Source organism: Echiichthys vipera, assembly GCF_963691815.1.
Source record: "Echiichthys vipera genome assembly, chromosome: 5".
Classification (NCBI taxonomy): Eukaryota; Metazoa; Chordata; class Actinopteri; order Perciformes; family Trachinidae; genus Echiichthys; species Echiichthys vipera.
In genome coordinates this window covers 3,119,188-3,262,046 of record NC_139830.1, presented here as the reverse complement: position 1 = coordinate 3,262,046, position 142,859 = coordinate 3,119,188, and the positions used below count along the sequence as shown (strand labels likewise).

General features: G+C 42.0%; 7 protein-coding genes across 10 annotated transcripts in view; 4 read left to right on the top strand and 3 right to left on the bottom strand.

Moving 5' to 3' along the window:
• Positions 1-15,953, bottom strand: part of cep295 (centrosomal protein 295) — a gene marked incomplete at its 3' end in the record, with an annotated part of 23,859 nt that extends 7,906 nt beyond the window's left edge. Inside the window, exons 1-19 of the mRNA XM_083914153.1 lie at positions 15,640-15,953; positions 14,134-14,334; positions 13,481-13,605; positions 12,576-12,669; positions 12,162-12,275; positions 11,938-12,078; positions 9,068-9,251; positions 8,818-8,976; positions 7,948-8,178; positions 7,542-7,642; positions 5,904-6,116; positions 5,280-5,356; positions 4,381-5,098; positions 3,886-4,326; positions 3,459-3,642; positions 3,168-3,305; positions 1,656-1,895; positions 1,472-1,569; positions 109-205 (exon numbers count right to left, since the gene is read on the bottom strand). Of these exons, the coding sequence (XP_083770279.1) occupies positions 109-205; positions 1,472-1,569; positions 1,656-1,895; positions 3,168-3,305; positions 3,459-3,642; positions 3,886-4,326; positions 4,381-5,098; positions 5,280-5,356; positions 5,904-6,116; positions 7,542-7,642; positions 7,948-8,178; positions 8,818-8,976; positions 9,068-9,251; positions 11,938-12,078; positions 12,162-12,275; positions 12,576-12,669; positions 13,481-13,605; positions 14,134-14,334; positions 15,640-15,738 (3,655 nt within the window). The 5' untranslated portion in view covers positions 15,739-15,953. The remainder of the gene's footprint in view (positions 1-108; positions 206-1,471; positions 1,570-1,655; positions 1,896-3,167; positions 3,306-3,458; positions 3,643-3,885; positions 4,327-4,380; positions 5,099-5,279; positions 5,357-5,903; positions 6,117-7,541; positions 7,643-7,947; positions 8,179-8,817; positions 8,977-9,067; positions 9,252-11,937; positions 12,079-12,161; positions 12,276-12,575; positions 12,670-13,480; positions 13,606-14,133; positions 14,335-15,639) is intronic.
• A 1,015-nt stretch (positions 15,954-16,968) lies between these two features.
• On the top strand, positions 16,969-28,189 carry med17 (mediator complex subunit 17). Its single transcript, XM_083913439.1, has 13 exons — positions 16,969-17,080; positions 17,673-17,971; positions 18,324-18,487; positions 18,681-18,900; positions 19,843-19,979; positions 20,938-21,019; positions 21,174-21,326; positions 22,298-22,428; positions 23,512-23,696; positions 24,540-24,677; positions 25,540-25,657; positions 25,821-25,980; positions 27,729-28,189. The coding sequence occupies exons 2-13, from the start codon at positions 17,683-17,685 to the stop codon at positions 27,935-27,937; spliced, it is 1,986 nt and encodes a 661-aa protein (XP_083769565.1). The 5' UTR covers positions 16,969-17,080; positions 17,673-17,682; the 3' UTR covers positions 27,938-28,189.
• A 1,252-nt stretch (positions 28,190-29,441) lies between these two features.
• vstm5 (V-set and transmembrane domain containing 5) lies at positions 29,442-39,165 on the bottom strand. Of its 4 annotated transcripts, none has more exons than XM_083913797.1 (5): positions 39,076-39,165; positions 38,566-38,945; positions 32,010-32,336; positions 30,853-30,996; positions 29,442-29,737 (listed from the first exon to the last, which is right to left on the bottom strand). In XM_083913797.1, the coding sequence occupies exons 2-5, from the start codon at positions 38,639-38,641 to the stop codon at positions 29,706-29,708; spliced, it is 579 nt and encodes a 192-aa protein (XP_083769923.1). In that variant the 5' UTR covers positions 38,642-38,945; positions 39,076-39,165; the 3' UTR covers positions 29,442-29,705. The 4 variants fall into 4 exon arrangements, with proteins under 4 accessions (XP_083769923.1, XP_083769922.1, XP_083769925.1 ...); XM_083913796.1 differs by having other exon boundaries at positions 38,566-38,939; positions 39,072-39,145; XM_083913799.1 differs by having other exon boundaries at positions 38,566-38,877; positions 39,076-39,122.
• A 29,320-nt stretch (positions 39,166-68,485) lies between these two features.
• LOC310946918 (pannexin-1-like) lies at positions 68,486-82,679 on the bottom strand. Its single transcript, XM_083913508.1, has 8 exons — positions 82,526-82,679; positions 78,090-78,311; positions 77,622-77,737; positions 75,425-75,612; positions 72,873-73,151; positions 72,552-72,774; positions 72,004-72,256; positions 68,486-70,867 (listed from the first exon to the last, which is right to left on the bottom strand). The coding sequence occupies exons 2-8, from the start codon at positions 78,268-78,270 to the stop codon at positions 70,788-70,790; spliced, it is 1,320 nt and encodes a 439-aa protein (XP_083769634.1). The 5' UTR covers positions 78,271-78,311; positions 82,526-82,679; the 3' UTR covers positions 68,486-70,787.
• A 4,015-nt stretch (positions 82,680-86,694) lies between these two features.
• Positions 86,695-106,976, top strand: rsf1a (remodeling and spacing factor 1a; the record flags this gene model as incomplete). Its single annotated transcript, XM_083914152.1, has 18 exons — positions 86,695-86,857; positions 90,196-90,287; positions 92,401-92,493; positions 93,837-94,042; positions 94,117-94,271; positions 94,831-94,932; positions 95,350-96,670; positions 99,050-99,230; positions 99,309-99,518; positions 100,164-100,268; positions 100,630-100,709; positions 101,900-101,948; positions 102,037-102,146; positions 102,274-102,338; positions 102,490-102,664; positions 102,772-102,992; positions 105,298-105,498; positions 105,581-106,976. The coding sequence occupies 18 exons, from the start codon at positions 86,695-86,697 to the stop codon at positions 106,378-106,380; spliced, it is 4,329 nt and encodes a 1,442-aa protein (XP_083770278.1). The 3' UTR covers positions 106,381-106,976.
• Positions 106,977-118,282: 11,306 nt separating this feature from the next.
• Positions 118,283-126,279, top strand: clns1a (chloride channel, nucleotide-sensitive, 1A). The gene is made up of 7 exons (XM_083913800.1): positions 118,283-118,645; positions 119,430-119,566; positions 121,014-121,145; positions 121,678-121,788; positions 123,501-123,674; positions 125,688-125,754; positions 125,873-126,279. Coding segments are annotated over exons 1-7 (741 nt in total). The 5' UTR covers positions 118,283-118,526; the 3' UTR covers positions 125,874-126,279.
• Positions 126,280-128,407: 2,128 nt separating this feature from the next.
• aqp11 (aquaporin 11) lies at positions 128,408-131,679 on the top strand (the record flags this gene model as incomplete). Its single annotated transcript, XM_083914581.1, has 3 exons — positions 128,408-129,005; positions 130,759-130,875; positions 131,521-131,679. 3 exons carry the CDS (start codon positions 128,408-128,410, stop codon positions 131,619-131,621), a joined length of 816 nt encoding a protein of 271 aa, XP_083770707.1. The 3' UTR covers positions 131,622-131,679.
• Positions 131,680-142,859: the final 11,180 nt, after the last annotated feature.

The window sequence follows — 142,859 nt, the reverse complement described above, 5'->3', positions numbered from 1 at the left end:
CTAATGAAGACAGAGGAGAGGAGAACAGACTTAGGCTGTAATAAAGTTAAAAAGATAACCGGCATGTTCTGTCCTGTGTAGTGACCCAACGCTCCCGTTGTCCCTCACCAGCGTTTATGTTTAGCTCAGGATCGGTGGTGATGTAGCTGCCGGTGGAGATGGTGGTGGAGGAGAGGCAGTCAGAGTCATGGGGCCTACGTGCAGACTGACACACACACACACAGACACACACAATAAATGTTAAGAAGATAAAAATAACAGATTCAGGAGAAAGTATTTGTATGTATAACTGAGCTCAGTTCAAGTGTAGAAACCATCATGAAGTGTACTTTAAATAAAATACACTTCAGGTAAAGTCATTTCACATCATCGCTCAGAAGCACACACACACACACACACACACGCACACGCACACGCACACGCACAGAGAGAGAGAGAGAGTAAAAGCTTCTCAAGCATAATCAAAGGCTGAGGCAGATTTGCCCAAGCTCTCAGATTTGGCTATTTTTCATCATCGATCCACAACATGTGAACCTCAGAGGGTTTTCAAACTCTGTGCCGACATCATTGGTTCATAAAGAGTAGCATACAACTAATGTGAATAACGCAGTGGGAGTTTAAGAGATATGTCTGTATGTGTAGACTGTTGTTAAAGAGGAAAACGCATCACTCCTATTGCAACTGCACATGACTAAAAATAGATGCAAAGAAATGTCTTAAAATAGATGCCAAACCACCACAAAAAGATGTAAAATGACTAAAAATAGATGCAAAACCACCACAAAAAGATGAAAAGACACTAAAAATAGATGCAAAATAACCACAAAAAGATGCAAAATGTCTAAAAAAAGATGCTAAACCACCACAAAAAGATGCAAAATGACTAAAATCACTTAATTGCAACGGCACAGGGGAAACTAGGACCGCACAATCTCTCATAAAACTCTTCATACACAATCGAGCACTTCCTAAACTAACAGCCATCAGGGGGCAGTCCAGATGTTTTGGCTTCACCCTGCAGCAGCAACCTTTGAAAAACTCTCCTGAACGTTGTGGCTGCCGTCCAGAGTGGAAGATTCATATAAACCAAACATCTGGAGCAGAAGATGAATATCTAGTTCACTTTTGGTTTCCATTGTATTCATGTTTTATTTCTAGAGGTTGCACTGTTGCAAGTACCGCTCTCATTTGGAGGCAAAGATTTGTGTATTTTAGCAGAAACGTCACCCGACATGGAAGTGAAAGCAGAGCTCCGTTTATATAAAATGTGCAATAAAATATCAGTAAATAAAAGAAGATTTAAAATTCCTAAAAATAACCGTGATAATCATTTTAGCCGTAATCGTGCAGCCTGAGGAAAACCACTAATTTGAAAACACAGGGTCTCTCACTGCATGTTGACCTTATCAGCGTCTACTACAGGGTTGAAGAACTGGAAAGAGAAGAAAGAGCGTTCAGCCGGCCTGGTTACCTCTGTGGGGGATCTGTAGCTTGTGACTGCAGCACCAGAGTAGTCGGCGCCTCTCCCAGAGTCGGAGGAAAGTGGCGAGATTCTCCTCAGGACTGAATCTGGACAACAATGTTTCAGTCTTCATCTCATTATTTCTAGACGACACAAACATCTGTATGCTACTCTTCACCTGCCGTCTACGCACCAGACTCGGAGGATTCTGGAGATGTTCCCGCCCCCAGCAGCAGCCTCTCTCTCCAGGCGAGGTGGCTGGATCTCCCGGAGCCTGTTCCAGAGCTGGTGGATCTCTCAGCGGTCTGCTGCCCGCTGCTGGACGAGGAGGGCGTCCGCAGAGTCGCGTCAGACACCAAAGACGACTCTGAACCCTCCTCCTGCAGATCCCAGTCCAGGGCGTGAGAGGGAACCTTCACACCATCCTCCGGGCCTGGAAATAAAACAGAGTTCGTACTCGTTTAGCTTTTTAAGAGTAAAAGTCAAGCGCTTTCAAAGATCTCCAGACTCTCGATGCCCTGAACATCACCTCTAAAACTGTTTGCCACTGTCTTCAATTAAATAAAATGATTTATTAACTGCTTGCACTGTACTGTACCTGCCATTACCTGTAATTGACAACTGAAAATGCAGTTTAAGATTTCTTTTTATGTGTTTCTTTCCAATGTTTTTAATGTTTTATGTAAAGCACTTTGAATTACCTCATTGTTGCTGTTTAAATAAACTTGCCTTGCCTAAAAAAACATTTACAGACTTCCTTTAAACCGACAGAAAGCAGCGGATATTGTTACTTATTATTTAATGATGCTGGCCTCGGGGAAGACCCAGGACCAGGTGGAGAGATTAGATCTCCACACTGAACTGTACCTGTCATTACCTGTAATTGAGAACTGAAAATGCAGTTTAAAATTTCTTTTTATGTGTTTCTCTCCAATGTTTTTAATGTTTTATAGTTGAGGTGGTTTGGGCATCTAGTAAGGGAGGTGTTCCAGGCACGTCCAGCTGGGAGGAGGCCTCGAGGAAGACCCGGGACCAGATGGAGAGATTAGATCTCCACACTGGCCTGGGAACGCCTCAGGATCCCCCAGTTAGAGCTGGTTAATGTGGCCCGGGAAAGGGAAGTTTGGGGTCCCCTGCTGGAGCTGCTGCCCCCACGACCCAAGCACGGATAAGAGGATGAAGATGAGATGAGATGAGATGTCCAGAGTAACTACATCCACCTATTCTCTAGAAGTTGATGAGCAGGTAGAATAGTTAGCTCGCTGTCTTCAATGTGCACGATGCTTAATGTAAAAAGTCGGAGGATGCAAGCGCATTCAGAGGGTAGATGGTCGCCCTCATGACGCCGCAGAACAGAAGGAAAGATCGGAACAAAGCAGCTGATATTCCTCTCTATAGCTTGTCTCGTGTGTATGCGTGTGTGTGTGTATGTGTGTGTGTGTGTCCGTCTGCACGTAGGCCTCACGACTCTGACTGCCTCTCCTCCACCACCATCTCAACCCGGCAGCAACATCACCACCGATCCTGAGCTTATCAACTGGTATTCCTCTCTATAGCTTGTCTTGTGTGTGTGTGTGTGTGTGTGTGTGTGTGTGTGTGTGTGTGTGTGTGTGTGTGTGTGTATGCATGTATGTATGTGTGTGTGTGTGTGTGTGTATAGCATGATAAAAACAGTGTTATCCATGTGTTTGTGGGCGGAGCTGACCTGTAACTTGGCTGGTGTCGACCGGCGTCTCCACCTCTTGAATGACACTGAGCTCGTGTTGTTCCGTCATCATCTCCATGGCGCCCAGCCTGACGCGGGTCACCGGGGGTTTCGCCGCTCGATGAGGCGGGAGGAGTCCTGCAAATAATGTTGATAACCAGTACTGAATACAACAGCGAGGGACAACGTTCATCACAAATAGAATAAAGTAAAGTGTAAATGGAATAAATGAAAGTGTAACTTAAATAAGTTAAATTAAAATCGTGTGAAAAAACATGACCCATCATTTACCCGTCTCCCCACCGTTAGTTGGCGGTGGTGAAGGGGCGCCATCTTGCTCCTGAAGGTCTTCCAAGTGTGATAGAGTTCCTCCGTTGGACTCCTCGATAGCTCTCAGCAGGGACGCGAGTAGTTTGAGGCGCGTCTGATCGATGTTCTCTGAAACCAACACTTCACTGACAGCCTCTGGAAACGGCTGTGGGTGAGAAAACAAACAGGGTAAAGTTGTTTCCCCCAAAATATTGTACATGCAAAGACTCACTGAGCTCAGTTCAAGTGTAGAAACCCTCATGTTGTGTATTTATTTAATTAAATACACTTCAGGTCAGGTCATTTCACATCATCGCTCAGAAACCAACATGTATCAAACAAACAAACTATGATTTGTCTCCTGTACTTTGAATAAAAGCACCAGGGCAGCAACAGTGCCCTCACTCACTTGTGCATCAGCGTGAATCAGAGCCTGCAACGTCTCCTTTTGCCGCCTCATGTGCTCCATGTGCTCCTCCTGTCTCTGTCTCTCCTCTTCTTGCTGCCTCTGCTGCAGCTCCATCGCCTCTCTCTGCTCCAGCACGCGTCTCTGGACCTCCTGCAGCTCTCGTCTCTGCCTCTCCTCTTCTTGATGCAGCGCCACCACCTCCTTCTGCTCGAGTATGCGTCTCTGGACCTCCTGCAGCTCTCGTCTCTGCCTCTCCTCTTCTTGATGCAGCGCCACCACCTCCTTCTGCTCGAGCACGCGTCTCTGGACCTCCAGCAGCTCTCGTCTCTGCCTCTCCTCTTCTTGCTTCCTCTGGACCTCCTGCATCTCTCGTCTCTGTCTCTCCTCTTCTTGCTTCCTCTGGACCTCTTGCAGCTCTCGTCTCTGTCTCTCTTCTTCTTGCTTCCTCTGCTGCAGCTCCACCGTCTCTCTCTGCTCCAACACGCGTCTCTGGACCTCCTGCATCTCTCGTCTCTGTCTCTCCTCTCCTTGCTTCCTCTGGAACTCCTGCAGCTCTCGTCTCTGCCGCTCCATGTCTTTGTCGTCCTCCCTGGAACTCAGGGAACCAGTTCGCAGGGAGCCGCGAGGGAAGGCCGCAGGCTGAACCGCTGCATGGCCTGGAACCAGAGCTGCACCATCTGTGATGCTCGGGCTAACCGCTTGGACGGGATCAGAGGTCGTCTGGAGCCGGATGCCGGCTGAGTGATGCGCTGTGAACAGTTTGTAAGGCCGTGGCTCTGAAGAGGGTCTCGCTCTCTCCGTAAGGTGCTCTGTACTTCTCTCCATTATCTTGTCAGTCAGCCAGGCGTTGACATCTGGTCTCTGGATCCTGGAACTGCTCGAAATAGATTCAGCCGGCAGCAACTTGGAGCCAACGTTTACACCTGAGCAAGGAAGTTGTGAAGGTGCAGTCAACACGTCAGACTCTCTTGTGGGAACTTCGACGGGTGTTTGTGACTTAGAGCGGATGCATGCGTGTGCTGTAGAAGTTGTGGGGAGTTGCAGAGGAGCCGATAGATGCACAGACGGAGCACCGTGCAGAGGTGGGTGACTGAGGACCGGAGGAGGGACAACAGGCGGGAGCGACGTGGCGGTCATGTTGTAACGGATTCGTAGAGCTCGCTGGTATTCCTCAAGGCGCTGACGAGCCACCTCCACTGACCTCTGGTGAATTCTAAAATTAGAAAAAGTTTTATTTATACAGCCTTACATCACAAATCTGCATTAAGGGTGTGAATAGCATCCAACACACCCTACACTTAGATCCTCTAAAGCTGTACTCTTTGAGGAAGAACAACTGTGTGGAGAAAAAAGAGGTGAAAATCAGTTTATCTTCAGGATTTAAACGCACAAACCTGTTCTGTTCCAGCAGCCGCTGTTGATATTCTTTAACCCTTCTGTTGTGGTCCTCTGCCTCTGCGGGAGGCACCAGCTGCAGAGAGCACAAGTGGAAATCATTCATCACTGAAGTCAGAAATTTAAAAAAAGGTATAAATGTCCCTAAAACAGTTTGATTGAGGGGCAAAAAGAGCAACATTTATATTTACCAGTGTACAGGGTTCCCACACATTTACATGGATTACATAATTAACATTTCCGTGAACATTCACAACGTAAACGACACAAAATTGTGTTTATTATATTAAAAATAAACCCTTTAAGATCGCAAGTAGTTGGTTATGTCCATATTAATTTCAGTTATTTCAAACAAAAAGGCACAAATACGTCAAATACGTTTTCTTTATTCGATAGAAAAAGCTTTAAAAGCACTTGCATCAGTCTGGAACCTCGAGTATGTTTCTATATACTCATCTTGTGTTTAATTTCACATATAAACAATATAAAAACAGTGATAAAACATCAAGAATGAGTTTGTAAATATTTGAAGGTAACTTTACTTTACTGAGCACATTTAACATAGAATATCTTATAGCATTAGCCAGTGATACCTGTAAAAAACAGAAATCAAAGGGCCTGACCTCAGTGAGTAGTCCAGGAGCGACAGAGGGGACCCCCTGGTCATGAACGGGTACTTCTGGTTGGTTAACAGGCGCTCTCTGAGTCACCGCAGCCTTCAGATCCTCTCTCTCCTGCTGGGCCTCGAGCAGCAGCTGCTCCAGTGTGGCTTTCTGCTCTTCCAGCTCCTGGAGCAAAACCACCTGCTGCCGCTTCTCCCGCTCCAGCTCCTCGTCCTGAACAGAAGCAAAACAATTGGCTGAGTTCGAGCAGGTCATCTACCTCTCCCTCCTGTGACATGCAGTTCCCCTGTTCCTCTGCTGGATGAAGATGCAACATCCACCCACTCCATCAAGCCAAGGTGTGTAGTTGTTTTATCTTATTGTTGTTTTATATCAACGCAGAAACTAATTGTAATGCAGAGGGATGAAGTGCTTTAGAGTAGAAGCTGCTGGATTAATTAAGTGATGACCAATGGATTCAGACCAATCAGAAACGAGCTCCTGGGATCACAACAGAACCAGACTTTTGCTGCGTTTCAGTACTGGTTCAACATGCCCCCTGAAAAACTGAAGTGAGAGGTGGATAACACCCACAATGCATTGCAGTTATGCATATGATGGAAGAGAATACACCCATGGGTGGGTGGCAGTAATGGACGTAAAACCCTGTGATTACTCACCACCAAAGAAGAAGAATATAAAGCAACTTTTTATGATCATCATTAAAAAACTTCACACACACGCACACACACACACACGCATAGCTTGTGTGAATTCTTCTCAACCTTTTCTGTAAACGCATGGAATAAATGTAATTTCCAATATATCAAAGATCACAACCAGAAGTTTCTGAATCAAAGACAAATGCAGCTGTTGACAAAGTGCAGACATTTCAATCATCTGTAGAAAACACCATCATCTCATTTAACTGAGTGTAAAGCACATTGATTTATTTTACGTTAGCTTTATTTTGATGTGATTTATGTTTTTATGCTTATTGTCACTCTGATCCTTTCCCATCTTTGTATTGAAAGTGTTGCACAATAATTTCCCTCAGGATAAATAAAGATTCTTGAATCTTGAATCTTTTTGGTGCAGCCCAGATGGACTCCCATCTTGAGATGTGGGAAAGAACTGTGTTGGCTTTCTGCGCTCTGCTAGTTAGGAGACTGATATTATTGAAATGGAAAGACCCAACACCTCCAAGATACAGTCACTGGATTAACGAAATCATGTACCACATCAAGTTAGTGAAGATCGGATACACAATCAGGGGGTCTATGGGGACATTTTATAACCTTTGGAAGCCTAAATCTGCTGCTGCCCTCTGTCATTTCTTCTTATTGTCTGGTTATGTGAACTCTGAATCTTATTCTGCTCATGCTGCATTATTCTTGTATGGGGGGGGGGGGGGGGGATCTAACCATTCACACCACATTTACACACCCATGCGCAGCACAGGGAGAAATTCGGGGTTCACTATCTTGCCTTCGACATGTGGACCGAGGGAGCTGGGGATCGAATGGCCGATCTCTCGAACGGGGCCGGTGCTCCTAAGTGCCCTCCATGTGACGTGCACTGTTACGTGATACCAAGGTCTGAGGGGAAGTGAAGGAGGGTGTGTGGAAAAACAAGCAGCACTGGTGAATCAACACGTACCCGTTTCTTCCGTTCCTCTTCAAACTCTTGGATTCTGTTGGCGAGGACATCAGGACGGAGAGCATCTGCTGCCGGGGCCCGCTCCGTCGTCTCCTCCGGCGCTGATCCGATAAAACAACACAATTATCTCATAAATAAACAGTCTAACGATGCAGGGGTGTGTATTAGGAAAACACAACGGGGAGGGGAATAAATTAAAACTAAATTAATAAAAGAAACAGCTGTTTAACTTTTGTTCGTAATTATATCTTTTAAAAAGTTGAAAATATGTAAAAACATATATTTGGAACATCTTTATGTAGCAATAATAATCACAATTCATTTAGAGCTTTTCTCAGCAGGTAAATTAGTGAAACTAGGGGACAATTAAAGACAAAGGTAGTGATTTTGAACGTGAGTGACTTACCGGGTGGTGAGCGGGCGGGCTCAGGGAGCTCGACAGGGGTCAGTTTCTCCTCGCTGGTCAGAGAGCCGGTGTCGATGGTCGTGTCCCGCTCTGGGATCTGATCTGTGACGGCGGTCGGTGACTCGGCTGCGGGGTCGTGACTGTTGTGGTCGGTCCACTGGTTCCTCTGGCTCCTGATGCGATCCAGGAGCTTCTTCAGCGCCCGTCTTGGAGCAGGTTTCGAGGGCTCCGCTGCGGGTAAAGAAGAATGTTTATAACAACTGGCGATTATTGTAATTATTGATTAATCTGTCGTCATTTTCTCGCTGAGTTAAGCAGTTGCTTGGTTCAGAAAATGGCAGAAAATTGAGGGAAAAAATGTGGATCAGTGTTTCCCAAAGAGAAGACGACGTCCTATAATGTCTCGTTTTGTCCACAACTCAAAGAGCTTCAGTTTAGTGTCACAGATGAGGAAAGAAACCAGAAAATATTCACATATAATACGCTGGAATCAGAGAATTTGGATATTTTATTTCTTAAAAATGACTCAAAATGTTAAAATTGATTTTTAAAATAGTAGCTGATTAATGTAATAACAAAGAATCGACTAATTGTTGCAGCTCTAAATGCAGTTCTGGCTCGGTAAAGATGAATTTCCAGGAAATTAGATCACGGTCATCACAGCCACCGCCGTTAGCTGTAAACATGGTTCCAACGACTTCTTCAACATCAAATTCAAGGACTCTCAAGGACGCCAACCATGTGTAAGCAAGAAGCTTGAGCTTACAAAACGTATATCATATAGTACAGTAAACAAATCTGTGTATTGATTTTTTGTAAATGCAAAAAGTAGTAGTTGCATGTATTTAGGTTTTAAGTGCTTCTCTTTACCTTGAGCGGATTTTTCCTGCTCAGTGTCACATCGTGCGTTTCCTGTTCCTTGTGCGTCGATGTCCTCCAGAGTGACGTCCAGCTCTTGGTCCTGGCTGCCTGTGGACGGAGCCGGCAGAGGCTCGGGTACCAGCTGGACCACCAGGTCTCCTTTAACCCCTGGGGACAGACACAGCCGAGGTTTAAGTGCTTTTGTTAAAACATCACATTCATAACTAAACACCGAACCCCTGAACGGTCCCCTCCTCACTCCTCTCTCCGGTGTACATGTCCTCAAAGGCAAACTCCATCTCCCTCTGGAAGTCCTCCCTCGTCTCCTGTCTCTTGTAGAGCGGCTGGAAGATCTGAGGAGGCATCTGGGACACCTGCTGTCTCCTCCTCAGCAGGTCCGTCTGCTGCATGTGCTCCAGTTCAACGAGCAGGCGCTCACGGTCCTAAAAGGAGACCGTCAAAAACAGGTCATATACAGTATATACTGTATATGTGTGTGTGTATATATATCCTAAACATCTATTGTCTCTTTTTACAACTTGACACTCTGATAGAAGACTAGTGAACATGTACTAACTCATACGAAGGGCTGCACTAGGATTTTGTCTTTAAGTGTAATTCCGGCGCCAAATCCTCCCATGGTCTTTTTCGGCACAACTATTATCGTAGATATCCAGAAAAGACGCTAACAACCGGACGTGGCTAACACTGATTAGCTCGGGGCAGTACAGTGAAGGCATTCAAAGGTCTTTTTTAACCACTAATGCTGCTGAAAATAACAGCAAACCTCTGCAGCAGCATGAGAAGAGTCCCTACACACACAACAAAGCACCAACAGCGTAGTTAGTGAAGCCAGAGTTTATTAAAAGAGTGTTTTAAAGACTTACCTACTGGCCCCTGTACCAGCTCCTCTCATAGTAAAGTCCATTACAGTGGATTACCAAAGTCAATCCCAAAGGAAGGAGCCCACTGCTGCTTTGTTTTATACAGGAAAAAACTGTCTCGATGGCTAATTTAGTGAATGTAAGTGCAGAAAAAGACCATGGGATGATGTTGCTGTGTTGGCTGTGCAAGGGCAAGGTATGATAACAGGGGTTTCCAGGGGCTGTACTCACAAAACATTTCAGCGCTCAGAGTTCCCCTAAGGAGCAATGAAAGGTCTTAGTTCAGAGTCAGTTCTTCAAACCTAGTCCCAAAGCCTCTGAGACCAACTTTTCCTCAGGAGTGGGAGGGGCTCCTGAGATAAGACCAGAGGGTGGGGCTGACCTCGGTGCTGTGGGTGACATCATGTTCATAAGGTCTATGCCCACAGTGATTGGCTGAGAGGGAATGAGTCCCTAAGAGTGAATTTATGACAGAAACACTTCAGTGGGGGAGTGAATGAGCTGCAGCACTTTGTTGGGTCTGAGTCGGCCGTTTATCGTCTGGAGCAAAATCCTCCTGACGACCGGCGAGAGACGCCAAGATCGTCTGAGCAAACAGCTTCATTTTGCCCACGTAGAGTTGTACCAACTTCAATCTGCGGTGATATTGGGTGTTTTTTATTGGTTGGTGATGCGATGGCATCCCTGACCAACTCTACGACGTTCATAATCTCCATTTTAAGGCGATACCTTTTTAAAAGTTTAGCATCACTGAATCTCTCTAAATGTTGACTGCAGCAGCAGCCGTGTTAGCTCCATCCTCATTTACTCTGAGTGACCTTTGCATAGATTTAGGAGCTACTTTAGCACTTAAATGCTTTGTGAATTACACTTACCTTAAAAAGTTAGGACATTAGGAGTGAAACGCCCCTTATTTTTAAGAGTTACTCCTGAATCAGCAAGTTAGGAGCTGATCTGAGCCTTAACGTATTTTGTGAATACGGCCCCTGGTCTTATAAAATTGTGGAAGCCCATTACCCAGGGTTTTGGATGACAGGGGTCTGTTTCTAGTAATACAATACAAACCACAACAGTCTTTTATTCTTACTTTGATGAATGCTGTTGTCCTGCTGTCGGTCAACAGTGTTTGCAAAAGTGAAAGCAAATTGTCAGATACATGTGCACAATTTTGGAATTGGTGTATATGCAATCTCTTTAAAGCTGCAGTCGGCAAGTCTGGCAGATCGAGTTGACTCTGACTCTCACGCCCCTCCCCCTCTACCATCGAGCTCTTCCGCTCCCTCCCATCGAGTGCTCGTCAGTGCACGTGCACCAGATTCCTGTGAACGCACCCATCTCTTCTCTCATCAATAAACATCATGGAGTACACCCTACATGGAGGTAGGCTGGCTAATTTACTCACAGATAGCAACTGGTAACATAATTTAGCGTATGCCTAGCTTGAGGCGTGTGCCTGTGCTATTGTAACATTTGCGAGGGGGGCGGGGGTGGGGGGGATCTGTGGCCTGTGCACGAACTGTGACAGTCAGCAGTGACACGTCCCTGTGCTGAGTGGACAGGTGATACGGGTGCGGTGGATTTTTGCAAATCAAACAACAGGCTCTAGGTGGACAGAGAGGCGCGTTTTGTTTCTAAAACCAGATGATTTATGTTGTTCTATCAGAGCGGAGTGTCAGTTTCAGTGAATATAACCAAAAAAATGTTGTCGAGTGCGACTTTTAATGCAGGAAAACCCACTAAATCTAGCCAACGACTTCTTTCCTATTGCAGGTGGATGAGTATCCCTTTATGTTTAAGCAACGGTAAACAGTGGAAAGCAGCACGGAGACCAGTGAAAATGTCACAGTGGTTACTTTTTCCTTCATCAGTTACTCAGTCAGTCTTTTTAAACTCAGTGAAGACTAATTTGGAGCGACATCTGAAAATAATTTGTGGCTGAGGTGACAGTTCGACAGAGAAATTGTACATTTAGTGTGTCCACCTGGGTGTCATGTACAGGAACAAGGAGCTCACTGGAGGAGTTTCCATCTCTCAACAGTCCCCCGGCATCTCTACAGTGTCTTCAAAGTGGTTGAAGAACATTTTAGTCTATATTTTTAATACCGTTCCCAAGTTTAGTGTATGGTTTCATTCAATGCTGATAAAAAACTGGATTGTGGGTCTCTAATAAATACCTGCAGAGTCATTTGTCCAATTGTAACCTTCCCCACTTTAACACAAACTCCAGATGTTTTTAACCAGGTACCTGCACAAGATGTTCCCTCCTCAGAGCCTCCTTTCCTCTGAGACGAGCCTTCTCAAGCTGCTCCTCTCTCCTCCTCTCTCCCTCCTTCTGTAAGTCCTGCAGTCTCCTCACCTCCAGCTCAGCTCCCTCGTGGGCATCAGGCTGTAGACACACGTACACATCAGACAACTCTGATAGCAGGGAGACCAACGAAAGCATGCGATAAACAAAAGAGGAGGGATTACCTGCTCTGTGTCTGCCTCCCTGTCCACTGTGCTCTCAGGCATGTGGTAATGCGTGGCAGCGAAGGCGCTCACGTCAGATTTCTTTACGACGTGCGGCTTCTTGGAATCGATGCTCTGCTTAGACGAGAAAAGGACCGTTACCTTGACTTCACCCAGAACCTAAACTGTGCAACTTTTTTAATTTAGTAAACAGGACAGGACACAACAGACTGGTACTCATGTTACGTTGGGAGGATATAAAAACAGCAGCATGTTTGGCATCACTGAACAACTTAGCTCAAACCTTATTGTGAAAACTTTACGACTAATTGCCAGACTGCTTTTTTTTTTTAAGAAGAAGAAGAAGAAAGTAAGGTTGCTCTGTCGGGCTAAAAGAAAAACGGTGTAAATAATATTACTGCTGAGGAAAATCACCTGAATGGGGTTCGGGAGAGGCGGGGGGAGGCTGGCCACTTTTGCTGATCTTTCCTTTTCTGTCTGCAGTGCCTTCTTCCTGGCGTTGATGGATCTACAGACAAGCAAAGGATTAGACTGACTTCATTCATTCATCTTCAATCGCTCGTCCCTGTCGGGGTCGCGGGGGGCTGGATCCCACTGACATTGGGCGTGAGGCGGAGTCCACCCTGGACAGGACGCCTGTGTATCACAGGACACATAGAGACGAACAGAGACAGACAACCATTCACACCTACGGGTGATTTAGAGTCATCAATGAACCGAACACCTGCACGTCTTTGGACTGTGGGAGGAAACCGGAGAACCCGGAGAAAACCCACGCAGACACGGGGAGAACATGCAAACTCCACACAGAAGGGCCCCAGCCGGGATTTTGAACCAGGAACCCTCTCGCTGTGAGGCGACAGTGCTAACCACCACACCGACACAGATAAATACAGAATAAAACCTTAAAAGAACATTGAAAGATGTTGTTGATGATGCTGATGGCGGATGACATGAATGAGTTTTCCCTAAGTTTGTCCTAAAGGGACCCTGTAGTGACGGCCTGAGGGAAGGAGTTGGAAAGAGTTGTGGAGCGTGTGTGAGGGGCCGTGTAAGATGGTGTGTTGGTGGTTTACTTGCATATTTGATGATGCGTGACTGTTGAAAAGTGTACCAGGATGAGATGTTGTAAGTTAGGACTGACTCAATAAGTGAATAACTGTTAAAACGTCTCTTGTCACATTAAAACTCCTTAGTTTCTGTTGCTGTGTCTTTTTGTGAGCTCGTTCAGCCCGAGAGCTCCACCTCCTGGTATTTTGATTCTGATCAAATCTTAACATGTAAACGTCTTTCAGGCAAATGTTTGTGACGCTGCCTACCGGCTTTGCTTCTCATGGTCCTGAAGCCTCTGTGATTTGAGCTCTTTCAGGGCTTCTCTGTAACGCTCCTCTGCTTTGACGTGATTCTCCTCCTCCTTCTGAGCTTTGGCGGCCAAGTCGGGCTCCTAATGCAAATAAATCAAAATGACAAAACAAAAATTCAATAAGTAACATGATGACAACCTCACTAGAAGATGAATATAGTGTTGTTCATGTGTTTTGTTTACATATTGGGTTCAGATGTTCTCCTTGGTCTTCGATAATCTCAGTTTCTGCAAATTCATCTGACATATTGTTTGCACTAAGCAACTAACTCAACAATGACTACATTTTTCTAAAGGAACGGCTTCAACAGGTGATCCACCCGCAACGGAAACTCCAGCTAAGGAAGACAAGGTATAACCCTTTCCTTTAGGCGACGGGTGCCCAACTCCCGTCCTGGAGGGCCGCTGTCCTGCACGTTTTAGGTTTCTCCCTGCTTTAACACACCTGATTCTAACGATTTCCAAACCTGTCACAAGCTTCAGCTGTTTGATAATGAGCACATGATTAAGATCAGGTGTGTTGGTGCAGAGAGAAACCTTAAACATGCAGGGCAGCGGCCCTCCAGGACCGGAATTGGGCACCCCCACTTTAGGCCAATGTTATCTTACGTTTTCTTTTGCATTCCTGTGTCCCTGACCGAGCAGCACGAGGCTCTCCTGGTATAAGCTCTGCAGCGTGTGGAGCCTCTCCCTGTGCTGTCGCTCCCAGTCCTCCCTCAGCTCCTTCTCCAGCCGCTCCAGCTCACGCTGTCGTCTCTGCTCAACCTCACGGCGGATGTGCTGTGAGATGTGCCGCTGTTGCTCCCGCACCTGGAAGTCAGTGCAAAAGAAACATGCATTAAAGTCTTAAAATAACAGCTGATTTAGAAAAAATATCCAGAGGGGTGTTTTCAGAAAAGTGGCTCAAACAAAGGGAAACTTATTTTGAAATATGTCTTGAATGAGCCTTGAAGTATTTCTGATTCTGATAATAAGAATAATATGTATAATTATTATTCATATTATCATAATAATAATAATAATTGTGTAATGAATAAAAGTCATTATTATTATTATTATAAATATCTGTGAAAAATAATTATTCAATAATTATATAATCATTATAATGTTTATTTATATGAATTGTACAATAAATTAATTGCTATATTTATGTTTATATTGTGCTACTTTTACTGTGCTATGGACCTCCCATTGTGTCCTGAATAAACGTCGTTATTGTTATTATTAATAATAATAATTCTGCAATAATTATGTTATTATATGTATTTATATGATTTGTACAATATATTAACTGCTATATTTTTCTCTATATATAGTGTGCTACTTTTTAGTGTACTATGAACCTCCCATTGTGTCATGAATAAAAGTCATTATTAATATTTAAGTCATTATTATTATTATTATTATCTGTGAACAATAATAATTCTGCAATAATTATATTATTACTATTATAGTCATTGTCCTGAATATATATTGTGCTAGTTTTTATTGTACTATGGACCTTCCATTGTGTCCTAAATAAGCCATTAATATTGTTTTGAATAATAATAATAATTTTGTAATAATTGTATTATTATATGTATTTATATGGATTGTACTATAAATTAACTGTTATATTTTGTATATATATTGTGCTACTTTTTACTGTACTATGCACCTCCAATTGTGTCCTGAGTAAAAGTAGTTATTATTATCATTATTATTAATAACAACAATTCTGCGATAGTTGTATGATATGTATTTATATGAATTGTACTTTATATTAACTGCTATATTTTGTATATATAGTGTGGTACTTTTTACTATACCATGGACCTCCCATTGTGTCATAAATAAAAGTAGTTATTATTATCATTAATAATAATAATAATTCTACAATAATTATATGTATTTATATGAATTGTACTATATATTAACTGCTATATATTTGTATATATAGTGTGCTACTTTTTAGAATACTATGGACCTCCCATTGTGTCCTAAATAAAAGTCATTATTATTATTATTATTATTATAATCTGTCAGTCTTTGTGAACCAAACCTCAGTGAGTAGCTGACAGTTGATCACAGCCATGAAGCAGAAACTGTAATAACGTGTGTTGAACAGCGTCTCACCTGCTGTATCCGCAGCTTCCTCCTCCTTTCGTGCTCCTCCCGCAGGACCCGCGCCTCTTCGTTGGGGCTCAGTCTTAATTTCGCCACTTTTCTTTTCATTTTCCTTAAATTTGCTGTTGAACATTTCTGCTCAAACAAAGGTAAACAACTCCGTGCTAGCTCATAGCGGCTAACGAGTTAGCTTCGTTGTGTCGCGGTTTTAAAGACTTCGCCGGAAGTCGTAAACATTTAAAACGTAAAACAAAAGCGTGTTAATTATGGAAATAGAGTCAAAAGAAGACTAAATAAACGCTGTAAGGTTTGTTTATGGTTATAAATCCATGCCAACCAGGAAAAACGTTTTTTGTGTGTGCCACACGTCACATCCGGTGGTTTAAACCGCCCGCCGTACGCGGTCCGTGCTGATCAAAGTTCCGACCACACACCGTTTATGGTTCCGGACACACGTTTAACACAGTTCCTACTCACAGCATGAATGAATTAATGAATGAGTGGTTTTATTTAGGTTAAAACTAATAATTATTTCACATAATAAAAAAACATTTACCGACCGAATAAAAGGAACAAGCTGAAGCCCAAGTCTTTTGCCTAGCCTATAAAATCCATTTTTATTATTATTAATTAATTATTATTATTTTATTATTATTATTATTAATTTATTAGGATTATATCAGCAATGCAAACAAGAAATGAAAATAAAAATAATAATACATTTAAAAAAACTTCCCTCTACATTATACTCCTTATTTGTTTTACTTTACATATAAATCCTTAATTACAGGCTTTTAATTCAAGGCTTCTTTGACAGCTACACATTTCTAACTCATCCCAGTCCATTCCACAGTTTAACATTCATTCTTTTTCGTGTATTTAACATTTATTCTGTTCATGTTTCAAAGATGTACAACCCTCTTAAATTATAATTTCCTTCTTTTAATTAAAAAAAATGTTGAATAGAAGCAGGAGCGCCTTTTCCATTGTTTTTAATAGACAATATCTAAAAATGTTCAGGTACAGGACTCGATAAACAACTGGTTTGTATGTAATTTATCACACATCAGTTGTATTAAATAAAAAAAATGTTTTATTTACAAATTAAAACTAAATGAAAGAGTAAGTACGAACCATCTAAAACTACTAAACTCCTAAAACCGTTAGCACCACTAATTAGTTTTGAATTATATATAGATTATTACAAAAGAAGAAGAAGAAGAAGAAGAAGAAGCAGACCAAGAAGAAACAGACGAAGAAGAAGCAGACGAAACAGACGAAGAAGAAGCAGACGAAGAAGAAGCAGCGTTGCCATGACGCCAGGGGGCAGCAGAGCGCGTCGTCACTTCAGTGTAGAAAGCTAACGATGAAACATTCACTCCGATACAGGAAAAACCTCCCGAAACTCCAGTGAATGACCCTTTATACCTGAGACCAGTGCACACTAAAGGTAACATTTACTCGATTTAAAGATCATTTTGTCATTTATTTAATTTAGTTCATTTAGTTCCTCCGTTTATCCTGTGGAATTAGCAAAGGGCTAACGGGAGCTAGTTGTGCTAACGTTAGCTAAACGCAGACATAAACAATCAAACAATCACACGCAGCTATTGTGCTTAGAAATAGTTGTTTTTCTACTTATTTATTACAAAGTGTTTAATACAAACCAGCAGTAGAATAAGTACTCACATCCTTAAGTTAACTACTGTGTGGAGGCAACACGTATAACACCAATTACAATGTAATGTAAATGTATATTTCATATATATATATATTCCTGTTTTTCTAATATATATTGTCTGTATAATATCTGTTGTTTGTATATCTGGACTTTTGTGACAAAAATAATTCCCCCTGTGATTATTAAAGTATTCCTGATTCTGAATCCATTGTTTATCCTACAGAAAAGAGCAGTCCGCATGGTTTGCAATGTACAGTACAATGAAAACACTAATGACTTGTTCTCGAGGACAACTGCATTGAAATTTCTAGATTTGATTAAAGTAAAAACTGTACACATTTGTGTCGCTTCCTCCCATCAGCTTCGTCATCATGTCTGGTGGTGGTCCGGCAGTGAGGGTCAGCATCGAGTCTTCCTGTGAGAAGCAGGTGCAGGAAGTGGCCCTGGATGGAACAGAGACGTACGTCCCCCCTCTGTCCATGTCCCAGAACTTGGCAAAGTTAGCGCAAAGAATTGACTTCAGCCAGGGATCGGACTCAGAGGAGGATGGGACCGGGACTGGGACCGGGACCGGGACTGGGACTGGGACTGGGACTGGGACTGGAGAGGGCGAACCCAGGGACCGTGATTGGAGCAAGCAGGAGCCAGAGGAAGAGGAAGGTAACATATGCGAAGATAAAGCAGAGAGACAGGACAAGTTTTGCTTTGTTCAGGGCCCTAGTTTTGTACAAAAGACAAAATGTTAACTGTAAAGGTCCTGTTCTTTACGAATGCAAGTTTATTTATAAAAGCAAAAACAAAAAAAGGTGGTACATTAGTGGTAAAAGTGATACATTAAACTAATCATTTAATTAATAAAATAAAAAAGTAACAACCAGAAAGTTAAAGACTGATACTTCATATCAACATCAAGTAAGAACATGTTATAAATAATAATATACATAACATAAAGAATTTAAAGTGAAGAGGCTTTGCTTAACGTTCCCATGTGATTGGCGTTCCTCTCACACAGGCACGGTGAAGTTCCAGCCGTCTCTCTGGCCCTGGGACTCGGTGCGAAACAATCTGCGCAGTGCTCTGACAGAGATGTGTGTCCTCCATGACGTGCTCAGCGTGGTGAAGGAGAAGAAGTACATGGCCTTAGACCCGGTGTCTCAGGATCCAACAGCTGGGAAGGTAAACTGATAAAGAATATCACCATCACCCGCTGGGGATCAGTAAAGGTTTATCTTATCTTATCACCAGTGTCTAAATGCTACAGGTAAAACTGTGACTGCGACGCTGACGAAATGTGAAACAGTGATGACGTTCTGTGGTTTATATTTATCCACTTCCACTCAGAGCATCATTTCTTGCGCCTGTTGTGCAGACCCCACAGGTGTTCCAGCTGATCAGTAAGAAGAAATCACTGGGAACGGCAGCACAGCTCCTCCTGAAGGGGGCGGAGAAGCTCAGCAAGTCTGTGGCAGAGAACCTGGAGAACAGGAGGCAGAGGGACTTCAACTCCGAGCTGCTGCGACTGCGTTCTCAGTGGAAACTACGCAAAGTGGGAGACAAGATCCTGGGAGACCTCAGCTACCGCAGCGCAGGTGATGAGGCCTCTAATGTTTATTCAATCAAATCTAATGAAAGTCTAATCCCTGAGAGAAGAGACATCAAGGTAGTGGAACAAATTGTTGGAGGGTGTATGGTTCAGGTGTGGCCGGCCATTATCATTTATTTTGGGAAACTTTCATCTTTCTGGCATGACATTCTTGATTGTCTGGATTAGGTGTCTCAAACTAATCCAGTAAAGGACCGCTGTGGCTGCAGGTTTCATTCCAACCAAACAAGAACACACCTGACTCAACTTATTCAACCAACTGAATCACCTTAGCACAGTTGGATTTGTTGGATCTGGTGTGTTCTTGCTTGGTTGGAATGAAAACCTGCAGCCACAGCGACTCTTTACTGGATCAGTCTGAGACACCTGGTCTGGAATATATGTTTCAAATGACTGTTTCAATGTATTTTTGTACCAAGGCATTACTAATTCAATCAAAAGCAGAGAAATATCTAATGAAGAAATTATTGGATGGAGCAAAGAAAAGCTATAACAAGGAAATGGCTCCAACCCTGAAACACTGGAAGACAAAGGAGTGTTCACGAAATCTAGACTTTCAAGACATTCGCTCTAAAATTGCATTTGGAGAAATTTAAGGTGGTCAAAGTGGATCAGATATAAAGATCAAAGAGAGCTGCACTGCTCTAAGTGCCTCTGTTACACAGGTTAAAGGACCAGTCTGTTCATCTTGATGGAGAAATGAGTAAATGTGACTTCCTTTGTTCAAATGTTCTGACTTTATACTTTGTAAAATGAAAGGGACAGTAAGAGCTTGGAGAATATGTTCGCACAATTATCCAAATACATGTTTTTGCTTTGCTCTGCATGTGTGTAATGGTGCTGAAATGACTTTCTATGTTTCTCTCTGATTAAAAAAAGAAGAAAGTCTAACCCCAAGATAACACGATGTGACCGTTTCCTCACGCAGGCTCCCTCTTTCCCCACCACGGCACGTTTGAGGTGATCAAGAACACAGACATTGATCTGGACAAGAAGCTCCCAGAGGACTACTGCCCCCTTGATGTCCAGATCCCCAGTGATTTAGAGGGTTCTGCTTATATCAAGGTGAGAAGGAAACAAAACATGGATCAACATAAAGCAATAACCGAAAAAATGCAACGTTCTCTCACATGCAGAGCAACGTGTGGATGGAACTTATTCTCAAATGATATTAAACAACAAAAAATTCAATATAGGTTTAAAAAAATCACTAAAAGAATAATACCTTCAACCAAACGTCAGTAGTTCTGGATCTACCGTCAGTCTTCGTTCCTACCCTCACCTGTGGTCATGAAAGCTGGGTCAGGACCCAAAGAACAAGGTCGCGGGTACAAAATGGGTTTCCTCAGGAGGGGGTCTGGAGTCTCCCTTAGAGAGAGGGGGAGAAGTTCAGCATCCGTGAGGAACTCTGAGTAGAGCCGCTGCTCCTTTGTGTTGAAAGGAGCCAGTTGAGGTGGTTCAGGATCATCTGGTAAGGATGAACCCTGGGCGCCTCCCTAGGGAGGTGTTCCAGGCACGTCCAGCTGGGAGGAAATGTCTGTTTTTTGGCTTTTTGTTTAATTGCATCGGTTATAATTCCGCGCATTTGGAGTTGTATCTTGTGTGATATAATGTTTAATGTGATTGTTTAAATGTATTGTCACAACATAAAACTCCTCGACCCCTCGAAGAATAGTTTCTCACTACACTGAAGCTAAAGGAGATCCAAGCAAACAAACATGATTCTCCACACAACAGCACATTTGATTAAAGCATAGATGTATCTATGAGCTGTAACAGGCTCTGAAATTAGCACCAAATCTGGGTAAATTGTTGGTAATAAGCATTTAAAACCATCACTTGAGAGAAATGAAGTGCAGCTATAGCTCTTTTCATTGACTTTTTTGTTATAATTTCTATACAACCGTCACCTTTTAATATGATTTTGAATATTTTTAAAACGTGTATCTTTATTAGAGTAGAGTAGAAACGTCTTTTCTTCTGTACCGATGTAATAGTCCAGTACTGTTTATTGTGTCTTCAGGTGTCCATCCAGAAACAAGCTCCAGACATCGGTGATCTGGGAACCGTCACCCTGTTCAGGAAACCGCCAAAGACCAAAGCCGGTATGGTTCAGACACATGACGTCTTCTGACAGGCGTTCACGGCTGTTTCAGTAACTCATTGTAGTTGTTTCCTCTCTTTTCCTCCACATCCCCAACACCTGAATCATCTCTCATCTCTTCTCCCTCGCCGGACCTCTCCTCATCCTGCCCTCAGGGACCCAGCTGTGGCACCTGAAGCTGGAGGCGGCGCAGAACGTTTTGCTGTGTAAGGAGATCTTCGCCCAGCTGTCCAGGGAGGCGGTCCAGATTAAATCCCAGATTCCTCACATCGTTGTGAAGAATCAGATCATCTCACAGCCGTTCCCAGGTCAGAATCACGTTTATTTCCCCTTTTACGACCAAGACATGAGGGCCGATTCCAGGAAAACTGGTTCCAGAGTAGCACCAACCCTTTTATTTGGTCTTGAACCGGCACCGCACAGTCTTGCATGCTTTAAAAAATGTTGTGATTTTAGAGTTTGTGTAATTTTTTGTTGTTTTTTTTGTCAAAATTAACGACTTTTCTAAAGAGAAATGTCTTCTTTAGTTTGTTTAATCAACAGAGAAACACGGTTTAAGTTAAGTTTTTTTTTAAATGTTCACAGTTATGCACAATAATTAAACACAGTTCCTTTCATTTAATCCAAGAACTATTAACAACTCTGTGAGCAAACATAAACATGTACATGTCATGTGTGTAATGGCAGTTTCCATTGGACACAGCTCCAGCTCGAAGTCATTTGATTATGACGTTAACTGTAAAGATGTAAACCTGTGGATCATTCATTTTACCTGCAAAGTGATCAATAACAGGTAGTCTGTGCTAGCTAACGTTAGCTTCCGACAAAGGCTAACATTAACATCTTACATTCAGTGTTAATAAGAATCCATACAATCCATGTTAGATAATTACCTTTCTTCTCGAAAGAAATCTCCATCTTACGTGAAAATACATTAGACGAGCAGAAGTGTGCTGTAGTCTGCCGTTGTGGTTGTTGTGCTTGAAGTTGGCGTTAGCATTTCTGGGGAAACCTCAGACCTATACAGTGATGTAATGACGTGGCTCTCTATCCTGAAAGGTTCCCAAGTGAAACCAACAGTGAACCAGCACCAGAACTAGGTCTGGGTTTGTTTAAAAGGGTATACTGTATGTTTGTCACATATTAAACATGCATCACTTTTGGCCTGTGCTACCTTCAATAGTTCTATTTTAGTGCCATATTTAAAAAGTGGACAAATAACGTGTACGTGTTCTGTCTCTGGAGTCTTTCACGCCTTGTTTGTTCCTTTTTTTTATAGGTCTGCAGCTGTCCATCTCACTCTGTCACTCTACGGGAGAGAAGAAGAACCACCGTGCGTCTCCAGAGAAACCCAAACCGGACGACCACCTTTACGTCCTGGAACACAATCTGCACCAGATGATGAGAGAGGTGAAAACGCTGCGTGGAGTCACATCGAGCAGAGATATGTGCTCATTTCTGATATGTGGTGTGGTTGTTAGCACTGTCGCATCACAGCGATAGGGTTCCTGGTCTGAATCCCGGCTGGGCTCCTTCTGTGTGGAGTTTGCATGTTGTCCCCGTGTCTGCGTGGGTTTTCTCCGGGTTCTCCGGTTTCCTCCCACAGTCCAAAGACGTGCAGGTGTTCGGTTCATTGATGACTCTAAATCACCCGTAGGTGTGAATGGTTGTCTGTCTCTGTTCGTCTCTATGTGTCCTGTGATAGACTGGCGTCCTGTCCAGGGTGGACCCCGCCTCACGCCCGATGTCAGCTGGGATCGGCTCCAGCCCCCCGCGACCCCGACAGGGACAAGCGGTTGAAGATGAATGATATATTGTGTCAGCATATGTGTTTGTTTCTAAGTATAGAAATGCCAGAGATATGTTTTATAACCAGTCACCGTTCTGTAGTTTGCCCACCAGTGACAACAAAACAAAAAGCCCCAATATTAACCTCGTATATCAGTTGGGAATCTGCCTCAAATATCGTTCAGTCTCAACCGTCTAGAATTGTTGTTTGTTTTTATTGAACTCACCGGACTTAGATCGGCTCTTCTTCTAGTGTAAATATCATTATTTTCTGGTTTCTTTCCTCCTCTGGGTCTGTCTGAATCTTATGTTGTGGACAAAACAACAGATTTGAGGTTATCTATATCTATCTTTTTTCCATTTTCTGACATTTACCGACCAAACAAAGACAAATAAAAGACATTAATGCATGTGAATGAAGTCCTTAGTTTCACCCCTATTATACATTTTTAGTGCTATCTTCCTGTTGCTATCATTAGGTAAAAATTATAACTTGTAATCTATTAGATTGAAGTTTTTCTTGGTCTTTATTTTCCGGCATTGGAAATTTAGCAAAAATTGACAATAGACACAAATCCGACTGTGACTGAAGACTTCCTGCAACACATTCAAACCAAAATACTGCCACAAATGTACATCATTTCATTCCTAACGATTACATTTGATCAATTCTCATTTCGCTGAATCACCTCGTCTCTGTTTCAGTTCCACAAGCAGCAGCTGAGCTCGGTGGTGATGCCGCATCCTGCCAGCGCCCCCTTCGGCCACAAACGCATGCGCCTGGCGGGGCCGATGGCCTACGACAAGGCCGAAATCTCCAACCTGCAGCAGAGCGAGGGGCTTCTGGAGAAGATCATCAAGCAGGCCAAACACATCTTCCTACGTAGCAGGTAGCTTGAGTTAAACCATGTGGGATTTTAGTTTGATGACTGAAGAACATTTTCAGCCACAGGAGCATTCAACCTAATTAGATAAACGTCACTGTTACAGTAACATTTCCTCAGTTACAGTAAGCCTTCAAGTCAACATGAAAGGAAACAAACATTCCCCTCACTGTTTGCAACGCCACATTTGACCTAAAGGTGGCAGACTGTCTTTGCTCATCACAGTTTGATCTCAGGGAAAATACATTTATAAGCAAAGGGGCGGCAGAAGCTCAGTCCATAGGTGACTTGTCTGGGAACAGTAGGGTCGCTGGCTCAAGTCCCTGTGTGTACTGGTGGCTGGAGAGGTCCATGCATGCAGGTGCATGTATAGGTCCTGTTTGTGCATGTGTGTATTTCGGGCCTGTGTGTGTAACATGATTAATAATAAGAGTGAAAAAATTCAATTTCCCCGTTAATCAATAAAGTAATTCTTCTTCTTCTTCTATAATTATCAATTGCAATATGTCAAGTATTTCTTTTAAGTCTTTAGCATTCTGCCCCCTTTTTCAAGAGGGGTGAGGGTGGGGGACAGGGGTGTTCAGGGGGGGGGGGGGCAGCAGGTCAACAGTAGAAGTCTTGTTCATCATCTGAAAGCAGGAAACCTGAAGATCAATTTGAGATGTAGCTCAGCACTGTGTTAAGATCTTCTTGTCATAAATCTGTAACAAACGTGTTGAGTTTATCGTGTATAATTGTGTAAGAGGTTAGTTCAGCCATACAATGCTGAGTAAAGCTGTGTGTTAGGTTTCATTTTTAGCCTCTTGCTTCATAATTCAGCCGTATTAAAGTTTGTACTGTAATCTCCAGGACGGCGCGGACCATCGACAGCCTGGCCAGCCGCATAGAAGACCCCCAGATCCAGGCTCACTGGTCCAACATCAACGATGTGTACGAGTCCAGCGTCAAGGTGCTCATCACCTCTCAGGGCTACGAGCAGATCTGCAAGTAAGTGGAGCAACCTGCTAACGTTTTGGTGAACCACCGTGGGTATCCATCTGCAGGCCTTTAGGTAACTTTTCAAATGATGCAAATGGAAAGCTGTCCTTTGTTTTTTCAGCATGTTATTCAGGTTTTGCTTTCAGTTTCACTCCCATTATGGAATTAGGGCGCACTCCCACTGGGCCTCCGTCCCGTGCCCCGTGCTTTAGGGTCCTTGTCCCCCCTCCAGGCCCGTTTGTACTCACACTACCTGGGCCTCGGAGAATGCTTCTTGCTGCCTATACGTCATCACGCCGTAACACGTCACACGCATTGATGACGTCATGGCGATGCGTGGCTTTGTTTCCAGATCTTTCCGTAGACCTCTGAGTTTTTGTGCGTCTTGTCGACTGTTTTTGAATCTTTTCATTGACCAAATCTGCAGTAAACACTCCACCTCCGCATCACACCAACGTGAACATTTAGCCGCAACAGGAGAGTTATGCATTCTCTCTTACTGGAAATAATCCTTTTGGTTTAGGCGAGGGGTGGCGCAGGGGAAGAGTGTGCAGGAGGCAGATTACATCGCGGTCACGTAGCCAGTTTGTAATTCGAGTCTTGTGTCGTCCTTGATTTCTGCATCAGCCCTTTTCCGACAGAAGTTCCTGAATCCCGTCGTCTCTCCAGTTAGAAATCTTTGTGTAACTCACCCTTCTTCTACACCGTCCGATGTTTGTTTTTCTCCACTTTTTGGGAGCGACGTGACAGAAACGTCCTCAACACGCCCACTCGCTCGCTGTGAATTCTCTTCACAATGAGCTGCTCTGTTCACACACAGGCTCAACCGGACGTTACAGACTTTGTACTGTGTGTGACTTTGTGTGTTTAGGTCTATCCAGCTGCAGCTGAACATCGGCGTGGAGCAGATCAGGGTGGTGCACAGAGACGGGCGTGTCGTCACGCTCTCGCACCAGGAACAGGAACTGCAGGACTTCCTCCTCTCACAGGTATGACAGTTCCCTGGAAGTGAACTTCCCGCACCGCAGGTGGAGGGGGTGGTACTTACTGGAAGTGCCTATTAGAGGAAAACATGTCCCTGCACTGTGCATCCTTTCACTTCTGATACTTGTACTGGAGGGGTTTTACAGTGTGGTATTGCTGCTTCTACAGATGTCGCAGCATCAGGTGCACGCCGTTCAGCAGCTGGCCAAAGTGATGGGCTGGCATGTCCTGAGCTTCAGTAACCACGTGGGCCTGGGCCCCGTGGAGAGCATCGGGAACGCATCCGCCGTCACTGTCGCCTCTCCCAATGGAGAGTACGCCATCTCAGGTGAGAGGAGTGCCATAAACATCCTGATACCTGCAGAGTTATCGTCGCTTTTATGGTGTTTGTCTGAGATATCCAGTGCAATAAATAGCTAAATAATGTTGACCTTATCACCGTCTGTGTGCAGGAGAATTGGAAATACTATCTCTTTCGTTACCAACTCTAACGGCCCTTGTTGACCAGAATGCAATGCAGCAAAGAATGAGTCCAACTTCCCCTTTTTCCCCCCCAAGTAGGAGAAAGAGTAGCGACTCTCTCACTGAATGCAGCGAGGCCACACCCAGTCTCCACTATGAAATCCCCTCAGATTGAACAGACAGGTTGATACAAGTCGACGGATCACTGAGAAAGTGATTTACAACCTGGAAGGCATCACATCAACCTCACTTACTCCAATGTTATCTAACATTACCTGCTCTTCCACCCAACGTTCCCGGGACTTTTAGTCAAAACGTACGCTGAACGTTTCAATGCACTAAAAGGTTCCTTCACTCTATTATGATCTGCGTTTTCACCGCAGTCTAAAGAGCTGAGAGGAATGAGTCTGGTGACGTATGAAAAAGCAACATGAAGGGTCGAGGTCACAGGGACACACACTTGTTTATCATGTGTGTTTCAGGTGTAAACCATCATCAGGGCGAGGGTGTTTTGTTTTCTATGATATTCTCCAGCACCGTGCACTAGTTTTGGAACTGTACTTTCCATTATAGCTTAAACGAATTACCCTCCGCAGCCTACAGTTCAGTGTGTCTGCCTGTTTCATCTAAAAAAAAAAACATTAACTTTAAGTTTTTTCTCACTGCGACAACATTTACGGCTCGGTGGATGTAGTGAATGAAATGCAGAGGAGGGAAACTGAACAACAGTAAATCATCTGTTGAGTGTTTGATGGTCATTTATTTATGCTTTAGAACGTAACATTCACGCTCTGCTGTCCCTCTCTCTCTCGCCAGCTGCAGTTCAGTGCGATCTATCGCTCAGGAAGTCAACACCAACACCGCCTAACTTTACTTTAAATGTTGCCAAATAAAGGGAAATGTCCTCCCCTTGACCTAAAAACGGCAATAGAGTACTTCCTTGTTTTATGAATGAACAGGGTTCGTACAGGTGCTTGAAATCTTTGAAAATGCTTGATTTTAATGGTTTGTTTTCAAGGTTTGAAAGGTGCTTGAATTTTGGATAAAGTGCTTGAAAATGCATCTGCGTTTCTTTCACAACAAACAACTATAGAAGAGAAATTTCATTTCTTTCCTTCTGGTATTACAAAACACAATTTTAGTTGTTTATAGTGTCTGTGTATATGTGTTCGTAGAAACATGTAATTTATTACAGCTATATGGTGCTGCAAAAGCATGAAAATTGACCTTAAAAGTGCTTGAAAAGTAACTGAATTTGACCCTGGAAAAGATGTACGAACCCTGAATGAAGTGGGACACGAGTTGAAGCAGTGTGTGTGTTCATCCTTGCAAACACCACCCTGAATCTTCCTGTAGTTTAAGAAAGTACTGCCCTCCGATCAGAGACTTTTTTTCGGGGTTAAACGTCCCCAGAACTTAGTTTCGATCGTGATCCCTGCGGTCGAAACACAATAAGTTCCTCAAAAGAGTCGCTGGGGAAAGTTCCTGCGGTCGAAAAAGGGGATATTGATAAAGTAATACTGACTATCCTCACAACCTCAGATGAACAAGAATTAAGTAGGTTTTTAGTGACTCACATATTTCGTCTGTGTGTGTATCTGCTTGTCTGCTCAGTGCGTAACGGGCCGGAGAGCGGGTGCAAAGTTCTGGTCCAGTTCCCCCGCAGCCAGACCAAAGAGCTGCCGAAGAGCGACGTCATCCAGGACGGCAAGTGGAGCCACCTGAGAGGGCCGAGCAAAGAGGTCCACTGGAGCAAGATGGAGGGACGCAACTTCGTGTACAAGATGGAGCTCCTCATGGCTGCGCTGACCCCCTGTCCTTAGGTACGGTCCGTCTGCAGACTCTGGACCCCCAAACACACGCTGTCCACTTTCTGTAGAGATTTGAAACTGAAAGGAGGAGCAGCACACACCGTAGGTCCGCAGACACCTTTTGTAAACGTGACGTTCTCATCCCTCACGCTTTTATTGGACTTTTCGAACAGCGCCATGATCTCAGTTCCACCTCCTGTAGTTTCTGCTGCCTGCTCTGTTTCTCATCTCACAGAGAGTAAAACTGGACTTCTGTGTATTTCTGCAGGTTTCTTAATCATAATAATAAAGTTGTCAATTAGGTGTTTTCTACAGACTTCTGCCTCACGCATTTTCTTGCTTTGTCATTATCACTTCCTTCTTTGTGTTGGGTTTGATTGAATATTCGGTTACGTGTCAACTGTTAAATTAATCGCCAACTATTTTGATGATTAATTAATCAGATTGAGTCTTAGAGCTTTAGAAAAAGATCCAAATTCTCTGATTTCAGCTTCTTAAATGTGGAGATTTTCAGGTTTCTGTCCTCAAAAACAAGATATTTTATAGACAAAGCAACAAATCGATCCACCGATTAATCAAAATTGAGTTTCAGTCCCAGGTCTGCTTCATCAGGGGGAAGTGATGAGACACTCAGGAAGGAAACGATTCTTTTGAGCGGCTCTTTGGTCCAAACCAACCGAGTTGTACTTGAGAGCTGTTCCTCGTATCGTTTTACATTTTTAGCGTTCGCTCAAGCGTTTGCGATACTGGCAGAAGCAGCAGCGGGCTGCAGGATGCTCAGACAGCTGCTGCACTGAAAACTCACCAAGAACTTGACCGTGACGTTCTTTAAACACTCAGGCCCTGTTTACACGACAAAGCCTTTTGTTTAGATGACGACGACAGAGTTTTTGAGGCTTAAAAACGTGAAACCAGCCTCCAGAGTGGATATCTTCAAAAGGCTCCAGTGTTGTGTTTGCGTGTAAAGGTAAAAACACTAAAATGAGCTCTGATCTGCTCACGTTGGCTCAAGTGGCGTACGTGTTTCCGTAATGAATGTCAAAGTGAACTTCCCACTATCGTATTCAGGGAGATCGACCTACCCTGAATTCACTAGTAGGAGGTTCGACTTTGACATTCATTCCAGTGCACTTTGCCTGGTTGGAGGTCCGAAACTTCGGACTTCCCATGGCACTTAAACGCAGCATGAGCAGCGCAAGTGAAACAGAGCGACGGATGACAGGCAGGAAGCTCCGCAAATCATTTTTGGGCCGGATAAAATGATTTGTCAGACTTTAATCAGAAATATATGAGAATTGAATATTGATGAGTTTCAACACGTGGTGGATTTCTGTTAAATTTCAGTGCCACACGCTTATTAGGAGCATTTTAAGATCACAAATGCATAAGAATTGCTTCAAGACACCAGTTTTTCTTCTCCTTTACGTATTTCTAGGCCCTGTCACTGAGTAAGTCTCTCTCTTTACATGTGTGTTCAGTAGGAGAGAGAGCTCGTGTGTGCATGCGTAGATCTGGTGACGTCTCGTTCGCTGAACCCTCTCTAAGTAAAAGAGAACCACACAATCCATTTGCTTAGACAATAAATACAGTATATTGTTTTCCAGGGTCATATATTTACAATTAGCAGTGGTGTGTGTTCCATACAAATGTAAACATCTTGGTACACAGTTTTCCATAATTGAGTAACTTGTTGAACTAAAACATCTCATATAAAAAAGTAGTCCTTGTGTTTGAGGAACAGTGTGTGGCGCGGTGTTTCCCTGCCGCAGCGAGGCGTCCGTCACAGAGGGTGCAGCTCCGTCGCGTCATTTTCTGCACACAAGGAGAATTGACACTGATGTGACGAAGCTAAAACAGACCTTTGTACTCAAACACACCCTCGCTCAGCCCACACTCACGCCCTTAAAGCCACAGTCGCACAGTTCACACAAAGACAGTCAAAAGTCAACACTGTGTGCAAACGAGCCTCTCACAGACGCACGCTTATATCAAATGTTCAGCTCAGGTGTTCAGAGCACATTTTACACTCGCTCATCTCTCCATAACTTACAAAGGTAAAAGCTGCAGTTCACATTAGTCATTGTATGAAAAAGGCTGTGTCAGCGTCCTTTTTGAAAAGAATAATGAAAAGTTTATCTATATAGGCTGAACTAGCATTGTGGTCAGCATTGTCGCCTGATAGCGAGAGGGTTCCTGGTTCGAATCCCAGCTGGGGCCCTTCTGTGTGGAGTTTGCATGTTCTCCCCGTGTCTGCGTGGGTTTTCTCCGGGTTCTCCGGTTTCCTCCCACAGTCCAAAGACGTGCAGGTGTTCGGTTCATTGATGACTCTAAATCACCCGTAGGTGTGAATGGTTGTCTGTCTCTGTTCGTCTCTATGTGTCCTGTGATAGACTGGCGTCCTGTCCAGGGTGGACCCCGCCTCACGCCCCCCAATGTCAGCTGGGATCGGCTCCAGCCCCCCCACGACCCCGACAGGGACGAGCGGTTGAAGATGAATGAATGAATGAACATTCCTTTAGATTTGTAACGATCTAAAAACATGCTCGACCAAACGGCTTTCATAGTAAAGAAGCTAAGATAATGTAATTAAAATTAAAAGACGTGTTAAAAAGATAGTTTGTTGTTTATGTGACTGAAATAATTTCATAATTATACATTAATTGAGATTGTTTACGGTCTAAAAACCTGCTCTAAGAAGGTTTAATTGAAGATTTAAGAAGCTTTATTATATATATATATATATATTATATTATTCCCAAGGGAAAGAATAAACGTATTGAATAAAAGCAACGCACCAATATGCAAAGTAATCACAGTTGTTCTGCTTCACTTTGACTTGTGTGTCTCCCCTTCAAACACAATGATGTCTGATGTCTCTTCTTCATTGAGGAGCACGTAGAAACATTTTATTTCATTTCTTTTCTTACCTGGCATCTGTTTCCTGCGCCTCCACGCCCGTATCCTCCTGTAGGCCTTCTCCAGGAGCCAGATGGCGAGCATGAGGAGGCCGGCCAGACAGGCCAGTGCTACGGCAGAGACGGACAGGTACTGCAGGTCCTCGTACAGCACCTCTGGAGGACAGGGACACATGGAGACACATCAGGTTTACTCCATAAAGACTGAATATTTATTTACATTTATGACCTCTGTCCGACAGAGAACCACGAGAACGCTCATCTGTCCAGAAGTAAAGAAAATAAATGAATAAAAACAGGAGTTCTGCATCGTTTGGGGCCTGAAAGTTTGGAGGTTGGGATTAAAATTACACCACAGAAAGCCAGTGAACTGTAATCTATCATAGAGGTATTCGTTTTTTTGTGACAGAAGCTTTAAAGACATCTTTGGACAGGGTTCCTACGCAGCACTGGATTTAATCTGAGTCATTTGCAGGTCTGAATAATTTTTGGAAAAAGGAAAAAGAGTTTGGAAAAATGTTTGTGTTGTTTCCAGAGTTTTATCTCACTTTCTAAAATAAAATATATTAATATACACAAATAAAAACAAGTTTACTAACGCAACACAGTCGACCTGTAGATGGCATGAAACTAATCTAGCTGGCTGTAGAATGATGTCCAGTTACCATGGTTACCGTGCACCGTGTGACTGCGATTCTCATTTATTTATTTTTTTTCCATAAGTGTCGTCCACGTTTTATTTATAATTTATTTGTATTCATCATTATTTTATTCATGATTTTTTTTTTATTTATTATTTTATTTATGATATATGTTTATTATTTTATTGATGATTAATTTTATTATTTAGCATTCTTTTATTTATGATTTATTTTTATTTATTATTTTATTTATGATATATTTTTATGATAATTAATTATTCATTTTTATTCATTATTATTTTATTTATGATTTATTTGTATTTAGTCTTTTATTATTCATTTTTATTTATTATTATTTTATTGATGATTTATTATTTAATTTTTATTTATCATTATGTTTGGTGTTTTGTCTCGGCTATATTCCGAATGAGGTTGCTCCTCAATATCGTCCCCAGTTTAAACAAAGGTTATGAATATATATATATATATATAAATAAATCAATAAATAAAGAGGTCAGACCCACTCACCGTTGACTTTCAGCACAAACCCGGCGTCTTTGCTGCTTCCTGCCGTCTCTGTGACGGTGACCACGTAGTATCCGGCGTCCTGCAGCCGCAGGTCCGACAGGCCCATGGAGCCGTTGTTGAAGGCCTGGACTCTGCTGCTGTAATCCACCGTTATGTTGGTGAACACACCGGGCCGCCAAGTCCCAATGAAGCGGCTCACCGCCCCTGACATAAAGGTCCATTGTATGGTGGGGATGCCTTTGCAAGTTACGTCCACCGAGAAGAAGACGTCCTCCTGCACCGACCTGGTCAGGCTCCTCTGGGGGGAGTGGATGGAGATGGCTCCGGCTTCAGGGGGGCAGAGGACGCAGAGACGTGCACATGTTAGATTATAGACAGACAGGAGGGAGCCACTCACTGTGCATTTAATAATCTATACTCTCACACATCTGGACTCTTATCTTCTTCTTCTTTGTGCAGTAACTTTATCTTACTGCTCATTTCTGTCAAATACAGTCAAACGTACTTTATCTTATACAAATTCTGTGAATTACATCTACCTCACATATATTTAACTTAGTTTATTGTTTGTGTTTTTATATTTTCTGCTTTTATTTAACTAAGAGTTGACCGGTTATCCTTTACTGTATTTTTTATACCTCCCTCGCGTCTTTGTAAACTGCTGGAAACTTCATCTCATCTCATCTTCAGCCTCTTATCCGGGGTCGGGTCGCGGGGGCAGCAGCTGTAGCAGGGGACCCCAAACTTCCCTTTCCCGGGCCACATTAACCAGCTCTAACTGGGGGATCCTGAGGCGTTCCCAGGCCAGTGTGGAGATCTAATCTCTCCACCTGGTCCTGGGTCTTCCCCGAGGCCTCCTCCCAGCTGGACTCAATTTCAACTCAGTTTAAAGAGAAGTCTACGTGTAAGAGGCTGCAGTGTACAACACAAAGTGGATTTTAGGCCAAACCGTGAGTTTTATTTGACCTGTATTTTTACATCTACTTCACATATATTTGACTAAGAGTTTATAGTTTACAGTTTATTGTTTTTTAATACTCTCTGAAGAGTTTATTGTTTATCCTTTACTGTTTTTTTTATACCTCCCTCGTGTTTTTTTGCTGCTGGAAACTTAATTTCCTTGCAGGAGTTCATCCCAAAGGATCAATAAAGAGAAGTCTAAGTCCAAATCTAAGTCAACTGTTGGCTCAGGTGACACAAAACTACTGCTCCTCTAAAGGTTGAACATGCAAAATCTTTATTAAAAACTATATTTTTTTAAATAATAATACACCCACGGGCGTTTTGAGGGGTACAGAATGAAAGTATTGCTTTTCCATAAAATATATATATATTAAGTCTGAATCCATGGGACAAAATAAATAAACTAAAAGGCAGGACATAAGTTATTCCCAAATACCAGCAAACTCCTCCTGTTGACACTAACTTTCATCTTTACTTTAACGCTAACTGCTAACGCTAACTGCTAACGCTAACTGTCCGTCAAACTCCTCTAATCCTTGTTTTGATGCTGTGATTTTCTGGAGGGGACGGGTTCAAACAGGCTCAAACAGACTCCGGTCTCCTGGAGCTACTGGGCCGGGTCTGACCAACCTGGCAACCCCACTGCTGGACTTATTTTTTGTTGTCTGTTCTGCTCATTCACCAGATTCAACCTCTAACATCTGTTGAGGTAGGACGGTATAATGACCGCAGAAACATTCCAGTGCATGACACAACACGGCTCTATAAAAAGAAACTGCTTCACCTCGGGTCCGTAATGTTCTGCAGCGTATGACACAGTCAGGCGCTGGCAAACACTGTGACTCATGTGCATTTAGAGGCAGGCTGGTGTGCACCTATCAACACCTTTGTTACACAACATATAAACGGCAGACAACAAAGCTTGGGGTGATTTAGAAACAATGTCCTATGGTCAGACTGTTAATGAAGACACTGATAACGCTAACGTCTGCAGTTCAGCAGTTATTTAAGAGAGTTCTGCAGCTTCACTGAAATCACGGTTACACCAACCAGCGTGCACAAACACACACACACACACACTGCATGTGTCTTAATGTTGTTGTTGTTTTTGTGTGAAGATGTAATGTGTTTATTACAGTGTTCATTTAAAAGATGTTCTTCTAAACACACACACACATGGATGGCACCGGTGAACCCTCCTTAAGCGGAGATTACACGGTTTGATTCTATGTCTCCTGCTTTCAATACGTGGAAAATGCACAAACTACTGCGCATTACTTTTTGTTGTAATACGCACGAAGAATGCATGAGACCAGCCTGATCTACTGTAATAAACACGTGGATTACAGAGGGATTACTGCAGCATCCTGAGTCCATCCTGATCTCTGAGCTCTGCTGTGTTTGACTCTCAGATCAGTGTGGTGACGAGCGACGGAGAAAATGTGGAGAAGTTTTCCAGTGACCGAACCAATCAGCGTTGGTTTCTTTGGTGGGTTTAAGTGAAACAGAAGAGACTGTTGAGTGTAAACAACATGGAGGCTTCCACGGATGAGATGAGCAGCTATGGAGCGAGCCGCTCACTAACTCTTTGTTCTCTGGATCCTTCTGTTGAATATGGACCGGGCTCCTGAAATTGGGCCTTTGGCTCCTAGAGGGCACTTTAGCACACGTTTTGACTCCTAGAGCACACTTTAGCACACGTTTTGACTCCTAGAGGGCACTTTAGCACACGCTTTGGCTCCTAGAGGGCACTTTAGCACACGTTTTGGCTCCTAGAGGACACTTTAACACACGTTTTGGCTTCTAGAGGACACTTTAGCACACCTTTTGGCTCCTAGAGGGCACTTTAGCACACGTTTTGGCTCCTAGAGGGCACTTTAGCACACGTTTTGGCTCCTAGAGGGCACTTTAGCACATGTTTATGCTCCTAGAGGACACTTTAACACACGTTTTGGCTCCTAGAGAACACTTTAGCACACGTTTCGGCTCCTAGAGGACACTTTAGCACACGTTTTGGCTCCTAGAGGGCACTTTAGCACACGTTTTGGCTCCTAGAGAACACTTTAGCACATGTTTTGACTCCTGGTTTCGAGGCAGATTTAAGTGAGGAAACGAGAAGAGACTGTTGAGTGTAACCAACATGGAGGCTTCCACGGATGAGATGAGCAGCTATGGAGCGAGCCGCTCACTAACTCTTTGTTCTCTGGATCCTTCTGTTGAATATGGACCGGGCTCCTGAAATTGGGCCTTTGGCTCCTAGAGGGCACTTTAGCACACGTTTTGACTCCTAGAGCACACTTTAGCACACGTTTTGACTCCTAGAGGGCACTTTAGCACACGCTTTGGCTCCTAGAGGACACTTTAGCACACGTTTTGGCTCCTAGAGGACACTTTAGCACACCTTTTGGCTCCTAGAGGGCACTTTAGCACACGTTTTGGCTCCTAGAGGGCACTTTAGCACACGTTTATGCTACTAGAGGACACTTTAACACACGTTTTGGCTCCTAGAGGGCACTTTAGCACACGTTTTGGCTCCTAGAGGGCACTTTAGCACACGTTTATGCTCCTAGAGGACACTTTAACACACGTTTTGGCTCCTAGAGAACACTTTAGCACACGTTTCGGCTCCTAGAGGACACTTTAGCACACGTTTTGGCTCCTAGAGGACACTTTAGCACACGTTTTGGCTCCTAGAGAACACTTTAGCACATGTTTTGGCTCCTGGTTTCGAGGCAGATTTAAGTGAGGAAATGAGAAGAGACTGTTGAGTGTAACCAACATGGAGGCTTCCACGGATGAGATGAGCAGCTATGGAGCGAGCCGCTCACTAACTCTTTGTTCTCTGGATCCTTCTGTTGAATATGGACCGGGCTCCTGAAATTGGGCCTTTGATCCGTAAATTCACGTTAAACACAAAGGGAAAATCTCCTTTACCCACATGTTGTTTCCTTTCTGAGCTTTGCCTCCACGCTGTTAGCACGACACACGCTTCACTCATCTGATTGGTTGATTTGGCCCGTATGTTGGTGATAGACAGATGGTTTATCCAATCAGAAACCAGGATTTTCACCCCTTCCCAAAGATCTCCAAACCAGAGTTCAGATGGGCCTGGGAATGTTCTCATTCGTCCAGGTCGTCGTTTTCCTCAAAGCAATTTCAGTCAAAAACAACTGGACTTGGTTATTTGTCTAGGAAGATGTTTCACCTCTCATCCAAGAGGCTTCATCAGTTCATGTACGCATCTGACCAGGCTGGGACTGGACCAGGACCAGGACCAGGCTGGGACTGGACCAGAGTTCAGATGGAAATGCGGAGAAAATGAGAATCAATCCATCTGGAGGAGTCAGGCTGGAATTAGTCCTATGTGCAAACAGCCTGAATTATGTTAAATATTCTTTTAAAAAGTGATTTGTTCAGGAAAGCAGCCTTCAGTCGCACCATATCAGTCTCCACGTCTGTTTTGGTCTTCAAAAATCCCACCTTGTCCCACGTTTACAGCCAGAAACGTGCTCCTCTGGTCGTTTCTTTGTCAAATTTCCAGCCATTTCTCTCGCTGGATGAACGAAAACTAGTCCAACAAGCTGAGAAGAAGCGCCAATCTGAAGGTATAGCCAGCAGGTGTCTGCCTCCGGTCTGCGTCGTTGGCAACCCCTCATCAAATATTTCCACAGGAGTTTCAGTGGGGGATCTGGTTCTGCTGGAGGTGTGTTTGTGCTTCATGAGGCACGGGTGAAGAATTTCCTCCCGAGAATACCAAAGGATGACTCAGACGCCAGGCGGTGTGGGAAAAACACGGCCCGTCCTTTTGTTTACACTTGAATTAATGATTAAGCAATAAACCTCCGTGACGCAGGTGTTAGATTCTTCTACGGTTTTGTGCGGGAGAATCTGTTAAATACACTTTTCATGGCAAAAAGTTGTGATTTTGCACCAGTTTCTGCTCTTTGGGATTCAGAGTTTCTCCAAGTGCAACAACGTCTCTTTAGATATTCAGTTTAATATGATATAAAACATATTTGAGGGGCTGGAAACAGTCATTTTGCCCTTTTTTTTGCATGAAAAACGACTTTAATTCATATTAAAATAGTTGGTGACTGCAGATAATCAGTATTTTTTATATAAATGGATTGATCTACTGTTTTTTCAAAGCCCGGGGTGATGTCTTTAAATGTCTTGTTTATAGATATTCAGTTTAATAGGATATAAAAACAGAGAAAAGCAGGAAATAACAAAACATTTTCCACCTTTTTTGCATTCAAACTTTGTATTAAAATAGTTGAGATTCAGTTTGTTCTTATTGTGTGCACATATGGCTGCAAATAATGCTCATATTCTTTATAAAGCTGATGATTATTTTCTAAATTAATTGATTAATTGTCTGGTTTAATAAATTCTGAGGTGGTGTCTTTAAATGTCTTGTCTTTCCTGTCCAAAGATATTCATTTTAATATGATTTAATATGATTTAATATTATATTTAATATGAACAGAAAAACAGTAAATCTCCATATTTGAGAAGCTAGAAACATAATTTTCTGCCATTTTAGTATGAAAGATTACATTATTACATGATTATTATCTTATTTATCGATGTCTGTGGTGGTGTCTTTAGATTTATTGGGAAATATATTCAGATTAATATGATATAAAACTGAAAACAGCAGGAAATCTCCATATTTCAGAGGCTAAAAACAGCATTTTCTACCATTTTTTTCATTAAAAATGAGTTGAGATTCAGATTTCCCCTTGTGTACAGTTTTGGACTGCAACTAATTATTATTATTATATTATTTTCATAATAAATCTGATGATTATTTTCTAGATTAATCGATTAATTGTCTTGTTTCTCAACGTGATGTCTTTAAATTCCTTGTTTTTTCCGTCCAAATGACTCAAAACAGAGAAAATCTGAATATTTGAAAGGCTAAAAACAGCATTTTCTGCCATTTTAGTATGAAGGATTACATTATTACATGATTATTATTTTATTTCTCAACGTCTAAGGTGGTGTCTTTAGATATATTGGGAAATATATTCAGTTTAATATGATATAAAACAGAATAAAGCAGGAAAACTCTATATTTGAGAAGCTGAAAACAGCATTTTCTGCCATTTTAGTATGAAAGATTACATTATTACATGATTATTATCTTATTTCTCAAAGTCTATGGTGGTGTCTTTATATATATTGGGAAATATATTCAATAGAATAGAAAAATAATCAGGAAATCTCCATATTTGAGCGATAAGTTATTATTTTTCTGATGAGCCTTGCAGCTTTAGTGAACTGGGACTCTGATGTTTACATGTACACAGCCATGTGTACACGACTGTGGTGTGCACGATTAGACACTGAAAGTCACTTTTTTGTCCACTCAGTATCCAAAGCAAATGCTGACACACTCAACAATGCTCTAAATGTACCAAACACTGGGGAGGAAAAGGATCAAAAAGAATTTAAAGTGAGGAAATATCACTTCTACCTCTAGTTTCCTGATATAAGTCCCTTTTAAAATGTCTCAACCCTCCTCCTCGCCCATAGTGAGCCATAAAGGTGCTTTAAAAACACAATAATCATAACCATAAACACTTACCGAGGTGACACATATACAATGCGATGCTGAGAAACACAGCAACATCTTGAATATCCCAGAGCCTGAAATGCCACATTAGAATCCCAGACCCATCGGTCGAACCGCGGAAGAAGAAGCTCCTCTGGGTTGTTTCACATTCTGAAGTATATCCTCCTTTTCCTGTCTTTGTCCTGTCAAAACGGCGTCTTCCTCGTGCCCCAAAGGTCCCCTCTGGTGCAGGTGTTTCTGGGTCCTCTGCGCTGGTTTCCCTCCGCTCTCTCACGACTGATTTCTCCTCATACCTGTGCAAGTCGGTGCCAGCCAGCCCCACACCTATCAGACAGGTTCAGCCAGAGATTACTGAGCAAACACGTCCTCAGCCTTCTGGGATCTCTCTCTCACTGACACACACACACACACACAGACACACACACACACACACACACACACACACACACACACACACACATTTATATATATACATCCTTCTTAATTTACTTAAAACCACATCTACAACCATCAAACACTCACCTGTTCACGCAGACACGCTGTTGCAATATGAAGCCAGGATGTGTGAAATCAACCTGCAGTCGTGCTGTGACACACCTGGTAAAACGTGTCAGACAGGAAGTGTGTGTTCACACGTATGCACCAAGAAACTCACACACACACACACACACACACACACACACACACACACACACACACAAACACACACACACACACACACACACACACACACACACACACAGTGAACAGTGAACAGTCTCACAATGTTTTCCTTCTTTAAAGACACACTAAGGATGTTGCTTATTACTATTTTTTTTACCTTTTTGTACTTTTTAAAACCTTATTTATTGATTTTATAGCATCGTTACCGAGGTTTAAATCTACTTGTGCAATGATAATAAAGATATTTTATCATAAATCCAACATTGTCTCTTTAGATATTCACTTTAATATGATATAAAACATATTTGAGGGGCTAAAAACTGTCATTTCTGCTTTTTTGGGGTGAAAAACAAAAGAGTATCATGACTTTCTATAAGCACTGTATGTGAATGACATCAGTTAACAGGAAGTTAACAAGGACCAAGGCTGTTGCCTAGCAATGGGATATCGTTGAAAGGGTCTATCGTTTTATAATTAAAATAATAATAATAATGGCCATTAACTATCAGAAATGGAGTGACCTTCCCATCTGATGTCCACGTACCTGAATGGTTGGGCTAAAAATGACATTTAGATTCAGATAAAATAATAACAAAATTAAAAACAAGCAAAAAATAATAATAAAATAGAATAAAACAAAAATACCAAAGGGATATAAGTTACAGTGCTTTATAATCAGTTAATAAACTGTATTGTTCACGGAAATGCAGCAGAAAAGTCTTCAGTTTTTATATTTTTAAATATTTATATATGTATATATATTTATACTTTTGCACACGGCCCAAGTTTAGGGCCCAACGGTCAGAGCCTAAAATCTTATTTAGTTTTGCACACGGACCCAAGCTCAAGACCAGCAGCCTCTATAAATTTGCGCACGGTCAAGTCACGGGTCAAGCTCCCGGTGCCGCTGCTGTTTGTTTCAGGGATACTTCGCCTTCTTCAAAGACACTTTAAGTGAGTTAATTTCCACTAATAACCGACATTTATTATAGAAAGCGTTGCATGAATGTTGCGTTAACTGTTCAGATAGTTATTAATGATTAATTACTCATTAATAACTGTTGTTAGCTCTTTCACGGTAGGTTAGAGTTAGCTAAATTAGCGCTTACGTAGCGACTCTGGTTTGTGTTTATTTCGAAATAATTCAGCTTATATAACAGAAAAGACCGGTACTTTTAAATTAACGCGTTTTGTAACGACTGTGGTGCAAGAATATCAAGTTTATCGCTTCATATCTGAGTTGGTTTAACGTTAGTGGGGTGCGGTGGTGCGAGTGCACAGCGAACGTTGGTCGCCATTTTGTAACCGTTTGTTAATTATGTCGCAGTTGCTAAACAGACAAATTACGCACTTAACTCGACGTTAACGCTTTTGTTAGCCAAAATGCTAACGTTTTTGAGTAACTTAAGAACTTCTGTCGTGACTGTGACATTTTATTTAGACTTTTATAAATATTTGACATGTTTTTTCATCCATTAACATCATGACAGCAGCTCCAAATGGTGTTTATTTCTACCGTTTTGGATGAGTAGCGGAACACGGCGTCTAAAAAGGTAAATTATAACGTTTTTTCATCACATTTTGCCGTTAATTTCAATTTAAAATACACGTAAATTTGCAATAACTCATTTGAGGAGACGTGTGCTTGCATTTGAAACAACTTCAGACCCACTGAGCCCCGTGAATGGTTGTTTTTACCCCTTTTATGTGGTAAAGTGTGCAGTTGGCTCTCCTCTCCACTAGAGACTGCTGGAAGAGTTAATGTTGTGAAATGAGGTTTTTAAGCTTAAAAACATGATTTTCTACCACTGCACACATTCATTTCACGCCGTAACGTTGAATTAAAACAATATAAATAGACTCGTGTGACAATAATATATAATTTAACGTGTCTTGTTATATAAATATAGGTTTTTCTCGCCGTTTCTGCTTCTCTACTTCCTATTGGACTAAAAGCGCCACGTGACCAGGAAAACACACAGGCACGCGCATTTGCAAATACAAATTTACCGTGAATATCGCAACAAAACATCACAAATGGCACATTATCGCAACGGTACATTGTTCCCGTTAAATATGATGATCCGTAAATCTGTGGTTTGGATTTGAACCGTAAGTGAGACTGACTGTGAGGGGAATGTGGTCCTCTCCTCAGAGCCATCCCCGGTATCGCTTCTCGGCCTTTTGGCTAAGATCAAGTGTAGTATCTGTTCTTATCAGTTTAATATCTGATACGTCCCCTACCCGGGGACCATATATTAAATTGATTTTTGGAACAGGGAGATGGAATAGGGGCTTGCTCCGTCCACTCCACGCATCGACCTGGTATTGCAGTACCTCCAGGAACGGTGCACCCCCTATGGATGTTCAATGTTAACGAATATGTCATTGACTTATTCTCAAATGCCAAGGACCCACAAATTCTCTCACAGTCATCAACATGTTTCACGTTGACTTTTTCATTTACCATTGAATATGATACCATGACTTTCAATGAAGAAACTTTGACTTTATTTTTATTTTTAGCACAGTATTCTAAACCACATTTACCCCTCTTTTAAGACAAACTGTACATTGACTTTTATTTAATTTATTTCGACATACGACTTAAAAAAAAATCAACAACAATCTACTTTTTTTATTTTTTCGACATCCTGCCTTTTTTTTTAAACAAAAATAAAAAAATCTACAAACTCTAGTATGACTTTTGTATAAACATTTTTTAAAACCTCCTATACTATGATGTTTTTGGTTGACATAGCATACTATGACTTATTTTTATGAACTGTCCTTTTACGGCATACTAAACTATATTTTACATTGGCACTTGTTTATTTATACATTTTTATATTACTGCTTTGATGTGAAACAAAGAAACATTTAAACATGTTAAATAAACAGTGTTGTTCACACTCCAGCCCAATAGGTGGCAGTATGTCTGATGACCTCCATCAGTAAACAAAGACAGGAAGTGGTCTGTCATGTGGGAAGAAAGAGTATTTTTATTCTTTTCTGAATTTCCAAAGCGGATCAAACTCTTCTTGGATCCATTGTGATCCAGCTTTGTCTTATTTGAACTTTGTTTGGCTGTTAACTCATTTGTTGGAGTCAAATAGATAAACAGTGAGACTGTAGGTCGGCTTTTGACATGGAAATGCCGCATTGCATGATGGGAAGAGGAGCAGTTATCTGTCAAGTGAAATGTGAATAATCTTTGTCATCCTCAGTACAAGAGTGTCTCTTCTATATTTAATCCCTGTAGATAATCATCCCTGTGTATGTAGTGTTGTGTTTTGGTAATTTTAATATTGTGAGAGCCATCAGTCAGCATGGTGTGTGTGTGAATCAGTCCTCTGTCTCTGATCTGTACAACTCATACTTACCTGGCAAGGGAGATACCATGATCAAGAAGGTGGTTCACCCAGGGCGAGGCTTAACCATTGCACTCCGGTTGGGCTGACCTCTGCGAATTCCCCAAATGTGGGAATCTCGATTGCATAATTTATGGTAGTGGGGGACTGCGTTCGCGCTCTCCCCTGATAACATGTACAATGGAAATGCAACAATCAAGAGTTGGTCATCAGCTAGGGTATATTCCCAGAATGAAACGTAGCATTGTAACTACATTATTTACCTTCTTAGACAAACTCTACTCTGACTAATTTATCCCCAAACCAATATCAGTCAAGAGCAACGGGACAACAAACCAGTCAGATGCATCCATGAACTGACGCCGCAGTTTTGTTGTTTTGGGTTAAAAAGAACAAATGTGTTTAAAAAAAAAAAAGTAACCGTGAGCGAAGATGACGGTGCGGAGAATAGGGAGTTCTCCTCAGAGCCATCCCCGGTATCGCTTCTCGGCCTTTTGGCTAAGATCAAGTGTAGTATCTGTTCTTATCAGTTTAATATCTGATACGTCCCCTACCCGGGGACCATATATTAAATTGATTTTTGGAACAGGGAGATGGAATAGGGGCTTGCTCCGTCCACTCCACGCATCAACCTGGTATTGCAGTACCTCCAGGAACGGTGCACCCCCTCTGGATGTTAAATATCAAAGAAGCTGTCATTGACTTACACTCAAATGTCCACACACTGCTTTATTGCATTAGAGTCAACCAAATGTTTTCTAAAGTTAAGTCATCATACTATACTACTATTTTAAGTTTGCCCGACATACATTATGAAAATATGAAATGGTAACTGTCTCTTATATGCATGTCACTGTAAAATGTGCAGTGAGTAAAGTAGGACAATTGTTGCCTATGAATTTTTTCTCTGTAGATCCTAAAACGGACATTTTTTAGCGTTTTCAACAATGTCTGTTTAAGATATTCACTTTAATATGATATAAAACATATTTGAGGGGCTAAAAACAGTCATTTCTGCTTTTTTTTGCATGTGAAACAAAAGAGTATCATGACTCTCTATTAACACTGTATGTGAATGACATCACCTAACAGGAAGTTAACAAGGACCAAGGCTGTTGCCTAGCAATGGGATATCGTTGAAAGGGTCTATCGTTTTATAATTAAAATAATAATAATAATAGCCATTAACTATCAGAAATGGAGTGACCTTCCCATCTGATGTCCACGTAGCTGAATTTTTGGGCTAAAAATGACATTTAGATAAAATAAAAACAAAATTAAAAACAAGCAAAAATAATAATAAAATAAATTAAAAACAAAAATACCAAAGGGATATAAGTTACAGTGCTTTATAATCAGTTAATAAACTGTATTGTTCACGGAAATGCAGCAGAAAAGTCTTCAGTTTTTATATTTTTAAATATTTATATGTATATATATTTATACTTTTGCACACGGCCCAAGCTTAGGGCCCAACGGTCAGAGCCTAAAATCTTATTTAGTTTTGCACACGGACCCAAGCTCAAGACCAGCAGCCTCTATAAATTTGCGCACGGTCAAGTCACGGGTCAAGCTCCCGGTGCCGCTGCTGTTTGTTTCAGGGATACTTCGCCTTCTTCAAAGACACTTTAAGTGAGTTAATTTCCACTAATAACCGACATTTATTATAGAAAACGATGCATGAATGTTGCGTTAACTGTTCAGAAAGTTATTAATGATTAATTACTCATTAATAACTGTTGTTTGCTCTTTCACGGTAGGTTAGAGTTAGCTAAATTAGCGCTTACGTAGCGACTCTGGTTTGTGTTTATTTCGAAATAATTCAGCTTATATAACAGAAAAGACCGGTACTTTTAAATTAACGCGTTTTGTAACGACTGTGGTGCAAGAATATCAAGTTTATCGCTTCATATCTGAGTTGGTTTAACGTTAGTTGGCTGTGGTGGTGCGAGTGCACAGCGAACGTTGGTCGCCATTTTGTAACCGTTTGTTAATTATGTCGCAGTTGCTAAACGGACAAATTACGCAGTTTACTCGACGTTAACGCGTTTGTTAGCCAAAATGCTAACGTTTTTGAGTAACTTAAAAACTCCTGTCGTGACTGTGACATTTTATTTAGACTTTTATAAATATTTGACATGTTTTTACATTCACTAACATCATGACAGCAGCTCCAAATAGTGTTTATTTCTACCGTTCTGGGTGAGTAGCGGAACATGGCGTCTAAAAAGGTAAATTATAACGTTTTTTCATCACATTTTCCGTACATTTCAATTTTAAATACTCGCCAATTTACAATAACTCATTTGAGGAAAGATGTGCTTGCATTTGAAACAACTTAAGACCCACTGAGCCCCGTGAATGGTTGTTTTTACCCCTTTTATGTGGTAAAGTGTGCAGTTGGCTCTCCTCTCCACTAGAGACTGCTGGAAGAGTTCATGTTGTAAAATGAGGTTTTTAAGCTTAAAAACATTATTTTCTACCACTGCACACATTCATTTCACGCCGTTACGTTGCATTAAAACAGTATAAATAGACTCGTGTGACAATAATATATAATTTAACGTGTCTTGTTATATAAATATAGGTTTTTCTCGCCGTTTCTGCTTCTCTGCTTCCTATTGGACTAAAAGCACCACGTGTCCAGGAAAACACACAGGCACGCGCATTTGCAAATACAAATTTACCGTGAATATCGCAACAAAACAGCACAAATGGCACATTATCACAACGGTGCATTGTTCCCGTTAAATATGGTGATCCGTAAATCTGTGGTTTGGATTTGAACCGTAAGTGAGACTGACTGTGAGGGGAATGTGGTCCTCACCTCAGAGCTATCCCCGGTATCGCTTCTCGGCCTTTTGGCTAAGATCAAGTGTAGTATCTGTTCTTATCAGTTTAATATCTGATACGTCCCCTACCCGGGGACCATATATTAAATTGATTTTTGGAACAGGGAGATGGAATAGGGGCTTGCTCCGTCCACTCCACGCATCGACCTGGTATTGCAGTACCTCCAGGAACGGTGCACCCCCTCTGGATGTTCAACATTAATAAATCTGTCATTGACTTACACCTTTTTACCTCCCTTTTACTATACATGGGCTTTTATTAATTTATTTCGATATACGACTTTATGTGGCATACCAAACTACTTTTTTATTTTTATGATGTTCAATAATAACAAATCTGTCATTGACTCACACCTAAACAGCCGCTCTCAGTTTTACTGCTTTAGTCATCCACATGCATCACGCTGACTTTACCATATATCATTATAAACTATATTATGACTTTAAACAAAGAAGCTCTGATTTGTTTTATTTTTAGCTCGGTATTCTAAACCACATTTCCCCCCTTTTTAAGACATACATTACATTGACTTTTATTTAATTTATTTCGACATACGATTTAAAAAAAAAAAAATCAACAATCAACTTTTATTTTTTCGACATCCTGACTCTTTTTTAAACAAAAATAAAAAAAATCTGCAAACTCTAGTATGACTTTTGTAAACATTTTTTTTTTTTTACTTTTTGGTCGACATAGAATACTGTGACTTTTTTTATAAACTGTCCTTTTACAGCATACTAAGCTTTATTTTTCATTTGCACTTACTTGTATATTTATACATTTTTATATTACTGCTTTGATGTGAGACAAAGAAACATTTAAACATGTTGAATGAACAGTTTTGTTCACACTCCAGCCCAATAGGTGGCAGTATGTCTGTTTCCCTCCATCAGTAAACAAAGACAGGAAGTGGTCTGTCACAAGGGAAGAAAGTGTATTTTTATTCTTATTTCTGAATTTCAAAGTGGATCAAACTCTTTTTGGATCCATTATGATCCAGCTTTGTCTTATTTGAACTTTGTTTGGCTGTTAACTCATTTGTTGGAGTCAAATAGATAAACAGTGAAACCGTAGGTCGGCTTTTGACTTGGAAATGCAGCATTGCATGATGGGAAAGGGAACAGTTAACTGTCAAGTGAAATGTAAATAATCTTTGTCATCCTCAGTACAAGAGTGTCTCTTCTATATTGAATCCCTGTAGATAATCATCCCTGTGTATGTAGTGTTGTGTTTTGGTAATTTTAATATAGTGAGAGCCATCAGTCAGCATGGTGTGTGTGTGAATGACTCCTCTGTCTCTGATCTGTACAACTCATACTTACCTGGCAAGGGAGATACCATGATCAAGAAGGTGGTTCACCCAGGGCGAGGCTTAACCATTGCACTCCGGTTGAGCTGACCTCTGCGAATTCCCCAAATGTGGGAATCTCGATTGCATAATTTATGGTAGTGGGGGACTGCGTTCGCGCTCTCCCCTGATAACATGTACAATGGAAAATACAAAAATCATCAGCCTGTCATCAGCTAGGGTATATTCCCGGAATGAAATGTAGCATTATGTCTACATTATTCCCCTCCTTAGTCAAACTCTACTCTGACTTTTATTTTCCCCCAAATCAATTTCAGTCAAGAGCAACTGGACAACTAACAGTCAGATGCGTCCATGAACTGAAGCCTCAGTTTTGTTGTTTTGTGTTAAAAATAACAAATGTGGTTAAAAAAGTAACCGTGAGTGAAGATGACGGTGCGGAGAATAGGGAGTTCTCCTCAGAGCCATCCCCGGTATCGCTTCTCGGCCTTTTGGCTAAGATCAAGTGTAGTATCTGTTCTTATCAGTTTAATATCTGATACGTCCCCTACCCGGGGACCATATATTAAATTGATTTTTGGAACAGGGAGATGGAATAGGGGCTTGCTCCGTCCACTCCACGCATCGACCTGGTATTGCAGTACCTCCAGGAACGGTGCACCCCCTCTGGATGTTCAACATCAACAAATCTGTCATTGACTTACACTTAATTAACCACTGACTGGCCACCTGTAATAGAATCAAACTGATTTTATTACCTTATTTATCCACTTCCTATGAGCGTCTTTTGTCGTCATACTATGCTCAATTTGTTTAGTCTTTTTTTAGACAAACTCCACTATGACATTTATATCACCATACTATACTACTACTTTATTGCTTTTTTTTGACTTACAATAACAAAAAAAATTTGACATACTAAACTGACTTTTTTTTTCTCAACATAATATTTTTTCATCAACTGTTTTTGGTCAGCATACAGAACTACATTTTTTTATCTTTTTTTGACAATTTACTGTACTATGACTTTTTTTGCCTTGACTCAGAAATGGAGTTAGTCAACAGATGTCCATGTAGCTGAATGGTTGGGCTAAAAATGACATTTAGATTTAAAATTACATTCAGATAAAATAATAAAATAAAATAAAAACAAAAATACCCAAGACTACTTTAAGTGAGTTACTTTCGACTAATAACCAACATTTCTTATAGAAAACGTTGCATGAATGTTGCGTTTTTCTGACTTTCAAAAGCGGCTCAAACTCTTTTTGGATCCATTGTGATCCAGCTTTGTCTTATTTGAACTTTGTTTGGCTGTTAACTCATTTGTTGGAGTCAAATAGATAAACAGTGAGACTGTAGGTCGGCTTTTGACTTGGAAATGCAGCATTGCATGATGGGAAAGGGAGCAGTTATCTGTCAAGTGAAATGTAAATAATCTTTGTCATCCTCAGTACAAGAGTGTCTCTTCTATATTGAATCCCTGTAGATAATCATCCCTGTGTAAATAGTGTTGTGTTTTGGTAATTTTAATATAGTGAGAGCCATCAGTCAGCATGGTGTGTGTGTGAACCAGTGCTCTGTCTCTGATCTGTACAACTCATACTTACCTGGCAAGGGAGATACCATGATCAAGAAGGTGGTTCACCCAGGGCGAGGCTTAACCATTGCACTCCGGTTGAGCTGACCTCTGCGAATTCCCCAAATGTGGGAATCTCGATTGCATAATTTATGGTAGTGGGGGACTGCGTTCGCGCTCTCCCCTAATAACATGTACAATGGAAAATACAAAAATCATCAGCCTGTCATCAGCTAGGGTTTATTCCCAGAATGAAATGTAAGAGCAACTGGACGCATCTAACCAGTCAGATGCATCCATGAACTGAAGTCTCAGTTTTGTTGTTTTGGGTTAAAAAGAACAAATGTGGTTAAAAAGTAACCGTGAGTGAAGATGACGGTGCGGAGAATAGGGAGTTCTCCTCAGAGCCATTCCCGGTATCGCTTCTCGGCCTTTTGGCTAAGATCAAGTGTAGTATCTGTTCTTATCAGTTTAATATCTGATACGTCCCCTACCCGGGGACCATATATTAAATTGATTTTTGGAACAGGGAGATGGAACAGGGGCTTGCTCCGTCCACTCCACGCATCGACCTGGTATTGCAGTACCTCCAGGAACGGTGCACCCCCTCTGGATGTTCAACATCAATAAATCTGTCATTGACTTACACTTAAACAACCACGTGCTGTCCCCCTGCAATAGAATCAAACTGATTTTATTCTCTCATTTATTCACTTACTACGAGGGTTTTTTTGTTGACAAACTATGCTCAATATTTTATTTTGTTCAACATTTTATACAGAATACTAATCTATACTTGTTTAGTCTTTTTTAGACAAACTCTTCTATGACTTTTATTTCAACATCCTGTACTACGTTACGTTGAATTAAACAGAATAAATAGACTCGTGTGACAATAATATATAATTTAACGTGTCTTGTTATATAAATATAGGTTTTTCTCGCCATTTCTGTTTCTCTGCTTCCTATTGGACTAAAAGCGCCACGTGACCAGGAAAACACACAGGCACGCGCATTTGCGAATACAAATTTACCGTGAATATCGCAACAAAACAGCACAAATGGCACATTATCGTAACGGTACATTGTTCCCGTTTAAAACGGTGATCCATAAATCTGTGGTTTGGATTTGAACCGTAAGTGAGACTGACTGTGAGGGGAATGTGGTCCTCACCTCAGAGCCATCCCCGGTATCGCTTCTCGGCCTTTTGGCTAAGATCAAGTGTAGTATCTGTTCTTATCAGTTTAATATCTGATACGTCCCCTACCCGGGGACCATATATTAAATTGATTTTTGGAACAGGGAGATGGAATAGGGGCTTGCTCCGTCCACTCCACGCATCGACCTGGTATTGCAGTACCTCCAGGAACGGTGCACCCCCTCTGTATGTTCAATATTAACGACTCTGTCATTGACTTACACTCATGTAGCCATTCACTGTCTTACTGCAATCGTGGTCTATCTGTTCACTGCACCTTAGATTATGTTTTACGTTTGCACTATTTGTCCACTTATTTACACATTTTTTTATTTCCTATTACTGTTTTTATGTGTCTGTGTGTAATGCAGCTGTTACACTGGGATTTCCCAGCTTGGGAGCAATGAAGTATTTATTTTCTATTCCTCACAGTATGGAATTTAATTTGAGTAATTTCCAGGTCTGGATAAGTATGTAAAAGGTTTTTTGAGTTAGTTCCAGACTATTATCTCACTTTCTAAAATTAAATATATTAATATACAAATCAATGATGATATAATGTTAGGGAAACACTGAAGTCCAATCCCAAGATAACATGATTTGGCTGTTTCCTCCCTCTTTCCTCACCACGGCACGTTTGAGCTGATCAAGAACACAGACATAAGGCATTAAGGTAAGGCCCTGCAGTTTCTGTAATAATAGAGTCACTGACAGTGTCATCATTTTAAAGCCCAGTTCAGACAAAAGATTCCCAACACAACTGTTTTCAAACGTCGCAGGTGAAAGTTGTAGCGGCGTGAACTGACTCGTCTTGTTGCGAATCTTGCCGGCTCATGTCGTCGCCAGCGATTCAACTTGTCAAATCCCCAGTGGCTGGTTTCAGAACGTAACACACGTCATGTTTCAGCAGAGCAGTGAATCATGGAAATAAAACGGTATTTTCTCTTTCATCTCTATAGAAATGCAGCTGTAGCAAGTATCTCACTGTCTCTGCCCTCCTTATTAATTTTATAATGCTACGAAAAAAAGCCTGAAAAGTCGGAGATTAGAAAGGAAGTACAGTGGATCAAACTCTTTTTGGATCCATTATGATCCAGCTTTGTCTTATTTGAACTTTGTTTGGCTGTTAACTCATTTGTTGGAGTCAAATAGATAAACAGTGAGACTGTAGGTCGGCTTTTGACATGGAAATGCCGCATTGCATGATGGGAAGAGGAGCGGTTATCTGTCAAGTGAAATGTGAATAATCTTTGTCATCCTCAGTACAAGAGTGTCTCTTCTATATTGAATCCCTGTAGATAATCGTCCCTGTGTAAATAGTGTTGTGTTTTGGTAATTTAAATATAGTGAGAACCATCAGTCAGCATGGTGTGTGTGTGAATGAGTCCTCTGTCTCTGATCTGTACAACTCATACTTACCTGGCAAGGGAGATACCATGATCAAGAAGGTGGTTCACCCAGGGCGAGGCTTAACCATTGCACTCCGGTTGAGCTGACCTCTGCGAATTCCCCAAATGTGGGAATCTCGATTGCATAATTTATGGTAGTGGGGGACTGCGTTCGCGCTCTCCCCTGATAACATGTACAATGGAAAATACAAAAATCATCAGCCTGTCATCAGCTAGGGTTTATTCCCAGAATGAAATGTAGCATTATGTCTACATTAGTCCCCTCCTTAGACAAACTTTAATCTGACTTTTATTTTCCCCCAAAGCAATTTCAGTTAAGAGCAACTGGACGCATCTAACCAGTCAGATGCGTCCATGAACTGATGAAGCCTCAGTTTTGTTGTTTTCGGGTTAAAAAGAACAAATGTGGTTAAAAAAGTAACCCTGAGTGAAGATGACGGTGTGGAGAATAGGGAGTTCTCCTCAGAGTCGTCCCCGGTATCGCTTCTCGGCCTTTTGGCTAAGATCAAGTGTAGTATCTGTTCTTATCAGTTTAATATCTGATACGTCCCCTACCCGGGGACCATATATTAAATTGATTTTTGGAACAGGGAGATGGAATAGGGGCTTGCTCCGTCCACTCCACGCATCGACCTGGTATTGCAGTACCTCCAGGAGCGGTGCACCCCCTCTGGATATTCAACATCAACAAATCTGTCATTGACTTACACTCAAACAATCACACACTGTCCTTCTGCAATAGAATCAAACAACTGTATCAAACTGATTTTATTGCCTTTTTCCTCCACTTACTACGAGCGTTTTGTCGACATACTATGCTCTATTAGTCTTTTTTTAGACAAACTCTACTATGACTTATTTCATTAACTATACTACAACTTTATTTATTTTCAACATTTTATACTTTGATTTTTTTCTCAACATACAATTTTTTCAACAACTGTTCTTTGTCGGCGTACTGAACTACATTTTTTTGTCTTTTTTTGGACAAACTCTACTATAACTTTTTTTTTAGTTTTTTTTTAACTTTTTTTGACAATATCCTGTACTATGACTTTTTTTTCCTTGACTCAGAAATGGATTTAGTCAACAGATGTCCACGTAGCTGAATGGTTGGGCTAAAAATGACAATTAGATTTAAAACGACATTCAGATAAAATAACAAAATTAAAAATAATAAAAAAATATCAAAGACGACTTTAAGTGAGTTAATTTCGACTATTAACCAACATTTCTTATAGAAAACGTTGCATGAATGTTGCGTTTTTCTGACTTTCAAAAGTGGATCAAACTCTTTTTAGATCCATTATGATCCAGCTTTGTCTTATTTGAACTTTGTTTGGCTGTTAACTCATTTGTTGGAGTCAAATAGATAAAAAGTGAGACTGTAGGTCGGCTTTTGACATGGAAATGCAGCATTGCATGATGGGAAGAGGAGCAGTTATCTGTCAAGTGAAATGTAAATAATCTTTGTCACCCTCAGTACAAGAGTGTCTCTTGTATATTTAATCCCTGTAGATCATCATCCCTGTGTATATAGTGTTGTGTTTTGGTAATTTTAATATAGTGAGAGCCATCAGTCAGCATGGTGTGTGTGTGAACCAGTCCTCTGTCTCTGATCTGTACAACTCATACTTACCTGGCAAGGGAGATACCATGATCAAGAAGGTGGTTCACCCAGGGCGAGGCTTAACCATTGCACTCCGGTTGAGCTGACCTCTGCGAATTCCCCAAATGTGGGAATCTCGATTGCATAATTTATGGTAGTGGGGGACTGCGTTCGCGCTCTCCCCTGATAACATGTACAATGGAAAATACAAAAATCATCAGCCTGTCATCAGCTAGGGTATATTCCCGGAATGAAATGTAGCATTATGTCTACATTATTCCCCTCCTTAGTCAAACTCTACTCTGACTTTTATTTTCCCCCAAATCAATTTCAGTCAAGAGCAACTGGACAACTAACAGTCAGATGCGTCCATGAACTGAAGCCTCAGTTTTGTTGTTTTGTGTTAAAAAGAACAAATGTGGTTAAAAAAGTAACCGTGAGTGAAGATGACGGTGTGGAGAATAGGGAGTTCTCCTCAGAGCCATCCCCGGTATCGCTTCTCGGCCTTTTGGCTAAGATCAAGTGTAGTATCTGTTCTTATCAGTTTAATATCTGATACGTCCCCTACCCGGGGACCATATATTAAATTGATTTTTGGAACAGGGAGATGGAATAGGGGCTTGCTCCGTCCACTCCACGCATCGACCTGGTATTGCAGTACCTCCAGGAACGGTGCACCTCCTCTGGATGTTCAATATCAACAAATCTGTCATTGACTTACACTTAAACAACCACGTGCTGTCCCCCTGCAATAGAATCAAACTGATTTTATTCTCTCATTTATTCACTTACTACGAGGGTTTTTTTGTTGACAAACTATGCTCAATATTTTATTTTGTTCAACATTTTATACAGAATACTAATCTATACTTGTTTAGTCTTTTTTAGACAAACTCTTCTATGACTTTTATTTCAACATACTGTACTACTACTTTATTTCTTTTCGAGCCGTTACGTTGAATTAAACAGAATAAATAGACTCGTGTGACAATAATATATAATTTAACGTGTCTTGTTATAAAAATATAGGTTTTTCTCGCCATTTCTGTTTCTCTGCTTCCTATTGGACTAAAAGCGCCACGTGACCAGGAAAACACACAGGCACGCGCATTTGCAAATACAAATTTACCGTGAATATCGCAACAAAACAACAAATGGCACATTATCGCAACGGTACATTGTTCCCGTTAAATATGGTGATCCGTAAATCTGTGGTTTGGATTTGAACCGTAAGTGAGACTGACTGTGAGGGGAATGTGGTCCTCACCTCAGAGCCATCCCCGGTATCGCTTCTCGGCCTTTTGGCTAAGATCAAGTGTAGTATCTGTTCTTATCAGTTTAATATCTGATACGTCCCCTACCCGGGGACCATATATTAAATTGATTTTTGGAACAGGGAGATGGAATAGGGGCTTGCTTCGTCCACTCCACGCATCGACCTGGTATTGCAGTACCTCCAGGAACGGTGCACCCCCTCTGTATGTTCAATATCAACAAATCTGTCATTGAATAACACTCAAACATTTACTCTCTGTTGTACTACATTACTATCCTCCACATGTACCACACTTTACCATTTACTATTATATACTATATTATGACTTTTAATCAAGAAATTCTGACTTTTTTCAGTTTTAGCTCAGTATTCTAAACTACATGTCCCCCTTTTTAAGACATACTATACATTGACTTTTATTTAATGCATTTCATCATCATACTATACCATGACGCATAATAAACTACTTTTTTATTTTTTAAGACATCCTGACTTTTTTTAAACAAAAATAAAAAAACTACAAACTCTAGTATGACTTTTGTAAAAACATTTTTTAAAACTTCCTATACTATGATTTTTTTTTTGACTTTTTGGTCGACATAACATACTAAGACTTTTTTCCCCATGACTTTTGTTTTTAATCATACTACACTGACTTTTAGTTTTTTTGACATACTACTACTTTTTTTATAAACTGTCCTTGTCGGCATACCAAACAATATTTTTCATTTGCACTTACTTGTTTATTTATACATTTTTATATTGTATTTTTATATGACTGCTTTGATGAGAAACAAAAACATTTAAACATGTTAAATTAACAGTGTTGTTCACACTCCAGCCCAATAGGTGGCAGTATGTCTGTTTCCCTCCATCAGTAAACAGAGACCGGATGTTATCTGTCATGTGGGAAGAAAGTGTATTTCTTTTCTTTTCTGAATTTCCAAAGCGGATCAAACTCTTTTTGGATCCATTATGATCCAGCTTTGTCTTATTTGAACTTTGTTTGGCTGTTAACTCATTTGTTGGAGTCAAATAGATAAACAGTGAGACTGTAGGTCGGCTTTTGACATGGAAATGGAGCATTGCATGATGGGAAGAGGAACAGTTATCTGTCAAGTGAAATGTGAATAATCTTTGTCATCCTCAGTACAAGAGTGTCTCTTCTATATTGAATCCCTGTAGATAATCATCCCTGTGTATGTAGTGTTGTGTTTTGGTAATTTAAATATAGTGAGAGCCATCAGTCAGCATGGTGTGTGTGTGAATGACTCCTCTGTCTCTGATCTGTACAACTCATACTTACCTGGCAAGGGAGATACCATGATCAAGAAGGTGGTTCACCCAGGGCGAGGCTTAACCATTGCACTCCGGTTGAGCTGACCTCTGCGAATTCCCCAAATGTGGGAATCTCGATTGCATAATTTATGGTAGTGGGGGACTGCGTTCGCGCTCTCCCCTGATAACATGTTAAAATGAATTTCAACAACAGATCTATCACCTGACACTATGCTAGGATTACTTGGATAACATATTTAGAAAACTGCCAAAGTATATTTCATCAGTTGGTCTGATGTTAAGTTTTCAACCTAGTGAGTCCCGGGACCCACATGGTTACTTGAGTGCATCCCGGTTAGATTAAATAGGTCCCTAATAAAACATTTTTTTTTTAATAAATTGTTGTGTGAAATAAAGATGCCCTGGTCACTTTTTTTTGCAGTGGATCCTAATTCATGGGCTATAATGGACGATACACAGTTTGACAGATGTGTAGTGTATTCAGATCTCCACCATGTGGCAGCATCACCAAAAGGGCAGTAAGAGGTAGAGTGTGTCTGAATGTGGGGGACCCGGGCCTTGATGTTGCAGAGGGGAAGAAGCTGTTCTTGTGGTGTGAGGTTTTGGTCTTTACAGACCTCAGCCTCGTGTCAGAGGGTAGTGCGTCAAAGAGTTTATGTCTGGGTGGGAGGGGTCTGCCATGATCCTATCTGCTGGCCTCAGTGTCCTGGAGGGATAGCAGGTTACTGTCGATCACCTTTTCAGTGTGGTTTTGTCCTTCATAGTAGTAGCAGTACCAGATGGTGATGGAGGTGTAGAAGTTTACCATCATTGCCTGTGGGAAGTTGAATTTCTTCAGCTGTCACAGAAACTACATCCTCTGCTGTGCTTTCTTGGTGATGCAGCTGATATTCTGCTCCCACTTAAGGTCCTGGCTGATGACTGTTCCCAGGAAGTGGAAGGACTCCATTGTTCACTGGGGAGTTACACGGGGTGATGAAGTCCACAACCATCTCCACTCTCTTTAGAGCATTGGGCTCCAAGTTATTTTGTCCGCACCAAGTCACCAGGTGGTCAATCTCAGACAGAGTCTGATCTGTCTGCTCTCCGTAGATTTTTCCTCCTAAAGAGTCTGTTGATGTTTCTCTCCAAGACGCAGAGACATGACGGTGGGAGGGGGTCTCCAGAGGTGGGTAATTGAGGAAACGCCTGGGCTCCTGCTGAGGAGGGGATGTGGATCACAAACTGATGGCTGGAGATAAGGGGGATGGTGTCAGGCCTGCATTGTTATTCAAAACAGCAGTAGAACTCATTCAGGTTGTTGGCCAGGCGTGAGTCGTCAGTGGAGTGGGGGGTAGATGGTTTGTAGTTAGTGAGCATCCTCGGACCCTTCCAGACAGATGCTGAGTCGTTTGCTGAGAACTGCTGTTTGATCTCTTTGAGTACAAAAACACCCGGTAAGCCACAGGGGGCACCATCTTATATAAGTGTCAAAATGATGAGTGTGAGATACCACACTCAGATTCTGAGTGAATGAAAGCAAATGTGTGCACCTATTTTCTATTATCTGAACTAGTTCTTCCTATGGTCAGTAACATACAATGAAGCACATGTTAAATAAACAGTGTTGTTCACACTCCAGCCCAATAGGTGGCAGTATGTCTGTTTCCCTCCATTAGTAAACAAAGACCGGAAGTGGTCTGTCATGTGGGAAGAAAGTGTATTTTTATTCTTTTCTCTTAATTTCCAAAGCGGCTCAAACTCTTTTTGGATCCATTATGATCCAGCTTTGTCTTATTTGAACTTTGTTTGGCTGTTAACTCATTTGTTGGAGTCAAATAGATAAACAGTGAGACTGTAGGTCGGCTTTTGACATGGAAATGCAGCATTGCATGATGGGAAGAGGAGCAGTTATCTGTCAAGTGAAATGTGAATAATCTTTGTCACCCTCAGTACAAGAGTGTCTCTTCTATATTTAATCCCTGTAGATAATCATCCCTGTGTATGTAGTGTTGTGTTTTGGTAATTTTAATATAGTGAGAGCCATCAGTCAGCATGGTGTGTGTGTGAATGACTCCTCTGTCTCTGATCTGTACAACTCATACTTACCTGGCAAGGGAGATACCATGATCAAGAAGGTGGTTCACCCAGGGCGAGGCTTAACCATTGCACTCCGGTTGAGCTGACCTCTGCGAATTCCCCAAATGTGGGAATCTCGATTGCATAATTTATGGTAGTGGGGGACTGCGTTCGCGCTCTCCCCTGATAACATGTGCAATGAAAATGTATCAATCAAGAGCTGGTCATCAGCTAGGGTATATTCCCAGAATGAAATGTAGCATTATAACTACATTATTCACCTTCCTAGACAAACTCTACTCTGACTAATTTATCCCCAAACCAATTTCAGTCAAGAGCAACTGGACAACTAACAGTCAGATGCATCCATGAACTGATGAAGCCTCAGTTTTGTTGTTTTGTGTTAAAAAGAACAAATGTGGTTAAAAAAGTAACCATGAGTGAAGATGACGGTGCGGAGAATAGGGAGTTCTCCTCAGAGCCATCCCGGGTATCGCTTCTCGGCCTTTTGGCTAAGATCAAGTGTAGTATCTGTTCTTATCAGTTTAATATCTGATACGTCCCCTACCCGGGGACCATATATTAAATTGATTTTTGGAACAGGGAGATGGAATAGGGGCTTGCTCCGTCCACTCCACGCATCGACCTGGTATTGCAGTACCTCCAGGAGCGGTGCACCCCCTCTGCATGTTCAACATCAAGAAACCTGTCATTGACTTACACTTAAACAACCACGCGCTGTCCCCCTGCAATAGAATCAAACTGATTTTATTCTCTCATTTATCCACTTACTACGAGGGTTTTTTGTTGACAAACTATGCTCAATATTTTATTTTGTTCAACATTTTATACAGAATACTAATCTATACTTGTTTAGTCTTTTTTAGACAAACTCTACTGTGACTTTCATTTCAACATACTGTACTACTACTTTATTTCTTTTCAAACCGTTACGTTGAATTAAACAGAATAAATAGACTCGTGTGACAATAATATATAATTTAACGTGTCTTGTTTTATAAATATAGGTTTTTCTCGCTGTTTCTGCTTCTCTACTTCCTATTGGACTAAAAGCACCACGTGACCAGGAAAACACACAGGCACGCGCATTTGCGAATACAAATTTACCGTGAATATCGCAACAAAACAACAAATGGCACATTATCGCAACGGTACATTGTTCCCGTTAAATATGGTGATCCGTAAATCTGTGGTTTGGATTTGAACCGTAAGTGAGACTGACTGTGAGGGGAATGTGCTCCTCACCTCAGAGCCATCCCCGGTATCGCTTCTCGGCCTTTTGGCTAAGATCAAGTGTAGTATCTGTTCTTATCAGTTTAATATCTGATACGTCCCCTACCCGGGGACCATATATTAAATTGATTTTTGGAACAGGGAGATGGAATAGGGGCTTGCTCCGTCCACTCCACGCATCGACCTGGTATTGCAGTACCTCCAGGAGCGGTGCACCCTCTCTGCATGTTCAACATCAAGAAACCTGGCATTGACTTACACTCAAACAATCACACACTGTCCTCCTGCAATAGAATCAAACAACTGTATCAAACTGATTTTATTGCCTTATTCCTCCACTTACTACGAGCGTTTTGTCGACATACTATGCTCTATTAGTCTTTTTTTAGACAAACTCTACTATGACTTATTTCATTAACTATACTACAACTTTATTTATTTTCAACATTTTATACTTTGATTTTTTTTCTCAACATACAATTTTTTCAACAACTGTTCTTTGTCGGCGTACTGAACTACATTTTTTGTCTTTTTTTAGACAAACTCTACTATAACTTTTTTTTTAGTTTCTTTTTAAACTTTTTTTGACAATATCCTGTACTATGACTTTTTTTGCCTTGACTCAGAAATGGATTTAGTCAACGGATGTCCACGTAGCTGAATGGTTGGGCTAAAAATGACAATTAGATTTAAAATGACATTCAGATAAAATAACAAAATTAAAAATAATAGAAAAAAAATAAAATATCAAAGACGACTTTAAGTGAGTTAATTTCGACTATTAACCAACATTTCTTATAGAAAACGTTGCATGAATGTTGCGTTTTTCTGACTTTCCAAAGTGGATCAAACTCTTTTTAGATCCATTATGATCCAGCTTTGTCTTATTTGAACTTTGTTTGGCTGTTAACTCATTTGTTGGAGTCAAATAGATAAACAGTGAGACTGTAGGTTGGCTTTTGACATGGAAATGCAGCATTGCATGATGGGAAGAGGAGCAGTTAACTGTCAAGTGAAATGTGAATAATCTTTGTCATCCTCAGTACAAGAGTGTCTCTTCTATATTTAATCCCTGTAGATAATCATCCCTGTGTAAATAGTGTTGTGTTTTGGTAGTTTTAATATAGTGAGAGCCATCAGTCAGCATGGTGTGTGTGTGAATGACTCCTCTGTCTCTGATCTGTACAACTCATACTTACCTGGCAAGGGAGATACCATGATCAAGAAGGTGGTTCACCCAGGGCGAGGCTTGACCATTGCACTCCAGTTGAGCTGACCTCTGCGAATTCCCCAAATGTGGGAATCTCGATTGCATAATTTATGGTAGTGGGGGACTGCGTTCGCGCTCTCCCCTGATAACATGTACAATGAAAATGTAATAATCAACAGCTGGTCGTTGGCTAGGGTACATTCCCAGAATGAAACATAGCATTGTAACTACATTATTTACCTTCTTAGACAAATTCTTCTCTGACTAATTTATCCCCAAAGCATTTTCAGTCAAGAGCAACTGGACAACTAACAGTCAGATGCATCCATGAACTGAAGCCTCAGTTTTGTTGTTTTGGGTTAAAAAGAACAAATGTAGTTAAAAAAGTAACCGTGAGTGAAGATGACGGTGCGGAGAATAGGGAGTTCTCCTCAGAGTCATCCCCGGTATCGCTTCTCGGCCTTTTGGCTAAGATCAAGTGTAGTATCTGTTCTTATCAGTTTAATATCTGATACGTCCCCTACCCGGGGACCATATATTAAATTGATTTTTGGAACAGGGAGATGGACTAGGGGCTTGCTCTGTCCACTCCACGCATCGACCTGGTATTGCAGTACCTCCAGGAACGGTGCACCCCCTCTGCATGTTCAACATCAACAAATTTGTCATTGACTTACACTTAAACAACCATGCGCTGTCCCCCCGCAATAGAATCAAACTGATTTTATTCTCTCATTTATCCACTTACTGCGAGCGTTTTTTGTTGACAAACTATGCTCAATATTTTATTTTGTTCAACATTTTATACAGAATACTAATCTATACTTGTTTAGTCTTTTTTAGACAAACTCTACTATGACTTTCATTTCAACATACTGTACTACTACTTTATTTCTTTTCGAGTCGTTACGTTGAATTAAACAGCATAAATAGACTCGTGTGACAATAATATATAATTTAACGTGTCTTGTTATATAAATATAGTTTTTTCTCGCCGTTTCTGCTTCTCTGCTTCCTATTGGACTAAAAGCACCACGTGACCAGGAAAACACACAGGCACGCGCATTTGCAAATACAAATTTACCATGAATATCGCAACAAAACAGCACAAATGGCACATTATCACAACGGTACATTGTTCCCGTTAAAGATGGTGATCCGTAAATCTGTGGTTTGGATTTGAACCGTAAGTGAGACTGACTGTGAGGGGAATTTGGTCCTCTCCTAGGAGTCATCCCCGGTATCGCTTCTCGGCCTTTTGGCTAAGATCAAGTGTAGTATCTGTTCTTATCAGTTTAATATCTGATACGTCCCCTACCCGGGGACCATATATTAAATTGATTTTTGGAACAGGGAGATGGAATAGGGGCTTGCTCCGTCCACTCCACGCATCGACCTGGTATTGCAGTACCTCCAGGAACGGTGCACCCCCTCTGGATGTTCAATAACAAGGAATCTGTCATTGAATGACACTCAAACATTTACTCACTGTTGTACTACATCACTATCCTCCACATGTATCACACTTTACCATTTACTATTATATACTATATTATGACTTTTAATCAAGAAATTCTGACTTTTTTCAGTTTTAGCTCAGTATTCTAAACTACATGTCCCCCTTTTTAAGACATACTATACATTGACTTTTATTTAATGCATTTCATCATCATACTATACCATGACGCATAATAAACTACTTTTTTATTTTTTAGACATCCTGACTTTTTTTTTAAACAAAAATAAAAAAACTACAAACTCTAGTATGACTTTTGTAAAAACATTTTTTAAAACTTCCTATACTATGATTTTTTTTTTGACTTTTTGGTCGACATAACATACTAAGACTTTTTTCCCCATGACTTTTGTTTTTAATCATACTACACTGACTTTTAGTTTTTTTGACATACTACTACTTTTTTTTATAAACTGTCCTTGTCGGCATACCAAACAATATTTTTCATTTGCACTTACTTGTTTATTTATACATTTTTATATTGTATTTTTATATGACTGCTTTGATGAGAAACAAAAACATTTAAACATGTTAAATTAACAGTGTTGTTCACACTCCAGCCCAATAGGTGGCAGTATGTCTGTTTCCCTCCATCAGTAAACAGAGACCGGATGTTATCTGTCATGTGGGAAGAAAGTGTATTTCTTTTCTTTTCTGAATTTCCAAAGCGGATCAAACTCTTTTTGGATCCATTATGATCCAGCTTTGTCTTATTTGAACTTTGTTTGGCTGTTAACTCATTTGTTGGAGTCAAATAGATAAACAGTGAGACTGTAGGTCGGCTTTTGACATGGAAATGGAGCATTGCATGATGGGAAGAGGAACAGTTATCTGTCAAGTGAAATGTGAATAATCTTTGTCATCCTCAGTACAAGAGTGTCTCTTCTATATTGAATCCCTGTAGATAATCATCCCTGTGTATGTAGTGTTGTGTTTTGGTAATTTAAATATAGTGAGAGCCATCAGTCAGCATGGTGTGTGTGTGAATGACTCCTCTGTCTCTGTTCTGTACAACTCATACTTACCTGGCAAGGGAGATACCATGATCAAGAAGGTGGTTCACCCAGGGCGAGGCTTAACCATTGCACTCCGGTTGAGCTGACCTCTGCGAATTCCCCAAATGTGGGAATCTCGATTGCATAATTTATGGTAGTGGGGGACTGCGTTCGCGCTCTCCCCTGATAACATGTTAAAATGAATTTCAACAACAGATCTATCACCTGACACTATGCTAGGATTACTTGGATAACATATTTAGAAAACTGCCAAAGTATATTTCATCAGTTGGTCTGATGTTAAGTTTTCAACCTAGTGAGTCCCGGGACCCACATGGTTACTTGAGTGCATCCCGGTTAGATTAAATAGGTCCCTAATAAAACATTTTTTTTTTAATAAATTGTTGTGTGAAATAAAGATGCCCTGGTCACTTTTTTTTGCAGTGGATCCTAATTCATGGGCTATAATGGACGATACACAGTTTGACAGATGTGTAGTGTATTCAGATCTCCACCATGTGGCAGCATCACCAAAAGGGCAGTAAGAGGTAGAGTGTGTCTGAATGTGGGGGACCCGGGCCTTGATGTTGCAGAGGGGAAGAAGCTGTTCTTGTGGTGTGAGGTTTTGGTCTTTACAGACCTCAGCCTCGTGTCAGAGGGTAGTGCGTCAAAGAGTTTATGTCTGGGTGGGAGGGGTCTGCCATGATCCTATCTGCTGGCCTCAGTGTCCTGGAGGGATAGCAGGTTACTGTCGATCACCTTTTCAGTGTGGTTTTGTCCTTCATAGTAGTAGCAGTACCAGATGGTGATGGAGGTGTAGAAGTTTACCATCATTGCCTGTGGGAAGTTGAATTTCTTCAGCTGTCACAGAAACTACATCCTCTGCTGTGCTTTCTTGGTGATGCAGCTGATATTCTGCTCCCACTTAAGGTCCTGGCTGATGACTGTTCCCAGGAAGTGGAAGGACTCCATTGTTCACTGGGGAGTTACACGGGGTGATGAAGTCCACAACCATCTCCACTCTCTTTAGAGCATTGGGCTCCAAGTTATTTTGTCCGCACCAAGTCACCAGGTGGTCAATCTCAGACAGAGTCTGATCTGTCTGCTCTCCGTAGATTTTTCCTCCTAAAGAGTCTGTTGATGTTTCTCTCCAAGACGCAGAGACATGACGGTGGGAGGGGGTCTCCAGAGGTGGGTAATTGAGGAAACGCCTGGGCTCCTGCTGAGGAGGGGATGTGGATCACAAACTGATGGCTGGAGATAAGGGGGATGGTGTCAGGCCTGCATTGTTATTCAAAACAGCAGTAGAACTCATTCAGGTTGTTGGCCAGGCGTGAGTCGTCAGTGGAGTGGGGGGTAGATGGTTTGTAGTTAGTGAGCATCCTCGGACCCTTCCAGACAGATGCTGAGTCGTTTGCTGAGAACTGCTGTTTGATCTCTTTGAGTACAAAAACACCCGGTAAGCCACAGGGGGCACCATCTTATATAAGTGTCAAAATGATGAGTGTGAGATACCACACTCAGATTCTGAGTGAATAAAAGCAAATGTGTGCACCTATTTTCTATTATCTGAACTAGTTCTTCCTATGGTCAGTCACATACAATGAAGCACATGTTAAATAAACAGTGTTGTTCACACTCCAGCCCAATAGGTGGCAGTATGTCTGTTTCCCTCCATCAGTAAACAAAGACCGGAAGTGGTCTGTCATGTGGGAAGAAAGTGTATTTTTATTCTTTTCTCTTAATTTCCAAAGCGGCTCAAACTCTTTTTGGATCCATTATGATCCAGCTTTGTCTTATTTGAACTTGGTTTGGCTGTTAACTCATTTGTTGGAGTCAAATAGATAAAAAGTGAGACTGTAGGTTGGCTTTTAACATGGAAATGCAGCATTGCATGATGGGAAAGGGAGCAGTTATCTGTCAAGTGAAATGTAAATAATCTTTGTCATCCTCAGTACAAGAGTGTCTCTTCTATATTTAATCCCTGTAGATAATCATCCCTGTGTAAATAGTGTTGTGTTTTGGTAATTTTAATATAGTGAGAGCCATCAGTCAGCATGGTGTGTGTGTGAATGAGTCCTCTGTCTCTGATCTGTACAACTCATACTTACCTGGCAAGGGAGATACCATGATCAAGAAGGTGGTTCACCCAGGGCGAGGCTTAACCATTGCACTCCGGTTGAGCTGACCTCTGCGAATTCCCCAAATGTGGGAATCTCGATTGCATAATTTATGGTAGTAGGGGACTGCGTTCGCGCTCTCCCCTGATAACATGTACAATGAAAATGCAACAATCAACTGCTGGTCATCTGCAATGATATTTTGATACAAATCATTGAAAGTTTCTGTGGTACAGGGCATCAGTGAACTTGATTTTGTAAAATATGATTGATGTTAATTTAAGAAGCAGTATAAGACCATTTTGAGTGTTACTTAAAAATCGACCCTCCGATATTTAGTACAGATTAATTGAATAATCGAATTAATATGAAAACATGACAGCCCTCGTTGTTGAATGTGACATTTTCACTTTAATCATCAGATTTTTATGATACAAGTTTTTTTTTCCCCCACTGTCTTTGGAGCATTGGGCTGCAAGTTATTTTGTCCGCACAAAGTCACCAGATGGTCAATCTCCACACTGTAGGCAGTCTCACATCCATCAGAGATCAATCCAGTGAGGGTGGTGTCATCTGCACACTTCAGTAGCTTGATGGACTGGTGACTGGAGGTGCAGCAGTTGGTGTACAGGGAGAAAAGTGGAGAAAGTACAGAGTCTTGAGGGGAACTGGGGCCGATGGTCAGGCAGCTAGAGACGTGCATCCCCAGCTTCCCATTCTGTGTCCTGTCGGACAGGAATTCACTGATCCACCTGCAGTCGGAGTCGGGCACACCCAGCTGGTAGAGCTTGGCTCTCTAGGCTAACTGCAGATGGTTCAGGAGTGGGTCTGTGATGGATTTGAGGTGCGACAGGACAAGGCGCTCAAAGGATTTCATGACGGCAGAGGTCAAGGAGACGGGTCTGTAGTCCTGGAGTTCTGTGGGCCTAGTTTTTTGGGGGATGAGGGTGGAAGGTTTGAAGCTGGCTGGTACTTGGCATGTCTCCAGAGAGTTGTTAAAATGTCTGAACACTGGAGACAGCTGATCAGCACAGTGCTTCAGGGTGGAGGTTGTGACAAAGTCTGGTCTGGGTGCTCTCCGTTGATTTTGCCTCCTGAAGAGTCTGTTGATGTCTCTCTCCAAGACGGAGAGACATGAAGTGGGGAGGGGGTCTCCAGAGGTGGGTAGTTGAGGAAACGCCTGGGCTCCTGCTGAGGAGGGGATGGTGATCACGGACTGATGGCTGGAGATAAGGGGGATGGTGTCAGGCCTGCATTGTTCTTCAAAACAGCAGTAGAACTCATTCAGGTTGTTGGCCAGGCGTGAGTCGTCAGTGGAGTGGGGGGTAGACGGTTTGTAGTTGGTGAGCATCCTTGGACCCTTCCAGACAGATGCTGAGTCGTACAAAAACACCCGGTAAGCCACAGGGGGCACCATCTTATATAAGTGTCAAAATGATGAGTGTGAGATACCACACTCAGATTCTGAGTGAATAAAAGCAAATGTGTGCACCTATTTTCTATTATCTGAACTAGTTCTTCCTATGGTCAGTCACATACAATGTAGCACATGTTAAATAAACAGTGTTGTTCACACTCCAGCCCAATAGGTGGCAGTATGTCTGTTTCCCTCCATCAGTAAACAAAGACCGGAAGTGGTCTGTCATGTGGGAAGAAAGTGTATTTTTATTCTTTTTTCTGAATTTCCAAAGCGGCTCAAACTCTTTTTGGATCCATTATGATCCAGCTTTGTCTTATTTGAACTTTGTTTGGCTGTTAACTCATTTGTTGGAGTCAAATAGATAAACAGTGAGACTGTAGGTCGGCTTTTGACATGGAAATGCAGCATTGCATGATGGGAAGAGTAGCAGTTATCTGTCAAGTGAAATGTGAATAATCTTTGTCATCCTCAGTACAAGAGTGTCTCTTCTATATTTAATCCCTGTAGATAATCATCCCTGTGTATGTAGTGTTGTGTTTTGGTAATTTTAATATAGTGAGAGCCATCAGTCAGCATGGTGTGTGTGTGTATGAGTCCTCTGTCTCTGATCTGTACAACTCATACTTACCTGGCAAGGGAGATACCATGATCAAGAAGGTGGTTCACCCAGGGCGAGGCTTAACCATTGCACTCCGGTTGAGCTGACCTCTGCGAATTCCCCAAATGTGGGAATCTCGATTGCATAATTTATGGTAGTGGGGGACTGCGTTCGCGCTCTCCCCTGATAACATGTACAATGGAAATACAAAAGTGATGTCTGGGTGTCTGCCAGGATAAATTGAGATATAAGCAATAGAAAGCTTCTATGGTACAGGGCATCAGTGAGTTTGATTTTGTATGATCGATGTTAATTTAAGAAGCAGAATAAGACCCTTTTGACTGTTATTAAAAACCGATCCTCTCTGAATTTCCAAAGAGGATCAAACTCTTTTTGGTTTCAGTATGATCCAGCTTTGTCTTGTTTGAACCTATCAGAACTTTATCTTGGGCTGCTGAGAAGGGACGACCACAGGCTGCTGGGGAGGGACAATCACACATGCTGCTTGGTAGGGATGACATCAGGATGCTTGGGACGCTCTTAAGACATCAGCATGTCTGAGAAATATCCAAACAAAGTAGTTTTATATTATATTTTTTTTATATGTTTGTTGTGAAACTCTATCTCACTTACCTTCCAGGGCCTGGCTTGCAGCTACACGTCCAGCATCGTCATCATCCGACCAGGAGGAAGCATCACCCTTGGAGGTGCTTGCCCGTGGTTGCTGGACAACAAATACATTGTTGCCATTGTATGTAATTTTTCATTACTAAACGCAAACAAAGACATTAGACAGTGCTTGAAATATTCCAAACAATTGTAATTTACTATGCCTTTCTTTTCTTCCTGTTTCATAACAAATTATCAAATCAACACTTAACTTGCTCCTTGTCCTTTATACATTTTCGGAACTTCTCCATTGCACGTTGGTGGTGTGGGTCACCGGCGTGTTCAACCGCATCCTCCCAGAATTGCTAGTCTTCTGGATAACCTCCCTCTGCTGACTGGAGAATTTCTCTGGTTTGTCCTTTTGAGGGAAGTACTGGCTGTAGAGCTCCCACATTTCCTTAAAGGTGAGATCTTCAAATCTTTTTGGCCATGACGTGACAGGAGACTTGTAGGAAACTTACAGCAAATTCTGCGAGGAGGTCCTTTGTCGTTATTATATACAGTATTAATCCAGCAATCCTGTGTCGCACACTATCATTACTATATATACACAACCAGCCCAGAAAGATACACTGCAGTGACAAAAGCTGCAGTTTGTGAATAGTCGTCATAAAGAAAGAAATGTTTTGATGTTTAGTTCGATGTACAGTTAAAATAATTGTTCAGTTGTTATATTGACTGCTGTCATTAAAGGAAGGGAGGTTTGTGTCGGTGTCCGTCCTAATTTGGATTGGTTCTTTTAAGCGTATGTTGATGCCAATACTTTAACTTAAGTCAAATTATGTATTCAATTATTTACATGAGTATTTCTACACCAGTTTTGCTACTTTGACTTTAAGTTCAAGATTTGAGTACTTTCAGGGGGCACTCCCACTGTGCCTCCGTCCCGTGCCCCGTGCTTTAGGGTACTTGTCCCCCCCTCCAGGCCCGTTTGTACTCACACTACCTGGGCCTCGGAGAATGCTTCTTGCTGCCTATACGTCATCACGCAGTAACACGTCACACGCATTGATGACGTCATGGCGATGCGTCTCTTTGTTTCCAAATCTTTCCGTAGACCTCAGAGTTTTTGTGCGTCTTGTCGACTGTTTTTGAATCTTTTCATCGACCAAATCTGCAGTAAACACTCCACCTCCGCATCACACCAACGTGAACCTTTCACCGCCATTGTTTTTAAATATCCGCGCATGGTCCCTCCTTCTTTTTTCTATGTCCCAACAGGCGCACAGGAAATGACCTCAGAACCGCTGTAGGCCTCGTGCTCGTACATGTGCAAACGCGCTCTACAAAAGTCCACCTCTCAGAAGGGGCGTGGACGGCCAGCTGGCCGCAGTAATGCACGTATATAGTTCCTGTCTTAGACCAGAAGAGAGACATATACTGATAACTCAACTTTTATATCTACTAGATTTATTTCTAATACTGCAGACAATCCTGAAACACATTTCAAACATGACCAACAGCAGTTTCAAACATCAAAATGTCACAGAAATTGAACACTGGAAATGTTTTCTCATATCCTGACAAAACAACAAGCAGCAGTTTACATTAAAGTGTCCCACTGCACAGAAATGGGACCCCCAATAACATTTAGCTTCTATATATATATATATTTTAACAGCAGAACAGTTCTTAAACAAGACTAATGTATACATATATATTAAAGGAGATCTCACCACAGCAACTCACAAAGATATGTTAAAATGTTCCACTTAGTGCAGGACATATATACAGGCAGTGGAAGAAGCTCAAAACACAAACTTCTGATGTAAACACTGACAGTCACGTGATGTTGTGAGATGTTTTTATCCCTGAGATTCCCAAACAAGCATGGAAAGTTTAATTCCAGGTGGAGACAAACATCCAAACATCTGAAATTATACATGCGTAAACTGACAAAATGATTCAACCTAAAGCTCCCAAACTGGATATTACTTGAGCTATTACATGTGATGTTTCCTTATACATAACTGACATTCCGGAGAAATTACTGTTGTTAAAGTGTAATTCCGACGTAAAATCATCCCATGGTCTTTTTTGGCACTTGCATTTATCAAGTAAGCCATGGAGACAGCACCAACAGCGTCGTTTAAGAACCCAGAGTTTATTAAAAGAGTGTTTTAAAGACTTACCTACTGGCCCCTGTACCAGCTCCTCTCATGGTAAAGTCCATTCAAGTGGATTACCAAAGGAAGGAGCCCATTGGTGCTTTGTTGTGTGTGTAGGGACTCTTCTCATGCTGCTGCAGAGGTTTGCTGTTATTTTCAGCAGCATTAGTGGTTAAAAAAGACCTTTGAATGCCTTCACCGTGCTGCCCCGAGCTAATTATTGTTAGCCACGTCCGGCTGTTAGCGACTCTCTGGGATTTCAGCCACGAGCACCTTTGTACCATTTTTGTTAAAAAAAAAATCAGAAATGTCACATTAAAATGAAACGGTCCAGCATTTGTACCACATGTAAACTGAAAAAACGTACCTTACTTCAATTGACCAGAGAGCTAAAACCCAAAACCGTGACAAAAGCACAGGTGTTGGCTGCCTGACAATATCATACTCTCAGTTTTGACAATATCATACTCTCTAAATCTTTAAAACACTTTAGATTAAAGTTGAAATTGTCATATGTTGTCAGTTATAAACAATGAAGCTCAATTTAAAAGCCTTTCTCTAAATGTTCGGCGGGTTTAGTCAGCACATAAAAGGGAACGGAAAACAAAACTATCAAACCCCTCAACCCTGACAGCTGTATTAATTTGTTTATAAGCATTTTCTTCCTTAGGTTTAAAAGACAAGACCTGCAGGAATGAGTCCTTAGAGTTAGCATTTTTGCACTTCCCTCGTCTATAAGTCAGTGTTTTGAATTGTTGAAATAAGGTCTGTGGTTAACACAAGCTTCTCATTTTGTTGTACGGCGTAAATGGGAATTTTGAAGGTAGTATGTGTCCTAAAAAAGAGGCTAAAATTAGTCTACAAATGTCTTCCCACCAAACACGCCAAATCAGTTAGAAGCTGTAGTACTTCGTTTATAGCCCAACGTTATATTTTTCCATCTGGAGATCGCATTTACGCTTCAGGAAAAGAAAATGTGGCAATTGTCTTACTGAATAAAACGTTTTAGTATCAAACTTTTGTTTTATAAAAGTACATCATCCCTGCAGATCTCTATAGTTACACTAATGACATCATATCCCGTAATTCAGAGGGTAGAACAGCTGTAGTGTTTGACCATTACCTCAAAAATACAATTGATCTCAATGGTTCAACAAATTCAGTCATTTCTGACATCTGTACCAACTTGAGTTTTACTCTTCTGTCCCCGTCCAGTGTCCAGTCTTTTTCACACAGTGCTCACTTCCTCTCCCTGTTGTTTTGCATGGTCAGACAAAAAAAAACACTCCAGAAAAAAGGGCGCGTCATTCAAAAAATGGGACTTAAAAACATTTGAGTTTGTGAATCCCGCGTTGACAAACACCTTTAACAGGGCTGCCCAACCCTGCTCCTCGAGGGCCACTGTCCTGCGTGTTTTAAGTTTCTCTCTGCTCCAACACACCTGAATGATGTGCTCGTTATCAAGCAGCTGAAGCTCGTCACAGGATTGAAATTCGTTAGACTGAAGTGCCTTAGAGCAGGGGGAGACCTAAAACATGCAGGACAGTGGCCCTCCAGGAGCAGGATTGAGCAGCCCTGGCCTAAAAGATGAGGGAACTCCTCCAATCACATTTTTTTTAATCCCTCCATCAGGTAAGGAAGGTCCATGGGATAATGGTGAAGTTATTTCCCGCAAGAAAACACCTCTGTCCAGGTCTCCATCGCCGTGTCTGTGGTCGATCACGCCGCCCGCTGCCGGAGAGTCTCTCCCTCAATGACTTTGCGGCCCGTTACGTCTCCTGACATTAAGGGAGCGAGCTCTGAAAATAGTTAATAATTTTGCATGTTACTGAACTTTTATCTGGGGTTTCAGTGTGTGCTTTGTGATTGAATCGAGTGTGTGTACTCGCAGTAGCTTGATATTCTTCTGTAACTACGTTCTAGCTTCTACCGGAGGTCGACAAGCAGGTGTGTTACAGCGCAAGTGGTACTCCGGCCAAAATGGTCTTTTTCGGCACTTTTATACATCAAATAAACCATTGAGAAAGTTTTTTCGTTGATCACCTATTAACGGAGAAATCCCAGAGAGTCGCTAACAGCCGTACATGGCTAACACTGATTAGCTTGGGGCAGTACGGTGAAGGCATTCAAAGGTCTTTTTAAACCACTATTACTGCTGAAAATAACAGCAAACCAAAAAACTAACTACGTTGTTGGTGCTTTGTTTTCTCTGTAGGGACTCTTCTCATGCTGCTGCTCAGGTTTGCTGTTATTTGGACACCGAGCTAATCAGTGATATCCATGTCCGGCTGTTAGTGCCTGTCCCAGATTTCTGTTAATAGGTGATCACCCAAAAAAACTGTCTCGATGGCTTATTATTATTATTTGATGTATATTCAAATATATGTATATAATATCTATATTCATGTGGAAAAGCACTGTGGCGTCCATTTTCGCCGGAGTTACACTTCAAGGGTTGAAGGACTTTTTCGTCTTCTACAAAAAAAAAAAAGGCGAATAATCTTCTGCCAAACAAAACCTACAAATACAACAACCAGTGAATATATTTTAGGATATTCTTGAACGCCTTTTTATATTTTCCAAAGATCCAAATCATCTCAGGTCCCCACTGGAACAGAAATCTCTCGCTAAAACACTGTAAGTAAAACTTAATTTTTATATACGATGTGCCGTCAAACAGTAGTGATTGCATTCTGGGAGATGTCATTAAAGCAAACAGGTTTTGTCGGGTGGATGTCGCACACACTTTTCTTCCACCTCTAACTCTGTTTCCTGTCACTTCTCCACATTTCTCAAAACCAAAAACATAAAATGACACGGACAGTCCCGGCTCATACTCATGTTTGAAGGCGGCACAGTTAAAAAAGAAATGAACTAAATCTGTTTTAACCTGTTAAACAGAATTTGAGACTGAAGTGATTTCACCCGTACTCACCTTTCATCTCCGTTTCCATCCTGCTGTCACTGTCTGAGTCTGCGTTCGGACAGTCACAGCCGCCCTTAGCTGCTCCGGCGTTGGCGGCTCTGGGGCTGCCCGCGTTCGCCTTCGCTCGATCCTTTTTCCCCGGTCCGAGAGGTTTGCTCCCGTCCACGCTGTCCATCTTCACCAGGCAGAGAGTCTGCAGCAGACCCATGGAGTCAAAGTCTTCTCCGGAGCACTCGCCTCGTCTCTTCAACAACTCCAACACCTGCAGTCGGAAAACACACAGAACAGGACGTTTTTAGTGGCTTAAACTAAAAAAACTACACCTTTTTATGTTTTTGAAAGTCAGGTTTCTCTTGAGGTTTACGAATGAAGCTTTTGTTATCACCCTCTTTTGTCACAATCTCATGACTCATTTTCTCAAAATATGACTTTTGTAATAAACTTCCCACCCTTTGCTCTCACTTTCAGACGCCACGCCTTGAGAACTGGATATTACACGAAGTAGCAAACCAGGAGTGAAGCCGGTCGCAGCCCTGTTACAATGCATATCAACACACCTTGATGTATTTGTAGGACTTCAGTTCGCTGATGTTCTCCTCCAGGAAGAGCAGATACAGCGAGAGATCGTCCCATTGGTTTCCGGGGGCGGGCAGGACGCTGACGGTGGGCAGCGATTGGTAGGTTTCCAGGAAGCGGGCGTATCCGTGGCAGAGGAGGGGACGGAGACTGGCGTAGATCACCACAGGAATCAGCGCGATGAACAGGATCAAGTTTACGAGGCTGGAAACAAACAGAACAAACGATTCACATTAATAACTAATGTGACGTTTCTCTGGATCCTGGTGCAAAGAAAAGGACACATCCAAACAAACAAATACCTCAGCAAAGAGAAGACTCCCACGGCGACGAGCTTACACTGCACCTTGTCGGGGACGCCTGGGTCGGTGGCGAGCAGGCCGACACGCAGCGTGCAGCCGAACTCGTCCGTCAGGGAGGCCAGGCGGAGGTAGTAGCCCAGATAGACGCAGGCGCACAGCAGGGTGAGCAGAGTCAGGCCGCGACACAGCAGGTAGTGAAACAGCATCGACCGCGAGCAACGCTTGGTCATCAGGAACTTCTCCACCAGCGGGTAATTGAAACAGCCCTCGGTGGGGTCGCTGCGTTACCAAAACACCAAAGAAGAGAGAGAAAAGAAATTAAAAACCTGACTGGTTTCTAAGTTAAGTGGTTAATTGCACATTTTTGAAACCCAGGAAACTTATGGGACTGTTTGTAACGACAGAATCTGATGATGTTCGTCCCCACAGGAGACGTTTCATTCGTTTTTTTTTGTCTTAAATGAGACAACCACAACCACAAGCTAGAGAGCTGGAGCGTTCACAGGACGATGGACTTCACCAGGAGATTCACAATAAAGGAGGTTTCTGAGCAGTTTACACAAGTACTTGCCACTCAATCTTCGGAAACAAAGCAATATTTGCTTTAAAAAACAAACTAATTGTCTAAATATTGGCTATATATGTATATTTACAGTTTTATATATGTGTGTATGTGTTTCTATGGATGTTTATACGTAGGACTACACATGTTTTATATATATTACATGTTATTTATAAAATGTATTGTATAGTGGATTTACAAATTGTACATACTGTATAGCAGATAAATGATATAGATTATAGCAGTTACTGAATTGTGAAAGAAGGGTAGGTTTAAATAGGTCGTCGTTCCAAGGGTCTCAAAGGTAGAAAATGGAGGCAGAGCCTTCAGCTACCAAGCTCGGGAGGCAGACACTGTCCCCATATTTAAGAGTAAACCTAAAACTTTCCTTTTTGATAAAGCTTACTGTTACGAGCCCTTAGAAATGTTGTTATTTTTAAGCTTATTTTGTTCTGCTTAATGATGCTGCTATAGTTCGAGTCTGCCGGGGGATAATACTGTTCCTGATACTCTGAGATTCTCTCCTCTCTGTCTGTATCATTCATGTCTCATCAATGCATGTTACTAATTCAACTCCATGTTTGCATCATAATTATTATCACTGACATCTTCTGTCACTGCAGCTGTGTCTGTTTCCTGCTGTTCTGCTGTATTAACCGCCATAACCTGCAAGTCATAATCACATTGCTTTAGCGATCACTATAGTCACTGTTACATTGTGGTTGCTTGCATTTAAGTGTGTGTGTCTGTCTTTGTCTCTCTGTCCATCTGTCCGTCTTTTCTCTCTCTCTCTCTCTCTCCTTCTCTTCCTCTCTCTGGTGCAGACAGATGTCCGTCCTCCACAGAGCTGGGTCTGTCTGACGTTCCTGTCTGTTATAGTGAAGGTTTTCAACGCCACCGTACTCTACGGGGGAATTGTTGGGTCTCTGTAAATCATGAATAAGTCATAGAGTGTGGTCTTTACCTACTCTGTAAAGTGTCCTGAGATAACTTTTGTTATGATTTGACACTATAAATAAAACTGTATCAGTATGTTTACGCCTCACTCATTCCAATCATCCCGATCATGACTGCGATTGTTGTTTTCTTTCAGGGCGGAGTGGTGGTTAGCACTGTCTCCTCACAGCAAGAGGGTTCCTGGTTCGTATCCCGGCTGGGGCCCTTTGTGTGAAGTTTGCATGTTCTCCCCGTGTGCGGCTTCCTCCCACAGTCCAAAGACATACAGGTGTTAGGGTCATTGGTGACTCTAAATTGCCCGTAGGTGTGAATGGTTGTTTGTTTGTCTCCATGTGCCCCGCCTCACGCCAGATGGATGGAATTTACTGTCACTCTTGAGGTGGAATAGTATGATTCAGGACTCATAGCAACATAAACCTGAGCTTGTATCAGCAGCAGCGTCTGCCTTTAGCTAACGTATTAGCAACCTCTGACAATGCGTTACCGTCAGCTTTTTAAATCAGCCCGCACAACCTAACCCCATCACAGCCACTGGAGTTGTTAGAGGAAAGATAATTCAGCAGTTTACCGGAGTCCAAGTTCAAACCAATGTTATCTCTGACTTCTCTCCATCTTTAAAACGCATCGCCCATATCTACGCGTGTTTCATTGCTGTGTTTGTTGTCAGACGCTCTTTTTTAAACAAACCCGTCTTCTTCCTCTTCTTAGATTGTTTTGCACCAAACATGGATGTTTTCTAACTGTTGAATCGCAATCTTTCCTGCTCCGTAGTCACCGGGTTGAGACCAAAGAGACGCAGAAGAACACGCATCTTCTTTATTGGTCAAAGTCTTCCGTCACGGGGGAAAAGAGCATTGGAGAGACGCAGAGGTCTGATCTTCTCTCATATCACTTCGTTTACATAATTCCCAAGGTCATTATGGATGTTTCTGCCGAAAATAAGCTTCCTACTGAACCTTTAACTTCTTCTCTTTTACTTATTTTAGATCATTAAACGAAACAAATGATGGTTCTGCATCAGCCTGGGGTCTACCTGTCTGGGGTGAGCAGTCCAGAGGTGGCCATGCGTTTGGCCAGAGTGACGGCGCGGTTGTAGCTGCGGTCCAACTCCTCCATGATGAAGCCGAGGTCCGACTGCAGGAGGGGCGCCGCGGAAAACCTCCAGAACAACGCCGGGGTGTACATCATCACCGCCACCAGCAACAGAATGTAGGGAAAGAACTGCAGAGGTGACAAAACAGAGTTACACGATATAAGAGATGCAAACAAACAAACTATTATTTATTTAACGTAGTAATACTGGAGTTACAGAGCATGTGGAAAACATGAAAGGGAATCAGAGAAACAGGACAAAAATATAATAATAAAATATGAGTTAAACAAACAGCTGTAGCTATGTATGTGGAAAAATACAATAATAATAATAGCCTAACAATATCTTCTTATAATTATAGAAACATTAATATAATACATAATTGCTTAAACATAGCTGATCAATAAAAATAATAATATAATAACAGCTTAAAAATATATTAATATTACATTAATTATATTAAATTAATAAAATAATCTTCATAATAATTACTTGAAAATATCATGTATGTAGAAAAAATGTAATAGTTTAAAAATTATATAGAAAAAATAATAATATAATAGCTTAAAATAGATGATTATAAATTTAGAAGAATTAACGGAAAAGATCATAATCAGAGAAACGGGGAAAAGCTGACACATGAGGAAATTGCATTTAATTTGCATAAAAGGTTTGAATTTGAATCGAATCAGTGTGTTTCATTTTAATAGATTTATATTTATATTGTTTTAGTTTTTCAACCGCTCAAAGTGTTTTTCACTAACATCAGTAACACGATAAAAACACAGGAACCGTGTGAAAGACGCAAGTGTTCGTTTAACAGTTTAGCTGTAAATTATCTTTTTAATTCTGCTGCTGCTGCTGCTGCTGCTGCTGCTGCTGCTGCTGCTGCTGGTGCTGCTGCTGCTGCTGGTGGGGGTGGTGGTGGTGTGACGACAGGAAGATCGATTTAGGAATGCAAAGACACGCCTCATATTTAACCACAACATCTAACTAAATATATCCTCAACCACGCCCTCAAACAAAAGCTTCTGTCCAACTTTTAATTAAAAACAGAAACGCCGCAATACACAGCTCCTGTTAAAGGATTAAACAACACGGTGATTATGGAACTGTGTAAAAACTCTGATTTCACCGGGTTAAACACGTGGATCCAGGCGGCATGTTACACTTTATTATTTTATTTTTATCTCTGTCGTTACTGAACGATGACTCATATTTAATGTTTCTGCTCCTGCATCATTGTTCTGCTCAAAGGTGCGTTTCAAAGCATTTCACAGGTGTGTGGACGTGGCTTTTAAGAAGCCATCCTAAATACAGAACAGCACTTGCTCACAAATCGTTTAAAGATATCATTTTAGTATAATTTCATATACGAAATGTTCAAATCGTGGCAGTTCTCATCGTGCGTTTACACCAAAGGCAAAGGAGGCGATGAAAGCGTTACGCTGCCGTTCAAAATCAATGTAAATGACGCAATGACACACGATGTCGCTTCGGGCGACGCGTTCTGAGTGATAAGAGCGATGAAGCGTCCATCGCCTCATCGCGTGTGACGCTTGAAGTTGAAAAATTTGGAGCAACATCGCGACAGCCAATCAGCGCTGAGATTGCGGTAAGCGTCATCGAAGTTCTCCGTGAAACATCCAGGGGCTCACCTCACAACATTATTATTTCCAGGTCTTTAAATTAAGTCCACCTGTTGAGTTGAAAACTAGTGTGTGTGTGTGTGTGTGTGTACCTTGTGCAGCCACAGAGGCAGTGTGTGTGTGTGTATGTGTGTACCTTGTGCAGCCACAGAGGCAGTGTGGGTGTGTGTGTGTGTGTGTGTGTGTGTGTGTGTGTGTATGTGTGTACCTTGTGCAGCAACAGAGGCAGAGCGTGTGTGTGTGTACCTTGTGCAGCCACAGAGGCAGAGCGTGTGTGTGTGTGTGTGTGTGTACCTTGTGCAGCCACAGAGGCAGAGCGTGTGTGTGTGTGTGTGTGTGTACCTTGTGCAGCCACAGAGGCAGAGCGTGTGTGTGTGTGTGTGTGTGTGTGTACCTTGTGCAGCCACAGAGGCAGAGCGTGTGTGTGTGTGTGTGTGTACCTTGTGCAGCCACAGAGGTAGATCGTGTGTGTGTGTGTGTGTGTGTACCTTGTGCAGCCACAGAGGCAGAGCGTGTGTGTGTACGGACGCCCAGCAGTACGAGTCGACATAAGCTGCCTGTTTCCAGGAGAAGTTCGAGGGAGAGAAGCAGCTGATCTGAGTTCCTGTGAGACAAAACGACACAAACACAAGAGTGAAACGTTTCCATGGACACACAGATGCTTTGGTAGCATTTTATTTTTCTCACCTCAATTAAAACAATACAAAAACAAATTTAAACACATCACTATAGAGGAAATGTGTGTGTGTGTGTGTGTGTGTGTGTGTGTGTGTGTGTGTGTGTGTGTGTGTGTGTGTGTGTGTGCTGATATTAACCAACACATGTTAAACCTCAGGAGGACCGAGACAAAGGCCTGTTGACTGAGACGACACTCCAGGTCGATGTGTGTTTTCTGGAAAGTGTGTTTTTATCGAGATGTTTTTGCTGCTGGCGTCTTTTTCCAGCTCGCCACTCACCGACTGAAACCTCCTGAGCGAAGGCCAGAGAGATGAGGAGGAGCGGCAGGCCCACGGCCACGCAGGTCACGATCTTGTCCGCGGCCAGCTCGGCTCGGACGCTGCGGTATCGAGCCTGGTTCGGGTCCTTCAGCAGGAAGTCGCTGAACACGTACTCTGTAGCCACGTGGGCGATGGCCATCTCGCCGCTCTTCTGTTACCTGCAGCTCATAAATAAAACACCTGAGGACACAAAGCACATGTTTAGATTTCATTATCGTGCTTTTGCAGAAGAAGGCGATGGGGAAACAGCGCGTGGTTCGTTTCTAAAGAAGCTGGTGAAGTGCAGCAGGCGACCGCAGACGGACGTTATCAGTCCGGTGATGACTTCCCCAATTCTCTTCTCTGCTTCCTTACGCAGCTCCAGACGAGGCTGGGGTTTAAACTGATCTTCATTTGACAGGAAGGGACGCAGAATGGAAAAGTCTGGAATTTAAAGTGAAATAATAAAAACACTGGAGCCGACGGTGAAGACAGGAACAGCGTGAAGGACGCGTGTGGTCGTTCTTTTCCACTTGTGATCACATTTTGATGACAGCGATTTGAAAAAGGAAATGATTTCAGTGTCAGAAGTGAACAAAGTTTAACAGTTTAGCTGTAAATGATCTTTTTACTTTACAGCGTTTAATCGCGCTGTTTTGTCTCACGCCACCGCTGCTGCTGCTGCTGGTGTGACCACAGGACGATCGATTAAGGAATGCAAAGAGACGCCCAACATTTAACCACAACATCTTACTAAATATATCCTCAACCACGCCCTCAAACAAAAGCTGTCCAACCTTCAATTAAAAACAGAAACGCCGCTATCCGCTATACACAGCTCATGACACGGTGATGATGGAGCTGTGTAAAAACTCTGATTTTACCGGGTTAAGTCATAAAATCACCTCAGGGTCAGATATATCAAATATAACCTTAAACTTCTCTTTATTTCTCCTTTGGGATGAACTCTCGCAAGGAAGTTAAGTTTCCAGCAGCTTAAAAAAAACACGAGGAGTAAAAGAATAACCAATAAACTCTTAAATAAATACAGAAAGTACAGTGTGTAAGTATGTTTTTCTCTCCAGATGAGTTTGGCTCCTTCTGCTTCATCGCTCCACAGGGAAGTGATTTCAGTACTTATCATAAATCCACGCATGATTGGATAAACCACCTGTCCGTCATCTTTATTGACGTGCTTCTTCAACCGCTCCCATGGAAACCGACCCGTGACGCTAATGAGAGCAACGGGTGCCTTCAGAGTCGTTCTCTGGTTCTTTTAAAGATAAATATTCTCTGGATCTGAAACACGATGAAACAGCAGCATCCATGTTGGCGCCTGCTTCCTCCATGAGAGACGCCATTGTTGTCTGAATCACAACAGTCGCTTCTCAGCTACGTCACATCTATAAAACCCCGTCCGGAGGTCCTGATTGGCTCCAAAAATTTTTTGCGGACCCTGAAATCCCTCGGCTACGGAGCGAATCCAGATGGTTGAGTGGAGCGAGGAGGAGTCAAGGAGGAACCAAAGTCGTCTGAAGAGAGGCTAGAGTCGCTAACAGCCGGACGTGGCTAACAGTGGTTAGCTCGGGGCAGTACGGTGAAGGCATTCAAAGGTCTTTTTTAACCACTAATGCTGCTGAAAATAACAGCAAACCTCTGCAGCAGCGTGAGAAGAGTCCCTACACACACAACAAAGCACCAATGGGCTCCTTCCTTTAGGGTTGACTGTGGTTTTTATGTGGAGAAGACTGGAAATGCAGCTGGAAAGTGTTTGAATGTGACTTTAGTTAAAGCTGCAGAAACACCGCGTACATTCAAACACTTTCTTTGGTCACGTTTGGATCCATTAACTGATTTAATATTAGTTTTGTTTGTATAATATCATATGAATTCGTTCATGAAGTCATTTTTTTTTAATTTTCATCAGAAAGATGTTGTTTTCAGCCTCTGAAACCTGAAAATATCTGATTTTTTTTCTGTTTGATTTCAAAGTAAAACTGAATATTTTCATTTAAAACCAAACATTTAAAGACCTTTTTCACCATGTTGGGACTTTTTATAATAAACAAAACAAATATTGACTTTGGTAATCCACTGTAATGGACTTTACTATGAGAGGAGCTGGTACAGGGGCCAGTAGGTAAGTCTTTAAAACACTCTTTTAATAAACTCTGGCTTCACTAGCTACGCTGTTACTGCTGCATGAACCTTTTTTACGATCACAGTGAGACTTTTCCATCGATGGGAAAGAGGCAAAATGTCAGTTTCGTCTTGCTTTTTTTTTGTTAAACTCGTTTCTGTTCAAACAACGGGAGAAACTGCTGTGTAAGGGCGTTACGTCACGACTTAAACACATGATCCATGAGATGTGAAAGCCGTTTCTCAATCTGCGGTCTTGTCCGTACTTGTGTTCTGGTGAAACCTCATCATCTCATCTTCAGCCTCTTATCCGGGGTCGGGTCTCGGGGGCAGCAGCTTTAGCAGGGACCCCAAACTTCCCTTTCCCGGGCCACATTAACCAGCTCTAACTGGGGGATCCTGAGGCGTTCCCAGGCCAGTGTGGAGATCTAATCTCTCCACCTGGTCCTGGGTCTTCCCCGAGGCCTCCTCCCAGCTGGACGTGCCTGGAACACCTCCCTAGGGAGGCGCCCAGGGTTCATCCTTATTAGATGATCCTGAACCACCTCAACTGGCTCCTTTCAACACAAAGGAGCAGCGGCTCTACTCCGAGTTCCTCACGGATGCTGAACTTCTCCCCCTCTCTCTAGTCGCCGCCCAAGTCCTCTTCCAATTCAATCGTCCTCATCTCGCAGAGTGCGGTCCAAATGCCCGGATGTGACCTGCTCCGCACATTTTATTTATTTTTAGGATGTATCCCAGCCCAGGAGGCATTTCACATTAACTCCTCCTGTGGACTCCTGAGTCGAACTTGCGAAGTCTGAACTTGGAATACTTTTGAGAAACAGCTGTTGTTTCTCGCCGTTTCTCGCCGTTTCTAGCGCTGCTCCCAGTCAGTACTTTCTCCCGCTGATCTCCCGATTTTACCGTGACGTTAAGGTGAAGTAAGCTTGTGGGGAATATTTGTCATAGTATCTGGCAACCCTGTAAGTAATGCAGAAGAAGAAGAACTCGTTGGCGGTTTCTGGCAATATTTTAAAAAGTAATAATAATAAACCCACGCGGCGTGTACAGAATGAAACTATTTTTTGACGGTTTGACATTGACTTTCTGTCTCGTTCTGTTTGCGTTGTAGCAGCCAATAGCGTTGGGCGTTACTGGTTGCCAGGGTTGTCTGTTGTTGGGTGCAGCTACTGTAGGCTGGCACTGGGGGAAATGGAGTTAGCCAATCGTGCAGCTGCTTCAGAGCCTCAGTGAAGGGGGCGTTCTTTGTCCCAGCAGCTGAGTGAGCGGAGACGGGCAACAACCAGAGTCACTATAGGCCGAGCATTCACTCCATGGACTGAGAGAAAGGAGAGGAACGCCATTCAAACGCACGCCCACATGGCTACGCTGCTCCTTGATGCTAACATCACTTTCATCTGCACTTAGCTGGAACGGCTAACGCTAACGGTCAGTCAAACTCCTCTAATCCTTGTTTTGATGCTGTGGTTTTCTGGAGGGGACGGGTTCAAACAGACTCAAACAGACTCTGGTCTCCTGGAGCTACTGGGCCGGGTCTGACCAACCTGGCAACCCCACTGCTGGACTTATTTTTTGTTGTTGCGACGACGATCTTAAGACACAAGATGACGGCGTACTGCTCAATTTCCGTATTCAACATTTTAAAGATGATTAAAACAACATTTAGAACAAAGTTTCCTTCATCAGGTTAAAAAAAACAAGGAAAGAAATGAAAAATTACACTTTGGGCCGAAGAAAAACTCCTTATTTTAACAACCCGACCACGTCAGGTGTGTTGTAACTTTAATAAAACAATACTGCGCCCATATGATGAAGGGGCGCATCAAATTTACTAAAAACAAAGTGTTGTATTGCTCTGAAACTGAAGCCCCCCCCCCCCCCGCCTCAGACCTTTGACAGCAGAAATCCGCCCCTGCTTGACTCTTGCATAAACACACATAATGACCTCTTCGCAGGCATCCACAGCCTTTCTTCTTCTGCGCTGTTTAAAGTGATTTGTTGATGTTAAAAACAAAAGCTCGTGGCTGTCTCTCCTCTCCACATCAACAGCCTCCTTTGATGATGCTTTATTAATGTTTTGAAACAAATAAAAGCACCGATTTAACTCTAAAAACACTTTATTTATTCATAAACTATCAGAAAAGACACTTAACCGCCACCCTGACTTCACTTTGAGGCTCATCCCGGTGACTCTGCGCGCACCCTGTGCATCAGAAACCCCCCCCGAGCTCACTACAGTGGATGTAAAAAGAGGAGAAAGAGGCTGAACTCACCTCCAGAGCAGCTTCCGGTGCCTTTAAAGTGCCGTTAACGCGTCATGTCTGCAGGTGCACGCGGGTCAGAGGTGTGTGTGCAGCAGGAACGGAGTTAAACACACTTTAAACACACACAACACACTGAGGAGCCTCTTCCTGTAGCAGCTCAAACTTCTTCCGTCCCTCGTAAAACACAGATGCGTTCAGGTGCAAACCCGCACCTCGGATTTTCCACTACTGCAATGCTGCGTTCAAGGGAGCTCGGAAATTTGTTTTTTTAAACTTTTTTATTTATTTAACCATCGCTATAAATAAATGAATGTTGTGTTTTAATAGTTTTTTAAGTTTCTGAGACGTTTAAATTGACTTTAGATGTGTTTTGTTCTTTTTTTTCTTTAATTAAGTTCTGTTTTAGTTTTTCTTGCTTTGTTTTTATTATATTAAATTAAATTACGAGTAGTAATATATAAATGTCATTGTTATTACATATTATTATTGTCCGATTATTATTATTTTTAAATAATATTATTATTAGTAGTAGTATTTTTTATTGATTGTTAATTATTATTTTTAACATTGATATTAGAGACTTTGAGTTCCTGGAAATTCCTATATTAATAACATTTTTATTCGTAATATTGTTGTTTTATTGATTTTTGAACATTAAAAATAATGTTTTCAAGGGTTAAAATGTGGATTAATGTATATGTAATTTTTAAATTTAGTTCTGTTGTTGCGTTGCCTTAGAAACGAATCTGACTTCCTAAAAATCGCTTTATAAATTATCATTATTATTATTGTTGTTTTGATTCATTTTTGAAAATGAACAATAATAGTGTATGGAACAAAAATGTTGATTTATGTTTATTTAATTTAACAAACCGACAGCTCGGGTTTTCCACCACTGCAATGCTGCGTTCAATGGAGCTCGGAAGTTTGTCTTATTTTTATTTTTTGCTTTTAAATGTATTCAACAAAGGTAATAATCACAAAATCATAATCCCCGTAGTTAAAATAAAGTGAGATAAATGTTGTGTTTTAATAGTTTGTTTTTGAGAAGTTTAAATTGACTTAAAATGTATTGTTTGTATGTTTTATTCTGTTTTTTGTTTAAATTAGTTTAGTTCGGTTTTTGTTTTTCTTGACTTGTTTTTATTATATTATTAAAAATCCTTATGATTAATAATAGTAAATGTCATTTTTATCACATTATAATTATCCGATTATTATTTTTTTTTAATTTTATATATTGTAACTATTAATATTAAAGCAACTTTGAGTTTTTATAATATTATTAAATATCATTATGAGTAGTAATATTAAATGTCATTGTTATAACATATTATTGGCATTTTAATTCACTTATTTCTGCATGTATTAATTTATTATTTCAGCATTTATTCATAATTTTAAACATTTATTCATTACTTTATTTCTGCATGTATTAATTCACAAGTTATGCATTTATTTATATATTTAAACACTTATTTAATAATTTCTGCATGTATTTATATATTTATTAATTCTTAATTTATTCAATATTTATTCATTCTTTTATTTCTGCATGTATTTATTCATGTCTTTATTGAGACTTGAACCATGTTTACTCTTCTATAAAACTGCCTCTCTAACCTCAGTAAAGTAAATATTGACTATATTTCTTCCTGTGAGTGCGATATTTCCCACAGTCCCTGAAGGCAGCCTGCTCCCGGGCGGCGTGCCTGTGAACGCAGCATGCAGAGGCGCGAGCTGCACACCGAAAACACACCGGGAGGAATCGAACCTGCGGCGTCAGGGTGAACCGCCGGTGCACGGTCACGACAGGAGCGCTGGTCTCCGCTGCGGACGTTTGAGCAGCGGATGTTTCTGATGTTGCTGTGGCGCGTTGGATTCTGGGGCTTTTCTCCCGCGGCCCCCCCTGGTCCTCCTGCAAGCTCCTGCACAGCACACGCACCTGCACCGGAACAGGAAGCGGTTCATGCTCCAAAATAAAAGCACGACGTGTGTCTGAGGGGGAACCGAAACTGTTTTTTAATTATTATTATTAGCAGTAAATATTATTAAATACGTTTTTATATCATACAGTATTATTATTATTTTTAATTGTATTATTGAACATTAATTTGAAATATTATTGTTATTATTATTCAACAGTATTCATATCATTATTATTAGTGATATTTAATATTATTATGAAATATTGTTATTATTATCTACATCCCCCTATCACTATAGTACATCTGACTCATCTCATCTCATCTTCAGCCTCTTATCCGGGGTCGGGTCTCGGGGGCAGCAGCTTTAGCAGGGGACCCCAAACTTCCCTTTCCCGGGCCACATTAACCAGCTCTAACTGGGGGATCCTGAGGCGTTCCCAGGCCAGTGTGGAGATCTAATCTCTCCACCTGGTCCTGGGTCTTCCCCGAGGCCTCCTCCCAGCTGGACGTGCCTGGAACACCTCCCTAGGGAGGCGCCCAGGGTTCATCCTTACCAGATGATCCTGAACCACCTCAACTGGCTCCTTTCAACACAAAGGAGCAGCGGCTCTACTCCGAGTTCCTCACGGATGCTGAACTTCTCCCCCTCTCTCTAAGGGAGACTCCAGACCCCCTCCTGAGGAAACACATTTCACACGCTTGGACCTGGACCTGGTTCTTTGGGTCCTGACCCAGCTTTCATGACCACAGGTGAGGGTAGGAACCAGGACTGAGCGGTAGATCCAGAGCTTTGCCTTCCTCAGCTCTCTGTTCATCACAACGGTGCGGTAGAGCGACTGCAGCTCCGATTCTCCGGCCAAACTCACGCTCCATCGTCCCCTCACTGGTGAACATGATCCTGAGGTACTTGAACTCCTTCACTTGGGGTAGTTGAACTACTTAAGGAGTTCAAGTACATCTGACTATTATTATTAAATATTATATTACATAGTATCATTATTATTATCATGATTATTATAAATATTTTTATTAGAAACTTTTTCCGTTATTCTTATTATTAAATAGTGTTATTACATGTTATCATTATTGTTTAATATTATTATTATTAAATATTATTATGATTATTATTAATAAATAGTATTTGACATATTGGTATTGTTAAATAGGGTTATGGTTCTTATTATTAAATAGTAATACATATTGTTATTATATGGTCCAGTCCCAGCCTGGTCCTGGTCCTGGTCCAGTCACAGCCTAGTCCTGGTCCTGGTCCTCGTCCAGTCCCAGCCTAGTCCTGGTCCTGGTCCTGGTCCAGTCCCAGCCTGGTCCTGGTCCTGGTCCTGGTCCAGTCCCAGCCTGGTCTTGGTCCTGGTCCTGGTCCTGGTCCTGGTCCAGTCCCAGCCTGGTCTTGGTCCTGGTCCTGGTCCTGGTCCTGGTCCAGTCCCAGCCTGGTCAGATGCGTACATGAACTGATGAAGCCTCTTGGATGAGAGGTGAAATGTCTTCCTGACAAACAACCAAGTCCAGTTGCTTTGGACTGAAGTTGCTTTGAGGATTATTATTAATACATATTATTTGACATATTAGTTTTATTAAATAGAATTATCGCTCCTACTATTAAATTGTATTATAACTCATTATTATTAATAATAATACATATTATTATCATGATTATTAATAAATAGTATTTGATATATAAGTATTATTAAATAGGATTATCGTTCTTATTAAATTGTAATACATATTGTTATGATATATTATATTACATATTATATAATTAAATACTATTACATATTATTATTAAATATTTCTATTATTAATACATATTATTTGACATATTAGTATTATTAAATAGGGTTATCGTTCCTATTATTAGAGAATAATACATATTGTATTATATATTATATTTCATATTATTATTAAATACTATTTCATATTACTATTATTAAATATGATTATTACTAATAAATATTATTTGACATATTTGTTTTATTAAATAGTATTACATATTATTAATAAATATTATTATTGAATGTTCTAAATAAATATTATTAATATTAAATATTATTATTAATATTATATTTGTACTATTATTATTAACTAGCTCGCCCTATTTCGGTTTTACTTTGAAAGTCCTCTGCGGAAGCCGGGGGCCGTGGTCGCGTGCAGCTTGACCCCGGTAGATCTCCCTCCCTCCATTCATTTCTCTCGCGCACAGTCGCATCCTCCCCTCCTGCTACTCTGGGAAAGATGGCTGCTGCTCCGGTGGTGGTGCTGGTGAGGAGCTCCGGCCCGGCGCTCTGCCCGAGCTTCGCGGAGGTCTGCTCGTTCCTGGAGCGGTTCGGAGCGGCGCTGGATCTCCCCGAGATGACTTTCCCGCAGATGGAGCGGTATCTGCGGGACACCACGACAGGTGAGAGGGGTCGATGTTAGCGGGGAGAGAAGTGGTGGAAAGCTGCGACACTTGAAACCGAAGGAGACGGGGGTCCAAAACCACCGCTACACCACCGCCACCACCATGATGCAGCACTGCCTGGTGACCACACACAGCCAACCGGTTAGCTCCGGAGGGTTGTCAGGTGTGATTTTTCACCGGCCTTGCCTCACAGGCAGCCGGGCATTACTGACATCAGTGCCCGCGGAGGTGATGTGTTTAACGTGTGTTAATGGCGGCGCCGTTTTCCGCCTTCTTTCTGGTATTTTTAAGTCAAAACGGAGCTAAAAAACAGTGGATGTTGTGTTTTTTTTGGCAACTGGCAGAAGTGGTTGTCAAATGTGCGCAGGCGCAGTAGGGGACTCTGTGGGCTGCTGTGGTGCTGAGTTAGTGTGCGCAGGCGCAGTAGGTCGGGACTTCAAAATAACCCGATTTTAAATCATATTTCATCACTTTGGGAAACTTAAAACTCAAAAATTATTAATTATATATTTTTTTGATTATTTAAGGATTTCAGATTTACTCCATTAGTTAAGCAGAACCTCATGTTTTCATTTTTTTTTATTATTAATATTATTATTATTTTCTTCCATTTTTAACTGTCTTTATATATTTTAAATTATTTTGTTATTGTTTCTACATTTTTAAAAATATTTTTGGCGTGCGTATGAGTCTGGAAAATGTAAGAAAAGTAATGTTTTCAGTAAATAAATAAAAATAATAAGGTAGTGTGCGCATGCGCAGTAGACTGGGACTTCAAAATAACCCGATTTTAAATCAAATTTCATCACTTTGGGAAACTTAAAGCTCAAAAATTATTAATTATATATTTTTAAGATTATTTAGGGATCTCACATTTACTCCATTAGTTAAGCAGAACCTCATGTTTTTATTTTTGTTGTTATTATCATTAATATTATTATTATTATTATTATCTTCCATGTTTTACTGTCTTTATATATTTTAATTCATATTGTTATTTTTTCTACATTTATAAATATTTTTGGCGTGTGTGTGAATCCTCAACCGGTAAGAAAAGTAATGTTATACATTAGTAGGTCGGGACTCTGGTTGCTGTGGCGCTTACTAACATTAGTTAATATGCGCAAATTATTCTGATTTTAAATCAAATTTCATCACTTTGGAAAATTTAAAACTCAAAAATTATTAATAATATATTTTTTTAGATTATTTAGGCATTTCAGATTTACTCCATTAGTTAAGCAGAACTCATGTGTTTTTATTTATGTTATTATTATTATTATTATTATTTTCTTCTATTTTTTTACTGTCTTTATATATTTTAATCTATATTGTTATCGTCTCTACATTTTTAAAAATATTTTTGGCGTGTGTTTGACTCTGTAACATGTAAGAAAAGTAATGTTTTTATTGTTATTTTCAATAGAAAAATAAAAATAATGATGTAGTTTGCGCATGCGCAGGAGGTCGGGACTCTGGTTGCTGTGGCGCTAACTAACATTAGTTAATGTGCGCAAATTATTCTGATTTTAAATCATATTTCATCACTTTGGGAAACTTAAACCTCAAAAATAATAAATTATATATATTTTTAGATTATTTAGGGATTTCAGATTTACTCCATAAGTTAAGCAGACCCTCGTACATTTGTGTTATTATTATTATCTTCTATTTTTACTGTCTCTGTAGATTTAAATTCATGTTATTATTGTTTCTAAATTATCTTTATCATCAAGGATTCGTCAACTTCTAAAAACACAGAGTTAATGTCCGATGTTATGTTCCTGTGTCAGTGATGTTTAGAGACTTTAACCGTGTTAGAAAGTCTTGTTTAGTTCTGTTGTTTAACGTTAGCTGCAGGAAACTGGAATTTCCTGCAAATTCATGAGGTCCTTAACAGTCTCACGTCAGACCCCACGTTTATACACATTAGAGGCAGTTTTAACCCTGTTTTTGTTGTGTTTTTATTGTGTTTTTATCACTTTAGTGTTGCAGTAAAGGAACAAGCACTCAGAACTTTTGCTTCACTAATACCACACACCGTAGAAACGCTCTGTCAGAAGTAAAAACCCTGCATTCAAAATGTTATTTAAGTAAAAGTACAAAAGTTTAAGCCTCAAAATGTACTTAATGTGCAAAAAGTAAAAGTACTCTTTATGTGGATCTGCCTGTTTCACAAGAATATATTATTGGATTATAATTATTGAGAGATTAATTTAAATATCTTATGCTGCAGCTGCTGAAGGTGGGGCTACTTTTAACTACTTTGACTGTTGTGTAGCTTTATCGTTAACAGTAAATGTTATTTTAGTTGTTGATAATCTGAATCTGTGAAGCAACTAGTAACTACATTTACCAAATAAATGTAGTGGATATTATATAAATTATATATTTCTTCTGAAATGTAGTGGAGTACAACTATAAAGTAGAATAAAGTACATCAAAATTGTACTAAGTGCAGTACTTGAGTGAAAATTACACACACATGCAACTGTGGAAGAAGTGCACAGATCTTTCATTTTGCTTTTTGTGGTGGTTTTGCATCTATTTTTAGTCATTTTGCACCTTTTTGTGGTGGTTTTGCATCTATTTTTAGTCATTTTGCATCTTTTTGTGGTGGTTTTGCATCTATTTTTAGTCATTTTGCATCTTTTTGTGGTGGTTTTGCATCTATTTTTAGCCATTTTGAATCTTTTTGTGCTGGTTTTGCATCTATTTTTAGACATTTTGCATCTTTTTGTGGTGGTTTTGCATCTATTTTTAGTCATTTTGCATCTTTTTGTGGTGGTTTTGCATCTATTTTTAGTCACTTTGCATCTTTTTGTGGTTTTTTATCTATTTTTAGTCATTTTGCATCTTTGTGTGGTGGTTTTGCATCTATTTTTAGTTATTTTGCATCTTTGTGTGGTGGTTTTGCATCTTTTTGTGGTTGTTTTGCATCTGTTTTTAGTTATTTTGCATCTTTTTTTGATGGTATGGCATTTATGTGATGAAGTTGAGAAAAGTAAATGCATAATGGCGCATTCAGAATATTTTCGGAGGGGGGACATTTGAGACTAATGCTGTTGTCAGAGGGCAGAAATTCACAGATATGGTGAAATAGACCTTTTTTCTATGTGGACTGTGCACCGATTTTACACCTCTATGTCTAACTGAAAGGTTCTCCGAAGGCTCCTCTCCCCCTTTTGAATGTCGTTCTATTGTTTTTATGCTGGTTTTGCTTCTTCTGTTGTAATTTAACTCCATGTCACTGTAATTAAATATCACCCTGGATGATTTTTCCGTGTATAAACAAAGGTTGAATGTGTGTGTGTGTGTGTGTGTGTGTGTTTCAGTTCCTAAACCTCTTGTGGAGCTCCACGTGAAGCTGCTCAGGAAACTGGGGCGGTCTGTGACGACCGACCGCTGGGAAAAGTACCTGGCCAAGGTGAGGGCACTCCGCATGATCAAACACAACGCACTGACTGAGGTGAGGTGTCACCCGCTGCATCTTGGGAAACACACCCCACAGCGACGGTCAGCGGGGAACACACGGGCGCTGGAAAATCCTTGAAAACACCCGAATGTTATCGTTCAAGGTTGAAAAAGCTGCTTTGAGTTCAAATAAAGGGCTTGAAATATTGGTTATAGTGGATGGCATCAATGATGTATCACAGAGAAAAGAGGATCTGCATGTTTCAGACTGAAAACAACATTTTATCATGAAAAATACGTTTTAGTTGTGATTTAATTCCTGTTGAGTTGGTTTTCCTTTAATTAGTCGTCTCCAAACATCGTGTTGGTTGTTTACAGGACAATAACGTCTCATTTAATGTGATGAACAAGTGCAATAATACGTTTACTGAACACTGAGGACTGTTCTGGTTATAAATATGGAGGTTAACGCAGCTGTGAGGTGCTGGAAAAGACTGGAAATGCACCTTTAAATGCTTGAAAAGTGCTTGAGTTTGATTTTGGAAAAGGTGCAGGAACCCCGAGTAGAGCGCCCAGATAAATATCGCCAAAACAATACAACAATTATAAATATTTAGCTTTTCGTTTCTATCACAGTGTCAAAAAAACAATATTAGGTTTATATGATGTAACAGAGAAAATAAGATTTGCATGTTCGACACTGAAAACAAGATTTTTGCTGAGGAACACATGATCAGAATAGTTGATTTTATTTGGAGGCAGCAGCTCCAGCAGGGGACCCCAAACTTCCCTTTCCCGGGCCACATTAACCAGCTCTAACTGGGGGATCCTGAGGCGTTCCCAGGCCAGTGTGGAGATCTAATCTCTCCACCTGGTCCTGGGTCTTCCCCGAGGCCTCCTCCCAGCTGGACGTGCCTGGAACACCTCCCTAGGGAGGCGCCCAGGGTTCATCCTTACCAGATGATCCTGAACCACCTCAACTGGCTCCTTTCAACACAAAGGAGCAGCGGCTCTACTCCGAGTTCCTCACGGATGCTGAACTTCTCCCCCTCTCTCTAAGGGTGCACTCACACTGTCCTTCTGCACCGCGACCCGGTAGGGTCCTTGTCCCCCCCTCCAGGCCCGTTTGTACTCACACTACCTGGGCCTCGGAGAATGCTTCTTGCTGCCTATACGTCATCACGCCGTAACACGTCACACGCATTGATGACGTCATGGCGATGCGTGGCTTTGTTTCCAGATCTTTCCGTAGACCTCTGAGTTTTTGTGCGTCTTGTCGACTGTTTTTGAATCTTTTCATCGACCAAATCTGCAGTAAACACTCCACCTCCGCATCACACCAACGTGAACCTTTCGCCGCCATTGTTTGAAATGTCCGCGCATGGTCCCTCCTTCTTTTTTCTACGTCCCAACAGGCGCACAGGAAATGACCTCAGAACCACCGTAGGCCTCATGCTCGTACACGTGCGCACGCTCGTGCTCGTACATGTGCAAACGGCTCTGCTAAAGCCCACCGCAGTTATGCGCGGAACGGGTGCACTCACACTGCTTAAAGGTACTAGGCTTTAGCTGAAAAAACGGTTTTGGCCCGGGACAGAAGGACAGTGTGACTGCGCCCTAAGGGAGACTCCAGACCCCCTCCTGAGGAAACACATTTCACACGCTTGGACCTGGACCTGGTTCTTTGGGTCCTGACCCAGCTTTCATGACCACAGGTGAGGGTAGGAACCAGGACTGAGCCGTAGATCCAGAGCTTTGTCTTCCTCAGCTCTCTTTTCATCACAACGGTGCGGTAGAGCGACTGCAGCACCGCCCCCGCTGCTCCGATTCTCCGGCCAAACTCACGCTCCATCGTCCCCTCACTCGTGAACATGATCCTGAGGGACTTGAACTCCTTCACTCGGGGTAACTTGGAACACCAAACCCATTTCTCTGAATGTCAGGGGAAGTTTCGCAGTGATATCCAGTAGTGTAGTGAAGTAGTAGCGTCTTAACGTAGAGTTTTCTTTCTGACGCGGTCGACAGAAGGAAGCGACGTGACAGAGTATTAAAGTAGGTGCGTCAGCGCTGAGGCGGAGCTCTCGTGGTCGTTTGCAGTGGCTTCATCTCGTCTTTATCTCCTGCAGGTCTGCCAGGAGCTGAACAGCACCTGGGCCTGGGAGCTGGAGCAGAAGGGCTACCAGGAGATGTCCATGGAGTGCAAGTCGTGCATCCTCAAGGTACGACTGTTTCTGCTCTTCTCACAGGTGTAATAAGTGCGTCCGCGGGCGTGTTTTGGTCTCTTTCAGCAGCTAAAATGATCCAGTTGCTCTTTTTCCTGTTCCTTTTTTTGTTTTTGCAGAAAGAAAACCTAAAATCTCTGCTCCGGGTCAACGCGTGACTCATTTTCTCGATAGCTTCGTGGTCGTTTGGCCTAAACGTTAGGTTAAAAAGCGTCCCGTCACGCACAACGCCAGCCTTTTTAGGGGGTTATCCTCTCACACCGCACATTAGTCGGGTATTTCTGATCTTATATATATTTCACTGCTGTAAATATTCATTTCTGTACATTCAGATGTGAGTTTTTCTAATATATATTGTCTGTATAGTAATTGTAGTTTGTAGATCTGGAGTTTTGTAACAAAAATAATTCACCTCTTGGATTATTGAAGTATTTCTGACGAGGTGCGTTCCCACTGTGCTCGACCGCCCCGAATGACGCCCCAAGTTGCACGTGAGTCGCTCCGGAGGCCGTTCGACCGAGTAGAAAGAGGCCGTATCGGAGAGATTTACCCAGTTGCTGATTGGTTGTAGCTCTCAGCGGGACGTGACGTGTGGTCGAACAGACGCCACAACAACACGGCGAAGTAGAGTCAACACTTTTGTCCCGTGGTGAAGAAGAACGCAGCGCAGGAAATGATCTGTGCACGGATTCTGGGTTGAATTTCTGACCTGTGGTCCTTCGCAGCATGCTCCATACCTCGCACGCACGCACGCACACACGCACACGCACACGCACACGCACACGCACACGCACACGCACACGCACACACACCGTACTGCAGCGGGGTGACAGGCTGTCTGTCAACAAACACTTTTACAGCACCTGGAATATTTAAGGTGGACTGTTTTCTTCCATGTTACCTGTACATTAGTTGACGTTGTGAATCATACGTGCCGCCTTAAATCAAACTATTCCGTATTTCTCTCGAGGACGGACGCTCCGCCGTGTCACTGATCAGCTGATCACCGGCGATCTAAACCCATTCAGAGCGATACGTCACCTCCGGAGTCTCCTAAATCCCTCTGGGGCCTTTGTTTGTGACGTAAACACGGCGAGTGAATGGCCGTTTGAGAGGGGGCGTGGCCTGAAACGCTCCTGGAGGCCGCTCTCCAGGGCTAAAGGAAACGAACCGCTGCAGGAAATGGAATCGAGCCCAGACCGCCGTTTTGTCCCGCATCAGAGAGCGCTTGCTGCGTCCATGATCGCCCCACGTGACCTTGTCTTTGTGCGTTCCCGGGTTTCCAAGCGAGCCAGGCATGCTGACATCATCCTGTAATTCACCTCTGTTTCCTCCTCTAGTATCTCTGCGAGTGTCAGTTTGACGACAACCTAAAGTTCAAGATGGCGATCAACGAGGAGGACCCGGAGAAGATGCGTCTGCAGCCCATCGGGCGGGACCAGCAGGGCCTGATGTACTGGCTTCAGCTGGACCGGGAGCAGAACATCCGGGTGTACACGGAGGAGCAGGACGACCAGGACGGGTCCACCTGGACGTGCATCGTCAGGTATTCACGACGCCGCGTTTGTAACTCGTCGCTTCACGCGCACATTCCCACTGATCCAAAGTGTCTCCTCTCAGGACTCGTAACGACCTGGCGGAGGCTCTGGAGCTGCTCAAGGCTCAGGTGGAACCGAAACAGAGTCAGGACCAGGACCAGGACCAGAACCAGAACCAGAACCAGAACCAGAACCAGGCGGGGTCTGGGAGCGCCAGCCCCACGGAGAAGGACACAGGTGAGTTGGGCGGAATTTTCTGAGGATTTAAAGTGTGGATGGAAAGTCTTCTGTGGACTGAACCCGCCAAAATAAAACATAAATGACGCACCAGAAGTTTTATTAATTAATGAAATGGGACTTAATTGATATTTCTGTTTAAATGCATTTACTGTTTTATTACGTTATAATTTATTTTTCTCTTTTTTTAAATATGTTTAATTTTTTTAATTAAAGTATTTATAATTAATAACATAAATATAAAATAATGAAGAATAAATCCATAAAGAGACGTATGAATAAAATACAGAAATTAAATAATTAATTAAAAAGAAATACATTAATGAATAATTAATATAATTAATTATTTTCTCTTTTAAAATAATGTATTATTTGAAGTTTTTAAATGTATTTATCCTTTTTTGTAATTTAATTTAATATTATTAAATGTTTTGGTGACTCAGCCTTTTCTGTGTTAGTGCGACACCTACTGGACAGTTTGGTGTCTCTGCACAAACACTTACGTGTGGGTGTGTGTGTGTGTGTGTGTGTGCGCGTGTGTGTGTGTGTGTGTCCTTAGGCGATGAGGCCAGTGGAAACGCCGACCCCTCCAAGGCCACAGAGGAGCACGCTGACGGGGAGAAGCTCGACCCCGTGAAGGAAGAGGAACCTCTAACAAAAGGTTCCTTAAGTTACAGAAACTTTTACATTTTGTTTCATGAGAAAGTAGAAAAAGCACCATTTTTTAAACTCATGCTGTAGTTTAGCCTCAAAATGGTCAAAATCCTTCCTCAACCTCTCATTAATGCACCCAGACTTTGCGGAGCACCGTAGAGCGATCCTTGCTGTTATCTGGGATCAATTTTGATGTTTATTTCTGCAATAATTGTATTTTTCGGTGCCTTTTGTTGTGTAAACTGCTCAGAAACGTCCTCATTGTGACGCATCCACCCTCTGAACGCTCCAGTTTGTTGTGATTCTCCTCGTTTACGCACAAATATTACAACGCCCCGCTTGTTCTGCAGGAGAGAAACCGCACGTCGCGTCCGTCCCGTCTTGTGTCTCGGAGGTTTATCGTTTTGTCTTCTTTGTGTTGCAGTGATAAAGTCGGAGCAGGAAAACGCCGACGCGGAGGTCAAAGAAGAAGAAGAAGAAGAAGAAAAGATGGACCGCAAATCCTCGCCCGTCTTTGACAACCGCGTCAGCACCATCACCACCGTCGTCAAATCAGAACCCAGGGACGCAGACGCTCCCAAAAACGCTGTGTCGGTCGTCATGGCGCCGAGCGCGACTGTTACAAAGCAGGAAGTGAACAAGGAAGTGGAAGCGGAGCGGGCGGTCGTCAGGAGCAGCCAGCAGGCGAAGATACCACTGAAGAAGAGGGAGCTGAAGATAGCCGAGAGCTACCACGGCAACCACCTTAACAACAGCAACAGCAGCAGTATTATCGTCTGTAACCCGTCGGTGATCCAGAGCAAGGAAGGTCACGGAAAAGACGGGAAGTCGCCCGGCTCGTTGGCGCCCGCTGGAGCTCCGGCGACCTCACAAGCGGCGCCTCAGCAGCAGCAGCAGCAGCTCGTGGTCACCGCGTCGAGGCAAGAGCTGAGCAACGGGAGAGCGCCGCCGCTCAAAGAGGGGCAGAACGGAGTCATAGGGGTCATAGGTCAAGTCGGAGTTGTAGGTCACGTCGGGGTCATCCGCAGCCCGTCTGAGCGCCACAGAACCCCCGGTGCTGAGCAGCAGGAAGTAAACGGGCCCAGTTTAGACCAGCGGGGCTCCAGAGCTGCGGACGAGGAGAGGGAGGTGAGCCGGCAGTCGGTGCTGGTGAGGAAGGGGCCGGCTGAAGGGGAGACGACGACGGCGGCGGCAGCAGCGACCGCTCCTCCTCCTCCTCCTCCACAAAGGGAAGACGCCAAACAACCACCCGTGTCATCCTTAAAATCCGACCCACGCCCTGAAGCCGCAGAGAGGAAAGTGGAAAGCGTTTCCTCTCCGTCTCAGTCCACAGAGGCGGACGACCAGGGCGAGGGAACAACACCGGGGACGGAAACCGGGCGCCACGGTCATCAACAGAAGGACGAGGAGCGGCGAAGAGAGGCGTCCGCGACAGAAGAAGGAAGCAAAGACGACCCCGAGAAGAAGAAAAGCACTTCAGGGACGTCGGAGGCAGACGAGGTCAACGGGGGGGCGGATGCGGCCCAGGGCGGGGTGAAGGACGCCGCGCCGGGGTCAGGGGAGAGGCAGGGGGGTCCCCGGGAGGAAGCGTCCTCGGAGCTCCAGAAAGAAGGGATCCGGCTGAAGATCAAGATCCCTCCGCACCGCAGAAACAAGCTACGGGGGAAAGGGGGGAAGGAGGAGGAGAAGGAGAAGGAGGTGCACGAGGAGGGGAGGACGCTGAGGAGATCTGCCAGGATCTGCAGGTGTGTGTTTTTTATTAAAAGTCCTAAAACTGAGGATTTTTATATAATTATTTTAGATTAAAGTTTGTGAAAGGGCTCAGCGGTGATTCAGTGCGATAACAGAAACATAAATACGTTGTTTTTATTGTTAAAAACAAACAAATGAACTCAAACTTGTCAGAAAACGTCTCCTCAGAGAATCAGGGTTGGAAAACGCTTGAATTTTAATGTTCGCAAGGTTTGAAAAGTGCTTTAAAATGCTTGTTTTAGCCATTTCCTACACAACAAACAGCTCTTTAATATAATAAATATAATAAATACATCCTCCTGGTATTACGAAACACAGTTTTAGTTGTTTGTAGCACAACACCATCTCTTTTAACGTGATTAAAAATCAAAAAAGGGAAGTGAGCATTTTCCATTTGCGTGTATTTGTAGAAATATGTAATTTGCCACAGCTGTGATGAGCTGGAAAACCTTCAAAATGGACCTTAAAAGCGTTTGAATTTGACTTTGGAAAAGCTGCAGGAACCCTAAATATACTTTCTATCACAACGTTACAACAATACTTACGTCATTTAGACGCCGTTTACGCTCCGATCCTTGACGCAGGGTTCGTACGGGGGGCTGGAGATTGGTTTGAAAAGTGCTTTAAAATGCTTGTTTTAGCTGCATTTCTTACACAACAAAAGGTTATATAATATAATATAATATATATATATATACAGTATATCCTTCTGGTATTATGAAACACAATGTTAGTTGTTTATAGGTGATATCTCTTTTAACCTGATTAAAAATAAAAAGTGAAAGCTGCAGGACCCCGGAGTACAGCGCCCAGATAAACGTCTTCAAAACAATATAAAAATGTCCGTCGTAGCTATTTTACTGTATCGTTTCGATCACGGTGTCGAAAAACAGCGCTGCAACAATATGCAATGCAATAATTCGTTTAGTGAACACTGAGGACTGTTCAGTTTATAAATATGGAGTTTAACGCAGCTGTGAGGTGCTGGAAAAGACTGGAAATGCACCTTTAAATGCTTGAATTTGACTTTGGAAAAGGTGCAGGAAGCGAACAAACGTGCGTTGGGACAGAAAACTCTTGGAGCTTTGATCATTTTTGGGCTAATTTGCGTCTTTAACACGTCTCCTTTCAGACGAAAACCACATTTAACTGTTTATTTAACTTCACTTTGTCTGTTTCTGTCTCTTAGTGAATACTGAGGGTTGTTTTGGACACAAATACAAATTTTTTGTTGTTTTTGTCATCTTTATGTGGTGTTTTTAGTTGTTTTGCATCTATTTTTAGTCCTTTTTTGTCATTTTTGTGGTGTTTTGCATCTATTATAGTCCTTTTTTGTCATTTTTGTGGTGTTTTGCATCTATTTTAGTCCTTTTTTGTCATTTTTGTGGTGTTTTGCATCTGTTTTAAGTCCTTTTTTGTCATTTTTGTGGTGTTTTGCATCTATTTTAGTCCTTTTTTGTCATTTTTGTGGTGTTTTGCATCTATTTTAGTCCTTTTTTGTCATTTTTGTAGTGTTTTGCATCTGTTTTTAGTCCTTTTTTGTCATTTTTGTGGTGTTTTGCATCTGTTTTTAGTCCTTTTTTGTCATTTTTGTGGTGTTTTGCATCTGTTTTAGTCATTTTTTGTCATTTTTGTGGTGTTTTGCATCTGTTTTTAGTCCTTTTTTGTCATTTTTGTGGTGTTTTGCATCTGTTTTTAGTCCTTTTTTGTCATTTTTGTAGTGTTTTGCATCTGTTTTTAGTCCTTTTTTGTCATTTTTGTGGTGTTTTGCATCTATTTTAGTCCTTTTTTGTCATTTTTGTAGTGTTTTGCATCTGTTTTTAGTCCTTTTTTGTCATTTTTGTGGTGTTTTGCATCTGTTTTTAGTCCTTTTTTGTCATTTTTGTGGTGTTTTGCATCTGTTTTAGTCATTTTTTGTCATTTTTGTGGTGTTTTGCATCTGTTTTTAGTCCTTTTTTGTCATTTTTGTGGTGTTTTGCATCTGTTTTTAGTCCTTTTTTGTCATTTTTGTAGTGTTTTGCATCTGTTTTTAGTCCTTTTTTGTCATTTTTGTGGTGTTTTGCATCTGTTTTAAGTCCTTTTTTGTCATTTTTGTGGTGTTTTGCGTCTGTTTCTAGTCGTTTATAGTTTATAGTAATAAGTCTGTTTCTCGCTAAACAACTTTAACAATTAATCTGTGATCAATGATGATTATTTTGCGTACTTTTCATTCACACACAACAAAAAGCTTCACCGTGTGATTATTTCATAAAGACTTTTTATTCATTAACTCTGTTTTTGTTCACTGTAAACTCTCATTTATGACTTTGACAATAAATCCAGTCCCGTCTACACCTTCTTTCTTCAAGATCATCTGCTTTGCCAACATGCAGGCCGAGCTCCAAGGCGTCCGACAGCCAGAGAAAGAAGCCGCAGAAGAAACAGGCGCTGCCCTCCAGAGCGAGGGACGAGAAGGAGGAAGAGGAGGAGGAGGAAGAGGAAGAGGACGAAGAGAGCTTGACGACAAAGACGGACAGCAAGACGCAACCTGTCGGGCAAATGAGGAAGCAGAGGGTAATGAGTCTGTGTCCCGTCAGCGAGGTTAAACGTGAACCTCTCTGTGTTCTTACGGTTTCTCTCTGTGGGTTTCAGGGTAAACGGAGGCACCGCCGCGCCCGCTGGTCCAACATCCGCGCCAAGAGACGCAAACTGAACGAGGGCGAGGAGGCGGAGGAGGGAGGGAGGAGGCGAGCAGAGGGGGAGAGCGACGGAGGCAGCGACTCGGAGGCATCGTGTAAATCTGAGGAGGTTCCCAGTGAGGACGCCTGCAGCCACTGTGGCCTCCCCAACCACCCCGAGCTGGTGCGTTTCAGGCAGGCGGGCCGGGCGCCGTTTTTTTAGTGGAGTCATCGTCTTTTTGGTCGTTTTGCATCTGTTTTTAATCATTTTGCATCTGTTTTTAGTCATTTTGCATCTGTTTTTTGTTGTTTTGCATCTGTTTTTAGTCGTTTTGCATCTGTTTTTAGTCGTTTTGCATCTGTTTTTTGTTGTTTTGCATCTGTTTTTAGTCGTTTTGCATCTGTTTTTAGTCATTTTGCATCTGTTTTTAGTCATTTTGCATCCGTATTTTGTCGTTTTGCATCTGTATTTTGTCGTTTTGCATCTGTTTTTAGTCATTTTGCATCTGTTTTTGGTCGTTTTGCATCTTTTTAGTCGTTTTGCATCTGTTTTGAGTTGTTTTGCATCTGTTTTTGGTCGTTTTGCATCTTTTTAGTTGTTTTGCATCTGTTTTTGGTTATTTTGCATCTGTTTTTGGTTGTTTTGCATCTGTTTTTGGTCATTTTGCATCTGTTTTTAGTTGTTTTGCATCTGTTTTTGGTTGTTTTGCATCTGTTTTTAGTTGTTTTGCATCTGTTTTTGGTCATTTTGCATCTGTTTTTAGTTGTTTTGCATCTGTTTTTGGTCATTTTGCATCTGTTTTTAGTCGTTTTGTCCGTGTGTCCTCAGATCCTGCTGTGTGACTCCTGTGACAGTGGGTACCACACCGCGTGTCTGCGGCCGCCGCTCATGTTGATTCCAGATGGAGAGTGGTTCTGTCCACCCTGCCAACATGTAAGTGGGTGTGTGTGTGTAAAGGTAGAAAGTAAAACAGTTTTGCCGAAACATAGAAACATCTGTTGTTGTTTTATAATCTCAGAAGTAAACAAACAGCCTGATTGGTTGACGTCTTTATTCACGGTTCGAAACCCCCGAAAGTAAAAACAACAGTTATACATTTATTAGTGCAAATTATGAGAAAGACTCCCCCGGTGTGTAAAGGCCTTTTAACAGTTGAAAGAATAGGCAAATGAGATCATTCAGACACATTTCAGGGGCAGAAATCAAATGTTGAGGTTCGTTCACGAGCAGCACTTTTTGAAAAGAGGAGATTTTTCAACCTTTAATCTGTGTTTTTGTGTTTCTCATGGTTCAGAAGCTTCTGTGTGAGAAACTGGAGGAGCAGCTGCTCAACCTGGACTCTGCTCTGAAGAAGAGAGAGCGAGCAGAGAGGAGGTACACACACACACACACACACACACACACACACAGAAACACATACACACACACACACACACACACACACACACACACAGAAACACAGAAACAGTGTGATTATTATTGTAATTATCATAACAATACTGCAGAAGCTGTGTTGTAGGAGCCATTTGTAAGTACCGTATTTTCCACATTATAAGGCGCACCTTCAATGAACGTCTTATTTTGAAACTTTTTTCATATATAAGGTCACCACATCATAATGCGTCGTAAGCGTGTCTCTTAACAGGAGCCATTTTGGGCTCTTTACACAAACACACACATGGAAATGAAACGGCACGCTTCACGCAGTCGTATATCTCAACAGGCACCGCGCGTTACTTCTTCTACGGGGAAAATAGAGTCGGCGGCTGCTCACCGTAGTTGGAGACCTGTTGTGGCTCAATATTGGTCCATGTATAAGGAGCACCGGATTATAAGGCGCACTGTCGGCTTTTGAGACATGTGATGGTTTTTAGGTACAACTTATAGTGCGGAAAATACGGTAAGTGTTTGTGCAAGGACACCAAACTGTCCAGTAGGTGTCACACACTAACATTAAATAAAATGAAATTAAATAAAACGGCTTGAACTTCTTACAAGCGTGCATGTTATAATGTGGGGGCCTGGAAAATAAATACAAAAATAAATAAATTATCAATAAATGAATATGTCATAAAATAAGATATTATTAAAAATTTAATGAAAAATAAAAAACATATATACCTTTAAGCCTTTAATTAAATTGGACCTCTTTGATTCATTTATACATTTTTTTCATTTATTTTTAATTAATCAATTTCTATATTTTATTTAAACGTCTCTTTATGGATTTCTTCATTATTTTATATTTTATTATTAATTATTTACATATTTGCTGTTTTCTTTAAAGAAGAAATGCAATAGAAAAAGAAATGTTTAAAGAAAATAATACAAACAACTTAAAAAATATATATTTAAGAGAAAATTTTGATATTTTTGCGTTTATTTTGAATTCATTAATTTATTTTTGATCAATTATTGAATTTCTGTATTTAATTTATACTTCTAAGGATTTCTCCTTCATAATTATAAATTATTTACATATAAACAACTTAAAATAACACATTTTTAACACACTCGATAATAAAAGAGTGTATTTTGACCCTCGTCTCTCCCCGTCTGTGCAGGAGGGAGCGTCTGGTGTACGTGGGGATCAGCGTGGAGAACATCATCCCCGTGAGTTCAGTTATTATTATTATTATTAATATTTTTACCACATCAGCGTCAAAACCACTGACTCATCACTTCCTGTGCATGTTTTCAGGAGGGCGACGAAGGCGAAGAGGAGGAGAAGTCTGCGAAGAAGAAAGATCCTAAGAAGAGCAAGAACCTCGGGAGGAGATCCACCCGAACCAGGAAGCACATCAGCTACAGGTGGGCATGGCCCGGGGGTTCGAGCGCCTCATGTTCACGTTTAGCCTTAATTATAAATGTGAAGGGGAAACGGTTAAAATGATTGGACGGTGTGTTTGAACGCAGATTTTTGAACTTTGTGTTGCAGGTTTGATGACTTTGACGACGCCATCGATGAGGCTATAGAGGAGGACATCAGGGACCTCTGTGGAGGTGAGCGGACCGCACCATCGCAAACAGGCATTTATACATTATTATTTTACTTCTATAGATTTTATTAATATTTCTTTCTGACGGTTAAACTCAAAGCTGCTGCATAGACGGGCTAACTGTTCTAACGCCGTTCTGACTGTTCTGACGTTAGGGGCGGGGCAAGGCAGAGACATCACCGCCATCCTGTCAGAGGACGGGAAGGAGAGCCAGCGGCCAATCAGGAGCCAGTCTCACGCCGCCAGGAACAGGAAGAAGCGGAGACTGAACGACCTGGAGAGCGACAGCACGGCAGCGGAGAGCGAAGACGAGTTCATGCTCAGCAACAGGTAACACACACACACACGGACACACGGACACACGGACACACTCTCTTTCTTTAAATCAAAAGCTTGAGGCCGTCTGATGGATGGTTTTCTTCTCCTCCCCTCTAAAGCTCAGAGGACGAAGACTTCGGTGCGTCAGGGGCCGAAGACGAGGAGGAGGATGAAGCGGGCAGCGATGCGGGCAGCTTGGACAGCGGCGCGCGCCCCAGACGGGCGGTGAAGGGGGTGCCTAAGCAGCGACCCAGCAAGATCCAACGCAGGGGAAGGAAACGACTGAGGCGGCGACGGAGACGCTCCTCTGAGGAAGAGGACGACAGCGATGAAGAAATGGGTGAGTGTCCTCTAGTTAAATGAAAGGAACAAGACAATGTTCATTTCACATCTATTTTTAGTCATTTTGCATCTTTTTGTGGTGGTTTTGCATCTATTTTTAGTCATTTTGCATCTTTTTGTGGTGGTTTTGCATCTATTTTTAGTCATTTTGCATCTTTTTGTGGTGGTTTTGCATCTATTTTTAGTCATTTTGCATCTTTTTGTGGTGGTTTTGCATCTATTTTTAGTCATTTTGCATCTTTTTGTGGAGGTTTTGCATCTATTTTTAGTCATTTTGCATCTTTTTGTGGTGGTTTTGCATCTATTTTTAGTCATTTAGCATCTTTTTGTGGTGGTTTTGCATCTATTTTTAGTCATTTTGCATCTTTTTGTGGTGGTTTTGCATCTATTTTTAGTCATTTTGCATCTTTTTGTGGTGGTTTTGCATCTATTTTTAGTCATTTTGCATCTTTTTGTGGTGGTTTTGCATCTATTTTTAGTCATTTTGCATCTTTTTGTGGTGGTTTTGCATCTATTTTTAGTCATTTTGCATCTTTTTGTGGTGGTTTTGCATCTATTTTTAGACATTTTGCATCTTTTTGTGGTGGTTTTGCATCTATTTTTAGTCATTTTGCATCTTTTTGTGGTGGTTTTGCATCTATTTTTAGACATTTTGCATCTTTTTGTGGTGGTTTTGCATCTATTTTTAGTCATTTTACATCTTTTTGTGATGGTTTTGCATCTATTTTTAGTCATTTAGCATCTTTTTGTGCTGGTTTTGCATCTATTTTTAGTCATTTTGCATCTTTTTGTGCTGGTTTTGCATCTATTTTTAGTCATTTTGCATCTTTTTGTGGTGGTTTTGCATCTATTTTTAGTCATTTTCCATCTTTTTGTGATGGTTTTGCATCTATTTTTAGACATTTTGCATCTTTTTGTGGTGGTTTTGCATCTATTTTTAGTCATTTAGCATCTTTTTGTGCTGGTTTTGCATCTATTTTTAGTCATTTTGCATCTTTTTGTGCTGGTTTTGCTTCTATTTTTAGTCATTTTGCATCTTTTTGTGGTGTTTTGCATCTATTTTTAGTCATTTTGCATCTTTTTGTGGTGTTTTGCATCTATTTTTAGTCATTTTGCATCTTTTTGTGGTGGTTTTGCATCTATTTTTAGACATTTTGCATCTTTTTGTGGTGGTTTTGCATCTATTTTTAGTCATTTAGCATCTTTTTGTGCTGGTTTTGCATCTATTTTTAGTCATTTTGCATCTTTTTGTGGTGGTTTTGCATCTATTTTTAGTCATTTTGCCTCTTTTTGTGCTGGTTTTGCATCTATTTTTAGTCATTTTGCATCTTTTTGTGGTGGTTTTGCATCTATTTTTAGTCATTTTGCATCTTTTTGTGGTGGTTTTGCATCTATTTTTAGTCATTTTGCCTCTTTTTGTGGTGGTTTTGCATCTATTTTTAGTCATTTTGCATCTTTTTGTGGTGGTTTTGCATCTATTTTTAGTCATTTTGCCTCTTTTTGTGATGGTTTTGCATCTATTTTTAGTCATTTTGCATCTTTTGGTGGTGGTTTTTCATCTATTTTTAGTCATTTTGCCTCTTTTTGTGATGGTTTTGCATCTATTTTTAGTCATTTTGCATCTTTTTGTGGTGGTTTTGCATCTATTTTTAGTCATTTTGCATCTTTTTGTGCTGGTTTTGCATCTATTTTTAGTCATTTTGCATCTTTTTATGGTGGTTTTTCATCTATTTTTAGTCATTTTGCCTCTTTTTGTGATGGTTTTGCATCTATTTTTAGTCATTTTGCATCTTTTGGTGGTGGTTTTGCATCTATTTTTAGTCATTTTGCATCTTTTGGTGGTGGTTTTTCATCTATTTTTAGTCATTTTGCCTCTTTTTGTGGTGGTTTTGCATCTATTTTTAGTCATTTTGCATCTTTTTGTGGTGGTTTTGCATCTATTTTTAGTCATTTTGCATCTTTTTGTGCTGGTTTTGCATCTATTTTTAGTCATTTTGCATCTTTTTGTGGTGTTTTGCATCTATTTTTAGTCATTTCGCATCTTTTGCATCTCTTCAGCAGACACAGAAGAGCCCTCAGATGTATTTTAATGTTTTATTGTTGCATTGATTGTATCAACGTTAGCGTTTGAGTTCCTTGAAAGTGCTGGAAAAGTGTTTTTTTACTCTTAAAATGCTGCACGAACCTGTAATTTATATTTCCTTCCATCAAATGTTGAAAGTGTCTCGGTTTAGTCCGACCAACGGTCCGAGACGCAAACATATTTAGTTTACGACGATGTAAAACCGACTTATTGTCTGCAGGCTCGGATCAGTACAGCGACATGACCGACAGCGACAGCGACAAAAAGAGGCGGGGCCTAAGGCGCGGCCAGCGGCAGCAGGTCAACTACCACGAGACGTCCGAGTCGTCGGACAACTCCAGAGCCTCCGCCAAGAAGGTGAAGGTCCTCAAACCCCGCGGCCGACCGCGCAAGGAGCGTTTCTCCAGCGACTACAGCGACGGTCAGTCAACAACTCTCGTGCGGAGGATGAAGTGTCGTTTAAATGCACCTCAGCCACTTTACTCTGACTTTTCTGTTTTTAGCGTCGCCTTCCTCCAGAGACTCGGAGGAAGAGGAGGAGGACTACGAAGACGAAGATGACCGGAGGAGGAGAAGACGAGTGAACAGGCGGAGACGGGAGGAGGAAGACCCGCGGGGGAACAGGACGAGAGTGAAGCGGAGGAGGTACGACGACGAGGACGACGACAGGGAGAGGGCGAGGCGGCTGAAGAGGAAACTGCTGGAGAGGGAGAAGGAGCGAGAGAAGCGGAGGAGGTTAAAGAGGACGGAGAGAGAAGAGGAGGACCCGGAGAAGATGGGCAGGGGGAAGAGGAGGGAGATCCTGTCACAGCAGCGGCGCAAGCGGCTCGCTCAGATGCTGAAAAAACAGCGGCCTTCGACGGACGAGGACGACGACGACGACGATGAGGACTCGGAGGATTCTGAGTCGTCATCGGAAGAGGATCGTCCAATCCGCAAAAGACTCAACCGCATCGACTCTGATGATGATGAAGAAGAGGGGGAGGAGGAGGAGGAGGAGGGAAGACAGAAGGCGACGGTGAAGAAGTGTTCAGCGGGGGAGCGGAGCGACACTCAGGAAAAGGGGAGAGGCCGAAGCCTGTCTCCGTCAAACGGACATCGGACCTCCAGAGGCCCGGCCAAACCCGGGGCCGAGAGTCCCGCCGTGCCCAGGGACAGTGCAGCATCAGGCGGGCAGGGAAGGCACAATGGGCCCTCGCATCCAGGGGAGGAGGAAGAGGAAGAGGAGGAGGAAGAGGAGGAGGAGGAAGAGGAGGGCCAGACGGACTCATTAAACTCTGTCCAGAACAGTCCGCAGTCATGATGGCTGTCACAACGCTCGCTTCTTCTTTGTGTTTTTTTGTCTTTTATCTGTCAGGCCTTTCACCCACGAACTGGATCTCTCTCTCTCCACCTCCACCTTCCTCTTCCTCCCCTTCTTCCTCCTCTTCCTCTTCCTCCGCTCCCCGTCTTGCTCTTCCTTCCTCGCTGTTGTAATGTGTTAAGAGTGCTCTCCACACGTCACACAAACACACACACACACACGCCGTACTGCACAAACACGCATTTACTCGTCAACGTAAAAAACACGCCGGGAACTGGCGGCACTTCCTGTTTTTAAGTGGACGCACGCTCACGCACCCGGAGGTCACCGCGACCCCGGGCGCCTCTCTCTGGACCTGGACGGTGGAGGGCCCGGTCGGTGGAGTCGGTCTGTTTGTAGTGTACCTCATCTTCGAAAGACTTCATCCTTCTCATAGCACTTAAAAACCCGCCGCCGAGGAGAGTGTCGGCGTCAAACCGAACACTTTGGATCACGACGCCGGGACGCCCCGCACGAGGAGCGCCGTTTCTTCCTCACCTCTCTGTCGCCGTACGGATTTTTTATTCGACCAGATCTCTTGAGATTTCTGCCTCCAACCAAACAAGATGCAAACGAGACGAATGTTTGAATCGTTCTCCGACAATTTAAAAGATAATTTCAGGGTCAAGAACGTCTCGCTACGTCAAAACCGCTCTGTGAACTACACGATACGCCGTGCGTTCCCTGTGATATTTAGTTTCCCGTCTCTCTCTGCTGCAGAAAGACACAAAATAACCTTTAAAACTAACGGTTAACGGAGGATTCGCCTCGTGTTTGTGGCGGGGGCAGAAATCTCAGACGCAAACGTTAAACGACGCTGTTGGAGGGGGGGAAAGTGTTCAGCCGTGGTGCGTTCAGGTGCAGTCAGGTGCGTTCAGGTGCTCCTAAAGTCACAACAACCACTCGTGTTGTTTAACGTAATGTTTTTAAACAACAACACCAAACGTTCTCTGCCCGCGGCGTCTTTTGAGTCAAGATTTGCTGCTTTTCTTTGACTTTAAACTGATTATTCTTTATTTTTTTAACACTTTAAAGACTAAACATTCACTTTTCAAGACATTTAATTGGTGATGAAACTAATCTTAAGTTTTGCAGCCCAGCTGAATATGTTCGTGTAACCTCCAACACTTTGTAATGTGCATTATTTTGTTTATTTTATTGTGTCTTGTGCAGGGTGTGAACATGAAACGCCAAATAAAGAGGCTTGACTTTAATCAAGTTGACGAGGACGTTAGAAATCCGACCTCTGTGTCTTTGAAATGTCTAGAAATTAATGAAAAATGTGCGTCCTTGTTTCTCAAATGTGCAGTTTTAAGACGTTTATGAAACATTTTATGCTTAAAATGGTAAATGTTTAGTCTGTAAAGTGTTAAAAAAATCTAAAATAATCAGTTTATGGTCAAAGAAAAGCAGCAAATCTTGACTCAAAAGACGCCGCAGACAGAGAACGTTTGGTGTTGTTGTTTAAAAACATTACGTTAAACAACACGAGTGGTTGTTCGGACTTTAGGAGCACCTGACTGCACCTGAACGCACCACGGCTGAACACTTTCCTTCCCTCCAACAGCGTCGTTTAACGTTTGCGTCTGAGATTTCTGCCCCCGCCACAAACACGAGGCGAATCCTCCGTTAACCGTTAGTTTAAAGGTTATTTTTTTGTCTTTTTGCAGCAGAGAGAGACGGAAACACGCAGTAAATGTTTAACGCATGTTTTGCACATGAGAGAAAACTTCAAATATAAAAGTTTAAGCGCCGGAGCGACTCGTTCTACTGCGACGTTATTCTCTCTGTAGCTCTGCAGCTTTCTCCGCGTTGATTCCCTCAAAGTTTAGCCTCAAAATCCCGTCTTCTTTGGGTTTTACGGCAGATTTAAACGGCTGCCTTTGAGGTTTCGTACTGTCCCTTTAAAAAATGGAAGTAGCAGAAGACTTTTGTTTGTTATCGGGGAATAAATGATCTGAATATTACGGGGAACGCGCGGTGTATCGTGTAGTTCACAGAGCGGTTTAGAGACGTTCTTGACGTGGAAATTATCTTTGAAATTGTCGGAAAACGACTCAAAACATTTGGTGTTTTGGTTTAAAGACATTACGTTAAACACGAGTGGTTGCTCTGACTTTAGGAGCACCTGAACGCACCTGAACGCACCACGGCTGAACAGATGACTTCCCCCCGAACACCGTCGTTTAACGTCTGCGTCTGACAACACGAGCGGTCCTTTAACAGGAAAATAAACACAATAATGCACATTACACTAAGAATCGACGGCTCGACTCATCCGTGCAAAGGACTCTTGAAATATTCTGTGTTTAAATCCAAGTTTCCGACGTTTAAAGAAGGAAAAACGCCGTTTGGATCCAGAACGAAGCTCGTGTTTCGGTGTTTTCCCGCCGCTCGTTGGTCCTCGACTCGGCTCTGGCGGGTTCCCTGTCTGCTGTACATACTCCGCCCGTACGCTGTAAGATAATAGATGTTCTGTTTCTCTTTAGTCCTCTTGTAAAATATAGTGTTATATTTTCTATATGAAGGCGAGGAGGAGAGATGCTGCTGTGAGTGATGTGTGGAAAACAAACAAACAAGCAAACAAACACGGAAAAAAGGATTAAAACTGCGACTTCATCATCGTTTTTTGTTGTTTTTTGAGATTCTTGTGAAAGAAAACCAGCGAGGAGTTCGTTTAACGGAGCCGGACGCCGCTCCCTCGCTCGCTCTCCGCCCCGCTGCGTCCAACTTTAAAGGTTAATTTCACATTAAAGGGTTTTAAAGGAAGGAGCAAAGCTTCGTTCACTGATAACTTTGTGTTCTCCGCCTTTAAAAAGTCGACGAAAGCTTCTTTAACATCTTTGTTTTGGTGACTTTTGAGATTCCTGTGAAAGAAAACAAGCGAGGAGTTCGTTCACAGAGCCGGACGCCGCTCGCTCTGCGCCCCGCAGCGTCCAACTTTAAAGGTTAATTTCACATTAAAGGGTTTTTTAAGAAGGAGCAAAGCTTTATTCACGGCTAACTTTGTGTTTTCCGCCTTTAAAAAGTCGACAAAAGCTTCTTTAACGTCTTTGTTTTGCTGACTTTTGAGATTCGAGTTCGTTCACGGGGCCGGACGCCGCTCCCTCGCTCGCTCTCCGCCCCGCGGCGTCCAACTTTAAAGGTTAATTTCACATTAAAGGGTTTTAAAGGAAGGAGCAAAGCTTCGTTCACTGCTAACTTTGTGTTTTCTCCGCCTTTAAAGAGTCGACAAAAGCTTCTTTAACGTCTTTGTTTTGCTGACTTTTGAGATTCGTGTGAAAGAAAACCAGCGAGGAGTTCGTTTAACGGAGCCGAACGCCGCTCCCTCGCTCGCTCTGCGCCCCGCGGCGTCCAACTTTAAAGGTTAATTTCACATCAAAGGGTTTTAAAGGAAGGAGCAAAGCTTCGTTTACTGCTAACTTTGTGTTTTCCGCCTTTAAAAAGTCGACAAAAGCTTCTTTAACGTCTTTGTTTTTGGTGACTTTTGAGATTCGTGTGAAAGAAAACCAGCGAGGAGTTCGTTTAACGGAGCCGGACGCCGCTCCCTCGCTCGCTCTCCGCCCTGCTGCGTTAAAGGTTAATTTCACATTAAAGGGTTTTAAATTGAAGGAGCAAAGCTTTATTCACTGATAACTTCGTGTTTCTCAGCCTTTAAAAAGTCGACAAAAGCTTCTTTAACGTCTTTGTTTTGGAGACTTTTGAGATTCGAGTTCGTTTAACGGAGCCGGGCGCCGCTCCCTCGCTCGCTCTCCGCCCCGCGGCGTCCAACTTTAAAGGTTAATTTCACATTAAAGGGTTTTAAAGGAAGGAGCAAAGCTTCGTTGATGCTAACTTTGTGTCATCTGCCTTTAAAAAGTCGACAAAAGCTTCTTTGACGTCTTTGTTTTGTTGTTTTTTGAGATTCCTGTGAAAGAAAACCAGCGAGGAGTTCGTTCACGGAGCCGGACGCCGCTCCCTCGCTCGCTCTCCGCCCCGCCGCGTCCAACGTTAAAGGTTAATTTCACATTAAAGGGTTTTAAAGGAAGGAGCAAAGCTTCGTTCACTGCTAACTTTGTGTTTCTCTGCCTTTAAAAAGTCGACGAAAGCTTCTTTAACGTCTTTGTTTTGGAGACTTTTGAGATTCCTGTGAAAGAAAACCAGCGAGGAGTTCGTTCACAGAGCCGGACGCCGCTCGCTCTGCGCCCCGCAGCGTCCAACTTTAAAGGTTAATTTCACATTAAAGGGTTTTTTAAGAAGGAGCAAAGCTTTATTCACGGCTAACTTTGTGTTTTCCGCCTTTAAAAAGTCGACAAAAGCTTCTTTAACGTCTTTGTTTTGCTGACTTTTGAGATTCGAGTTCGTTCACGGGGCCGGACGCCGCTCCCTCGCTCGCTCTCCGCCCCGCGGCATCCAACTTTAAAGGTTAATTTCACATTAAAGGGTTTTAAATTGAAGGAGCAAAGCTTCGTTCACTGCTAACTTTGTGTTTTCTCCGCCTTTAAAAAGTCGACAAAAGCTTCTTTGACGTCTTTGTTTTAGTGACTTTTGAGATTCGTGGGAAAGAAAACCAGCGAGGAGTTCGTTTAACGGAGCCGGACGCCGCTCCCTCGCTCGCTCTGTGCCCCGCCGCGTCCAACTTTAAAGGTTAATTTCACATCAAAGGGTTTTAAAGGAAGGAGCAAAGCTTCGTTTACTGCTAACTTTGTGTTTTCCGCCTTTAAAAAGTCGACAAAAGCTTCTTTAACGTCTTTGTTTTGGAGACTTTTGAGATTCGTGTGAAAGAAAACCAGCGAGGAGTTCGTTTAACGGAGCCGGACGCCGCTCCCTCGCTCGCTCTCCGCCCTGCTGCGTTAAAGGTTAATTTCACATTAAAGGGTTTTAAATTGAAGGAGCAAAGCTTTATTCACTGATAACTTCGTGTTTCTCAGCCTTTAAAAAGTCGACAAAAGCTTCTTTAACGTCTTTGTTTTGGAGACTTTTGAGATTCGAGTTCGTTTAACGGAGCCGGGCGCCGCTCCCTCGCTCGCTCTCCGCCCCGCCGCGTCCAACTTTAAAGGTTAATTTCACATCAAAGGGTTTTAAAGGAAGGAGCAAAGCTTCGTTTACTGCTAACTTTGTGTTTTCTGCCTTTAAAAAGTCGACAAAAGCTTCTTTAACGTCTTTGTTTTGGAGACTTTTGAGATTCCTTTGAAAGAAAACCAGCGAGGAGTTCGTTCACGGAGCCGGACGCCGCTCGCTAACGCCCCGCGGCGTCCAACTTTAAAGGTTAAGGTCACATTAAAGGGTTTTAAAGGAAGGAGCAAAGCTTCGTTCACTGCTAACGTTGTGTTTTCCGCCTTTAAAAAGTCGACGAAAGCTTCTTTAACGTCTTTGTTTTGGTGACTTTTGCAGGGAAAAGGCCGTTTCTCCCCCTCACTTTGACTTTCTCATGATTTCTTTGACTTCAAACGCCCAAAGTCCGACTCCAAACGTCTCGCAGAGGTTTTTATTTTTACTTGATTTCTTGTGTCAGGACGTTTGAGCTGAAACGCATGAAACTCTGAGCCTGTGTTTGTCAAACTAAGAGCCTCCTCACACTGTCCTTTTGGTTGCGGCCAAAACCGTTTTTTCAGCTAAAGCCTAGAACCTTTAAGTAGTGTGAGCGCACCCGTTCAGCGCACAACTGCGGCCAGCGGACCGTCCACGGCCCGCTTGAAAGAGGTGGGCTTTAGCGGAGCCGTTTGCACATGTACGAGGACGAGCGTGCACACGTGTACGAGCACGAGGCCTACGGCGGTTCTGAGGTCATTTCCTGTGCGCCTGTTGGGACGTAGAAAAAAGAAGGAGGGACCATGCGCGGACATTTAAAACAATGGCGGTGAAAGGTTCACGTTGGTGTGATGCGGAGGTGGAGTGTTTACTGCAGATTTGGTCGATGAAAAGATTCAAAAACAGTCGACAAGACGCACAAAAACTCCGAGGTCTACGGAAAGATCTGGAAACAAAGTGACGCATCGCCATGACGTCATCAATGCGTGTGACGTGTTACGGCGTGATGGCGTATGGACAGCAAGAAGCATTCTCCGAGGCCCAGGTAGTGTGAGTACAAACGGGCCTGGAGGGGGTGACAAGGACCCTAAAGCACGGGTCTCGGTCCGGGAGGACAGTGTGAGTGCGCTCTTAGAGTCAGAAAGCTCTAAAAACAAGAAATAAAGCGCATTTTCAAGCGGCTCGCTCCTTCACAGCCACGTGTCGAACAGCCGTGTAGTTAACCGTGTGTGTGCGCGGCAGAGGAACGCGTTTACTCTATAAAATCAGCACGTTTCACTCTGGGAAATGTGTTTCCTGCATAAATGTTAAAGTGTGAACGCCTGAAAATCTCCACTTTATTCATCTTATAGAGAGAAACGGACTAAAAAAGACGTTCTGCTGTTTAATTCACTCATAATTCACAATATCTGTCTGCAAACAAACAAAAATTTGGTGTTTTTGTTTGAACTCTGGTGAATCAACTTCCTGTCAAAGGTTCAAATCTCAGCGGTTCGATAAACACGGGTTCAGATGAGAGCCGCAAAGATTCTGAACGTTTCCGACACGATTTTATTTTAATCGGCTTCTTCAAGGTTACAAAAGTTTATAAAAGTTTATATCAACTTTATGTTTTACTTTTGTTTCATCATCGGGAAAATAAACTGAAAGCAAAACTATGAACACTGCAATTTAAATTGGGTCTTAAAGCAAAAGTTTTGGGTCTAAAAGCAAAAGTTTTGAGTCTAAAAGCAAAAGTTTTGAGTCTAAAAGCAAAAGTTTTGGGTCTAAAAGCAAAAGTTTGGGGTTTAAAAGCAAAAGTTTTTGACTTGAAAGCAAAATTTTTGGGTCTAAAAGCAAAAGTTTTGGGTCTGAAAGCAAAAGTTTGGGGTTTAAAAGCAAAAGTTTTGAGTCTAAAAGCAAAAGTTTTGAGTCTAAAAGCAGAATTTTGGGTCTAAAAGCAAAAGTTTTGAGTCTAAAAGCAAAAGTTTTGAGTCTAAAAGCAAAAGTTTTGGGTCTGAAAGCAAAAGTTTGGGGTTTAAAAGCAAAAGTTTTGAGTCTAAAAGCAAAAGTTTTGAGTCTAAAAGCAAAATTTTGGGTCTAAAAGCAAAAGTTTTGGGTCTAAAAGCAAAAGTTTTGAGTCTAAAAGCAAAAGTTTGGGGTTTTAAAGCAAAAGTTTGGGGTTTAAAAGCAAATGTTTGGGGTTTAAATGCAAAATTTCAGGAATAAAAAGCCAAACTTAGATGTAAAGGCAAAACTTTTAGATTTAAAAGCAAATTTTATGGACTTTAAAGCAAAATTTCAGCAGTAAAATCAAAACTTATAGATTTGAAAGCAAAATTTACGAAATAAAAGGCAAAACTTTTTGATTTAAAAGCAAAACTTTTGTATAAAAAAGAAAAACTTTGATTTTAAAGCAAAAATTTCTGATTCACATAAAAACCTTTAAATCAAATTAATTTTATTTGCTTTAAAAACACAAACGTAACCGACACAACTCTGAACGTCTTCATGCGCAAAACATATTATTTAAATTTGTTTTTAAGAAAACAAAAACAAATTTTATCCAAAAAAAAATCAAAACAGATGAAAAATGGCAGAAATCCGTTAAAAAAACATCGTTTTTATACACGAAGACTTTTGTGTTTAATTAAAACAAACAAATAAAAGTTTATTTTGGGACTTAAACGTAAAAAATGCACATTTAAAAAACTTTTATTTGTTTCTTTAATGGTTAAAAGAACAAAATCGCCACAATTCAGTGTTTTAAATTCACTTTATTTGACTTTAGAGTCGACGGGAAAACGTCACTTTTTAGATAAAAGTCACTTTTTGAGACTCGAGTGGTTTTGAATCGAAGAGTTTGAAGTTCTCACTTTTTGCCAAAACCGTTAAAATAAGATTTAATATTTGATGGAAAACTGGAGTTTTCTTCTGTTTCGCTGTCGGATCAATGTTCAAAATGTTCCTTCAGCTTCTTTTCCTCCGTTTGTTCAGACTCTGAAACAAAAAAACAAAAGTTTTTCATTTAAAAGCAAAAGTTTTTCATTTAAAAGCAAAATTTCATGAATTAAAAGCAAAAATTTTAGTTTAAAAGCAAAGGTTTTTCATTTAAAAGCAAAAGTTTGGGGTCAAAAGCAAAATTTTTAGAATAAAAATCAGCTGTTTTTAAATCACGTGCATCTTTAAAAACTGCGTTCTGATGTTTTAAAGTGTCGTTAACGGAGATGAAACGTTTCATTCACAGCTTTATTTTCAGTGATGAAGCAACAAGTGTTAATAAAACGTGATTAAATCAAAGTACGAGGTTTGTTAAATACAGAATAATGAGAATAAATGCATAAAAACAGCAAAAAAAAATACGTATTTTAAACATCCAATAAACCATTAAGACAGTTTTTTAAACTATTAACAGAGAAATTCAGTAGAGTCGCTAACAGCCGGACGTGGCTAACGGTGATTAGCTCGGGGCAGCACGGTGAAGGCATTCAAAGGTCTTTTTTAACCACTAATGCTGCTGAAAATAACAGCAAACCTCTGCAGCAGCATGAGAAGAGTCCCTACACACAAAACAAAGCACCAATGGGCTCCTTCCTTTGGGATTGACTTTGGTAATCCACTGTAATGGACTTTACTATGAGAGGAGCTGGTACAGGGGCCAGTAGGTAAGTCTTTAAAACACTCTTTTAATACACTCTGGCTTCACTAACTACGCTGTTGCTGCTTTGTTTAGTGTGTAGGGACTCTTCTCATGCTGCTGCAGAGGTTTGCTGTTATTTTCAGCAGCATTAGTGGTTAAAAAAGACCTTTGAATGCCTTCACCGTGCTGCCCCGAGCTAATCACTGTTAGCCACGTCCGGCTGTTAGCGACTCTCCTGGATTTCTCTGTTAATAGTTAAAAAAACTGTCTTGATGGTTTATTTGATGAGTGTAAAGCAGAAAAAGACCGTGGGATGATTTTACGCCAGTATTAAACTTTAAGTGAATCCGTTTTCTCCGCTCTCATCGAAGCCGCCAGACGCCGCTGATAAAAACGGGGATTTCACGTCACAGAAACACGGGAGTTTCTGTTCCACCTCTGCCTCCGTCTGTCGGTTCGTCTGTGTTGTCGTGTGACTTTAGCGTTAAAATAGTTGAGAACAAACGAACAAACAGACGGAGGCAGCGACGCACCAGAAACTGGAGTCTGGCGGCTTTGACGAGAGCGGCGAGCGGCTCCAGTCCGACCCGTCGTGAACGTAACCAGGGTGGAAAGATCCCGAATAAAGCGTCGTCCACGTTTGGATTTATATCGTTTTTGTCTCCTTCAGTGAACATAACAAACAAAGACGCCGTAACGTTCTTTTCCCCTCGTGCCCGAGATTCATTATTACTGCTGCGCCCTCTAATGGACACGACGTGGAACAGCAGCAGCAGTGGACACGAGCGTCGTTAAACACCATTAACGGCTGAATTTAAGCTTTTTTACACTAAAGGAATGAAATTAGGAAGAAAGGTCGACAGGAATAAAGCGCTTAAACATGTTTTTCTATAATCTGAGTTTAAAATCCGTACTTTTTTACTGTTTTTACGCATTTATTTTCACATTATTCTCTATTTAACAAACCTTGTACTCTGATTTAATCCCGTTTTATTAACACATGTTGCTTCATGTTTGTTTAGAAGAAGTAGAAACTGTCTCTGTGGAGGATTTAACGCATGAACGTGCAGAAAAAGGTGATTTCACACTTTAAAGAGGACGGGGAAACTCCTCTAAATCCACTTTTTAGGTGTTTAAAGTGCGTCCGGCTGCTGACTGTGGATTCTCCGCTCATGCAAACACACTTCCAAACATCAGAACTGTGCCTTTAACGCGGGAGCGCAGCGTCTTCAGCATCAGGAGGGTTTTCTTTAGGACACTGAGGCGGAAACACGACTCTGACTCACATTAAAAACCCTGATCCGACTCTTTTAGGTCAGTTTGAGCAGCGTGGGGGGGGGGGGGGGGTCACGCCCTCTGACGCTGGCGTGCGTCCGTGCTGGGTTGGACACGTGTGCGTGTGCGTGTGCGGCTCCTCTCATCGCTCTGTTGTACTGTTACTGTAGTTTTGCTGTAACATAAATGTTTTCTAAGTTATTAAAAACCAACATCCCAGGCATCTCCTCAAAAACACACGTGTCTGCGACTCTTTTCTTATTTAATCCTCTAATTATTATTTATTCTTATTTATTCTTTTTGTATTGCAACTTTCCTGAACCGTTATGTTTACATATGCAAATGAGGCTTTATCTTATTAACTCTGAGCTCATTTTTGTACTTTTCCAGAACAGAAATGTGAAGAGTGAAGGTTCAAAGTTATTGTTTTAATTTGTTTTATTTTTATTTATTTTTATCTGCATGAATCAGAAAATACGGACATGAAAAATCTATTTATGCCATAATTTTAAGCATAAAATGTTTCATAAATCAGGTTCTGAATGAAACTGATGTTTTAAAAATGCAGTTTTAACTCATATATATATAAACATTATTTTAGACAATTAAATATACTCAGTTTATAATAAGAATTTAATATAAACAGTTGAATTTGACAATAAAGGATTACATGTATAAGGTATTTCTACACAGTATAAATAATATAGAATAAACTATAAGATAAGATAAGATGTTCCTTTGTTAGCCCACGAATGGGAAAATGTCCCTAAATTATAGAAAAATATGAAAAATACAAACACGGAAATATAAAATATGAGAATAACAGGAACAATATATACAATAGTTTTAAATATTTTACATTTACATCAAGGCACAGAGAAAAATATTAGTATTTCACAGATACTATTACTGATATATGAAATACATAAATGTTACATATCAGACGAAGGTTATATTATTATAAAATGTCTTATATTTGCAATAATATTCTCTTCATGATAATAATAATAATAATAGTGTTTTAATTGAATTTACAATAAAACATTTATTTTTATTTAAAATAACTTGGGTGTAGTTAACCGTAGTGACCACTGAGTGAATAATAATAATTAAAAATAATAATAATAATGATGATAATAAAAATAATAATAATGATAATAAAATAATAATGATGATAAAATAATAATAATAATAATGATGATAATAAAAATAATAATAATGATAATAAAATAATAATAATAATGATGATAAAAAAATAATAATAATAAAAGTGTTTTAATTTCACTGACAATAAAACATTTATTTTTAAATTAAAATAACCTGGGTGTGGCCACTGGATGAATAATAATAATAATAACAATAATAATAATAAATGTATTTTAATTGAATTGACAATAAAACATTTATTTTAAATTAAAATAACTTGTGTGCAGTTGCCCGCTGTGACCACTGGATGAATAATAATAATAATAATAATAATAATAATAATAATAATAACTTGTGTGCAGTTACCCGCTGTGGCCACTGGATGAATAATAATAATAATAATAATAATAATAATAATAACTTGGGTGCAGTTACCCGCTGTGACCACTGGATGAAAAATAATAATAATAATAATAATAATAATAATAATAACTTGTGTGCAGTTACCCGCTGTGGCCACTGGATGAATAATAATAATAATAATAATAATAATAATAATAATAACTTGGGTGCAGTTACCCGCTGTGACCACTGGATGAATAATAATAAAAATAATAATAATACAAATAATAATAACGTGGGTGCAGTTACCCGCTGTGGCCACTGGATGGCGCCAAACACATGAACTCTGACGGTGTAAGAAACGTTCACGCGCACTGTGGCTCCGGGAATAGGGACGTTACGTACAAACAGACGTAACTACGTAATTACGTCATTTTCGGAGGAGCTCGCAGCTTTGAAAGGTCGAGCCTCACGAGCGTCGCCAGTTGGTGTGTGTGCGCGTGTCCAGCCGTTACCGCGCTCGTGTGGACTTCCCTGAGCGGCTCGGCCCGGTTGTGTTGATCCCGGAGAAGAAGCGCACAGCTCGGCTGCCTCTTAGCCGTCGAGTCGGTCCTTTTCCGTGAGGTTATCCCGGGTTAAATCAGTGAAATTAGCACGCTTTTGTAGCACGAAGCAGGTCTCGCGGTTTGTTGTTGTTGACAGCAGGGTCCGGACGATGGTTTTGCTGAAAGACATCCGTCCTCCCACCGAGGGAGTCCGGCACGAACAAGCCGAGACCACCGCGGTGCTGGACGGGCAGAAGCTGGGCTGCGGCACGCTCTACGTCGCCGAAACGTAAGTGATGCACGTGGCGCTTGTTTTCGTGTTTTTAAAAACACTTTTTTTAGTTTTTAATCTTTAATGTTTTAACAGTTTAACACGGTTTTGATGTGATACTGATGAAAAGGACAGAAGGTGTTTTAATAACAGAGAAATGCGCCTTTAAAACACAACCGCCGCCCCGCGTGCCAACCACTTCCGGGTGAACACTTTCAAAATAATACCGATGACATTATTTAATGGCACAATTAGAAAAACATAAATTATATTAAAGATGAAATAAGTTATGTATAATATACAAAACCCAGTGAGTGACATCAATAACAAATACATAATTTAATAAAAATAATATATTTTTTTAATATTTATTTATTTTTTAAATTGCACAATTAAAGCATCAATTATATTCAAGATAAAATAAATGATATACATTATAGACAACCGAGCGAGTGGCCTCAATAATAATTAAAAAAATAAATTACAATAGAAATAATATATATATTTATTTAATTGCACAAAAACGACATTTCAGTGCATCTCCTTCAGGTTTGTTTAAAAGCTGAATATAAAATGATTTAAAAGACACAAAAACACCATTTTCAGGTTATTTTTTTCATCTTTAATGTTATTAATGTTTAAAACAGTGTTTAAATGATACTAATATTGAGGACAGAAGGTGGAATAATATCACATATATGCTCCAATCGTGCGTCGTCCTAACGCAGGTGTTATAAAACTGCACGGTCTCATTATAAATATTAAAAACTACATTTGTTGTTGTGTTGTTTTTCCTGCGCAGGCGTCTGTCGTGGTTCGACGGCTCGGGGATGGGTTTCTTTCTGGAGTATCCCGCGATCGGGCTGCACGCCATCTCCAGAGACGTCAGCGCATACCCGCAGGAGCACCTGTACGTCATGGTCAACGGCAAACTCAGCGGTGAGAGCGCCGCTGTGACGGGATGTCCATGAGCTTTTTAGTGGTTAATTCGACCGCTGTAGAGCTTTCAGGCGACATATTGTTTGTGTTTCATCGCACGTGCGCACATGTGATGTCTGAAACACTTACTCGATTACAAAAATGCATTCAAATCAGTGTTTTCCACAGGTTTACAGCGTAAAAACGCATCTTTTTGTGGTGTTTTGTGTCTGTTTTTAGTCATTTCATCATCTTTTTGTGGTGTTTTGTGTCTGTTTTTAGTCGTTTCATCATCTTTTTGTGGTGTTTTGTGTCAGTTTTTAGTCGTTTCATCATCTTTTTGTGGTGTTTTGTGTCTGTTTTTAGACGTTTCATCATCTTTTTGTGGTGTTTTGTCTGTTTTTAGACGTTTCATCATCTTTTTGTGGTGTTTTGTGTCTGTTTTTAGTCGTTTCATCATCTTTTTGTGATGTTTTGTGTCTGTTTTTAGTCGTTTCATCATCTTTTTGTGGTGTTTTGTGTCTGTTTTTAGTCGTTTCATCATCTTTTTGTGGTGTTTTGCGTCTGTTTTTAGTCGTTTCATCATCTTTTTGTGGTGTTTTGTCTGTTTTTAGTCGTTTCATCATCTTTTTGTGGTGTTTTGCGTCTGTTTTTAGTCGTTTCATCGTCTTTTTGTGGTGTTTTGCGTCTGTTTTTAGTCGTTTCATCATCTTTTTGTCGTGTTTTGTGTCTGTTTTTAGTCGTTTCATCATCTTTTTGTGGTGTTTTGTGTCTGTTTTTAGTCGTTTCATCATCTTTTTGTGGTGTTTTGTGTCTGTTTTTAGTCGTTTCATCATCTTTTTGTGGTGTTTTGTGTCTGTTTTTAGTCGTTTCGTCATCTTTTTATGGTGTTTTGCGTCTGTTTTTAGTCGTTTCATCATCTTTTTGTGGTGTTTTGTCTGTTTTTAGTCGTTTCATCATCTTTTTGTGGTGTTTTGCGTCTGTTTTTAGTCGTTTCATCGTCTTTTTGTGGTGTTTTGTGTCTGTTTTTAGTCGTTTCATCATCTTTTTGTGGTGTTTTGTGTCTGTTTTTAGTCGTTTCATCATCTTTTTGTGGTGTTTTGTGTCTGTTTTTAGTCGTTTCATCATCTTTTTGTGGTGTTTTGTGTCTGTTTTTAGTCGTTTCATCATCTTTTTGTGGTGTTTTGTGTCTGTTTTCAGTCGTTTCATCATCTTTTTGTGGTGTTTTGTGTTTGTTTTTAGTCGTTTCATCATCTTTTTGTCGTGTTTTGCGTCTGTTTTTAGTCGTTTTGTCATCTTTTTGGCGTGACGCCGCTTCTCATCCTGCTTTGGCGTACGCGCAACCGGTTATGCCCGGGTGATCACACCAGACTAGATCGAGGCTTTTTCTTTGATCCAGAGTGTCTTAATTCTGTCTTCGTGCTAAAGCCCCCAAGAGTGAAGTGTGTTTTTGTTTTCACCCTTGCAGGTGAGAACGAGGCAGAGATGGCGGAGAAAGCAGGTGATGATGAAGACGACGATAACAGCAGCAGCGGTGACGATGATGATGAAGAAGGAACGATCACAGAGATTCGATTTGTGCCCAGCGACAAGGTGGCATGTGAGTTAAGAAACTACGGAGGAAACTATCCGGCTGTAAAGACGTGACACCCTTTCAAAATAGTATTTACTGGTCCGAGCTGCGTATTTCTACAGCGCCGCGTTCCCCGTGGTTTTTAAAAAACATCATAATTGTCATTTCACCTCTTTGTCATCGATGAAAAAGACGTTTAACTGATGAAAGAGGTGATTGTTATTGTTCACATGTTCGGACGTCGGGTCTGTTTTGTTTTAACGGAGCGTTTGGACCCGGAAATCTTATTTTGAAAGGGTGTTACGTCGCACTGAACAGCAGGATACTTGTGAGTTTGTGCTTTTTAAAGCTCGACGTCTTCAGCAGGAACTGATGAACTCAGCTGAGAGCCACAGACAGGAAGTCAGGCGGCTTTTTAAAGACGGACTGAGACATTTTTTTAGTTTTCACAGATTTGACGATGACAAGAGTGTGATCTTCTCTGTCCTCTGCATTCAGGGCTCCACAGTAACCGTTTCCTGTGTGTGTGCGTGTGTGTGTGTGTGTGTGTGTGTTGCAGTGGAGCCCATGTTCTCAGCGATGTGCGAGTGCCAGGCACTGCACCCCGACCCAGAGGACGACGACTCTGACAACGACTTTGAAGGAGAGGAGTACGACGTGGAAGAGGCTGGTGAGGAAAAACATGAAGACGCACAAACGCACACACACGCGCACACACACAATGAGCTTTTGTAAATTTAGGTCTTTTACTCCCAGAGTAACAGTAAATAAAAGCGGTACAGAGGATAAGCACGTCCTTGCACGAACAGATCCTCAAACAAAACACAAGTAAACAAATGCATGCGAGTTATTTCTGATATCCAGCATTATAATATAAACATTTAAGGACTGTAGCTTAAATCTGCATCAGTATTAAACGCTAAAGGTCATAATGTCTCCTCCTATAATGTTATAAAATCACAGTGAACCAAGTTGCCTGAACATTTACAGGAATACAAGGCAGCTGTCGGAGCTAGCCCGTTAGCTTATCACTTAGGGCGCACTCACACTGTCCATCCGTACCGTGCTCAACGGCTAATGCTAGCTCCTTTGACCAGTGTGAGTGCAAGCGTACCACGTCTAGGTGCGGCACGCTTGTCGGCCACGGCCCGTTTGGGAGAGGTGGGCTTTTGTAAAGCACGTTTGCACATGTACGAGCACGAGCGTGCAGACGTGTACGAGCACGAGGCCTACGGCGGTTCTGAGGTCATTTCCTGTGCGCCTGTTGGGACGTAGAAAAAAGAAGGCTGATTTTATTGAAATTCGTTTCAAATTTGGATGAATTTCTGACTTCTTTAGGTCTAAAATAAATGTGCAATATAAAAAACGGCATCGTGTTTTTAAGAGGAATAAAATGTGGTTTTATCTTAAAAAAACACAAAAGTAATCGCTCTAAATCATCACCTATGACCAACTGGAAGTGTGTGGTAGAGGAGCTGCCCCCTTTACTTCATATTTAGTTTTTTTGGGTGTCGGAAAAGAGTCTTTGAGCCCCGTGTGGGTGAATAACGTTCGGCTAGTAACAGTTGTGTAATTCGCAGGAATTTAAAGTAATACTTCACCCTGAAAATGATCATTTTTGATTAATTTCTCGCCCCCTGTGACCTGTGACAGCTGCTGACACTCAGAAAACATTGATTTTATTTAATATAACATGTTTAACTGAATATAAAACATTGATTTTATTTAATTTAACATGTTTAACTGAATATAAAACATTGATTTTCTTCATCTTCTCTCTCTTTGTCTCTGTGGTCGTTCGGACTCTTCGGTTGCAGAAGCAGGTAAGATTCATACATCGCTACACATTTATAACAACTAAAGATGTAATAATGTTAATATTTGTTATTATTATTGAGTTACGGATCATTATTCATGTAACGGTTCACTATTCATCACAGCTGTTTCTGCTCCCTGCCTCTGATTTCTCTGCTCATTTTTGATCATTTTTGCCAGTTTGGCTCCGTTTTTAACCCCAGGTGACCAAACCATGGACACATACTGTAACACAGCACGTTTTCTGCAAGACCCTGAGAGACCAGATCCACAGGATTCTTACTCACATAGAAAAAATTACATTTTCAGATTAAAAAAACAACAAATAAAGCAAAAAACGAACAGATGGAGGCAGCGTTAGAACAGCCGCTCCTGTTTACTGTGACGTTAAATCACTGTTTTTATCACTGGTGGTGGTTTTAACTTAATCAGGGTTATGAAAATATTCTAAATATAACGTTTTATAGGAGTCTAAACCACATTTAGCTCAGATGTTAACTAGGTTTATTCCACACCGAGCACGTCTGCTGCTGTCACAGCCGCCCGTCTCTCTCCTCCGCCCCTCAGAGCACGGCCACGCTGACGTCCCCACCTTCTACACCTGTGACGAGGGTCTGTCGGCGCTCACGCAGGAGGGCCAGGCCACGCTGGAGAGGCTGGAGGGGATGCTGGCCCAGTCGGTCGCTCAGCAGTACCACATGGCCGGGGTCCGAACCGAGGAGACCAACGCCCAGTTTGAAGGTTTGAGTTCGAAGCGCGAACGGCAGATTCATTAACGGGAGAAACCATTTCAGGGGAACGTTAGGGGGGGGGCGGTCTGGCCTGAGATCCACTTTGCGGGGTACATGGCAGCCTCTTAGACGTAGACTTCTCTTTAAATTGAGTTGAAATTGAGTTTCCAGGTAGGAGGTATACAAAGTACAGTATAATATAACCAATAAACTCTTAGTTTATTGGTTATATTATACTTTCTGTGTTTATTTACTAAGTTAAATATGTGTGAGGCAGATGTAATTACCAGAAAATTAAATCAGATAAATGTAGATGAAATGTATAAGATCAAATCTGTTTGACTGTATTTGACAGAAATGAGCAGTGAGATTAAATTAAATTAGATTAAACAAGATTAAATGATTGCACTTAAGTGGTGGATAAAGTTATTGCACCAAAAGAAGAAGAGTGTTCAGGTGTGTGAGAGTAAAGATCAGGGCTCTGCAGCCTTTACTGTCAGGAGCCAATTTTCCTCTTCCACCAATTAAAATCCGTCTGAAGCCGCAAAACACATTTGATGTCACAGCTTATAAAGGTTCATATATGTTAATATGATAATTATGAAATTAGAGAACGATGATAAAGAAAACTGCTGACATTATTTCCTATTATGACCTATTTTAACGCTTTTTGTTCTCTTAATAAAAATGAAAACTGTTGGTGTGTTGTTAAAGGAGCGGCTGCGGTGAATTAGGTAAATACTTTCAGTATCAGGCGTAGTTATTTTAAATAAAGACTCGTGTGCCACCGTGGCTTTAGCGTCCAAGCGTGTTACTGCAGCAGCCCGTTCACTCCCGTACACGAGGGGAAGAGTGAATTCTGACTCCCAATCAAAAGGCTCATAATCATCTTCAGACCCTCTATTAAAATAGAAGTGTAGATGTTTTCAGTGTATGTTCTGTTTAAATGGACTTGTACTTAAAAGGCGCTTTTCCAGTCTTCTGACTACTCAAGGCGCTTTCACAGTGTTTGTCACATTCACACTGATGGCAGTGGACAGCTACAGACCATCTAATCTGACCATTCACACATATGCGCAGAACAGGGAGCAATTCGGGGTTCAGTGTCTTGTCCAAGGACACTTCGACATGTGGACCAGGGGAGGTGGGGATCGAACCACCAATCCTTCCAATGGAGGACCACCCACTCTTTCACTGAGCCACAGTCGCCCATTATACATTCTAACATATGCACTGTATTTCCCGCACTATAAGTTGCACCTAAAAACCTTCACATGTCTCAAAAGCCGACAGTGCTCCTTATAACCCGGTGCTCCTTATATATGGACCAATATTGAGCCACAACAGGTCTCCAACTACGGTGAGCAGCCGCCGACTCTATTTTCCCCCGTAGAAGAAGTAACGCGCGGGGCATGTTGAGATATACGACTGCGTGAAGCGTGCCGTTTCATTTCCATGTGTGTGTTTGTGTAAAGAGCCCAAAATGGCTCCTGTTAAGAGACACGCTTACGACGCAGAGTTTACACTCAAGGCCATTAGTCACGCAGCAGAACACGGGAATAGAGCAGCAGCCAGAGAGTTTAACATGAACCAATCAATGGTGCCGAAGTGGAGGAAGCAACAAGACGACCTCCCCTGACTGTTGTGTTGACGTTCCCTTTAGAGCAGCTCCATCTAATGGATGCAGAACGTAACCCCAGCCTCGACTGTAGCGTCTGTTCTACGCGCCTTATAATGTGGGGCGCCTTATATATGAAAAAAGTTTCAAAATAAGACGTTCATTGAAGGTGCGCCTGATAATGTAGAAAATACGGTAGTGTGCCGCAGCTGTGAGGTGCTGGAAAAGCATGAAAAAGCACCTTGAAATGCTTGAAAAGTGCCTTAATTTGACTTTGTAAACGGTCGATAAACCTGGATAAGTTAAAAGTTCTGTTGTGTGCAAACAGAAAAACTCCACACAGCTGATTTAATGAAGTTTTATTTGTGGGACGCTGTTTTTAAACGGTGCGTTTGTGGTCGACAGACGGCATGGAGGTGGACGGGGCAGCGATGGAGGTCGGGCAGTTCGAGGACGCAGACGTCGAGCACTGGTATAAATAAACAACAGCAGCAGGAGCTTCCTGTTTCTGCGTCACGACTGCGTCACGACTGCGTCACGACTGCGTCACTCGTGGCGTTCACTCGTGTGTTTTCTGACTCTCCCTGCAGAAGGAGGTCGTCGCAGCAGCCAATCGGAGCAGCAGTGTTGCATCGTGGGATTGGAGAAGAGGACAGCAGCACTTTCGTCAGGCACTCGTCGCACTCTCCCGTGCGTCTGAAGTCATCTCGCTCGTCTCTCGTAGCTTCTGCAGCTTCTCTGAACGTGTCGCGTCGGAGCTCCCGTGTTGTTTTGTGTTATTGTTTGTTTCTGCTCACCTTTGTCGACTAATTTGTCTTAAATCATATCAGTAACCATGTTGAACACGACCACGTCAGCTGCTGTAGACTGTTGAGGTGCAGCCGTAAACTCCCGCGCTCTAACAACTGTTAAAAAAAGAGACAAAGTTCCTGTTTTGTACCTAACGACCAGTTTAATATCTGTTTTCCCACCGAGGAGCTTTGATGTCTTTGTATGAAATTGTCAATAAATGCTTAGTTTTTGTACAATTTGTTGTTTTTACCTTTTTATTATTATTTATATTCTATTTAACCAGATTTGTCTTGTTGTCTCAATGCAGAGCTTCTCAAATAGTGGGGCCCGGGGACGGTGGGGAGTCACCTGAAAGCTAAGGGCGCACTCCCACTGTTCCTCCGTACCGTGTCCAAACACGTTTCACGGGTAAAGTCTGGTTCCTTTGACCAGTGTGAGTGCAACTGCACCGCGCCTAGCTGCGGCACGCTTGCCGTCCACGGCCCGTTTGGGAGAGGTGGGCTTTAGTAAAGCACGTTTGCACATGTACGAGTACGAGCGTGCGCACGTGTACGAGCACGAGGCCTACGGCGACTCTGAGGTCATTTCCTGTGCGCCTGTTGGGACGTAGAAAAAAGAAGGAGGGACCATGCGCGGACATTTCAAACAATGGCGGTGAAAGGTTCACGTTGGTGTGATGCGGAGGTGGAGTGTTTACTGCAGATTTGGTCGATGAAAAGATTCAAAAACAGTCGACAAGACGCACAAAAACTCCGAGGTCTACGGAAGGATCTGGAAACAAAGCCACGCATCGCCATGACGTCATCAATGCTTGTGACGTGTTACGGCGTGATGACGTATAGGCAGCAAGAAGCATTCTCCGAGGCCCAGGTAGTGTGAGTACAAACGGGCCTGGAGGGGGGGACAAGTACCCTAAAGCACGGGGCACGCAGATAAGTCGCTCGAGTTTCTTCATTGAAAACGTAACAAATATCGCAACTATGGTCCATCTTGCAATGGAGGCGTGCAAAAAAAAAACAAGGATAATAGTTATTCTTTGTTGTAAGTTGATTTATATTTCTTTTTTTGTTTTCTTTAATGTTAATCAGAATATAATGTTATAAAAAAGTGTGATTTTTGATCATTTTATAAACAAAAGATCCTCGAAAACGTTTCTTCTTCCTGGGGGTGAAACAGAAGAAGCGCTGTTTTAATGAGACACACGTGCAACTCCACATTATTACACACATATATATATTATTATACATATTTTTAGTCATTTTGCATCTTTTTGTGGTGGTTTTGCATCTATTTTTAGTCATTTTGCATCTTTTTGAGGTGGTTTTGCATCTTTTTTTAGTCATTTTGCATCTTTTTGAGGTGGTTTTGCATCTATTTTTAGTCATTTTGCATCTTTTTGTGGTGGTTTTGCATCTATTTTTAGTCATTTTGCATCTTTTTGTGGTGGTTTTGCATCTATTTTTAGTCATTTAGCATCTTTTTGTGGTGGTTTTGCTTCTATTTTTAGTCATTTTGCATCTTTTTGAGGTGGTTTTGCATCTATTTTTAGTCATTTAGCATCTTTTTGTGGTGGTTTTGCTTCTATTTTTAGTCATTTTGCATCTTTTTGTGGTGGTTTTGCATCTATTTTTAGTCATTTGGCATCTTTTTGTGGTGGTTTTGAATCTATTTTTAGTCATTTTGCATCTTTTTGTGGTGGTTTTGAATCTATTTTTAGTCATTTTGCATCTTTTTGTGGTGGTTTTGCATCTATTTTTAGTCATTTTGCATCTTTTTGTGGTGGTTTTGCATCTATTTTTAGTCATTTTGCATCTTTTTGTGGTGGTTTTGCATCTATTTTTAGTCATTTTGCATCTTTTTGTGGTGGTTTTGCATCTTTTTTTAGTCATTTTGCATCTTTTTGTGGTGGTTTTGCATTTATTTTTAGTCATTTTGCATTTCCTCTGAATCATTTTGTCTCTGTGGTGCAGACTCTCTCTGTGATCAGTTTGGGATTTTCAGCAACATTTGATGAGTCAGGGCCTCTGACCTCATCCATGAGCATCAGTGTCCACAGCGTCCCCCCAGAAAACAGATGTGGAGCAGGTGAAGAGGAAGAGCAGGAGAGAGAGGAGGAGGAGGAGGAGGAGGAGGAGGAAGAACACTGCGGGCTTCTGTCACTTCCGCACCATGTGAGCTCGCGGGACTGAAGCGCATCCCCCGGTTGGACCCCGCAGCCCCGGATCGAGCAGCAGCAGCAGCAGCAGCAGCAGCCCGGCTCAGCCTCCGTCCCCCGGAGTGAGAGATCCAGAGTGAGAGCAGAGCCCGGGGAGGAGGCGCCGCTCGGCCGGAACATGGACGCAGACGTGGCCGTGTCTCTGTCGGTGCTCGCGGGGATCGTGGCTCTGAGTCACGCGACCCGCAGGTTGTTGACCAGGGCCCTCGCGGACACCGGGCTCTCTGTGTACGCGGTGGAGCTCGTGTCCACCTTTCAGCTGTGCTGCTGCACGCACGAGCTAAAGATGCTGTCCGAGGTGGGCGGGATCGAGAAACGCCTCGCGCTCACCCTGACGTACCTGGCGTCCGTGGTGCACGGGCTCACCTTCAGCGGGGCCATCGGAAACCCCTCCGGTGCGCTGGAGCGCGCGTACCACGCGCGGTTCTCGGGCGGGTGCGCCTTGCGGAGAGTCGCGTGCCAGTTTGCTGCAGCCGCCGCTGCGCGAGCCGCGGTGCCGGTGATCTGGGGTGTCGGGTTGTCGGGACTGCACGTGCGGCACAAGCTGCACGGTTACCGCTGCATCAGCCCCATCCACGCGCCGCTGCCCGTGGCCGCCGCCGTGGAGCTCGCGTGCGCCTTTGCGGTTCAGACTGCTATAACCCGCACGAGACCGATGGAGGAGAAGTACCGCGTGCACGCCGTGGCTGCGGTCACCGCCACAGCGGTTTACGCAGGTTTGATGTTTGTCTTTGGAAAAGTTAGATACTAAATTAATACACTTTAAAATATAACAAATGTCCTTTAAACAAGTTTAGAATTCACATCTTTATTATTACAAGCCTTTATTATGAAGGACAGACAGGAAATGGGGTGAGAGAGAGAGGGGGGAGACCTGCAGCAAAGGGGCAGGTGGGAGTCGAACCCGCGGCCTCGAGGGCCTTCAGCCTCTTTACATGGGGCGTATGTGAGTCAGGAGCTGAACTGTGATGGAAGAGAGTCCAGAGGGGAAGGGCCGACATGTTCTTCCTGCAGGAGCGTCCATAAATAATCACAATAAACCTTAAATTAAAGAATTAATAAATAATAATAATAAACCTCCCTGTCTGCAGCTGAATAGAGCATTTTAACAACGGTCTGGAGAGGCTTCAGATACGTGATCTCTGATCTTCTCCTTGCATCTATTTTTAGTCATTTTGTATCTTTTTGTGGTGTTTTTCATCTATTTTTAAACATTTTGCATCTTTTTGTGGTGGTTTTGCATCTATTTTTAGTCATTTTGCATCTTTTTGTGGTGGTTTTGCATCTATTTTTAGTCATTTTGCATCTTTTTGTGGTGGTTTTGCATCTATTTTCAGTCATTTTGCATCTTTTTGTGGTGATTTTGCATCTATTTTTAGTCATTTAGCATCTTTTTGTGCTGGTTTTGCATCTATTTTCAGTCATTTTGCATCTTTTTGTGGTGATTTTGCATCTATTTATAGTCATTTAGCATCTTTTTGTGCTGGTTTTGCATCTATTTTCAGTCATTTTGCATCTTTTTGTGATGTTTTGCATCTATTTTTAGTCATTTTGCATCTTTTTGTGATGTTTTGCATCTATTTTTAGTCGTTTTGCATCTTTTTGTGGTGGTTTTGCATCTATTTTTAGTCATTTTGCATCTTTTGTGGTGGTTTTGCATCTATTTTTAGTCATTTTGCATCTTTTTGTGGTGGTTTTGCATCTATTTTTAGTCATTTTGCATCTTTTTGTGGTGGTTTTGCATCTATTTTTAGTCATTTTGCATCTTTTGTGGTGGTTTTGCATCTATTTTTAGTCATTTTGCATCTTTTTGTGGTGGTTTTGCATCTATTTTTAGTCATTTTGCATCTTTTTGTGGTGGTTTTGCATCTATTTTTAGTCATTTTGCATCTTTTGTGGTGATTTTGCATCTATTTTTAGACATTTTGCATCTTTTTGTGGTGGTTTTGCATCTTTTTTTAGTCATTTGGCATCTTTTGTGGTGGTTTTGCATCTATTTTTAGTCATTTTGCATCTTTTTGTGGTGGTTTTGCATCTTTTTTTAGTCATGGACACTCCTGACACCCGCCTGCTGTTAAACACTATGCATAAAAAAGAGCGTTTACAAAGGACATTATCAGATTTTAAGATTTAAATGATTTTATTTACAAAACAATATCAGACCCCAGCAAAATGCAAAATCTGACTTCCCCCCGATCCTGAAATAAACCTCATGATTTTGTGAATATATATCACAAAACGCACAATTGTTGCAGTTATCTGCTAAATTATGCTTTAAATTATATAAATGAATGATTCTTCACTTTCAACAGTTCAGTAAAATGATTCCAACAGGCTCAACCCGACTGCTGCTGGAGTTATCTTTTGTTGTTCTGCTCATTCTCCAGATTCAACCTTTAGGTAAAAGTTCTGCATTATAAAGTGTGTGTGTGTGTGTGTGTGTGTGTGTGTTTGTGTGTGTGCGTGCAGGTGGCGGTGTGACCGGGGCCGTGTCTAACCCGGCGTTGGCGTTCTCCACACAGTTCCGCTGCACTGGAAGCTCCTTCCTGGAGTATTGCCTGGTTTACTGGCTTAGCCCGCTGCTGGGTAAGAGCCGCTCATTCTGCATCTTTCTTTGGTGGTTTTGCATCTATTTTTAGTCATTTTGCATCTTTTCGTGGTGGTTTTGCATCTATTTTTAGTCATTTTGCATCTTTTTGTGGTGGTTTTGCATCTATTTTTAGTCATTTTGCATCTTTTTGTGGTGGTTTTGCATCTATTTTTAGTCATTTTGCATCTTTTTATGGTGGTTTTGCATCTATTTTTAGTCGTTTTGCATCTTTTTGTGGTGTTTTTTTTCATGTTTCCGTAACATCCATGTGCAGAGTTCAGGTAAACAACAACAAACACGTGGGACTGTTTCCATCAGTGGGACGTTCAAGTGTCCTGGGTGGAGCCGAGGCGGTGGGAGGCTGCAGACCGTGCTGCAGATCCCTGTCACACTGTACGGCGTCCTGCTTCTCCGCTGTTAGGGAGAGAAGGGCGTTTCCCAGCATGCACCAGCTCCGGGTGCTGTTGTGTGGCTACCTACACACCTGAAGTGCACATACATCCAAGTTACACACTTTTGCGTCACCGTATGCACGCAGATTTCCCCCCAAAGGAGACGCCACTTGTGCGTTTCCTTTCTAGATTCTATTAGTCTAAACAGAGTCTAATCTAATGTTCTTCTTCTACGTTTTTGCTCCTCAGGTATGATGATCTCAGTGCTGCTGTTAGATAAACTCCTCCCTCTGCTGTCCAGGAAACCCCCGTCCCTCCATCTCCCGCTGGAGGCCAAGAAGAGGATATAAGCGTCACGTCCAGAGCACATGTGGGGGATCTTAGTACGGACTGTTCACCTGCTGCTGATTTCAGTCACACACAAGTTAGAAACAGCACTTGGATGCACTTTTAAAAAAAGAGACTTCAGGACCTCAAGAGCACATTTTATGGCGCCCTCCCACTGTGCCTCCGTCCCGTGCCCCGTGCTTTAGGGTCCTTGTCCCCCCCTCCAGGCCCGTTTGTACTCACTCTACCTGGGCCTCGGAGAATGCTTCTTGCTGCCTATACGTCATCACGCCGTAACACGTCACACGCATTGATGACGTCATGGCGATGCGTGGCTTTGTTTCCAGATCTTTCCGTAGACCTCTGAGTTTTTGTGCGTCTTGTTGACTGTTTTGACGGATGTGTACAGATACGGACCAAACGCTGCAGTACCACCTAAAACTCCTGGGGGCAGTGTCGGGCTCTGGACACAAAAAGTGACGTGAATATCAGGAGCGAGCGAGTCATCAAAAGCCCCGACGGACATCCTGAAATACTCCGAGGCGTACGTTTGCCTCCTTCTCAACAGACGCAGGATCGTTATCTCCTCCGTCGTCGCCATGTTTGTTTGTTTGTTAGTAACTTTTGAATCTGAACGACGCCCTCTAGAGGATGTTTTGCTCAACGTCCATTCCAACGTAAATGACGCATGAAAGCATGAGGTCAGTGACGATCAGAGCGTTGATAACGTACGTCTATTTACGTCTTTACTCTAACCTCAGCCATTCAAGATCCATGTCTCACGTGAAGCATCTCACCTTAGAATTGTAGTCTGTAAGATGTTTATCTAGTTAATTGTTAAGTTTCTATCTATCACAGAGTGAGTTAAAACAATGGAGTTTGAACATATGACCCACTAATGAAAGCGATCGTTTTTACGCTGCTTTTTCGCGAAATACGATCAGAGTGTCTGCGGAGACTTTCCCGCGCTAAAATCAAATGCGCCGCACAATTAGAGACGCTTTTTTACATGGCTCCCCTTCTCTCTTCGGACCTCCTGTCAGTGTGGAGCATGTGAAGGCATCACGCCGCATCGCTGCCGATCTGACGTCACACAGTCGACAATTTTCAGTTTCCAAAGGAACCCTGGGAGATGAAGTCCCGGAGGAGCCTGCAGTTACATCTGAGCGCCAAAGAGGCCGCTAGAAACAACGTACCTCAATTCTTAACAAACTTACTCTAACCCTCTAACACAAACCCTTCAGGGTCGATACCCAACCTTAACCATCACAAAAGACTGTCACAAGTCGTTGGTTACCATCTGTTTTTTACAGGACGGACAGACTGAACTATCAAACACCTGTCTATAGAATATAACCATCATGAATAAAAGGTATCGTATCAATGTCTCCATGTTTTGTTGTGTGTGTAACTGATTTTTTTTTTAAGCTAATTCACTAATTAAGCAGCTAAAACATTTACGATGTAAAGTGGAGAATAGGCAGTGGTGAGTATGATTATATAACATGGATGTATCAGGCTACAAGAACTGGATACCAGACTCCAAAATGGCCTCTACTCAGTTCAAGGATAATTGCTCGTCTGGCACATGGGCCCAAAAAGTTTCTTGGCTTACGGATTAACTTCCATGATGTGTGACCAAGCCCCCACCACAGCCACTTCCTGGTTGATCCAATCAGGAAGCTCCGTCAGCGTCAGTTCTCTGAGTGTCCACTAGGGGCAGGTTTCATAACAGAGCAGTTTCTCATTGACCCCCATGTTAAACAGGCCGTTTACACAGCATCATTAAACCTGTTTAAGGACAAAAGAACATTCTAGTCTGTATGTTTAGGTCTTATCTCCATGACAACACTGAGGGGGGTGAATTTGTTTGTACCAGGCTAGTTTTTATTTTATTGGAGGTAAAAGTTTATGAATAATTAGGGGCGTGGCCTCTTGAGTGACATCAAGCCGCTGGCCCTCACTTCTCCTCGGAGGCCAGTTGTCGGGATTAGCATCATTAGCATGCTAACTCCCTCATCTCGCCCTGGACTACATTAATTTGTGCGGTGGTGTTTCCATAAGTGACAAGATGGTTTGCTTATCGATTGAACAAACAGATGGTTTTAACGTTAGCTCTGTTGTGCTAATTAAATAGCTGCACTTGCACAAAGACTTGAATACGGCCTGCTATTGAAGGCAACGACACTAGATGCATGATTTGGGCCGTGAGGGTCGGTGTGTTACACTCTATGAGCATGGGACTGAGTTGAATATCAGTTTAAACCAGAGATCAGAAATGCTGCCGGCTCTTTACTCCCTGAGCCGGTGTGTTTTCCACTAAAGACACGGGAGTGCCTGCAATCGACTCTACCCTATGTCTTCTGTTAGCCTAGCTCCCGGGTGGTGATGCTAATGCTGCTAATTCTGTAAACATCAGCCAGATGGACGTATCTCCCTCCCCCCAACGTCACATACATGCCCTTTTTTGGTCAAAGGAAATGAGGCAAAAGTCCAACAAGATGGCGGCTCCCAGAGGCGAGGACGATTGGATCAAGTTGAGAGAACGAACCTCGACTGAGACGCAACGTCCATTTTTTATTCAGTCTGTGGTTTGCACCAGACCAGAGCTAAAGTGCGAGGGCCACAGAGCATTTTCACTTGTGGCCCCTGACTTATGGAACGCCTTACCCCTCCACATCAGAGCAGCTGAGACTCTCAAGCATTTAAATCACTTTTAGACCCACCTCTTCTCATTGGCCTTCAACTAGCCCTGACCTGTTATTGTCATCTTTTAGTATGGCTTTGATTTCATCTCATCTCATTTATCTCATCTCATCTTCAGCCTCTTATCCGGGGTCGGGTCGCGGGAGCAGCAGCTTTAGCAGGTGACCCCAAACTTCCCTTTCCCGGGCCACATTAACCAGCTCTAACTGGGGGATCCTGAGGCGTTCCCAGGCCAGTGTGGAGATCTAATCTCTCCACCTGGTCCTGGGTCTTCCCCGAGGCCTCCTCCCAGCTGGACGTGCCTGGAACACCTCCCTAGGGAGGCGCCCAGGGTTCATCCTTACCAGATGATCCTGAACCACCTCAACTGGCTCCTTTCAACGCAAAGGAGCAGCGGCTCTACTCCGAGTTCCTCACGGAGCTTTGATTTGTTTTACCTTATTTAAGTAATTGTTTTTATTGCCCTATCTTTATTGTTAATGTTGATGAGTCATGCTGCTATTGCTAGCACTTGACTCTATGTATGTTGTGCAGCACTTTGGGAAACTAAGGTTGTTTTTAAATGTGCGATATAAATACATTTTGAGTTGAGTTGTAGTTTGAACAATTCTGACCATTTATATCACCGACGTCCTGAGGTAAGACTATTTTACCCCACGTCCTAATCCCGTCTGAATAGGACTTTAGAAACACTTTAACGCTGGAACAGGTGGTTTTCACATGATGAAATACGGTGGCAACAGTAGATTTCTTTGAATTCACCACATTAACCCTTTGACCTGAGTCAACCTGGATCAGAAGAACTTCAGCCCCAGATGAATATTTACAGCTCTGAAAACAAATTCATTAATAATCAACACTTTTATTGGATCACCCTTTTTTTTTACTCTCCTATTCTAAAGAGTCCAATCAATGGTCCCTCTTTTAAAGAGGCCACTTACTGGTCTCTGTCCTAAAGAAAACACTCAATGGTCTCTGTCCTAAAGAAACCAATCACTGGCCTCTCTCTTAAAGAGGCCAATCACTGGTCTCTGTCCTAAAGACACCATTCAATGGTCTCTGTCCTAAAGAAACCAATCACTGGTCTCTCTCTTAAAGAGGCCAATCACTGGTCTCTGACTTCCCCATTTCAGGGGAAACACCGGTTCCACAGTCGACGGGTGCAGGTCGCGGCAGATGAGAAGAACCTGCGGATGCCGCTGCGCTTCGGTGGTCCCATCAGGTGGTCTTTGAAAGACGAGGCGATGTAGTCTTCAACTGCTGGTTCCTCTAGCAGAATTTTAGCCAGCACGGTCTCTGCACATCCCCACTCTTGGCACAGCTTCTTGAAAATGGCCTTGTCCAGGGTTTGGAATGTTTCCGGGGTGATTTCAAAATCTTCGCCTTCGATTTCAGCCCATATGTTGTCCAACAGACGCTGAATGGTGGTCTCGTTGATTCTCACCTTACGACTTACCTTTGCTTTGTTGACGATCCTTGTAAGCAGCTTATCCTCAAGAACCATGACGGACATTTTCTTCTGTGCCACTGACCTGGTGTCTGAGGTTGTTGGTGTCGCTGACTTCCTGTCTGAGGTTGTTGGTGTCACTGACTTCCTGTCTGAGGTTGTCGGTGTCACTGACTTCCTGTCTGAGGTTGTTGGTGACGCTGACCTCCTGTCAGAGGTTGTTGGTGTCACTGACTTCCTTAATAAGTCTGTTGGTGTCACTGACTTCCTTAATAAGTCTGTTGGTGTCACTGACTTCCTGTCTGAGGTCGTTGGTGTCACCAACTTCCTGTCTGAGGTTGTTGGTGTTACTGACTTCCTTTCTGAGGTTGTTGGTGTCACTGACTTCCTGTCTAAGGTTGTTGGTGTCGCTGACTTCCTGTCTGAGGTTGTTGGTGTCACTGACTCTCTGAATACGTCTGTTGGTGTCACTGACTTTCTGTCTGATGTTGTTGGTGTCACTAACTTCCTGTCTGAGGTGTTTGGTGTCACTGACTTCCTGTCTGAGGTTGTTGATGTCACTGACTTCCTGTCTGAGGTTGTTGGTGTCACTGAGTCTCTGAATATGTCTGTTGGTGTCACTGACTTCCTGTCCGAGGTTGTTGATGTCACTGACTTCCTGTCTGAGGTTGTTGGTGTCACTGACTCTCTGAATATGTCTGTTGGTGTCACTGACTTCCTGTCCGAGGTTGTTGATGTCACTGACTTCCTGTCCGAGGTTGTTGATGTCACTGACTTCCTGTCTGACGTTGTTGGTGTCACTGAGTCTCTGAATATGTCTGTTGGTGTCACTGACTCACTGTCTGAGGTAGTTAGTGTCACTGACTTCTTGTCCGAGGTTGTTGATGTCACTGACTTCCTGTCTGGGGTTGTTGGTGTCACTGACTCTCTGGCCTTTCTAAACACATCCTCACTGTGGTCTTCAGCTTGAGTGGTCTGCCACCACTTAATCAATCCCAAACATTGTGACGCTTTACGCCGTATGTCACCAAATAAGGCATTAGGTGCCGGGGAAACGCCGAGAACTTCTCCCTGGACATTGTTGGGTTTCCTTATGGCGTTTTCCAAGAGGAGTTCAGTGAGTTCTGTGGATGTCAGGGATTTCCCACCGTCTTGTGTCGTGCCATTCTCTGTCCCAAGCATGGCATCAACACCATCGATTAAGGACTTCATCGAAGCCTTGTTCTCAGCTTCCGTGTCAGAGTCGTTTTTGGGCTTCGCGTCTTGCGCACTGCGAAAAATGAAGATTTTGGTGTACAGTCTGCCGAAGAAGTTCTTCGCCTCGGTCTTCACTCCGTTGAAGCGCTGATTTTCTTTGTGTTCTGGGTTGATATTTGCACAATCTCCCTCTTCCAGACTATTTTTGATCATCGGTGCGATCGCGTCTGTGATGTTTTCTATGTCCGGGGACAAGGCAGTTTGCATCTGCTTATACTCGGAGTCGGTCAAGTCATCCAGAAGAGGTTCTGAGATTTTCTCAACCTCTTCCCTGATTTTATCCTGGATAGCTTGAGTTGTTGGATCCACAAAGCTGTCCTGTGACCCTCTCAAGACGTCCCCAGGGGTTTCCGGTTCACAGGGCTCACCACTGCACTCCTCCTGGTCCTTCGTGGTGCTGTCCTGACTTGTCCTCTGTTCTTGTTCTCTGGTTCTTGGCCTACGTGGTCGAGGTGGGCACCGAACTTTAATCTTGCCGATGAACGATTTGAGCATGTTGCAGGCTTCATTGACCAAGACGTTCAGTGTGTTTGGCGGAGTCACGCGGTCATCAAGATTTGAAGAGTACTTGTTGACTGAGTTGACTTTTTCGGCAATCGCATCAGAAAGTGCTTTTGACAACCTGTCTGAGCCCGCACAGCTGTCTGGGTCTTTGAGGTCCTGCAAATCTCCGAAGGCCAGAGGGACCGCGTTGCCCAGGCTGGACAGAACCGCCTCTTGAGAGATGACTTCTTCCTTGCTGGTTTTGGCCAAAAATAATTCTGACAGTAGTCTCGTGAGGTCCAGAAACAGCTCTGCCAACAGGATTTTTGTGGCATCATCCGCTGTGCCTTTCTTCAACAATCCCCACTGCTCCTCTGTGATCCTTTCGTAAAAGGATTCAACCAGCGGACGCAAAAGGTCCACTCCGATCTTCGGCATCTCCTCTCTCTGTGAATTTCCTGTTCCATCCATCACCGTATTATGATTGATGGTCTTTTGGTTTAGTTTTAGCTTTGTTTAAATGTAAGTCTGTGTGGTAACTCAGAAATGTGTGTGTGTGTGTATCGATCAACTAATCTCAACTGAGCTTTGACTGAGAAACTCCTGCTTTATACCAAAGCCCCCAAGCTGTCGTCATAAAGCCAAGCTTCAAATGGAACGCTAAGCTCCGCCCCCAAGCTGTCGTCATAAAGCCAAGCTTTGAATGGGCCGCTAAGCTCCGCCCCCAAGCTGTCGTCATAAAGCCAAGCTTTGAATGGGCCGCTAAGCTCCGCCCCCAAGCTGTCGTCATAAAGCCAAGCTTTGAATGGGCCGCTAAGCTCCGCCCCCAAACTGTCGTCATAAAGCCAAGCTTCAAATGGACCGCTAAGCTCCGCCCCCAATCAGAGAACGCGCCTCAGCAACCGTTGCTATGCACTGAGCGGCACCTTAAGCCCCGCCCCTATCAGAGACCGCTCCTCAGCAACCGTTGCTATGCACATGGCGGCCCCTTAAGCCCGCTGTTGTTTCTCTTTCCAGAGTCACTGGAGGTTTTTCTCGTCAGGTGTCCGCGAGCACGGAAATAAAGCCGGAAGTGCCTTTCTGCCTCTCAGCGTGTGTCGATACAGCCGCCATCTTGTGTCGGGGTTCCAAAGGCACTTGAACCGCGCTTCTGTGATGGTGAGAGCCAGAGAAGCTTCCAGACTTTCGGCTGTAGGAACGAACAAAGACGACAAAGGCAGAACTTTTCATAGGTAAGGTTTTTATTTTGTCATCTTGTTTGTTAAGTTTTTAATAAATTACTGCTGTATTCATCACGCTGTGTAAAGTCATGTGGTGCAAGGACACTAAATACTGTGAATATTGCTATGAAGTGTATATATTGTAAATATTGTGAAGTTAGTTCAGTATCAATAGTTATTTTACCAAACTTTTACAAGTCCTGTGTGTAAAGACCTGCCCTGTGTGGTTTTTCTGCAAATAAGCAGGTAAATGGCTTTTCAGCTTTCATACTAAATATTAAAATACATATATTTTAAAAATCGTTGCTTGTAAAATATATTGTTTATGTAGCCGCCAGAGGAGGCCGGGGTTATAAATTAGGACAGGCAGATTTAAGGATGCCCCAATCAGGCAGATGGGTTGCTGTCTGTCTGGAGTCCCTGTTAGGAGCTGTTCCTGGAGGTATGTTTGTCTCTGAATAAAAAGTGTCCACTGTTCACTCAGCAGGTTGTGTGTGTGTGTGTGCATATGTTAAAACTGACCAGGTTGCATGTTTGTGTCCACAAACAGTTACAGGAGGGAAGCGAGCCAATGAGTGTTGGGCAGATCAGTGTGTGAACCCTGTGACAGTCGTATGGTATGTGTTGCTTGCGTTGTACTTTATGTTTTGATATTTAAAGATGTTTTATAGCCTGTATGTTGTACTGCTGGCTTGCTATATGTTGTTGGTGAAAAGTATTTGTTTTGTATTGTAGGTGCATGAGAGCAGCGGTGTATGGCCTGACTGCTGTGCCTTTTCCTCTTCTTATTTGTTTGTTTGGTTGATGTGTTCAGTTGAGCAGCCATCCCTGAGCGGGATTGCGCTCCTTTGTATGGCCTCGTGTTAAGATAACACGGAGCAGAGCTGTTCAGCTGAACCCTCATTTATTTTGTTTGTTTTGACCACTCTCCCACCTATTGACCAGGGTAAGCAGTCGGCTTTAAGTCTAATTAGAAAACTGCATCTCTTATAGTCTGCATGTGTGCCCTGTTTACTATAAATTATAACAAGCAGCATGGAGTAACACTGAGTAATGAGATGCAGTAAAACATCAGTACAGACACAGATCAAAAAGATGTTTGTGGATGTTTTTAAATCTGGTTTTAGATACAATATAAGAAACATTTTACACACCAAGACATTTATTGATTATTATAATTAAGATCAGGAATCAAAACAGAAGAAACTGATCAAGTTTTATTGTTTTTTTATTTCCCTTTATGATGCAGACAATTGAATATTGATTGATTGATAAAGAAGTATAATAACAGTAATATAACACTGACAGCACTGCAAGATACAACAATTATTACACATTTAATACAAAATAAAAGAATTTGATTTCAAACAAAACATCAGTACAACACAACTTAAAATGATGACGTAAATTATATAAAAATAAAAACACCTTAGACTAAACTAATGTTAAAAAGTGAATTACCAACATGTTAAAAATATTACGATTCTTTTATATTTCAAAACAGATCGGCTCCAGCCCCCCCGCGACCTCGACAGGGACAAGCGGTTGAAGATGAATGAATGAATGAATGTGTTGACGCGCAGCAGCAGGAAAGCGCACTGCAGAGCCAAAGTCATCTCCTCGTTAAGTGGCTACCCTCGATAAATTGCATTAAAATCAAATAAGGTATCAGATGATTAACATCTTGGTATGGTTCTAGGTGACAAAGGTTATCCTCTAACAGAATACCTAATAACCCCGCTGGCAAACGCCGCTACAGAGCAGGAGCGCAGGTTCAGCAGTGCGCACACACACGCACACAGGTCTCAGTGGAGCGCTGCTTCGGGTTGACTGCCTCCGTTATTCTTTTGCCTACAGCGTTTTTATGATGGGCCCCTTTTATTCCACTCTTAAGACAAAAAATACATCTTTATTTTGCTCCATGTCGGATGTCAGGAGCCGATCTCTGTGTCGGGAAAGTGTCTTTTCTTCCCGGCGTTTCTCCTCTACATGTTTGACCTCAGTGGGCGAGGCCTCGAACCAGGAATATTTAAGGGCGTAACATGTTAATGACGAGCGAATTCAGACGCATTTATCGAGGCCCGCTCATTCGTACGCTGATATTGGTCACATACGAATGTTTCATACATCACACGCGGGTCCTGTCATACGACCGATTCTGCGCCCGTTTTCACGCAAGATGATCATTGATAAATGAGGGCCAGTCAGTTTTTGAGTTCATCCAAATCACAAGAAATTTTTTTTAAAATTTATGTTGCAAGATCGGGCCGTTGTGCTGCATTCATGTGTTGTTGTAAGAATCAGACAAATGAGTTCTCGACTGGGAAAGTTCAAACTCTCTCTCTGATGTTTTTGGCCCAGAGGTTCACAGCGACTACAACAACACAGAGCATCAGCAGCAGAACACTGAGCACTGAGCATCGCACTATGTAGAAGGTGGAGGGACCTTTAAAGGGCTTTAGAGCCGTTCTGGTCGTTGACACACACTGAAGATATGAGTCAGTAACTGCACACCAGTACTCCCCTGTGTCTGCCAGTGAGACATTAGAGATAACCAGGCTCCCATTAGATTTATACCAGTTCACTCTGCTCAGATCAGACGATACATAAACTGTTTCTCCTTCTGTTCGGTTCGACTTAACGAACCAACCGTGTCCCTCACCCTGTTTCAAATCTCTGCATCTGAGAGTGACGTCGTCTCCTTCTGTGAAGAGCTCTACAGCAGGTGGGGCAAATTTAGGACAAACAGCCAGAAAATAAACAGCCACTCTGTTAGATTCTTCACAGTAGTACCAACCTGAGTGATTTAATGTTAGTGATGAAAACACCAGCGAGTAGTTTTGGTCCACAGACACAGTCTGGTTTTGTTGTCCTAGGTCAGTGTAGGATCTTGTTTTAGGATCATACTTCCTCCATCGTGGGGGCTGGTCATCAGTGACATCAGCGACAGAGCACGGCAACACAGCCGTCTCTTCCACTGAACGGTAGATTGTCTCTGGTTTTAGTTTCAGCTGTACACGTTGATAGCTAACACACTGCTGTTGGTTCATCGACAGACAGATGAACCTTGTAAAGTCCGTTGCTTTGATGTTTGATACACGAAGAGCTGATGAGTTTGTCTCCACTTGGTATCTTCCTCTAACTTCGTCCATCACTGACGTCGTATTGTCCCCAAAAACTCTGGTCCACATTTCATTAGATCTTAAATCAGCCTTCAGCCACTGGACATCAAGACTGTCAGCAGCTCTGAAACATGGCAGGTCCGCTGTTCCTCCAGGGGTTGAATCAATAGATTCTATCATTCTTGTTGAACTACAGATAGTAACTGTGTAGTTTCTCTCATGAGTCAGGTTGCCCTCAGTCCAACACTCCTCTTGGTACAGGCCGGAGTCTGAATGGGTCAGGTTGTGGATCGTGTAAGAAGAAATATTCGGCGTGCTGACAAGTCGTCGTTTCAAGTCTTCAGGTACTGTGGAGTTCTGGGACCAGAGGTCAGAGGTGTTCCACAGGACAAGCTTCTCCTCACCAACAAATCTGGAGATCAGGCAGGAGTTGGCCGCCTTCGGGAGGCTGAAGGTGTAAGAGTCCCCTTCCTCTTTGATGGTGATGAATTGTTCTGCATGAATGTTGTTGATGAGAGCGAACAGCAGGAAGGAGAGCTCTGCGACTGCAGCCATTCTGCTCTGAGGTCTCCTTGTGAGTGTCCACAAACACTGACACCACTCCCCTCATAAGCTCTGTGTCGACCCTCGTCAGCAGCTCCTCCTTTGTGACTTCTTAATCTCATCATCATGGGAAACTTTGAAGCGTCAGGCTCTCTATCAAGTCATCTATGTTCTCTGGACGTGTCTAAAACCACTGAGGCTGTCGTGTCTTCAAACACAGGAAACCACCAGTGAAAAGTGTGTTAGTGCGTGAAACATCACCATAATGTGTGTATGTATCTACATCTGTGATGGTGGAGGGAGAAAGATCACCATAAGTTAATATAATAAATATAAAAACATGAAAAAGTGAGGCAGTAAAGACGATGACTTTAGTGTGAAGCTTATCGGATTTTCACATTAAATGTCACGTTTCCAGTTAATCAGATTAAAAATGTTCAAGTCTTGTTTCCTGTAAGAACCAACGTGACGGTTCTTTTTATC

What these genes read in the sequence shown, in the direction of transcription:
- med17 (XM_083913439.1), top strand. Translation starts at nt 17,683, where the DNA reads ATGTCTGGTGGTGGTCCGGCAGTGAGGGTCAGCATCGAGTCTTCCTGT. An exon ending in CCTCAGCTACCGCAGCGCAG is followed by an intron (nt 18,901 to 19,842) that starts GTGATGAGGCCT and finishes TTCCTCACGCAG; the next exon opens with GCTCCCTCTTTCCCCACCAC. An exon ending in TGGAGAGTACGCCATCTCAG is followed by an intron (nt 25,981 to 27,728) that starts GTGAGAGGAGTG and finishes TTGTCTGCTCAG; the next exon opens with TGCGTAACGGGCCGGAGAGC.
- vstm5 (XM_083913797.1), bottom strand. Translation starts at nt 38,641, where the DNA reads ATGTGGCATTTCAGGCTCTGGGATATTCAAGATGTTGCTGTGTTTCTC. An exon ending in ATTGTATATGTGTCACCTCG is followed by an intron (nt 32,337 to 38,565) that starts GTAAGTGTTTAT and finishes GCCCCCCTGAAG; the next exon opens with CCGGAGCCATCTCCATCCAC. An exon ending in GCGCAGGAAACAGATGCCAG is followed by an intron (nt 29,738 to 30,852) that starts GTAAGAAAAGAA and finishes CCTTGTGTGCAG; the next exon opens with AAAATGACGCGACGGAGCTG.
- LOC310946918 (XM_083913508.1), bottom strand. Translation starts at nt 78,270, where the DNA reads ATGGCCATCGCCCACGTGGCTACAGAGTACGTGTTCAGCGACTTCCTG. An exon ending in TGCCTCTGTGGCTGCACAAG is followed by an intron (nt 75,613 to 77,621) that starts GTACACACACAC and finishes TCACCTCTGCAG; the next exon opens with TTCTTTCCCTACATTCTGTT. An exon ending in GGAGTCTTCTCTTTGCTGAG is followed by an intron (nt 72,775 to 72,872) that starts GTATTTGTTTGT and finishes GTTTGTTTCCAG; the next exon opens with CCTCGTAAACTTGATCCTGT.
- clns1a (XM_083913800.1), top strand. Translation starts at nt 118,527, where the DNA reads ATGGTTTTGCTGAAAGACATCCGTCCTCCCACCGAGGGAGTCCGGCAC. An exon ending in GGTCAACGGCAAACTCAGCG is followed by an intron (nt 119,567 to 121,013) that starts GTGAGAGCGCCG and finishes TCACCCTTGCAG; the next exon opens with GTGAGAACGAGGCAGAGATG. An exon ending in GACCAACGCCCAGTTTGAAG is followed by an intron (nt 123,675 to 125,687) that starts GTTTGAGTTCGA and finishes TGTGGTCGACAG; the next exon opens with ACGGCATGGAGGTGGACGGG.